Source organism: Brassica napus, chromosome C4, assembly GCF_020379485.1.
Source record: "Brassica napus cultivar Da-Ae chromosome C4, Da-Ae, whole genome shotgun sequence".
NCBI lineage: Eukaryota > Viridiplantae > Streptophyta > Magnoliopsida > Brassicales > Brassicaceae > Brassica > Brassica napus.
This window is the reverse complement of record NC_063447.1, coordinates 8,356,843-8,497,804: the sequence shown is the minus strand read 5'-3', so window position 1 is coordinate 8,497,804 and position 140,962 is coordinate 8,356,843. Positions and strand designations below refer to the sequence as shown.

At 36.2% G+C, this 140,962-nt stretch overlaps 16 protein-coding genes, 2 long non-coding RNA genes and 2 other non-coding genes across 28 annotated transcripts in view; 8 read left to right on the top strand and 12 right to left on the bottom strand.

Moving 5' to 3' along the window:
- Window positions 1–1,001, top strand: part of LOC106374396 — a 1,241-nt gene extending 240 nt beyond the window's left edge. The window contains exons 2-4 of the long non-coding RNA XR_001274927.3: window positions 138–441; window positions 603–697; window positions 785–1,001. This is a non-coding gene — a long non-coding RNA (uncharacterized LOC106374396). The remainder of the gene's footprint in view (window positions 1–137; window positions 442–602; window positions 698–784) is intronic.
- Window positions 1,002–4,926: 3,925 nt separating this feature from the next.
- Window positions 4,927–5,685, top strand: LOC125585773 (secreted RxLR effector protein 161-like). The gene has a single exon (XM_048755432.1). The coding sequence runs from the start codon at window positions 4,927–4,929 to the stop codon at window positions 5,683–5,685; it is 759 nt and encodes a 252-aa protein (XP_048611389.1).
- Window positions 5,686–6,845: 1,160 nt separating this feature from the next.
- On the bottom strand, window positions 6,846–9,594 carry LOC106375822 (SWR1 complex subunit 2). The gene is made up of 12 exons (XM_013815823.3): window positions 9,442–9,594; window positions 9,260–9,362; window positions 9,103–9,172; window positions 8,956–9,027; window positions 8,818–8,861; window positions 8,486–8,744; window positions 8,330–8,405; window positions 8,134–8,253; window positions 7,951–8,019; window positions 7,799–7,841; window positions 7,586–7,651; window positions 6,846–7,421 (listed from the first exon to the last, which is right to left on the bottom strand). The coding sequence occupies exons 2-12, from the start codon at window positions 9,325–9,327 to the stop codon at window positions 7,214–7,216; spliced, it is 1,095 nt and encodes a 364-aa protein (XP_013671277.1). The 5' UTR covers window positions 9,328–9,362; window positions 9,442–9,594; the 3' UTR covers window positions 6,846–7,213.
- Window positions 9,595–12,088: 2,494 nt separating this feature from the next.
- On the bottom strand, window positions 12,089–13,805 carry LOC106375824. Of its 7 annotated transcripts, none has more exons than XR_007322393.1 (5): window positions 13,352–13,805; window positions 12,854–13,172; window positions 12,564–12,673; window positions 12,364–12,487; window positions 12,089–12,246 (listed from the first exon to the last, which is right to left on the bottom strand). It is a non-coding gene; the product is annotated as an uncharacterized LOC106375824 (long non-coding RNA). The 7 variants fall into 7 exon arrangements; XR_007322398.1 differs by having other exon boundaries at window positions 12,854–13,187; window positions 13,352–13,737; XR_007322394.1 differs by having other exon boundaries at window positions 12,854–12,955; window positions 13,352–13,729.
- Window positions 13,806–14,984: 1,179 nt separating this feature from the next.
- LOC106375825 (UDP-glycosyltransferase 73C3-like) lies at window positions 14,985–18,066 on the bottom strand. Its single transcript, XM_013815825.3, has one exon. The coding sequence runs from the start codon at window positions 16,608–16,610 to the stop codon at window positions 15,120–15,122; it is 1,491 nt and encodes a 496-aa protein (XP_013671279.1). The 5' UTR covers window positions 16,611–18,066; the 3' UTR covers window positions 14,985–15,119.
- A 7,925-nt stretch (window positions 18,067–25,991) lies between these two features.
- On the top strand, window positions 25,992–27,793 carry LOC106375826 (UDP-glycosyltransferase 73C3-like). Its single transcript, XM_048754594.1, has one exon. It carries the CDS (start codon window positions 26,202–26,204, stop codon window positions 27,690–27,692), a length of 1,491 nt encoding a protein of 496 aa, XP_048610551.1. The 5' UTR covers window positions 25,992–26,201; the 3' UTR covers window positions 27,693–27,793.
- Window positions 27,794–28,363: 570 nt separating this feature from the next.
- LOC106375829 (UDP-glycosyltransferase 73C12-like) lies at window positions 28,364–30,258 on the bottom strand. The gene has a single exon (XM_013815830.3). The coding sequence runs from the start codon at window positions 29,895–29,897 to the stop codon at window positions 28,410–28,412; it is 1,488 nt and encodes a 495-aa protein (XP_013671284.2). The 5' UTR covers window positions 29,898–30,258; the 3' UTR covers window positions 28,364–28,409.
- An 11,387-nt stretch (window positions 30,259–41,645) lies between these two features.
- On the top strand, window positions 41,646–41,752 carry LOC125586523. Its single transcript, XR_007323056.1, has one exon. It is a non-coding gene; the product is annotated as a small nucleolar RNA R71 (small nucleolar RNA).
- Window positions 41,753–46,823: 5,071 nt separating this feature from the next.
- On the bottom strand, window positions 46,824–48,691 carry LOC106375828 (UDP-glycosyltransferase 73C12-like). Its single transcript, XM_022700318.2, has one exon. It carries the CDS (start codon window positions 48,350–48,352, stop codon window positions 46,862–46,864), a length of 1,491 nt encoding a protein of 496 aa, XP_022556039.2. The 5' UTR covers window positions 48,353–48,691; the 3' UTR covers window positions 46,824–46,861.
- Window positions 48,692–49,030: 339 nt separating this feature from the next.
- BNAC04G08430D lies at window positions 49,031–50,415 on the bottom strand. Its single transcript, XM_013815831.3, has 4 exons — window positions 50,123–50,415; window positions 49,937–50,047; window positions 49,738–49,806; window positions 49,031–49,296 (listed from the first exon to the last, which is right to left on the bottom strand). Exons 1-4 carry the CDS (start codon window positions 50,267–50,269, stop codon window positions 49,246–49,248), a joined length of 378 nt encoding a protein of 125 aa, XP_013671285.1. The 5' UTR covers window positions 50,270–50,415; the 3' UTR covers window positions 49,031–49,245.
- Window positions 50,416–51,375: 960 nt separating this feature from the next.
- On the bottom strand, window positions 51,376–65,594 carry LOC106375832 (callose synthase 10). Of its 2 annotated transcripts, XM_048754592.1 has the most exons (50): window positions 65,160–65,594; window positions 64,909–65,006; window positions 64,533–64,699; window positions 64,310–64,421; window positions 64,018–64,128; window positions 63,787–63,912; window positions 63,611–63,700; window positions 63,430–63,527; window positions 63,233–63,350; window positions 62,784–62,912; window positions 62,302–62,378; window positions 62,141–62,219; window positions 61,786–61,878; window positions 61,601–61,703; window positions 61,372–61,495; window positions 61,095–61,281; window positions 60,963–61,015; window positions 60,568–60,628; window positions 60,386–60,467; window positions 60,033–60,082; window positions 59,790–59,876; window positions 59,595–59,680; window positions 59,425–59,452; window positions 58,831–58,928; window positions 58,657–58,738; window positions 58,412–58,572; window positions 58,156–58,276; window positions 57,362–57,459; window positions 57,174–57,264; window positions 56,923–57,083; window positions 56,721–56,830; window positions 56,504–56,638; window positions 56,291–56,359; window positions 56,045–56,210; window positions 55,595–55,703; window positions 55,346–55,465; window positions 54,947–55,062; window positions 54,774–54,857; window positions 54,438–54,550; window positions 54,248–54,300; window positions 53,979–54,155; window positions 53,856–53,903; window positions 53,337–53,495; window positions 53,112–53,225; window positions 52,927–53,015; window positions 52,655–52,813; window positions 52,442–52,544; window positions 52,232–52,351; window positions 52,066–52,116; window positions 51,376–51,974 (listed from the first exon to the last, which is right to left on the bottom strand). In XM_048754592.1, the coding sequence occupies exons 1-50, from the start codon at window positions 65,365–65,367 to the stop codon at window positions 51,555–51,557; spliced, it is 5,694 nt and encodes a 1,897-aa protein (XP_048610549.1). In that variant the 5' UTR covers window positions 65,368–65,594; the 3' UTR covers window positions 51,376–51,554. The 2 variants fall into 2 exon arrangements, with proteins under 2 accessions (XP_048610549.1, XP_048610550.1); XM_048754593.1 differs by lacking the exons at window positions 63,430–63,527; window positions 63,611–63,700; window positions 63,787–63,912; window positions 64,018–64,128; window positions 64,310–64,421.
- A 9,800-nt stretch (window positions 65,595–75,394) lies between these two features.
- On the bottom strand, window positions 75,395–77,458 carry LOC106375833 (probable xyloglucan endotransglucosylase/hydrolase protein 32). The gene is made up of 4 exons (XM_013815836.3): window positions 77,174–77,458; window positions 76,964–77,064; window positions 76,667–76,884; window positions 75,395–76,005 (listed from the first exon to the last, which is right to left on the bottom strand). The coding sequence occupies exons 1-4, from the start codon at window positions 77,385–77,387 to the stop codon at window positions 75,639–75,641; spliced, it is 900 nt and encodes a 299-aa protein (XP_013671290.2). The 5' UTR covers window positions 77,388–77,458; the 3' UTR covers window positions 75,395–75,638.
- A 5,342-nt stretch (window positions 77,459–82,800) lies between these two features.
- On the top strand, window positions 82,801–83,615 carry LOC125585772. Its single transcript, XM_048755431.1, has 2 exons — window positions 82,801–82,829; window positions 83,075–83,615. The coding sequence occupies exons 1-2, from the start codon at window positions 82,801–82,803 to the stop codon at window positions 83,613–83,615; spliced, it is 570 nt and encodes a 189-aa protein (XP_048611388.1).
- A 23,967-nt stretch (window positions 83,616–107,582) lies between these two features.
- On the bottom strand, window positions 107,583–109,509 carry LOC106375834 (S-adenosylmethionine synthase 3). The gene is made up of 2 exons (XM_013815837.3): window positions 109,203–109,509; window positions 107,583–109,060 (listed from the first exon to the last, which is right to left on the bottom strand). Exon 2 carries the CDS (start codon window positions 109,048–109,050, stop codon window positions 107,878–107,880), a length of 1,173 nt encoding a protein of 390 aa, XP_013671291.1. The 5' UTR covers window positions 109,051–109,060; window positions 109,203–109,509; the 3' UTR covers window positions 107,583–107,877.
- A 403-nt stretch (window positions 109,510–109,912) lies between these two features.
- Window positions 109,913–112,329, bottom strand: BNAC04G08350D. 2 transcript variants are annotated; one of them, XR_007322391.1, is made up of 8 exons: window positions 111,863–112,329; window positions 111,684–111,781; window positions 111,489–111,560; window positions 111,269–111,393; window positions 111,113–111,185; window positions 110,827–111,018; window positions 110,774–110,796; window positions 109,913–110,058 (listed from the first exon to the last, which is right to left on the bottom strand). XR_007322391.1 is itself a non-coding variant. In XM_013815838.3 (6 exons), the coding sequence occupies exons 1-6, from the start codon at window positions 112,143–112,145 to the stop codon at window positions 110,914–110,916; spliced, it is 756 nt and encodes a 251-aa protein (XP_013671292.1). In that variant the 5' UTR covers window positions 112,146–112,329; the 3' UTR covers window positions 110,779–110,913. The 2 variants fall into 2 exon arrangements, 1 of the variants encoding a protein (XP_013671292.1); XM_013815838.3 differs by lacking the exon at window positions 109,913–110,058 and having other exon boundaries at window positions 110,779–111,018.
- A 3,188-nt stretch (window positions 112,330–115,517) lies between these two features.
- LOC106374398 (transcription factor RAX2) lies at window positions 115,518–117,405 on the top strand. Its single transcript, XM_013814437.3, has 3 exons — window positions 115,518–116,012; window positions 116,180–116,309; window positions 116,727–117,405. Exons 1-3 carry the CDS (start codon window positions 115,877–115,879, stop codon window positions 117,325–117,327), a joined length of 867 nt encoding a protein of 288 aa, XP_013669891.1. The 5' UTR covers window positions 115,518–115,876; the 3' UTR covers window positions 117,328–117,405.
- A 13,876-nt stretch (window positions 117,406–131,281) lies between these two features.
- On the bottom strand, window positions 131,282–132,387 carry LOC106378466 (membrin-11). The gene is made up of 3 exons (XM_048754591.1): window positions 132,043–132,387; window positions 131,580–131,850; window positions 131,282–131,511 (listed from the first exon to the last, which is right to left on the bottom strand). Exons 1-3 carry the CDS (start codon window positions 132,288–132,290, stop codon window positions 131,350–131,352), a joined length of 681 nt encoding a protein of 226 aa, XP_048610548.1. The 5' UTR covers window positions 132,291–132,387; the 3' UTR covers window positions 131,282–131,349.
- Window positions 132,388–133,769: 1,382 nt separating this feature from the next.
- Window positions 133,770–134,805, bottom strand: LOC106381826 (zinc finger protein 593 homolog). Its single transcript, XM_013821760.3, has 4 exons — window positions 134,675–134,805; window positions 134,376–134,579; window positions 134,204–134,266; window positions 133,770–133,998 (listed from the first exon to the last, which is right to left on the bottom strand). Exons 2-4 carry the CDS (start codon window positions 134,564–134,566, stop codon window positions 133,896–133,898), a joined length of 357 nt encoding a protein of 118 aa, XP_013677214.1. The 5' UTR covers window positions 134,567–134,579; window positions 134,675–134,805; the 3' UTR covers window positions 133,770–133,895.
- Window positions 134,806–134,988: 183 nt separating this feature from the next.
- LOC125586504 lies at window positions 134,989–135,106 on the top strand. Its single transcript, XR_007323033.1, has one exon. It is a non-coding gene; the product is annotated as a U5 spliceosomal RNA (small nuclear RNA).
- A 2,566-nt stretch (window positions 135,107–137,672) lies between these two features.
- LOC125585474 (heavy metal-associated isoprenylated plant protein 5-like) lies at window positions 137,673–139,545 on the top strand. Its single transcript, XM_048754590.1, has 4 exons — window positions 137,673–137,854; window positions 137,978–138,430; window positions 138,602–138,680; window positions 138,788–139,545. Exons 1-4 carry the CDS (start codon window positions 137,846–137,848, stop codon window positions 139,429–139,431), a joined length of 1,185 nt encoding a protein of 394 aa, XP_048610547.1. The 5' UTR covers window positions 137,673–137,845; the 3' UTR covers window positions 139,432–139,545.
- The last annotated feature ends 1,417 nt before the right edge of the window (window positions 139,546–140,962 follow it).

Below are 140,962 nucleotides of genomic sequence, written 5' to 3'. Positions count from 1 at the left end.
ATTTGAGGTTTTTAAAGAGGATGTCTTTGTAGAAAACAGAAAGCAAGACTTTATGCATGTGCATATCTGTTAACCTCCATCACCTTGGGGTTATTCATATGTTATTTCTGAAGATAGTTTACATTTCACTGATGCAGCCTCTTTTTTTGTGCTGTTGATAATACTGTGAGCATGCGGTTTATGAAAACTGGGAAACACGTACGAATCTGAGTGGACTACTCAACTGCTACCTGGTTAAACACGTAAGTTTATTTCCATGTAATGTCTGATAAAACATCAAACCAGTTGTGGCTGTTACCTGAACGAAGGGAGCTAGGATATAGAGCATACTTGGTTTGGTTATCTGAATATGAATGGCGGTGGGCTTCACACTTCAACCACTTCAGTTAAAACTCCAGTTTTTAAAAATTGTATTTGGTCAACCTATGCGCATGGAGAGAAGTAATCAATTCATTGTCCAAGATTATATTCAAAGGTCATATCCACTTTGACTCAAGTTTGAGCAAGCTCCGAGAGTTACGATGGAGAGTCCAAGGGATATCAACGTTGATAACCGCAACATTTTTTTTTTCATTCTGATATTGACGGTTCTTTATCATCAGTGATCCAGGAAGCTACATTATTCTATGAGACCATTGTCTATACGTACATACGCATATGGTGAAGATTAAAGGGTTTAGCTTGGATTCACGTGTCTGTAAGTCATTATTTATTCAATGCACAAACACAACTCAAGTGTTTGAGTCTAATTCTAATTTGGATGCCGTCTCTACTTCTCACTCAGGTTCATTGGTTAAAGAAGCTGGTTCATTGGTTAATGAAGTTAAATGGAATACTTTCGGTAGTAGTTTTGCTGTCTTAGACTCGGGTTTAGGCTCTGAGATGGGTGATCCTTCTCAAAGGACTCTAGGAGGAAAAGCAGTAAAACCAACTCAAAACTCAATCTCTACCATAAGTTCAATTTCTTCTTAATTATTCAAGGACTGTTTATAACTTGAGGCTCTTTTCTCTGTGAAAAAAAGTCTGGAGCTGTCAACTTGCAAAAAGTCAACAGGGTGAGAGGCCATTGGAGTGCAAGCAAAAGTGACTAAACTTCTTATGCGGTAAAGAAGATTGGCTTATTTATGAAGAAGAGTCAGGTCTTTGTGTTTAGTAAGTTGCATAGTCAGGTGTGGTTTGTATGAAATATCAAGCTTTGAAGGGTGATTTTAAAAAATTTGGTTATTTGGTTTGGGTCTAATTTTTCATTTGTAATATGTTTCTGATCATGAACCGGTTTGAGCAAATACTATTTGTCCTCTACGTATGGTAAGTATATTCTTACGGGTTCTCTCAGTTTGTAAAGAAAAAAAGTGTGCTTCTCTGTCCATCTAACAACTCAGGATCCAAAACAACTTACATACAACTTACATCAATTGGATGTTTCAGAAACTTCTTTGTACTTTGGAAAAATTGCATAAACTTCACTAATCTCAGCACTTTTATTTTCATATAATGGAGACTATGTACATTTTTGTATCTTATTAAGACACCAACTAAATTGCGAATTTTGGAAAGAACCTCACAATGATGTTAAAAGGTGTTAAAAACATATAAAATGATCTCACTTATTTAGTTTTCTCTGCATTTTTCAAAAAAGAGAGGGTTTAAAATAAAAAGTAAATTTTCTTAAAAAGAGAAAGTTTACCTAATAAAAAATATCTTAAAACAATGAAAGTTCTAAATCATAAATGTAAAAAAAACATTAATATGAAGTAATCTCTCATATATAAAAAAGGTTTCATTGGAAAGTTTCTGAAGCCATATTAATAAAGATTTAGCACTACCAATAATAACATTCAGTAAGAAAACACTCTCAATAAAATATGTCAAATAAATATCATAAATGAGTTCAAAATTGTTAAAAGGTGTTAAAAACATATAAAAGAGTCTCATTTATTTAGTTTTCTCTGTATTTTTCAAAAAGAGAGTTTTTAGAATAAAAAGTAAATTCTCTTAAAAGAGAAAGTTTAACTAATAAAAATATCTTAAAACAATGAAAGTTCTAAATCATAAATGTAAAAAAAAACATTAATATGAAATAATCTCTCATATATAAAAAGGTTTCATTGGAAAGTTTCTTAAGCCATATTAATAAAGATTTAGCACTACCAATAATAACATTCAGTAAGAAAACACTCTCAATAAAATATGTCAAATAAATATCATAAATGAGTTCAAAATTGTTAAAAGGTGTTAAAAACATATAAAAGGGTCTCATTTATTTAGTTTTCTCTATATTTTTCAAAAAGAGAGTTTTTAGAATAAAAAGTAAATTCTCTTAAAAGAGAAAGTTTAACTAATAAAAATATCTTAAAACAATGAAAGTTCTAAATCATAAATGTAAAAAAAAACATTAATATGAAATAATCTCTCATATATAAAAAGGTTTCATTGGAAAGTTTCTTAAGCCATATTAATAAAGATTTAGCACTACCAATAATAACATTCAGTAAGAAAACACTCTCAATAAAATATGTCAAATAAATATCATAAATGAGTTCAAAATTGTTAAAAGGTGTTAAAAACATATAAAAGGGTCTCATTTATTTAGTTTTCTCTATATTTTTCAAAAAGAGAGTTTTTAGAATAAAAAGTAAATTCTCTTAAAAGAGAAAGTTTAACTAATAAAAAATATCTTAAAACAATGAAAGTTCTAAATCATAAATGTAAAAAAAAACATTAATATGAAGTAATCTCTCATATATAAAAAGGTTTCATTGGAAAGTTTCTTAAGCCATATTAATAAAGATTTAGCACTATCAATAATAACATTCAGTAAGAAAACACTCTCAGTAAAATATGTCAAATAAATATCATAATTTTTGTACTGCTGAGTTGAATTTGAAAACAATTTGTAGAAATTAAATAATATTCATCATTTTGTACATTATATTATAAATATAAATTATTATTAATTTAAACATCCACATGCCTTGTTATGCAAGGATTTATCGCACCTAATCGTGTACGTCATTATGAAGCTTTTTCTCAAGCGCTTCACCTCTATAGCCTCACCAACTTCTTCCCGAAAAAGAACGTAGGTCACCTACTACAAATACACGAGTTACTTTGCTCACATCATTATTTCGAAGAGGGAAAAGAATATCTGGATAATTTATCAATTCAAATCTGAGCAATGATGTACCATGATTAAAAATTCACTTAGCGGGTTTCTTTTAACTTACTGGGCTTTCTTTATTATGGGTTGTGTTGTCTCATGGGCACATGGGTTCTTTAAGGTTTCTTTCATGTGTGTATTACAGTGGGTCTTTACCACTTTTGCTACATTATCCTTTTAATTTAATGCACAAAAATGTTCAAAAAAAAAAAAATTCACTTAGTGGATTCAAAATAGAGTCGGAGACAGAGACAAATATTTAACGAATACATCAATAGTGGAACCCTTAATTTGATGCTTTAAGAGGATAATCACAAACAAACACGTGCATTTACGTGCTTTATTTTGGAAAATCAATTTTATTTTATGTTTTAAGTTAAATTATATTTACTTTGATGCAACTATCAGCTATTTATTACGTTGTTATTTTATTAATCTATAAAATTTATTTATGCTATTTTTCTTTGATTTAACCAACTACAGAACAAAAGTAATATACTACTATCACCAATCACTATCAAATGGATCAAATTATCAACTTATCAGAAAACAAAACATATGAACCCGGCGCGTAGCGCCGGAATACCACTAGTCATAAATGAAATACAAAAATAGTGGTTAACACCAGAGTTCCAAAAGTACTAACGACCAAAGTAAACAAAAACCAGTCACTCTCACATAGAAACATCCACTGATGCATATTAACGTGAATCACCAACATAAGAATTGATCATCACCAAAGTAATTAATATGGTGATTCGTCTGATGTTTAATAGTTTATGGAACTATCTTAGGTATAGAATACGAACCAGAATAACAAAGACAAAAAATGCATGCCCGATATTTTAGTTATTTGATGGTTTGTAGGCATCGCATACTTTAAATCCATCTTAGGATTTATGAACTTTCACACTTGTTTTCTTTTTTTGTTTAATTGCGTAGGTATTGTATTATTAGTGTATTCATTAAACAAGATAACTAATGAAATCGGATCCCATTTTCTAAAAGAAAGCAAGAAAGTAAAGCAAAATGATTTTATGACAAAAAGATATATTTCATGTGAGTGTGATTGAAGCTGAAGTGAAAAGGTAGCGGTGGAAATATGGCATATCCCTTGGAAGATTCTCATATTTCTCAACCCATCATTTTGTTTTTCAAATGTAGAGTGATGATGTAAAATATTAGTAAATTAAATATTATCACATGATATATAGTTTTAATTTTCTCAAAACGATTGTTGAAGGTGCATCGTCTTGTGATTCAAGTCTTCTGTATCCGGTTCTACGGATTGATATAAGAAGGTGAAGACCGGTTTAGCTACTTGATTTGAACCAGGAGCCGTAAACCAAGAGAAATCTCTTTAGTCGCGATAGAGAGGTTGACCATCTTCAACGGTATAAAAGGTCAATGTTTGACTCATCTTCTTGTAACAGAATAGAGAGAAAAAGCGATGAGAGAGAGATGATCTCATCGCCATTGTAGCTCGTGTTTGAGCTTGGATTCTTCTTCTGAGTGTATTGCCAGGATTGATCTGGCTCCAGTGAGTAACTCCTCATATCGAGGACGAACACTGGGTGAACAATCTCTCGTGTCTTTACTTTACATTCTTTTGCGATTTCTTTCAAACGAGTGACAAAGATCGAGAGTGGTGTGAGGTTTTTAAGTTGATCATCGACGAATCGAATCGTAACAAAGTGGTATCAGAGCAAGATACATTGAAGTTGTGTCAATCTGGATATATTCAGAAGGTCCTTAAAAGGTTTCGAATGTCTGATGCAAAGGCAGTTGCTACGCCTATGGGATCTCACTTCAAGCTGGCTTCAGTGAAGTATGCTGATGAGCGCATAGATACAGAAAAGATTATGTATTCCAGTGCAGTTGGTAGCGTTATGTACGCAATGGTTGGAACTCGACCGGATGTTGCTTATGCTCTTGGACTGGTGAGTCGATTCATGAGCAAACCTGGAAGTGTTCATTGGGAAGCTACGAAGTGGCTGCTGAGGTATTTGAGAGGCTCAGCTGATCTAAATCTGATTTATACCAAAGGTGATGCTACTCTCAGAGTTCAAGGCTATACTGACTCTGATTTTGCTGGTGATTTGGATAAACAAAGGTCTACAAGTGGTTATGTTTTCACAGTTGGTGGGAACACAGTGAGTTGGAGGTCAAGCATTCAACCAGTGGTGGCTTTGTCTACAACAGAAGCTGAATATATTGCCTTATCAGAAGCTATAAAGGAGGCAATATGGATTAAAGGGTTACTATATGAAATGGGTTTTGAGCAGCAGAAGGTTTCAGTCTGGTGTGACTCGCAATCGGCTGTTAGTTTGTCGAAGAACAAAGTGTTTCATGAACGTACCAAGCACATGGCTGTGAAGTACAGTTTTGTCAGAGATATTGTGGAGGAAGGCGAGATAGAGGTGTTGAAGATACACACGTCTCAGAACCCTGCAGATATGCTAACAAAGTGCATACCAGTGCAGAAGTTTGAGGCAGCGTTGGAGCTTCTCAAACTGACCTGTTGATAGTGAAAAAGGTCAACAATGCCAGAGGTTAAATCCAAGTATTGGCAATACGTGAAGAAGAAGAAGAACATAAGCTGTAGAAGACTTAAATCAAGGTGGAGTGTTGAAGGTGCATCGTCTTGTGATTCAAGTCTTCTGTATCCGGTTCTACGGATTGATATAAGAAGGTGAAGACCGGTTTAGCTACTTGATTTGAACCGGGAGCCGTAAACCAAGAGAAATCTCTTAGTCACGATAGAGAGGTTGACCATCTTCAACGGTATAAAAGGTCAATGTTTGACTCATCTTCTTGTAACAGAATAGAGAGAAAAAGCGATTGAGAGAGAGATGATCTCATCGCCATTGTAGCTCGTGTTTGAGCTTGGATTCTTCTTCTGAGTGTATTGTCAGGATTGATCTGGCTCCAGTGAGTAACTCTTCATATCGAGGACGAACACTGGGAGAACAATCTCTCGTATCTTTACTTTATGTTCTTTTGTGATTTTTTTCAAACGAGTGACAAAGATCGAGAGTGGTGTGAGGTTTTTAAGTTGATCATCGACGAATCGAATCGTAACAACGATATATTCAGGAATTGGAAAGTTTGCTAGCGTACGATGGACATGTAGGTAACTATGTGTGCGGGTCTATAAAAGAGAGCATAAAAGCATCATATGAAACCCTCGCTCCACAACACCAGAATATGACAGGTGGTGTTGGCTCTTCTATGAAGAACCTAAGGAAGCTAGGAACCCGCTGTCTCAGCAAGTGGGTTCTCCTATCTTTATGAATAGGGCAACTCGCTCGGATCCTTTGGCATTTCTTTCTAAGTGGGATGGAATAAGAAGAAGAAGATGATGTGTGTATCTTCTTCCCTTTGAGAGTTATTTTCAACTTGTGTTGGTTTATAGTTTCACTTCTCCTGGTTTGTATTATTTGCCTTTTAATGTTTTTGATTTACTCTCCATCTGTGTGTGTTTGTGCTATATATATATCTGTTATAAAACTTGATACTATCCTATCGTTTATGAGTGATGCTGAATTTTGAATTGTAATGTTTTCACTGTATTTTATTTTGTTGTTGAACTAGTCCCCTCATTAATATAACTTCTATGAACCTTTTTGTTGGATTTATTTGTAGAAACATAAATATGCTATTTTATATAAATACTATACAAGGATAAGCCTTGGATTGACTGAATCCAAGTAATATATTTTAAAAAAAAAAATCATTCGATGTTAAAATTACATGGATTTTTGCAAAGGTCATCAAAATATAAGAGAGTAACAATCTATCTGGTTCTGTGAAGGTTACAAGGTTGTGCTAGGGAGGATCAATTACTAGGAGAGTGCTGTTACCAGTTCAAGCTCTGATCATGAAAACTTGCTACATGATGTTCATCTCACTTCTGGGTCAAAACATCTCACTTAGCATCTTTGACCACCAGCAGCAGCCGCTAGAGATGGTCCAAATGACTGTTAGTTCATGATGATGTAGATTGAAAGTAAAAGCTTTTCCTATATACCAACCAACCAGGGAAGGTCGTTATCAATCAGAATCTGACTCTGAATCTTCACTCGCTTCTGGAGTCTCCAAATTACAGAAACGAGCAGAGCTTCTAAGAGAAAATGATCTGCTTGTCTTTGGAACCATTGTTCTCTTTCGTTTTGCAGAAAAGCCGTTAGCAGCAGTAAGTGTCTCAAACAGATCTCCCATCTCCATTTTCTTTCTCAAGCCATTGTGTTCGTCCATGAACCTTCACAGAACCAAAAAAAAACATAAGACGTATGGAACACATAAGATAAGTAAAACGATAATGTCAAAGAGAACATGTTTCCCCTAGTTAAGAGTAAAGAATAAGAAACGAGGACTAGTTTTATAAGGTGAAGTATGCAACAACATTTGGTATCAAAATAGCACCTTTCTCGTATCGCTTTGAAGGCGTCTAGAGTTGCATAAGCAAGACCAGTTTTTGGATCTCGGTACCTGTATCACCCATAAACAAAATAAATAATGAATGCTTGTTGTCACATTGCAGAGCTAAAACATAGTTAGCTTCTTTAAACAGAGCTAAAACGAATCTAGTTGTGTGTGTGTTTTAGTGACAAAGTAGAAGAACAGAAAGACTCTTACTTGGCAGGTAATCCAGTAATCACACATACAGCTTTTTCTGGATCTGCAACAGAGAAAAAACAAACTAAAGTAAAGATAGATAATAATATGGACTACATGTAACATAACACATCTCTGTTCATCTACAAACACAATTCGAGAAAAGTACTTACATGGAACAGACTTGGTAGAAATCTCTGAACTGAATGATGCACCATTACAAAATTCTAAATAGTTGCATCCTGCAAGTAAAGTTGTTGCCGATTAAACAAATACAGTTCCTACTTTTCTGGAAAGAACCAACGAGATTAAACAAATACAGTTCCTACAAATACAGTTCTTACAGGAGACCTTACCATCTTTTGAAAGAAACCGAACCTGAGGACCATTGTAAACATCTTTATGCACAATCGCTTTCTTTTTCACTTCCTCTTCCCTTGCCAATACACGTTCTAAATTCCTCAAGTTCATGATCTCTGCCTCAAAAAAAAAAAAAAATTTAACCATCCAAGTCTCTGAATCTGATAGAGAAACAGATAATAAAACTCAAACCTGTCTGAGCAGCTTCCAGAAGCATCTCTTCTTGCGTCATTCGTTTCTCCTCCCCTACTTTTTTCCTTATTATCGGCTACAACAAGCACATAAAACGAGCTCAAACCTTTGTGTAGCCATTAGTGAAAAATAGCTAATGCACAAGAAAAAAAAAACCTTTGTTGTGGCTTGTATAGCAGCACGCAGTGCATCTCTCTCTGCTTGTCTCACAATCACTGAAGTCCGAGTAGACTTTCTTATGACCTTCTCACTTTCCATATCTTCTTGTGTTTCATTCGGTTCTTTTTCATCTTCTTCCTTGTCTCCCATTTCTTCATCTTCAGGAGTGTCTTCGAGCTTAGAAACTAGCTTCTTCTTCTTGTTTTTCTTTGGAGCTGTTTTGCCCGGGTAAATCAACCGCTTCTTTGGCACATCCCTGCAACAAGAGAGATGATATAATACACAATAGCAATCGTGAGATGAACTTGGAGGATGGTTCAAACTCAAACCTCTCTTCTTTTTCGTTTTCTGCTACTGCTTCAGGTTCAGGCTCCTATTCCCCCAAAAGGCAAACAAGAAAGGACGTTTTAAGAACACTTTGATGAATAAAAGTACTTAATATACAAGACAAGGAACAAAGTAGTTACATCGTCATTGAAGTCGCTGTCAAACTCATCAGCAACTTCAGCTTCTGCTTCATAGTTATCATCATGCTCTTCCTGCAGATACCAAGATACATAAATTACAACATACATAATCATCTTTAAGAGGGTATATGGTTATATAAAGGAAACCTCTTTAAGAGCTTCTTGATTCCAAAACTGTTCATCTTCTTCTACTTCATCATCAAGCAGCTTGGTCATTCTACAAAAACACAATTAAAGATTCCACACAATCTCAGAGTGAAGTGAAACCCTTTTCTCTAATTAGTTTCGAGTTGGTTGTTCTTACCGTTTACCCCGTGTAGCTCGGGTTGTACGATCCAAGAACACCATTTGCTCTTCTTTATCGCTTTCCATTGCTAACTAACTTGCTCGTCCTCGTCTCTTAGCTTCTGCAAAGTTCACTACTTTTAACGAAATCTGACAACACACAGATGGAAATCGAGATAAATGTCTCTAACAAAAGCTTACGGGTTGCGAGTTTCGGATTCAAAAGGCTGAAGCTTTATGAGGTTGGAGGAGTTTCTTCGACGAGCACGTCCCTCGCCGGTGACTCGTCGCACTGGGTTCCTTTTCTGATTAAAATCTTTCAGATGGTTTGGATCTCGTGCAACTTTAGTTAATGGGCTTTATTTATTATTGGGCCTTCTAGTAAGATAATTTCAAAGCCCGTGTTATATTATTCACTATTGAAACTACAAATCTTCTTCATGCATGTGAAAACTTGTAGGATGTCTAGTTGACAAACTTTCTTTTGTATAGGATGTGTAAATCATTTCTTTTTCTTTTACCTCTTTGCATAGTGGTTTTCATGTTTCTAATTTTCCAATCCACCATTAATATTAGATTAATTATCACATTAAAAAGTAAAAAGTAAACTTTGTCATGAGGTGGAAAGGGTTGTTTTGTTGACAAGTTTTCAACAAGAAAACAAAAACTGTGTTGATTAGTCTAAGTTTTTACAAGAAAATAAAATTGTGTGTTGTGTGTTACACCAAACAAAAAAATTTGTGTGGAGGCTGAAGACCATTTGAGTAGCTGTCTAACAATCCACTTAACAAACCAAGCAAAAAATATTTGTTTGAAATAACTGGGTCAAGCTGTGGAAATAACCGATTTTCCAAATTGTAAAATTCTTCTTCTTTTTTCTAAATTTGTGTCAAACTGTGGCTATATCGACACTGAAAACTAATTGATATCTTTATCTTTGCATGCATTTGACTCGAGACAATTAAAAACTTTGAAGACAACTTTACCAAAACAAACTTGGAAGACAGGGAATTAAAAAATGATGTGTTCTTCACCAAGAAAAAAAAGAGAGAAATTGGTTTATTCGTTACAAAAAACAATATACTATTACTTTAAATTAATATTTTGTGGACAAATAGGCATATTCAATCTAGTTTTCCATATTTTTTAATCCGTCAAATATCAAGAAAGGTATGATAAACACTCCATCGAATCAAGAGAATCGTCCTTTTAGCAAACCAGCTTCTTTATATGGAATCTTCACATTCTCCAGCCTAATGGGCAAACCGGACTTAAACCTCGCTGCGTTCCGAAGCGTCGAGACAATCGTTACTACAACGCCTCGTTGAGCCAAGAGCCGTGTATAGCTGTCAAATGGTCTGTACCAGATGGGCATGACCAGTTGGACCATTTCAGTTTTGGGTAATAATGGGTGATCCATATTGGACAATGGTTCAAACAAATTTCCAAGACCAATAGAGACCATGTCCAAATGGACATGTTCCTGGACACCCAATAAAATTTATAATTATTTTTTAATTATTAGTTTAGATCTTAATTCTAAAATTTTGAAATTATGTTTACTTTCCAAAATTATAAAAGTATTTTTTTCCTTTCAAATTCGAGAAATTTCATTTTTTCGTCGAAACCGAGAAATTGCGTTTTCCCGCCAAAACCAGAAATTGCGTTTTCCGCTAAAACCAAAAATTGCGTTTTCCCGCCAAAACCGAGAAATTACTCTTTCCCACCGAAATCGAGAAATTGTGTTTTCCCGCCAAACCCGAGAAATTGTGTTTTCCCGCCAAAACCGAAAATTGCGTTTTTCCGCCAAAACCGAGAAATTGCGTTTTTCCGCCAAAACCGAAAATTGCGTTTTCCCGCCAAAACCGAAAAATTACGCTTTCCCATCGAAACCGAGAAATTGTGTTTTCCCGCCAAAACCGAGAAATTGCGTTTCCCGCCAAAACCGAGAAATTGCGTTTTTCCGCCAAAACCAAAAATTGCGTTTTTCCGCCAAAACCGAAAATTGCGTTTTTCCGCTAAAACCAAGAAATTACGTTTTTCCACCGAAACCGAGAAATTGTGTTTTTCCGCCAAAACCGAAAAATTGCGTAGAAGAGAACAATAACAAGTTGGTTTATTCATTACAAAACACAATATGGTTCACAAGTACATTCCGTGGCGGGCAGTAACGTGTCGTTTTATTCATATAATTATAAGCCAAAAAAGACCTGGAGTAATATTCTTGAGAACTACAACGAAAAGATAGCGTAGAGTTCACAGCCTCAAAAACCAAATTTGGATAAACATAGAATATATTATAGTCATTGTTTTGAGGGTTTAAATTTGGATAAATATAATATTTACAACAGAATCACCAATAAAAAAGGCATAAAACTTAGAATACTCATCTTCAAAAGTATATAGGACGATGATACACCAAGATATGCTATACCACCATGGTTTTTGCATGTTGAAATCTTCTAAGGAATGGTATATATTAGTCCTTTTTAAGGGTTCATATTCTGTCTAGCTACACAGACTAAGTTGCATATAACGTGTTTCTTTTCTTAGAGCATGATTATCTTTAAAAACTCTTAAGGTTTCTTAAATATACTTTAATAACTATTTAACTATTAAATTTTAGTTAAAGACCTTAGTTAAGAATCACCTAATTAATGTACTACAATAGTAGTTTCTTAATTTGGGTTTCTTAAAAAAAAAAAATTTAGCTTGTAATTAATATGCTTTGTGATTAAAATGAGAGAATGAGAGAAGGAGAGAAGAAGAGTAAAATGATTTGTGATTACTTTGTTGAAAGAAGAAGGAGAGAATGAGACAATGAGAGAAGAAAACTTTGTGATTAAAATGCTTGGTGAATAAAAACTTTATATAGAGTAGGAGAGAAGAACACTACAAACGAAGATGCCATGTCAAGTTGTCCAAACTCTCAACTAAACATAATCTCAGATCATTGCAAGACTGATATTGTGCTAACAACTCAGAAAAAGCAGGCTGGGCACAAAGCTGTCAACATATTGTTACACAGACGTCAGAATCCGATTAGACAAGGCCTTCAAATCTGTGATCTAAAAAAGCTAGAAATTGATCTATATGTATATACGGCAGAACATAGTAACATACCAGATGAACGGAATAACAGAGAGATGTATAGACCAAAGCCTGCTTTGCTTATTATATAGAGTTGTGATGATTCTGCCATGGCATATAACTTTGAAAGCACTTTAGCAGCACAAATCTGGATAATCTGCAGGAAACATTAGATTTTTAGACATGTAATTGGTCAAAGTATCAACTTCTGCGAATTTGGGTGAAGTTCATACAGGATTCCGGAAGTAAGATATCAACGATGTGATAGCTGCACGACTGGGATTGGTTTAGATGTAGACGACAGCATAGTTTGATGAAACATGGGAAGACCAGAAACTGTACTCTGCAACAATTAATAGCAAAATATCAACTTCCACAATTCCTGGAAGGGAACAAGTATAACCAACCACACACATTTCAGTGAGAAAAAATACATTCCAAAACTATAGCTGACCGAAGCAAAATTCAATGTATATGAGTTAAATTTGCAAAACTAAAATCGTAAGAGTTTACTCACGATCACCTTGAAGATATCTTCAATTGGAAAGTAAACAGTTGCTATTGTCTGTTATAGAATGTACTTGTAAAGGTTTTAACAAGCCTAGAGACGAGACAACACTTTTACCTGACAATGAAGCGGAAAAGGAAATCAATTAAGCATCTTAGACTAGAACTGTGGAAAAAAATTTCTCTAAAGGAAATCAAGGAAGCAATCTCCATGATCTTGTCATCCACAGGCTTGGAACAATCAATGGTGAAGGAAACTCCTCCCTTCTTCTTCCCTTTTGAAGCTTCTGCACGACTCATTCTCACACCTCTCCTTTCTCTCTACATTCCAAAACCTTATTGACACATTCCTAAGGTTCAAAGCTATGAAGTAATTATTCTTAAAAATTAGATTATAAATTCTAATCTAAGTTCGTTATTGCAGCAAAAACATAAACTCAAACCGTTCCTCAGTCTTCCTCATCATTTTTCAATCTATAAGAATTTCAATCAACAATAAAGATTAAGATCTTACCTGTACGATGCGATGAGCGGCGTCCTCTGTTCTCCAAAGCGAAGAGAAGAAACTCCGTCAAGGGTTTTAAGGCTGATTTAATTTGTCGAGAAACACAGAAAAATTCCAACCGCTTTTCTAAAACCTGACAAATTAATTCCCTCTGTTTGAGATCGCAACGGATGTAATCAGAGACCTTGGTCGGAGCAAACATGCGTCCAGAAAGCACAAATCGCAGCGGTTACTTCTCATCTTTGTCGGAGAAGACAGAGAGAAACAAAAGAAAAAAAAGAGAAAAAAAATGTATTTGCGATGGGAAGCTAACATGTGGGGTAAAAACCATCTTAATAATCGGTCTCCAAAATCTTTCCTTAAGGATCGGTAATAGACTTTTATTTTTGTTTTGATTTAATTAAATCTCTCTTAAGAAACCCCTATAGTCATGGTCTTAACAAACAACACCCCAGACCAAGTGACCAACTCTGACTTATCTATTAAGCACAATGAGTTGTCTTGTCATTTAAGACATTTATAGTAGTTTTAGGGGGAGATTCTAATCATGGTCCCCCATATTTTCTAAAAAGATACACTGATACATGACTATAGTTAGAGTTTAATTAGGATATTTTACCATAAGTGTTTGGATACGTAAGAATACAACTTAATAGAAATGACAAACCCTTAAACCAAATATGAAAGGGAAAACTTTAAAACCAATGAATTAATGGAATATCATCAAAACTATGTATTTCTAAAACCCATTAAGTAAAATATTCTATTGAAGCCTAAGTCGTCTAACCATTGTCATGTATCCGATAAAGATCACCCTTCCGATATCTATATTATTAAAAGAGAAGTATTCATTTAAAAATGATTTACTTCATTAATTAAACTCCCTATTTTTTTGCTTGTCTTTTTCAGTTGCATTTATGAAATATCCTAAAACGAATAAAACTGTCTAATTTAATACTTGTATTTTCAGTTACATTAATGAAATATGCTTAGATGAATTTAAACTTCTTATTTTATTGTTTGTATTTTTCAGTTACCTTAATGAAATATATTTTTTATATGATATCACACATTCGTAAAAAAATAGATAGTTTAAGATGCAAAAAAGAAAATATTTACTTAATGAATATAATATGAACGAATATTACAAATACATCATTTAATAAAATAAATAATTAAAAACTGAAAATTCATATCCGCGCTGGCAGCGTCTAGTTTAACTTATGATTAAAAGAGATTAAATTAAAAGGAAGTAAGCTTTTTGGTTTATATCAGACACAAAACACACAGGTGACCTATACTACAAAAGATTGTTCTAATTCGGAACTGGAGTAATAAAGAGTGTTAGAACTCGAATTGGAACTACAAAAGTTGTTGGAACTGAAAAAAAATGGTGGAACTAAGTTCAGGTTTCACCCATTTGTTTCATTGATACTAAAGATTAAAAGAATAAAGATAATCCTCATGAAACAAAAAAGGAAGAAGATTTATTACTACAGGTTGATAATATATCATGACCATCAAAACATGAGCAAATCTACAACACTTTTGTGTATCAAGTCCACAGCCGCGCCAAATTAAACTAGTCTATTTTAGGAAGCATCAAAAATCTACATCAATTAAAAAGGAGGCCATGCAAATATTTTTAAAATTTATTGTTTTTTTTTCTATGATAAAATACATTAGAGGAATGATAAATTAAAGTTTACTTAACAAAAACATTAATGGTAACATTTATTTTAATAACTTTAAGCAAGTATTTTTGTAAATGATGTAATTAATTCTTGGATTGTGCCAACTGCGATATGTCTTGTAAGAGGAGTGTGATGTTAGAATGAGAAGAGCCTCCTTCATCCTCCACAGCTCTGTGAGCTAATTCTCCAAGCTCTTTGGCTCTTCTTCTTCTCTCCTCAGCATCATCACCATCACCCATCAACTCTTCCACTGCCTTCTTCACTCCCTCATTATCCACCAATACTCCTATCTTCTCCTCTTCGCCCCATTTCATTACCTCTTCAATCCCAGCTCCTACACCGACTTTAAGAACTTGCACGATCAGCTTCTGGTTACAAAACTGATCTCCAAACAATGGCCATGTGAGCAATGGAACACCCGAGGTGATTCCTTCTAGAGTTGAGTTCCATCCACAATGTGTCAAGAATCCTCCAACAGAAGGATGTGAAAGGATAAGCACTTGAGGTGCCCATCCTTTTATGAGAAGCCCTCTCTCTTTGACCCTTTCTTCAAAACCGCTCTCTAATAACCACTCAGCGATCTTATTATACTTTTCCCAACCTCTAATGACCCAAATGAAAGGTCTTTTAGATTTCTCTAGACCTAGCCCTAGCTCCTTGAGCTGAGAGAGAGGAAGATTGCAGATACTTCCAAGGCAAACATATATCACCGACCCTTTTTCTTTAGAATCAAGCCACTTGATACACTCTTCTTGGCCAATAACCGCCTTGTTTCCCCTCTCAGCTTTGTCTTCTATCTTGTTGCACAAGGAAACAGGTCCAATTGACCATACTTTTCCATCTCTAGCGTCTTTGTACTCTTTGACATAAGCAGGTTCCAACTCCTGAAATGTGTTGGTGATTACACCGTAAGATGTGTTATCTGCTTCTATCATTGCGTCCAAGATGTCCGTCCAACCTCCCTTTTCATTGGTGCTCACAGGGAATTGAGGCTTTGTGAATTGAACTCTGTCAGGAAAACTAGGAACATAGAAATACTCTTTGTCAGACTTTAAATTCTCCAAGATCTCAAGATTGTTGCGTAAAACATGCATACACAAAAGACAAAAGCAAGACAATCCATGGAAAACGATCTTTGGTATATTGAACGCCTTGGCGATTTTACTTGTGTACGGCAAACAAAAAGAAGAAACTAGACAGCTTGGTCTAGGTTTCATATCTTCTAGTAGCTTCAGGACCGGCTCTTCTAGCATGTTAGCTGCTTTAAAGAAAGGTACTCTGAACTCTATCGAGTCGAGCAAGTCGAGATTCTCTTTTCCTTCTGGCAGCCCAGCTTCTGCATATGGAAGCTTCACATGCACTACGTTGATGGGCAAACCAGACTCGATGGCACGGTCGAATACATTCTTGAACCTCTCTGCGTTGTGAGGAGTTGTGACAATTGTTATGGTCACACCGCGCTGAGCCAGAAGCCTTGCAATATCAACCATGGGAATCATGTGGCCCTGAGCCATGAAAGGGAAGAGAACAAAGTGAAGAGGAGGATGAACTTGTTGAGAGTTTTGGGAAGCCATAGTGATTTCAACTTTCAAGTTTGTTTTGCTTGTGTTGTGGGTGTGTGATCGACTGATCGTTGGCTTATATAAGATGTATAAGACAAACTGATGTAGTACATGACGTCAAGCAACACATAATATTGTTGACATAAAAGACAGATTACTACGTTCAAGAAGACGTTTCTTGGCCAATACTTTCTTCTGTTGTCCTTTTGTGACTATTCTGCGTCTCCTAGTGTCCTTTATTTCCCTTGAAAGTTACTAAGAGGTAATTAAAATTAATTAAGATACTTGATGCTCAAGACGCAAAATCAATTTTAACTCTCTCGGACATTACCAAAATCAAATTGTCTTTGAAACTTCAACGTTCATTTCAAAGCCTTCGAATCAAGCTTCGCCCACGGTAATCTCTATAACTTCGCCCACGGTAATCTCTATAACATTATTTGGATAAACATAGCTTTGATATTTACAACCATCAAAGCACCAACAAAAAGGCATAAAACTTAAGAGTACTCATCTTCAAAAGTATATAGGACAATTACATACTAAGATATATGCTGTACCACTATGGTTTTTGCATGCCAAAATCTTCCAAGGGATGGTATATATTAGTCCTTGTTTTGAGGGTTCATATTCTGTCTAGCCACATAGCTTTAAAGACTAATTTGCATATAACGTACGTGTTTCTTTTGTTAACCAGACCAAATTAACTCTTTTTTTTTTTTTTTTTTTTTTTTTGTGACAGACCAAATTAACTCTAGACTTATCTATTAAGCACATTGATCAGTTTTCTTGTCATTTAAGACATGAAGACATGTATACAAACAGTTATTGAAATTTTCGTGGATTCTAATCATGGTCCCCCATATTTTTTTACAAAGAGACAATACCTACTACTGAAGCCAATTAGCCAAAGCTGTTGTTTACGTAAGTTTTGCGCATAAAAACATCTTCAACTTAAAACTCCATTTTTTCTTCTAAAATGGAATAAAAATCAATATGGAGTAAAAATGCTCTAACCCTACTCCATTTCTTACTCTATAATGTAGTGATAAACAATAAAAAAATAGATTACTCCATTTATGGAGTAAATTCCATTATGGAGTGAGATATAAAGTTGGGTTGGAGTATTCCTTATTTCATATTCACTTTTACTCCATTTTAGAGAAAAAAAATGAAATGGAGATGGAGATACCATAAAGAAGATTGTTCGAATTTGGAACTGGAGTAAAGAGTGTTAGAACTCGAAGTGGAACTACAAAAATTGTTGGAACTCGAAGAAAATGGTGGAACTAAGTATAGGTTTCATACACATTACCACGGATGTGGCAGCCCAGTTGGTTTAAGCGCAGGCGTTGGTGCTGTTGCGCTCCTGGGTTCGATCCACCGTGGAAGGAGTGTCCAGGGCCTTAACCGGTACAGACGCAGGCTGGCTCCGGGCCTAGGGGGAGGGAGTAGGGCCGAAGGCCCGAACCCTCCACCTGGTTAACAAAAAAAAAAAAAAAAAAAAAAAAAAAGTATAGGTTTCACCCATTTATCATTTTGTTTCATTGATACTACCTCCGTTAATTCCACTAAAAAGTTTGGGGAAAATTTTGTTTTGCAAATATAGAATTTTCGTGTATTCTGTAAATTTTATATTATTTAATGATAACAAATAGTAACTTTATTAAAAAATATATTTATAAAAATTAATACATTTATTATAAATTTAATATGTCTTCTTAATACTATGAACAGTTTTTTTTTTTTTTATGAAGCCGAAAAGTACTAATATATACCATCAAAAGATATATATTAGATAATCCTCATAAAACAAAAAATGGAAAAAAGATCTATTACTTCACGTTCATAAATATATCATGACTATCAAAAGATAAGTAAATCACAACACTTGTGTATTAAGTCCACAGCCGCCAAATAAACTTGCCATGCAAAAAAAAAAAAAACTTGCCATGCAAATATATAAATGAAAGCTTCGTCGTACAACATTTTATTTATTTTTTTTTGCTAAGAACAGATGCGTGCTTACAGTGTATTGAAAAAGGTAACAGATTCGCCTTAGACCCCTGAATAATATTACGTTTTCTAGGGCCCCAAAATTTAAAATAATTTTTAGTCTAGTTGCTTAAACTTATTTCTAAAAAAAATTTCTACGAGAATCGAATAACTCAATTTCTGAATCCATATATTTTTTTCTTATATGACATAATATAACATATTTACGTAGTAAACTTATTCTCGTAAGTGTTAAACTTATGTATTTGCCGAATGTGATATATCGTATTAGAAAATTGTTTTCATAGTAGTATATAAATTTATTTTTAAAACTCGCTTTAGACCCCTAAAATCCTTCTCACGGCACTGGCTAAGAATGCTAATATCATAATAATGATGTTCAGATTTTACAAAGTAGAATCTAAAAAATACTCTACCTAGGCAAAAACAAATAAAAACAAGGTAGATCTACTAGAGCAACATTACACAAAGATTAAGTGATCCAAAGAGTGAAGTTAGGAGTTTTCAAGGTTCCTAAGACAAATGATGTAGTATAAAAGATTGTCGAACCAATTCTAAGGGATTTCATAGCACTGAGAATGCAAGTACTCACTTAATCTAAGTGCAACCGGTGATTTAAAAGATTTCTAAACTAATGATTAATGCTAATGCAGTTGCAGAATAATAAAAGCGATAAATGAAGTAACTTTCTTGACTAAGGGAAAAGAGAACTCATGGGCATAGGGATTAGACCTTGGGTGATCAAGTTTCAAACTAAGGATGGCAAACGATCAATCAAACTATCAACCTTAAGCTTAGACACAGTTCTAAACAAGCTCTATGTCTTGATGAATGTTCATTTACTAACACATTTCAAACATCAAATGTCTTTGGTTGAATAATATGAAAGCAATCATTACTAACAAGTCTAATGGCTATCTTAGCACCTCTAACAACAAATGTCTTTGGCAAAGTACGCTAAAAGCTTAGAAAAGTTGTCTCAGACATTTCATCAAACACCTTTTGGGTGGAAAATGCCTAAAGATCAACTTTTGAGAGGCTAATTCAGAAGATGCATTATGAATACTCTACTAACAAGGACTAAGAATGATCTACACTAAAACATCCTAGCTCTAACCTAATCACCCTTAATCTCCCTAACTCATGAATTCAAAAGGTGATTACTCACTAATCTCCATGATTCCTCTTAAACTCATATTGGATTTCAGATTAACAATGTAGAGAAATATAGAGAATCGATATGAAAACAACAGGATTGCAATAACAAAAATGATCAATTGAATCAAAGAGATGGACTTTCCAAGACGTTTTTGGTGGTTTTCTTAAGATAAAAGATAATCCGCCTCCAATAGCTTACAAAAGGTACTTAAACATAGGTTTAGAAAGTGTAAAACATGCATAACAAATGACCAAAAGGCCCTTGATTAATCATAAGTTCGACCAAATAATTGAAGCGTAGCGACCTCGGCACGTCGCTCCGGTAGGTCGCTCTGGGTGTTGGGAGCAACCTCAGGTAGTCGCTGTGGGACGTCGCTCCCGGCTTGTTTTTCGTGTCTCAAATCGACACAAACCCGAGCGACCTCGGGGTGTCGCTGTGGTGACCTCGCTCTGGAGCTTGAGCGACTTCGTGGGCTCTAGGAGGTCGCTCCGGGTCTATTTTTGCACTCCAAAACGATGAAATGGCGAGCGACCTCGTGAGGTCGCTCTGGTAAGGTTGCTCTAAGAGGTAGGGCACATCGAGTTCATGGCGTCGCTCCGGTAGGGTCGCTCCCATGCACTGCTCGTCCAATGATCACCTTTATCACCTCTTTTGAGCTCCAAATGCACCCAAATGTCTCCAAGAACTCCATGTGGTACTTCAATACCTAATAAAGACTCATGTGCAAAATGCACCCTAAACATGGCTAAATCCTAGTCTATATGATCAAAATGCACATGGATGAATGAATAACACAATGGAAATATGCAAGATATCAACTCCCCCAAACTTGTTCTTTTACTTGTCCACAAATGAGCTTTCTAGAACTCATAGGGAGAGAGGTTTGAAGGTGGGAGCTCATAGTCAAAAGAAACACATCTAGCACTCAATTCAACATCTAAATCCAACATGAGCACACTCTCTTATTATACTCTAGCTTCTCTAGGCCTATCTCAACTCCTTTTGCCCTTACAATCATCATCAAGCATCCATACATTCAAATCAACCAACTCTCACATTCATTAAGCAATAAACATCAGGTGAATTCTTGCAAATGATCAATTGGTCCAAATCATTTGGTTGGGTAAGGGAAGGCTTTTTATTCAAGTGAGTCAAGAGGTTCAAGATACATGATCTTTAAGGTGGTTTACTCTCAAGACAAGTAACCTTGACATTGCACATAATATATCTAAGAAAGGGATCAACTCATGCATACAACGCTCAATCTCCATTGTTATACCCATTTCCCAAACATACAAGTTACACAATCATTTCTCAATGTCAAACCCAACTCACATCTCTCACCAAAAGATCCTAAGAACATTTTTCACATAAAACTCTTTCTCTTTGAAATCTACAAGGGATTTTTTTTTCACAATTTAAAAACATTTCTTAGCTCCTAACAACTTTACTAGCCCCCTTTTTCTTTCTTTTTTTCGTTTTTTTTTGCCAAGAATTTTCATAAACTTGAGCTAGATGTTTATCTACTTATCCCAATAAGACTATTCACTTAAACACAAAGAGTCTATTTTTTTCCTTCAAACTTTTCATGCTCCCAAATCATAATCACAACACTCATGACCTCCCACCTAGCTATAGCTAGACAATAGAGTGTCTAATCTAGCAAGAATGAAGATCAAGCATTGTCGTTCCCGATACTCTCAACATTATGCACATGTAAGACGTTCTGAAAAAGGCCTCACTCATCAAAAATGAAAGCTTGAAAGGAGAAAAGGTTTTGAGAGTGGTCTACCACTCGAGTTTGTCAAAAAGATTGGCGTAAAGGATGTGACAACTCAAGTGTGTATAGCCATGACTCAGTACACAAGGGACCATGAGCAAGAAGCATTAAGTTCGTTCAGTTCAAATAAGGTTGTAGTTGGCTTCAAAGATTGAGTTTCAGCAACTAATGAGATTCATGAAGAGTTTTCAAGGCTCGAAACATACAAGGCTTTTTGAGAGATGCAATAGCTATTCGAGCGCGAGGTAGTGTTCTTTACAAGGCATTTTAAATCATTGCTCCCAATGCAAGTGAATGCAACCTATATGCTCTAGTCTCTCCTAAAAATGCAAGTGATGTAATCTATATGATTTTTTTTATGCAAAAAGGTATGTATGCAAGACTCAATGCAAAATCATCAAAGCAAACATGATCAAATACGTGGTACCTCCCCCCAAACTTAAGTTACACAGTTTCTGTGTTGTCAAGTAGAGAGAGATACCCAAAAGAAAGCTAATATGCAAAAAATGAAATGGTATATACAAGGGAAAGTAATGAAGTACCTTCTACGGATAGTGAGTAGGGGTAGATGCCCCAGCATCGTCGTCGTCAGGTGGGAATGTGGTGTAGTAACCACCTGGTGCTGAGCTATAGCCTCCAAACCATGGCTGGCTCTGAACCTCGTCAATCTCGACCCCACTATCAGAAGAGGCTAAGGATGGGGACTTGTTTCCTGAGGTGGAGGGTTCAATGGGTGGGTTCCTCCACTTGCGCTAGAGCTGTCTAGCAGTGAGGGGGAAACCAAGATCCGCAGGCTGAGGTGGAGGCTGGGGGACTGATGTGTTCGCGAAGGCGAAGTCTGCTGAGCTACATCCAGCTATTCCTCCCCTGGTCAAGACATCAGCTACTTTCTTCATGAACTTGGCTGAAGTCTTTGCTTGCTTCTTCACAGTCTTGCTAAGCGCCTTGCACTTGTCTTTCAGCTTTTCTATCGTCTTGTCTTGTGCTTTGTTCCATCTCTGAAGTCGACCAATATGCTCATGAGCGTCACGAAGCGCACCAGGAGGAAGAAATCCAGCATATGGCTTAAAGTAGTAGCGCGGAGGTCCATAGACGGGTTCAGATGCTTCCGCAGCAGGTTCGTCATGTCTCGTCGGAGTACTCCTTTTCCTTGGTGCAGCAATGGGACCGAGATACCCGTGCTCTCCAAGAAAGTCTTCTTGGGAAATGTTGAAGCTCATAGCTCTAGGTCTCTCTAAGCTCGTCAGGTTCTTGTTTGGAAGAACCACTTCAATAGGCTTGCCTTTCAAGTAGTAGTGGTAGACGTAGTTCTTCCCATACATCCCGCTGAAATAAGTGGCAATCCTCAAGTAAGTGCCATCAATGAATCTAGGTCCTGCTGCGTCCTTTCCCAAGGGAACATTCATAAATTGAAGCAGTGGTGTGATCAACCCGCCATGTCCAACCTTCGGGCGCGAATCAGAGGTGTATTATGCCCAGTCTCTGTAGTGCTCGAGACGACTCACGAAGAAACTGACCATCCCAAAGGTAGCATATATGTCGGTGCTTGGAAGAGGCAACACTCCAGGGGCGGCGTAGGATCGGATAGCCGGACAGAGCAGTCGCATATCTTCCTCGGTGACATTACATGCTTCCTTCCGTGGATAGAATGCATGGATGAGCATCCTATGGAGGTAGCGCACAGACGGACGCCGGATATGTGAGTTCTTGTCAGTCCCGGTAGAGTGCCTGTTTCCGGTGATCAACTTCCAAAGCTCGGTGGGGAGATTTTCGCATTTGGGAAGAGAGTAGTCTTCCAAGTCTTGGAACCCCATGACTCTCCCAATGTCCTTGAAGTTCATGTTGTAGTCTCTCCCATTGACCTTGAACTTGATCTTGCCCCATCCTTTCCTCACATGCGGAGTGTTATGGTAAGTGACCTCAAGGGAAGACAAGAACTGACAGGAGACATCCTTGTAGACAGGGTAAGCCATGGTGAGGAGTTTTGGCATCTTCAAATGTCCCAGCATCGCCTCAATATCAGAATCAAGACCCAACTCCTTCAGCAAATCAAGGTCGGCGAACCTTGTTGGAGTCCAAGTGACCCCATTCAGCAAGTGATCATACAACTCTTCCACAGATGGAGTTTTCTCCATGTCCCTATCAACAACAACCGCCTTCCCTTTTGACATCTTGGCTTTCTTTGTAGGAGCCAGCTCATCCTCACTTTCATCGTCATTCTCCTCATTAGTGGGAACTGCTACACTTTTTCCTGCCCTCTTCTCTTGCTCTTTTAATTTCTTTGCAGCTAAGGTTTGCTGTCGAGAAGTCCTCTGTGTCCCAAAGCCAGCTAGCTTGGAGGCTAAGACTTTCCCTCTTAGTGCATACTCTTTTCTTTCAGCTTCTTGCTTCTCAGCATCCAGCTTTCCCTTTGTTTTCTTAACCATTGGTACCTTGCTTTGGATGAAAGGAAATGGTGAATGGGTGATGGGGAATAGACTACAGGGGCGAAAGCTTGAATTTAGAAACAAGAACTAGGTGATTTGGTTGAGAATTGAGAGAGTTATGGGATTTTTTTTTTTTTTGGTGTGAGTGAGTTTGAGAGAGTATGAGTGTTTGTGAGGGGAGGGAGAGTGAGGAAGATGAAAATCGAGGGTTGTGAGCTAGGTTTAGGGTCGTCCGGTTCGGTTTAGGTGGGAAGGGACCGGTCCAATTAAATTGAACCGGGATTAGATCGAAAATCACTTACCTGAACCGGTCGTGGAGCGACCTGAGGTAGTCGCTGTGGGACGTCGCTCCCGGCTTTTTTTCGTGTCTCAAATCGACACAAACCCGAGCGACCTCGGGGTGTCGCTGTGGTGACCTCGCTCTGGAGCTGGAGCGACTTCGTGTCGTCGCTCTAGGAGGTCGCTCCGGGTCTATTTTTGCACTCCAAAACGATGAAATGGCGAGCGAGCTCGTGAGGTCGCTCTGAGAGGTAGGGCACAGCGAGTTCATGGTGTCGCTCCGGTAGGATCGCTCCCATGGACTGCTCGTCCAATGATCACCTTTATCACCTCTTTTGAGCTCCAAATGCACCCAAATGTCTCCAAGAACTGCATGTTGTACTCTAATACCTAATAAAGACTCTTGTATGCAAAATGCAACCTAAACATGGCTAAATCCTAGTCTATATGATCAAAATGCACATGGATGAATGGATAACACAATGGAAATATGCAAAATATCAAAGAAACAAAAAGATACGAAATTGCTTCCTATTCCTTCTTGCCAAGATCGTATTCTTGACATCCTTATAAATCATTTTCGAGATCACAGGAGGAAGAACCACACAGCTGTTGTGATAAGCGTTGTTTCTCTATTTCTAGAGATGAAAGATAGTCGCCTGAGTCGCCAACATTTTACAACATTTGTTTATCTTTTCTGTGATAAACTATATTATTAGAAGAATGATAAACTATAGTTTCTTAAGAAAGACATTATTGGTAACATTTTTTTATAGCTTTAAGAAAATATTGACGTAATCAATTCTTGGATTGTGCTAACTACGATATGTCTTGTAAGAGGAATGTGATGTTAGAATAAGAAGAGCCTCCTTCATACATAGCCCTGTTAGACAACTTTCCAAGCTCTTTGGCTCTTCTTCTTCTCTCCTTAGCATCATCACCATCACCCATCAATTCTTCCACTGCCTTCTTCACACCTTCATCATCCACCAACACGCATACCTTCTCCTCTTCTCCCCATTTCATAAGCTCTTCAATCCCAGCTCCTACACCGACTTCAAGAACCTGCACGATTGATATTAGTTTTAGTTATTCATTTATAAAAGTTTTAAGATATGTCTAAAAGAAATTTAAGCTGACTTTCGGAATTTGACTTCAGAAAGTGAAAGTTATTATCATTGACTTGTCTTCTGCTGGACTTGCTGACTAAGTCTCCAATTATAAATAAAGCAAGGGAAATAGAGCTGAATGACAAGTATATAACCAAAGAAATAAAAAATAAAAAAGCTTTCCTTATTATCACAACATATACTAATAAATCACTTTTATTAATCGGTTAATGAGAAAGAGCAAACAATATATACTTATTTATAGAAGTTTTCACATATGATGCTTTTAATTAAAAACAAAAATTATTCATTCAAGTCATCAAATATTTTAAAAGATATGTATTACAATATGATATATCATACAAATTACACTAAATATAATGTTATGCAATAGTTTTTAATTAGCTAGATTCTTTTTCAGTTTTCAATATACTATATATAAGAAAAGTATATTCGTTACATAGAAAGTCTGTCATATAATAATATGTTAGACACGAATCCTAGAATAACATGTTAGTCTATTGAATTTGATTTTTGCTGCCTCTGATAGTTATTTCCGTGGGCCAAGCTTAGATTAGGAGACTTTGAACTGAACGTTGAATTTTCAAAGACAAATTGATTTTGGTAATGTCCGAGAGAGAGAGAGAGAGAGAGAGAGAGAGAGAGAGAGTTCAATTTGATTTGTGTCTTCTTGAACGTAATAATCTGTCTTTAACGTACAATTTTACGTCATCTACCACATCATTTTGGTGAAGCCATTTTTATTCCCACTCTTCTTACCCTCCATATAGTCAAAAACAAAACTCGAAAGTTCTTCACTGATTTGAAACAAGTATGGCTTCCCAAAAACCTCAACAAGCGCATCCACCTCTTCACTTTGTTCTCTTCCCTTTCATGGCTCAAGGCCACATGATTCCCATGGTCGATATCGCAAGGCTCCTGGCTCAGCGCGGTGTGACCATAACAATTGTCACGACGCCTCACAACGCAGAGAGGTTCAAGAATGTCCTAAACCGTGCCGTGGAGGCTGGTCTGCCCATCAAGGTAGTGCATGTGAAGCTTCCATATCAAAAAGCTGGGATCCCAGAAGGAAAAGAGAACATGGATTCGCTTGACTCCAAGGAGTTGATGGTACCTTTCTTTAAAATGGTTAACATGCTCGAAGAGCCGGTCATGAAGCTAGTGGAAGAGATGAAACCTAAACCAAGCTGTCTAATTTGTGATTTGTGTTTGCCTTATACAAGCAAAATCGCCAAGGCCTTCAATATACCAAAGATCGTTTTTCATGGATTCTCTTGCTTTTGCCTTTTGTGTATGCATGTTCTACGCCAAAACCTAGAGATCTTGCAGAATTTGAAGTCGGAAAAAGAGTATTTCTTTGTTCCTGATTTTCCTGACAAAGTTGAATTCACAAGGCCTCAAGTTCCAGTGAGAATCAATGCAACTGGAGACTGGAAGGAGTTCTTGGATGCAATGGCAGAAGCAGAAAACACATCATATGGTATAATAATAAACACATTTCAGGAGTTGGAGCCTGCTTATGTCAAAGAGTACAAAGAGGCTAGAGATGGGAAAGTATGGTCCATCGGACCTGTTTCCTTGTGCAACAAGAAAGGAGCTGACAAAGCTGAGAGGGGAAACAAGGCGGTGATTGATCAAGAAGAATGTTTTAAATGGCTTGATTCTAAAGAAGAAGGGTCAGTGCTATTTGTTTGCCTTGGAAGTATATGTAATCTTCCTCTGTCTCAGCTCAAGGAACTAGGGCTAGGCCTAGAGAAATCTCAAAGACCTTTCATTTGGGTCATAAGAGGTTGGGAAAAGTATAATGAGCTAGCTGAGTGGTTCTTAGAGAGCGGTTTTGAAGAAAGGGTGAAAGAGAGAGGGCTTCTCATAAAAGGATGGGCACCTCAAGTGCTTATCCTTTCACATCCTTCTGTTGGAGGATTCTTGACTCATTGTGGATGGAACTCAACTCTAGAAGGAATCACCTCAGGTGTTCCATTGCTCACATGGCCATTGTTTGGAGACCAGTTCTGCAACCAGAAACTGGTGGTGCAGGTTCTTAAAGTCGGTGTACGAGCTGGGATTGAAGAAACTATGAAATGGGGAGAAGAGGATAGAATAGGAGTGTTGGTGGATAACGAAGGAGTGAAGAAGGCAGTTGAAGAATTGATGGGTGATGGGGATGATGCAAATGAGAGAAGAAGAGTAGTCAAAGAGCTTGGGAAGTTAGCTCAAAGGGCTGTGGATGAAGGAGGCTCTTCTCATTCTAACATCACATTCCTCTTGCAAGACATATCGCAATTAGCACAATCTGAGAACTGATTACAACATTTTAATATATATTTGCTTAAATTTATAAAAATAGATGTTACAAATATTGTTTTTCTTAAGTAAACTAAAGTTTAACATAAGTTTATTTTATTATTATAAATGTTGACTTAAAAATGTTTTTTCGACTTTAAAAAAAATAAAACAAGAAAAAAAATTGGAAACTGTTAAATCAAGCTTTCATTCTTTTTTTTTTTTTTTGACATCGATCAAGCTTTCATTCATATTCCTCTTTTGAATATGTAGATATTTGTTGCTTCTTAATAGCCAAGTCTAATGAAAAGGAAAAATATAAACATTTAACCAAATTTTTTTTTTGAACACAATAAACATTTAACCAATTACCCTTAAATAATTACAGGATTAGACTTTTTAAGAATAGATCAAACAGATATTAGAAAGGTGAATGGAAAAGGAGCAATATAGAAAATGAGTGAACACAAATAAAAGGAAGCTGAAGATATCAAATTTATATGACAGGTTATATTGATTACTTGGTTTGGAATCAACCAAAATTCTAGTTGTTCATAAAAGGTTTTAGATATGTTTAAAAAGAAGTTTAACCTAACTTCTGAACTTGACTTCAAAAAGGGAAAGTTATTATCACTGACTTGTCTTCTGCTGGACATGTTGGACTAAGTCTCCTATCCTCCAAATAAAGCAAATGAAGAATAATGTATAAACGTCTATTTCTTTTAACAATGACATAAATCAATTATTGGATTGTGCTAGTTGCATTATGTCTTCTAAGAGTAATGTGATATTAGAATGAGAAGAGCCTCCTTCTTCCACAGCCTTGTGAGCTAACTCTCCAAGCTCTTTGGCTCTTGTTCTTCTCTCCTTAGCATCATCACTCTGACCCATTAACTCTTCAACTGCCTTCTTAACACCTTCTTTATTCACCAACACACCTATCTTCTCCTCTTCTCCCCATTTCATAGGCTCCTCAACCCCTACTTTCACACCAGCTTTTAGCACCTCCACCACTAATTTCTCATTACAGAATTGGTCAGCAAATAGCGGCCATGTAAGAAGTGGGAGACCAAAGGTTATCCCCTCAAGAGTTGAGTTCCATCCGCAGTGTGTCAAGAATCCTCCAACAGAAGGGTGTGAAAGGATAAGCACTTGAGGTGCCCATCCTTTAATGAGAAGCCCTCTCTCTTTCACCCTTTCATCAAAACCGCTCTCCAAGATCCACACAGCAAGCTCTTTATACTTATCCCAACCTCTTATGACCCAAACGAAAGGTCTTTGAGATTTTTCTAGGCCTAGGCCAAGCTCCTTGAGCTGAGACAGAGGAAGATTGCAGACACTTCCTAGACAAACGTAGAGCACAGAACCACCTTCCTTAGAATCAAGCCATTTAAGGCACTCATCTTTATCAATATCTGATTTATTTCCTCTCTCAGCTTTATCTTCTCCCACCTTGTTGCACAAGGAAACAGGTCCAATGGACCATGCTTTACCTGACCTTGCTTCCTTGTAGTCTTTGACATAAGCAGGCTCCAGTTCTTGAAATGTGTTGACCACCGCTCCATAGGATGTCTTATCAGCTTCTTTAATTCCATCCAAGAACTCCTTCCACTCTCCAGGAACATATGTTTCAACAGGAACTTGAGGTCTTGTGAATTCAACTTTGTCAGGAAAATAAGGAACGGTGAAGTACTCTTTGTCTGACTCCAAATTCTCCAAGATCTCAAGATTTTCGCGTAAAATATGCATACAGAGAAGACAAAAGCAGCACATGCCGTGGAAGAGGATCTTTGGTATATTGAACGTCTTGGCGAGTTTGCTTGTATAAAACAAACACATGTCAGAGATTAAGCAGCTTGGTGGAGGGCTCATCTCTTCCATGAGCTTCTGAACCGGTTCTTCGAGCATGTTAACCGCTTTAAAGAAAGGTATCATCAGCTCTATGGAGTCAAGCATATCTATATTCTCTTTTCCCTCTGGTATACCAGCTTCTTGAGAAGGAAACTTCACATGCACTACTTTGATGGGCAAGCCAGACTCAATGGCGCGGCTTAGAACATTCTTGAACCTCCCTGCATTGTAAGGTGTAGTGACAATTGTGATGGTCACACCGCGCTGAGCCAAGAGCCTTGCGATATCGACCATGGGAATCATGTGGCCTTGAGCCATGAAAGGGAAGAGAACAAAGTGAAGAGGACAAGACTTTTTAGCTGTTTCTGAACCCATGCTGATGATAAACTCTCAAGTTTTGTCTTGGTTCTGGATTATATTTGTGAGAGAGAGCTTATATAGAACAAAGATGCGTGGAGAGCAAAAAACAAAACTGAACAGAAGACGTAATACATGACGTAAATGAGATTTTACTTGTCAAACACATCCAATACAGTCCACAGATTGTGTATCGCTACAAGCCATTCTTAGCTAATCCATAGCTTGTCCCTTTGTGACCCTATCTTGCATCGTTTAATGACTTTCCCTTACACAAAGAAGATAATTCAGACACAAAAACAACAACTTGGAGGCTTGTTGCATGATAGCTACATGTTCTGTAACTCCTTAAGAATTGTTACAATAAAGGCACCTAAATTAATAATTTAACCCCAAAGAGAAGTGTTTGAAACTTTAAAGATCGATTGAACTCCAATCCAATATAAACAGTCAAGAAGATAAATCCAACTTTGGACTCTTTCAAGAGTCAAGACAGCCACAAAATCACAATCAACAAAAAAAGAACAAAGGTCCAGAGCTTACAACACTTTCGTGTGAATGTTCCTTTCCCGAGTTTGGTAATGGAAATGACCACACTAGTCACAAACTCCTTATAAGATGAAAACATAAAACACATTCCACCACTATGGATCTATATTGGCAGTAACCAGGTGTAATGGGTTCTGAGTATTACCATCAATAAACATGACACAGCAGTTAGTTGCACTGACTCATCCAAATAATCAATCAACGCTAACACTAACATGAGTTGTGTAGTCGTTCATACGAGCAGATGGCAACAGAAGAGTAGCTTTTCTCAACAGCTTTCTTTCCAACGTTTCCTCCACCTCTGGTTAATTTAGTATATTACATAATGATGATAGGTGTTTCAAGGCCCCTAATCAAATATTGTAATATATAAGATGTCAAACCAGTCCTTAAGTGATTATGATGCAAAGGGAATGCAAGACCATGTTTAATCTAAGTGCTACCAGTTTTTGAGATGATTTGAAACTAGATTACTACCTAAAATGCAATAAAGTACAAAACTTTCTTTCTTATAAGAAGGGAGAACTCATGGGCTATGGAAATTGATCTTGGATGATCAAGATTCAACCTAAAGGTGTCAACTTTTAACCAATCTATATCTACCTTAGGCCTAGACACAATCCTAAGCAAACTCTATCCCTAGATGAATGCTCATTTACCTAGATAACTCAAGCATCAAATTCCTTTGGTTGAATGTTACCTAAGTAATCATTAATCTCAAGTCTACTAGCCATCTTAACATCTTTAACAACAAATCCCTTTGGTAAAGGATGTTAAAAGCTTAGGAGAGTTGGTTCAGGCATTTCATCAAACACCTTCCGGGTATGAAATGCCTAGAGCTCAACTTTAGAGAGGCCAACTCTAAAATTGCATTAAAAGCCCTCTACTAGCAAGGAATAAGATTGATCTATACCTAAACACCTTAGATCTAGCTTAATCACCCTTAATCTCCCCAACCCATGAATCCAAAGATAACTACTCACTACTCTCCATGATGAGCCCAAGAATCAAAGATGATTTGGTGCTAATCATGATAAGAGATCAAGATAATCAAGCAATCACAAGAGAGAAATGATCAAGATAGGATCTTTCACCTAAAAGTTCTTTTGTGATTAGATAGAAAACAAGATAAGGTCCTACAATTAGGTCTGAAGGACCTTTATAGTAGCTTAAAGTCGAACCTGGTTTAACCCAACAAACCTGGGTTAACCAAAACACAAATTGGTAATTATTTGGTCAAACATGGAAAATGTTGACTTTCTTGACTCGCAGCGGCCACGTGAAACCGCTCCGCCTAGCCGCTGGGACACTCGCGGCGGCTTCCTTGCTTCGTCATCACACCGCTGCGACAAGTACGAACGCGGCAGGGAACAGAGTATTTTCCCAGCGGTCTCGTCACACCGCTGCGTCAGGCCGCTCCCGCACTTGGTCTCCATTTCTTGAGTCTTCATCTCGCGAGCGTCTCCAGCGGCTTCGGTACACCGCTGCGTAAGGCCGCTCCCACACTTTGTCTCCGTTTCTCAGCGCTTGCAGCGGCTTCTTGAGGGGCCAAAAGGCCACTGGGACGTCCTTATGCCGCTGGGACACTTGATCAATGCGTCTCCTTCTCGAGAATCACCCCTTTTTGCCTCCAAACCATCTCTAAATGCTCCAAAGTCACCATTTGAAATCTCCATCACCTGATAAGGACATATGTAATGCAATGCAACCTAAACATATCTAAATGCTATCCTAAATGGTCAACATATGCAAGAATGAATGGTTAAAACAATGCAAATTGAGAAGATATCAACTCCCCCAAACTTGTATCTTACTTGTCCTCAAGTGACCTTGTAAGAACTCATAAGAGAGAGAGGTTTGAAGGTGGGAACTCATAGCCAAAAGTAACACTTCCTAGCACTCAACTTAACATCCTAAAGAAACATAGCAAATAGCATGAGCATTCTCCTTATTATACTCTAGCTTCTCTAGGCCTATCCATACTCTTTTTCCTCTACTCAAGTTGCAATACTCTTTACCAACAAGTCCCTTCAATCAGCTCTCACATTGATTCACACACACACACAAGGTGAAGTCTCACAAATGGGCACATGATCTCAATCATTTGGCTAGATATGCAATGGTCTAATATGAATGAAGAGATGAGTTCAAATGTTTTTATTTAAGGGTGGTTATCACTCAAAACAAGGAGCTTGATCATTATGCAAAATTTATCTAAGATTAGAAGCTACTCATGCATACATAGATTCATTCTCATCATTCTACCCAATTTTGTTATAAATGATCACAAGTTCTACCCTCTTTATCATCATCTCAAAAATCAATCTAAACCCCTCACATCACTCACCCAATGTACAACTCTCTCTTTTTTTTTATTTGACCCACTCACTAGGGATTTTAATCCACTTTCCACAAGCTCTAACCTTTTTTCATTTCCTTCCCCAACTTCTTTTTGATCTTTTTTTTTTTTATTAGGGGGAAGGTTCTTTGTTGCATAATCAAGAGCTTCTTATTATTATTATTATTATTTTATTTTTTTATATATTCCTAGGAGCTTTATTTTCATATCTCTCACCTTTCTCACTCTCCAAACCCAAGATATTGAAATTTAAAACACACAAACCCCTCTCACCATCCCCAAATGCTAACTCATTGTGCTAGCAAGAGATGAGAATAAACCTATGTCGCCTCAAGTACTCTCAAGATTTTGCACATGACAAGCTATCAAAAGAGGCCTCACTCATGCAATTCAATGTTTGGTCTCAAAGAATGGTTAGGGTTTTAGGGTAAGGAGTGCCATTTGGGTTAACAAAGATAGGTATGAAGGAATAAGATAACCCAAATGTGTATGAGATCCATGATCAAGTATGCAAATGCCCATATGCAAGAGAGATTAAGTTCATTCAAGCCAAGTTTAGATTGGAGCTGATCTTAAGAACAATGCTAATATCAAGCAAGCAAACAAGTTTCAAGAAGAGTTTTCAAGGCTCGAAGCGTACAAGGTTTTCAAGAGATGCTTAAGCTACTTGATATGTTTAACTAGGGTGTCATTTTGAGTTCTAGACAAGGGTTCTTTGCAAGGCATTTTAAATCATTATTCCCAATGCAAGTGAATGCAACCTATATGCTCTAGACTCAATCTTAAAAGTGCAAGTGATGCAACTACATGTTTCTTTTTGTGTTTTTCAAATTTTTTTGTTTTTTTTTGTTTTTTTTATGCATATATATATGTACAATGCGATGCATGAGACTCAATTCATCAAAGAAAACATGATCAAATACTTGATACCTCCCCCAAACTTTGTTCACACAGTCTCTGTGTTAGAAAGTAGGAGGAGATACCGAAAAGAGAAATAAATGCAAAGAAAAACTGGTATATACAATGGAAAGGTGATGATGAAACCTGGCTAAGCAAAGGAGGATGCTCCCTCCGTGTCGTCGTCGTCGTTGGTAGCGACTGAAGAAGACTCGTTGGAGGAGGCTCGGGGTGGAGGAGCTGTGTTCTTGCGTCTACGACGGAGTCGGTACTCCGGGGAACAAGGAGGTCCATAGAAGACAGGACATGGGAGAGCAGATGGACCAGCACCAGCCAACACGTCATCCCGTTGACAACCAGAACCGATAGACACTTGAGAGAGAAGTGCAGTGACCTTTTTCATCTGTCTCTTAAGCGCTTTCACTGAGTTCTTCAGCTTGTAGATGGTGGAATCTTGCATCTTGTTCCACCGAAGCAGCTTGGCATTTTGAGAGAGAGCTTGGCGCAATGCAACGTTCGGTGTAACTCCACTATAAGGCTGAAAGTGGTATCTCTCAGTCCCATACACCGGGGCTGGTGTGGTCGGTCCTTTGTCATCAGCATCACTAGGACGAGCTGCCCGAGAAGAACTGGCCCTGGTCTTCTTTTTGCGCGCTTTGGTGATGGTCTCAAGTACACCAAAATCTGCGGGAATGAGCTCATGAGCAGCTGGAGCGAAGAGTACATGCCGAGGATCAGATAGCGTTGTCAACCTCTCACAAGGGAGGAATATCTGTAGCTGCTCAGGCTCGAGATCAGTGGACCAAGAGGGGTAACCATACCGATCGCCGGGTTGGCCGGTAAGGAAATGGGTTTTCTTCAAGTAAGCGAGATCAATGGAGGCTGGAGCATGATCCCGAGGTCCCAAATCTATCCCAAATGCTTCCAAGATCGGAGTAATGAAGCTCCCGATAAACAGCGTCGGTTTTTCATTCGGAGTTGTCCAAGCCCAATCTCGATAGTATTCAAACCGCTTCATCAACAATCCCACAAGTCCCAAGTCCTCAAAATCTTCCGGATCGGTGTGGAGTAGCGTTCCTTCCTCAAGAATCAGGAGAAGTCCAAGAGCCAGAAGTTTGAGCTCATCATCGTTTGCTCCGCCCGGTTCCCTCCGTGAGTAAAAGGTGTGAGTAAGAATCTTATGGGCATATCTCACTCCCGGGTTAGAGATGTCATTGCTCTTGTCCTCTCCCGCTGTACGCGACCACCCCGTAATCACTGTCCATATGTCATCCACAATTGCCGACCTAGCAGGTAGAAACGACCCACGGTTGTCCGAGAAGCCGAGAATGGAGCTTAGCTTCTTGAAACCCACCTTATAGGTTCTCTCTTTGATCTTAAAGCTGATGCGCCCAAACCCCTCGGTCCTATGTTCGTCGCAATGGTATTGCACGAAGAATGTAGACAAAAACTCACAAGAAGCCTCCTTGTGAACCCCGTAGCTCATGCCAAGTAGTGACTCCATGCCCATGTTCCGGAGAATCATCCTTACATCTTCATAGATCCCAAGCGCATGAAGAGCTTCAGCATCCGGAAATCTCATGGGGTTCCATTTGACATCATCATAAAGGCGCTCATAGAGTTGTGCTGAAGTCGGTTTGCTGGTTGGGGGCACTCTCTTCCGCTTCTTAGCTGACTTGGGAGCAGGTGTTTCTTCCTCCTCATCTTCAGTCTCAGCTCTAAGACCCTCTTCTATCATCTCTTCGATCTCTGCCTCCAATGTCGCTCTGTCAGCTGGCGACTTTTCTCTTTGTTGTGGAGCTTTGCGCCGGGAAACCTGAGCTGGTGGATTTGGCGTTGATCGGTCTGCTCGTGGTGGGTTGGTTCTTGTCCCAGCTCGAGACGAAGTGCCTACATCCACAATGCGATCAGTTCCGGGTCCGCGATCTTTTCCCATGTCCTGCTATCAACAAGCTCGAAATTGTATAAGTGACATGATCAATAAGACACAAATTAAAGCTTGGAAAGAGTTAATGAGTTCAAAAACAGCAAATGACATTCATACTCATCTTCTATGACTCAATAAACTCAATTTTAACATCAAACAATCACTCCCATTTCAATTTTCGAAAACCCCCAATATGAACCCTAACTTTTTCAAATTCGAATTCAGATCAATTAAACACGTTTTTCATCTACCCAACTCATCAATCAAGCATAAAAGGACATAATTAACGAGTATTGAACAAGAAATCAACCATGCAACCACTTTGAAAAAATGGGAAATTTTGAATCCAAAAAATTAGATGACGATTTCTCTATACCTTAGCTTGTTTCAGATAAACAAGAGTAGGGAAATGAAAAGTCGAATTGAAATCACGGAGATAGCAACTTGAATTAACGAATTTAGTGAAGAATTGAGAGATTTATGAGTTTTTATGCTTGAGAGAATGAAAGTATGGAGTTTTGTGATAAGGGAGAGAGAGAGATACGATTTTGGAGAGGAAGAAGAAGTGTCTCGCGTCCCAGTATGGTGATTTCGATCCGGTTCAGTTGAATTGAACCGGAAATCGACGCCGGTACGCGCAATTGAGTGTCGCAGCGGTCACCATAAACCGCTCCACAAGACCGCTGCGCCTCTCACAGCGGCTTCTTGCCTCAAAACCTCACAGACCGCTGTGACAAGTACGAATCGGGCAGGGAGTAGAGTATTTTCACAGCGGTTTGAGGAGACCGCTCCGAGATACCGCTGTGACACTTGAAGCATATTTCTCATCTTCTCGTTTAGTCGCAGCGATATGCTTAGACCGCTGTGGTTGGCCGCTGTGAGCGTTTTGAACCTCACCACACCTCGTTTAATGCCACAATCTCTCCTCTTGGACCTGAAGATCTGATAGACACAGAAAAATAGCCAAAGACATACTAGAAATAGAAAAAATAAAAATATGTACAAGGATAGACATGAGACTTCCTCCCAAGTGAGCTTGTTTTAAATCTCTAGCTTGACTTCCTTTCTTTTTGGCTAGGCGGGAATGGGGTCGGAGAGAGGAACCGAGGTTCTCTCCTCCTCTGTTGTGGCTCCCATGTAGAGCTTAACCCTCTGTCCATTGACTGTAAAGTCTCCACCATTCTTGTTCCATATATAACACAATCGCCCCATATGGCCTAACTTCCTTGATCTTGAAAGGACCGGACCATCTTGACTTGAGCTTCCCGGGGAACAATTTAAGTCTAGAGTTGTAGAGAAGCACTTGATCTCCAGCACTGAATTCTCTCTTCAAGATCTTCTTGTCATGAAAAGCTTTGGTTTTCTCCTTGTAAATCCTTGAGTTCTCAAAAGCATCAAGTCGGATCTCCTCCAGTTCATTGAGTTGGAGAAGTCTCTTCTCCTTGGCACTCTTGATGTCAAAGTTCAGCAACTTAACAGCCCACAATGCTTTGTACTCAAGTTCAACCGGTAGATGACAAGCCTTCCCATACACAAGGTTGAAAGGTGTGGTTCCTAAAGGAGTCTTGTAAGCAGTCCTATAAGCCCATAGTGCATCATCTAGCTTGATGGACCAATCTTTCCTTGTAGTCCCCACTGTTTTCTCCAAAATAGACTTGATTTCTCTGTTGGAGATCTCAACTTGTCCACTTGTCTGAGGATGGTAGGGAGTTGCAACCTTATGCTTCACACCATTCTTCTTGAGAAGACTTTCAAACAGCTTGTTGATGAAGTGAGAACCCCCATCACTGATGACAGCTCTTGGAACTCCAAACCTTGGAAAGATGGTGCTTTTGAACATCTTTATCACCACTCTAGAATCATTGGTGGGACTTGCCACAGCTTCTACCCACTTGGAGACATAGTCAACAGCTACAAGGATGTATTTGTTGCCAAAAGATGATGGGAATGGTCCCATGAAGTCAATACCCCACACATCAAACACCTCCACTTCTAGAATTGGGTTTTGAGGCATCTCATTTATTTTGGTGATGTTTCCTCTCCTTTGGCATGAATCACACCTAGAGACAAAGTCTTGAGTGTCTTTGAACATATGAGGCCACCAAAACCCAGCTTGTAACACCTTTGAGACAGTCTTGAAAGTAGCAAAGTGTCCTCCATAGAATGATCCATGACAGTGTGTGAGGATCCCTTCAACTTCTTCATCAGCTACTGCTCTTCTATAGAGTTAATCTCTACAAAGGATGTAGAGATAAAGTTCATCCCAATAGTATCGCTTCACATCTTTGTAGAACTTCTTCTTGGCATATCCCTCAAGATCAAGTGGCTCTCTTCCACAAGCTAAGTAGTTCACCAAATCAGCATACCAAGGCCCTTTCTCTTCAGTTGCCTTCACTTCTTCAAGCTTCTTTCCAGTTTCACAAACTGCTACCACCGCTCCAATTGCCATGATCTGCTCTTCTGGAAGCCCTTCATCAATAGGGATCCCACTCTCAATCTTCAGTCTAGACAAGTGATCAGCTACACCATTCTCAACTCCTGGCTTGTCTCTAATCTCAAGGTCAAACTCTTGTAGCAGCAAGATCCACCTCAACAGCCTTGGCTTAGCATCCTTCTTGGCCATGAGGTGTCTCAATGCAGCATAATCAGTGTAGACTATGACCTTTGACCCAACTAAGTAGCTTCTGAACTTCTCAAAGGCGTAGACAATGGCTAGCAACTCCTTCTCAGTTGTAGCATACTTCATTTGGGCTTCATCAAGAGTTTTACTCGCATAGTAGATCACATGAGTCTTCTTGTCCTTCTTTTGACCAAGAACAGCTCCCACAGCATAGTCACTAGCATCACACATGATCTCAAAGGGGAGATCCCAATCTGGTGGCTGCACAATGGGGGCGCTAACCAGCTTCTCCTTCAACTTCTTGAAGGCTTGTAGACATTCCCAATCAAAGACGAATGCAGCCTCCTTGCATAGAAGCTTAGTCATTGGCCTTGCTATCATCGAGAAGTCTTGGATGAATCTTCTATAGAATCCAGCATGACCGAGGAAGCTTCTAATGTCTTTAACCGTCTTTGGTGCAGCTAACCCAACCATCACTTCAATCTTGGCCTTGTCTACCTCAATCCCCCTCTCTGAAATCTTGTGTCCAAGCACAATCCCTTCCTTAACCATGAAGTGACACTTCTCCCAGTTCAGCACAAGGTTGGTCTCTTCACATCTCTTGAGGACCCTGCTAAGATTTGACAAACAAGCAGAAAACGAAGATCCGTAGACAGAGAAATCATCCATAAACACCTCCACAACATCCTCTATAAGATCAGAGAAAATAGACATCATGCATCTTTGGAAAGTGGCTGGAGCATTACATAGCCCAAATGGCATCCTTCGATAAGCAAAGGTACCATAGGGGCATGTGAAAGTCGTTTTCTCTTGATCATTTGGATGTATGGGGATTTGGAAGAACCCTGAATACCCATCAAGAAAACAATAATATGGATGATTTGCAAGTCTCTCAAGCATTTGATCAATGAATGGCAATGGAAAATGATCCTTTCTAGATGCTTTGTTAAGTTTTCGATAATCTATGCACATCCTATGTCCTGTTATTGTTCTTGTTGGTATTAGTTCATCCTTATCATTTTTAACCACAGTCATTCCTCCTTTCTTTGGAACAACATGCACAGGAGACACCCATTTGCTATCCGAAATAGGATAGATGACTCCTGCATCTAAGAGTTTTAGAATCTCTTTCTTAACAACATCCTTCAAGTTGGGGTTCAACCTTCTTTGATGTTCTATAGAAGTCATAGATTCATCCTCTAGATGTATCCTATGCATGCATAAAGAAGGTGATAGCCCTTTAATATCATCTAGTGAGTAGCCTATTGCCTTTCTATACTTTTTAAGTTCATTCAAAAGTTTAGACAATTCATCTTCACTAAGCTCACTACTCACTATGACAGGGTAAGTCTCATTAGGGCCAAGAAAGCATACCTTACACCATGGGGAAGAGGTTTAAGCTCCACTTTTGGTGCTTTGAGTTCACTCCAATCATCCTCTTGGAGATTCTCTTGTTGAGTAGCTGAGGAAGCATGGTGATCCTCATATGAAAGCTCCTCATTCTGTTCTTCATCACTAATCTCTCTGTGAGAGTACAACATCTTCACATAAGCATCACTTTCCTTGTTTTCAACCATTTGGACCTCTCTCTCAATTGTTAAGGCATGTTGTAGAGAGTCTTCAAGTGCCAACTCCTCTAGAAGTTCATCAGCTAAAACCTCCATCTCCTCAATGAAGAATGCTTGGCTTTGAGTAATAGGCTTCTTCATCACCTCCTTGATGTCAAAGTGAAGAATGTTTCTCTTTCCAAGGTGAAGATCAATCTTCCCTTCCTTAACATTCACAACTGCTCCTGTTGTAGCCAAGAAAGGTCTCCCCAATATCAAAGGATCTGTTGGTTCTTCATCCATCTCTAACACCACAAAATCTGTAGGAATCTCATAATTTCCAACCATAACAGGGAGATCTTCTAGGATACCAATGGGAATCTTCACTGAGCGATCAGCTAGCACAAGAGAGAGTCTACACTTCTTGTATTGTGTAAAGCCAAGCCTTTTAGCAATGGAGAGAGGCATAAGGCTCACACTTGCTCCCAAATCGCATAGACACCTCTCAAAAGTAAATTGCCCAATGGCACAAGGTAAAGTAAAGCTTCCTGGATCTTCAAGCTTCTTAGGGATAGTTAGCCTTTGGATAATAGCACTACACTCATGAGTAAGAACCACCATGCCTTCCATTTCCTTCTTCTTCTTAGTTACAGCATCCTTGAGGAACTTGCTGTATTGAGGCACTAGCATGAAGGCATCAATTATGGGCATAGTAATCTGAACTTCACTCATTTTCTTCTCAAATAAAGCCTTGTATTGCTCCAAAAGCTGTCTCTTGAATCTACCGGAAAAAGGAAGTTTTGGTTCATAGGGAGGAGGATTGAATAGAGCTCCTTTAGATGAAGTAGCAACTTCATTCTTGTTCTCCCCCTTCTTTTTTTCTCCAATTTTACCCTTTCCTTTTGCTTCAACTATTTTCTCCAAGATCTCTTCATTGGTCTTCTCATCCATAATAACTACATCATCATCCACATTGATGACCACCTCCCCATCTTGCTTCTCATTATCCCTAATGAGAGTTCTTGGTGGTAGCTGTTTTCCACTCCTAAGGGTGATGGCTTTCATTGTCTCCTTGGGATTTTGCTCTGGCTTTCCAGGTAATGCCCCTTGTTGGCGACTTGGCTGAGAGTTCATTGAAGCAAACTGATTCTCCAAATGGCGGATCTTGTTGTTGAGCTCATTGTAACTTCCATCAATCTTGGAGTGAATTTTCGTGAACTCATAACCCATTGTCTTCTCATTCTTGGCCTGAAAATCCAAAAGTTTCTTGAACATTGCATCCACACTTGTATCTGAAGCTGGAGCTTGTGAAGAACTTCCTTGAGCTTGAGTAGACTGATTGTTGTTATTGTTGAAACCAGGAGGGGTGTTTTGCCTAGGCTGATAGCTCCCTTGCTGAGTGTTTTGCCTCTGCTGGTATCCTCCTTGCTGGTTGTTTGAGTAGGACTTTTGCTGGTAGTTGTTGTACTGAAAGTTAGGTTCCTTCCTGTACCAAGAACCATTGTTGTTGATGAAGCACAGCTCTTCTTGTCCTTCCAAACCATCAACCTCATTAATCTTGGGAGGAATCTCTTGAATAGGACCACCCACAAAGTTGACCTGCTCTTGTTTAGCTTGGTTAGAAAGAAGCAAGTCCATCTTCTCCTGCAAGGACTTGATCTCTTTCTTTGTCTGTTGATCATCATTTCTGTTGACCCTATCATGCTCCTCGCTGTAGACTGAGTCGCTCTTAGCCATGTTCTCCACCAGTTCCTCTGCTTCTTCTTCAGTTCTCCCCAAGAAGAAACCATTGCTGGCAGTATCAAACATGTTTCTGCACTGTGGTAAGGCTCCTCTATAGAATGTGGTAAGCAAGCTCTCCTTGCTGAAACCATGATGAGGGCACTGAGACCAATAACCCTTGAACCTCTCCCATGCTTCACTAAAGCTCTCTATACCTTTTTGTTGAAACCCGGAGATTTCGTTCCTGATCTTAGCTGTCCTTGAAGTAGAGAAGAACTTTTCTAGGAAAGCTCTCTTGCAATCTTCCCAAGTAGTGACAGTGTCACTTGGAAGAGTCTTCTCCCATTGGTGTGCCTTGTCTCCCAAAGAGAAAGGAAATAGCTTCAGCTTGAAAGCATCTTCAGAAACACCATTTGTCTTGGACAAGCCACAATACTGATCAAACTTGTACAAGTGATCAAAAGGGTCTTCAGCAGCAAGACCATGATACTTGTTGTTCTCTATAGTGTTGAGCAGCCCTGACTTGATGTCGAAGTTGTTGTTCTCCACAGCTGGTGCTCTGATTCCCAACCTATGACCATGAATGTGAGGTTGATCATAGGTTCCAATCGCACGAGCTTGGCGCTGTGGATGTTGTGGCTGGCGCTGTGGTCTAAAAGGATCAGCTCTTGGACCATTGCCTCCTTGGGCTTCACCATCTTGAGGCAGATTCTCCATATCAAACCCCAACCCTTGTAAGTGAGCCTGTTGCTCTACTTCTCTTCTTTGTCTTGCTATCTCCCTCTCAAGTGCTCTAATGTCTTCAACTCCTGGAACTAGGTTTGTTGGACCTCTGCTCCTTGTGTTCACACACCTGAAATTCAAAGAGAGAAGAACAAAGAGAAGCAATAACACAATTAAATAAAAATTGACTTAGTCTCAAGCAAATGACTAAATCTCAATGTCACAATCAACTTAGAATTTGGCAACGGCGCCAATTTGATGATAGGTGTTTCAAGGCCCCTAATCAAATGTTGTAATATATAGGATGTCAAACCAGTCCTAAGTGATTATGATGCAAAGGGAATGCAAGACCATGCTTAATCTAAGTGCTACCAGTTTTTGAGATGATTTGAAACTAGATTACTACCTAAAATGCAATAAAGGACAAAACTTTCTTTCTTATAAGAAGGGAGAACTCATGGGCTATGGGAATTGATCTTGGGTGATCAAGATTCAACCTAAAGGTGTCAACTTTTAACCAATCTATATCTACCTTAGACCTAGACACAATCCTAAGCAAACTCTATCCCTAGATGAATGCTTATTTACCTAGATAACTCAAGCATCAAATTCCTTTGGTTGAATGTTACCTAAGTAATCATTAATCTCAAGTCTACTAGCCATCTTAACATCTTTAACAACAAATCCCTTTGGTAAAGGATGTTAAAAGCTTAGGAGAGTTGGTTCATGCATTTCATCAAACACTTTCCGGGTATGAAATGCCTAGAGCTCAACTTTAGAGAGGCCAACTCTAAAATTGCATTAAAAGCCCTCTACTAGCAAGGAATAAGATTGATCTATACCTAAACACCTTAGATCTAGCTTAATCACCCTTAACCCATGAATCCAAAGATAACTACTCACTACTCTCCATGATGAGCCCAAGAATCAAAGATGATTTGGTGCTAATCATGATAAGAGATCAAGATAATCAAGCAATCACAAGAGAGAAATGATCAAGATAGGATCTTTCACCTAAAGTTCTTTTGTGATTAGATAGAAAACAAGATAAGGTCCTACAATTAGGTCTGAAGGACCTTTATAGTAGCTTAAAGTCGAACTTGGTTTAACCCAACAAACCTGGGTTAACCAAAACACAAATTGGTAATTATCTGGTCAAACACGGAAAATGTTGACTTTCTTGACTCGCAGCGGCCACGTGAAACCGCTCCGCCTAGCCGCTGGGACACTCGCGGCGGCTTCCTTGCTTCGTCATCACACCGCTGCGACAAGTACGAACGCGGCAGGGAACAGGGTATTTTCCCAGCGGTCTCGTCACACCGCTGCGTCAGGCCGCTCCCGCACTTGGTCTCCATTTCTTGAGTCTTCATCTCGCGAGCGTCTCCAGCGGCTTCGGTACACCGCTGCGTAAGGCCGCTCCCACACTTTGTCTCCGTTTCTCAGCGCTTGCAGCGGCTTCTTGAGGGGCCAAAAGGCCGCCGGGACGTCCTTATGCCGCTGGGACACTTGATCAATGCGTCTCCTTCTCGAGAATCACCCCTTTTTGCCTCCAAACCATCTCTAAATGCTCCAAAGTCACCATTTGAAATCTCCATCACCTGATAAGGACATACGTAATGCAATGCAACCTAAACATATCTAAATGCTATCCTAAATGGTCAACATATGCAAGAATGAATGGTTAAAACAATGCAAATTGAGAAGATATCACATAATAGAGTATACTATATATATTACCCCATATAATACTATATCTAGGCGACAATGTGTTTTAACTTTTTCTTATAACTACTTATAAGAAGTAGAAAAATGTAAACCTATATACTCCTCTTTATTTTTTTTTGAACACAACTTGTTTTCATTAATCATTAACTTGCATGAGTACAATAACTAGAGGGAATTAAACATCCTCTTTGATTAAAAAGATAAACAACAACATAAGTTAAATGAGATAAACCTTCATAAAAAGTTGACAGTGAATTTGAGACGAAACTTGAATGCATCGATAAAACCTTCACGACCAGCTGAAAGATAGTCACATAATGTGACGTTGAAAGTCAGCTCTCACCTACGAGAAACCCAAAAGTAATCTTGGTTGCCTCTTCAGGTCCCGTAGAGACCACTACACAAGAAGACAAACCAGTAGAGAAACTAAAGCCAGAACTCAGCAATAGAACCGAGAAAGTATATCCTTTCATTGAAAGAAGGTATGAGATCCACTCCTTATGAGAGGAGGGTAGAACAAGCAACCAAGATGTTCCCGATGAATCCAACGGAAAACTCTTCATAACTAAAAGATATATCATTATGCGCAATTCAAAAGGACCAATGAATCCACCGAAAATCCTTTGCGACTTAGCCAAAATCAATGAAACTATGTCCATTTCTGAACTGTGTTTACCTGAGCTAAGCCGTGAGCTGATAATATCAGCAGTAATCATAGTGAGCCTGGCCCAAAAAGTTATCATTAGCAACCCAAAGACAAGCCAACGAACTGTTGTATGCGGTTGTGGAAAGTCGTCGACGGTATCCAAACGGCCAATGATTGAGAACGGGGGAGCATCAGGCGGTGACCCGGAGCAGTCAGCACATCTGGCGGGACAGGTCAGAGATAGCTTAAGTACTTCGCCACAGTGGCGGCTCTCGTCGATAGCACATGTCTTCGCAGCACCGGTGGAGAAATGAAATGGAAAAGGTTTGGATGGAAGAGGAGGCGGTTTCGTTTCCGGCGAGGATCTACGAACACAGAGCCTTGAGTTACAGATCTGACGCACCAGAAGTAGGAGCCACAGCACCAAGGAACACGCAGAACGGAAGAGCAGCGGCAAGGAATACGAGGAGCGGAGGACCCGCTTGACATTGCTTTCCGGGAATCCCCAGATAAGCGGACAGCATAAGAGACAGTGGACTTCAGGAGCACGCTTGAACCCAAACTATTTGAAACAGTAGCAGTAATGGTAGGGCTGGGTTCGCGGGTCAATCCGCCCCGCATGACCCGCCAACCCGCGGATCGACTTTATTTTTTAAACTCAAAATTCCGACCCGCATAACCCGCGAAAGAAAAATCGTAAACCCGCACCCGCCCCGCTAAGATTGCGGGTAACCCGCGGGGCCCGCAGATAATATTAAATTTAATAAATAATTATTTTTATTATCAATTATTTACTTTTTATAATAAAAATTATACATTTATAATTTAAATTATATAATTTTCATTAATTTATATATTTTTTACATATTTTTATTTTTATTTTTATTTATTTTAAAAAAAATTAGAAAAAAAATAATATTTTTTTTATTTTGCGGGTCGGCGGGTACCCGCGACTCAAATTTGGTTGACCCGCACCCACCCCTCTAAAAATCGACTCAACCCGCACCCGCACCCGCATACTGAAATTTGTAAATCGATCGACCCGCACCCGCCCCGCGGCGGGTCAAACGGGGCGGGACCCGCGGGTAATGACCCAAATTCCCAGCTCTAAGTAATGGTGGAGACGAACAATGCGGCAGTCGCGTCGGAGACGAACAATGCGGCAGTCGCGTCGGAGACGAACGGAGCAGCAGTCGCGGCAGAGATGAACGGAACAGCAGCAGCGATGGAAATAGAAGCAGACTTGAAACGAGGCATCAAGGGAGACGGACGAAGACGACGCCGGCGAGCTAGGTCGCTGCCGGCGTCGACGAAACTAAGAAGAAACGGCGCCTCGATTTCCGTGGCAAGGAGAGACGAGCTAGGGCGAACTTTTATTTTTATACCCCTCTTATAATAACTTCTAATCACACTTTAGCTCAAGAAAACAAGAGCTTCAAAATCTCCGCTGAGGTACTGACTAATATTGAAACAAATGAATATATATCAAATTCAGACACAAAAGCAATAACATGTCGTGTCTTTTTACCTTCACAAAGCAACTTTAGCTCTTTTCCCACTGGTTCCAAGAAATTAAGATCAACTTCAACAGGCCACACCTATACAGAGATCAAACAAACGTGATGAAACAACTGCTACACAATCCAAACCTCATTAACGCAAAAACCTTTCCTTTACTCTAACCATACAACCATCATCAGTCTTTACAAAGACTCCAATCAAGCTTGCCCCACGGCAATATCTATCAGAGCCAGCAAAAATCAACTTCAATGTTATACAACAGTGTTTTATTAAATTCTTTTTTCAATTTTCAACATACTATATATATATATATTTGTTATATATGTGTCTTCATATAATGTTATACAAGATCCTATTAGTGCATTTTGTATGATATAATATAACTGTGTTTTGATTTTAATTATAGCATCATATATGAAAAAGATTCTATAGATAATGAGATGATAAGACTTTTAAGAATTAGATCAAACAAAGATTAGAAAGGTGAATGCAAAAAGGAGCAATATAGAAAATGAGTGAACAAAAACAAAAGGAAGCTGATGATATCAAACTTCTATGACAGATTTATATTTAATTTACTTGGTTGACAATCCACCAAAAATTCTAGTTGTTCATAAAAGTTTTTAGATATGTTTAAAATAAGTTTAACCTAACTTTATGGACGTGTTGGACTAAGTCTCCTATCCTCCAAATAAAGCAAATAAAGAATGTATAAATATTTGTATTTCTTTGAACAATGACATTAATCAATTATTGGATTGTGCTAGTTGCATTATGTCTTCTAAGAGGGAAGTGATATTAGAATGAGAAGAGCCTCCTTCTTCCACAGCCTTGTGAGCTAACACTCCAAGCTCTTTGGCTCTTCTTCTTCTCTCCTTAGCATCATCACTCTCACCCATTAACTCTTCAACTGCCTTCTTCACTCCTTCTTTGTCCACCAACACTCCTATCTTCTCCTCCTCTCCCCATTTCATAGGCTGCTCAACCCCGGCTTTCACCCCGGCTTTTAGTACCTGCACAACTAGTTTCTCATTGCAGAATTGGTCTGCAAATAGAGGCCATGTAAGGAGTGGTAGACCAGAGGTTATCCCCTCAAGAGTTGAGTTCCATCCGCAATGTGTCAAGAATCCTCCAACAGAAGGGTGTGAAAGGATAAGTACTTGAGGTGCCCATCCTTTTATGAGAAGCCCTCTCTCTTTCACCCTTTCTTCAAAGCCGCTCTCTTGGATCCACACAGCAAGCTCATTATACTTTTCCCAACCTCTTATGACCCAAATGAAAGGTCGTTCAGATTCTTCTAGGCCTAGGCCAAGCTCCTTGAGCTGAGACAAAGGAAGATTGCAGATACTTCCAAGACAAACATATAACACCGATCCTTCTTCTTTAGCATCAAGCCATTTAAAACATTCATCTTGACCAATGACCGCCTTGTCTCCCCTCTCAGCTTTATCTTCTCCTATCTTGTTGCACAAGGAAACAGGTCCAATGGACCATGCTTTACCTGACCTTGCCTCCTTGTAGTCTTTGACATAAGCAGGCTCCAGCTCTTGAAATGTGTTGACTACCACTCCATAGGATGTCTTATCAGCTTCTTTGATTTCATCCAAGAACTCCTTCCACTCTCCAGGAACATATGTTTCCACAGGAACCTGAGGTCTTGTGAATTCAACTTTATCAGGAAAATAGGGAACGGTGAAGTACTCTTTGTCAGACTCCAAACTCTCCAAGATCTCAAGATTTTCGCGTAAGACATGCATACACAGAAGACAAAAGCAACACATGCCGTGGAAGAGGATCTTTGGTATATTGAACGTCTTGGCGAGTTTGCTTGTATAAAACAAACACATGTCAGAGATTAAGCAACTTGGTGGAGGACTCATCTCTTCCATGAGCTTCTGAACCGGTTCTTCGAGCATGTTAACCGCTTTGAAGAAAGGTATCATCAGCTCCATGGAGTCGAGCATGTCGATATTCTCTTTTCCCTCTGGCATGCCAGCTTCTTGAGATGGAAACTTCACATGCACTACCTTGATGGGCAAGCCAGACTCAATGGCACGGCTTAGAACGTTCTTGAACCTCCCTGCATTGTAAGGCGTTGTGACAATGGTTATGGTCACACCGCGCTGAGCCAAGAGCCTTGCGATATCGACCATTGGAATCATGTGGCCTTGAGCCATGAAAGGGAAGAGAACAAAGTGAAGAGGAGGATAAGATTTTTGAGCTGTTTCGGAACCCATGCTGATGAATCAGCTAAAAGAGCTTTAAAGTTTTGTTTTGATTCTTGATTATATTTTGTGAGAGCTTATATAGAAACAAAGATGCGTGGAGAGCAAAAAGGAGCTTAACTGTAGACGTAAGAGATGACGTAAAACAGATTTTACTTGCTGGACACATCCAACCAAGTCCACAGATTGATGTTACTACAAGACATTCTTAGCCAATCCATAGTTTGTCTGTTTGTGACCCTATCTTGCATCCTTTACAAAAGCAACAACTTGGAGGCTCGCTAGCCACATCTACTGCAACTTTTATGAATTGCTGCAATAAAGGCAGTGCACTAAGTGATATTGAATTTGTGTTTGAAACTTTAAAGATAGATTAAACTCTAATATAAAGCAGTAGAGGAAGATAAATACAACTTTGGACTCTTTTCAAGACAGCTATATGTACCAAGAAGCCTCATAAATCACAATCAACAAAAGAGGAGCAGAGGTCCAGAAGCATACAACACTTTTCGTGTGAATGTTTCTTTCCTGAGTTCGGTAATTTAGATTACCACACTAGTCACAGTTTCCTTCTAAGATAAAAAAAAAACATAAAACACTTCACGACTCCAGAACTTTTTGGCAGGAACCGTTTTGAAGCTCTTTGATAGAGGAATAGCAAAAAGAGTATCTAATAAAGCTTGAAGAACATTGGAAGAAACTTTAAGAATATTATTCTTAAAAACAGTAATTCAAACCAATGATTTGATAGCATATAGATTTTTTTATGTAACAATATTCAAAGGTTATACACACACCATATTCAGCTTTGCTCAGATCATATATCTTTATCTGCCTGTAATACGTTCCGCAATTCCAAAACTCTAGCCGTAGAAGAACCTTGACAAGTACATAACCAGTTGTGCTTAACGGTCGATGAAGGACTTATTCATCAGGTCAACAGCATTATCCATGAACTGCAGTATCAGAGGTACAACAGAGAGAATCAATTGTTAAATCGCACCCAAAATTGAGAGAAAACATGAATGATAATCTTTATGACTGAGAGAAAACATAAATGATAATCTTAAAGTGTTACAAAACAGTAAAATATGTACAAAATGCTTATGTAACCAATTCGTTCGTGCTATGTTCTGAGCACATTTAATTACTATTTACGATAAAGAAGGCTAGGCCAGAAACGATCCCAGGGTTTGAGTCACACTAAGCCCCACCTGTTTAAACCAGCTAGCCCATCTATGATCTTGATATAGAAAATCCTAAACCCCTCTTAGAAAAACACACTAGCCTCAAGCAAACAAGAGCTTTAACATGTCCTCTGAGATACTGAATAACATTGGCACAAGTAAATACATCTGATTCAGACACAAAAGCAATAACATGTCATGTCTCTTTACCTTCCCAAGCATCTTCAGCTCTTTCCCCACTGGTTCCAAGAACTTAAGATCAACTTCAACAGGCCACACCTACACAGAGATCAAACAAACATAATGAAACAACTGTTAAACGCAAAAAAAAAAAAATTTCCTTTACTCTACCATCAATCTTTCTAAAGCTCAAACATTTATAAAGCAAAGTAGTCCTCAAGAGTGTAACCTTAACACCAAGAAGGCGAAGAGGCGTGACTTGACCAGGAACAACGCATTCAGGTCCTGCAGATTCAAGCACTGCTTCCATCGCCAAACCACCTCCCACTGGATTCGGATGCTGCAGAGAAGAATCACGCAATCAAAACGCAATTGAGTCTCCAAATCTGTTAACAATCAATCAAAAAGGCAAAACCTTCATGACGGCAATGGCGTAATCTGTCTCTGGGCTCTGAGAGATGGAAAGAACCGGTGAGCGGCTGATTCGAGGGACTGGCTTTACTGAGGAGACACGCCACGGTGCGTCCTCGGCGAGTGTTGCTCCTCCTCCTTTCTTCGCCATTTTTCACCTAAAACGATTATCTTCTTTCTGGATAGGATTAGAAAGAAAGGTTTATGTGATTACGAAAGTGAGAGAAGCTTTGTGGTCAGCTTTGGGATTGTGTTCGTGTGCTTGTTAAAAGAGATCCTCCATTTTTTCGGTTTCTCCTTCAACTATAGACCCCTTGTTAAGCATTTAATTACGGCACTGCCACTCTCGTTATCGGGCTTAAACGTGGCCCATTTAATAGAAGAGAAGAAGACAAAGGACCATTCTCAAAGACGTCTCAGCCCTATTAGGGATGTGGCCCAACTCTATTCTGTTTATTATAAGCCCAACTCTATTTTAACCCAGCCCTATTTTAACCCTATTATAATCAAAGGTTAGGGCTGCCCTGTACAAATACAAAGACTTGAATCATTAGCTTAGCTTCTTCTTTCTACCAAACCACTCTCATTTACTAAACTTACAATCAAACTCGAACCATATATATATTAAAGCGTTAACGTCATATACTCTTGCTGTGTGTCTGAGATGAGCTGATGTTTCTCAATTCTGAATATTTCACTCCCAAACCATCAAAGTACACCTCACTTGTTTCTCAGGACCTTGTCTTCTTACTTGATCATCACTTATTTAACCTCCAAATTATCAGTCTTCCAATTTCAGACTGTTAATCACATTGATTCATGGAATTTAAAATGATAAGGAAGGTCTTGCTGTGAGTTTGAATGGTGTGATTGGATTGAGTCACCGAGAAGAACAGGCAAGTGCAATGTGATGGAAGATTTGTGGCCGTCCTTTTCCTGATAAAACTCAACAGAGTTTGTGACTAGAAGTTAAGTGCCGTAAAACATTTAATTACCACTCAAGAGGTTGTTCAAGCTCTGCTCTTAAACGAGTAATCAATGCAACTTCCTTGCTTTGAGTCGAGGATCTCCCGACAGAATCAGATTGCAAAATTAACAAGTCATCTCACAAATATGAGAAAACCATGCACAAACCTGAATGTTGAAATCCTTTAAGGTTCTTATAATATCATAGAGAGGGCCTTTCTGATCTTGACAAGTGATTTAAACGTGTGTAAGAACCGATGAAGCCAAATTAAAGGATCCCGTTACACAAACTGAAGTAAGTCACCATCAATCAATGCATAGTCAAAACTCGATATCACAAGATTCAAGCTAGAGAAGAAACACAAACAAGATTCTAAAGAGATTAAAAAAAAAAAGATCCAATGTCGATGAGCGAGCTTTCAATGATGTTCTAACAAACTCTACAAAAGCTCATTTACACACTAAACCTCTCAAGTCTCAACGTTCGCTCTGTTTCCGGCAAGGATGATGGAGATCTCGAGTCCACGACTGAAGGCCTGGTTGAAGAGGAGACGAGACTGGAAAGTCGAGATGAACGGGAACCAGGAGAGGAGAGCAATGGGAGCAAAGATGAGCATCCCCATCGCAGCATCATAAATACGTCCAAACTCGCGGACTGTTTCCCACAACCCAAACAGCTTGATCAATCGCTTCCATGTGATGGCTAATGACAGTATTGCCCAACCTGTCGGGATGAAGCCGAGTACACATGCAAACATGTCTGGAATGGATAGATCTGTCAACGCAATGGCTAAAGCGATGAGGGCGATAAATGTGAGAGAAACCACTCCCTGAAGGAAACGCAGAGCCAGTAGAATGTTGCTCGACTTCCTGGGGCTATACCAGAATAGCTGAAGTGACAAAGAGACAATGATACAAATGTTAGCGGATGAGTTGGAAAATATAACATCAAATCTGGAGATGAATTTTTTTAGCACATACCTTAAACAGAAGCACAACTGCAACCAGCACTATCCATGAGTAGCCATATATCTGCAAAGCAAAAAACAAAATTAACTTTCTTGCAATCATAGTAAGGTATGCATAGCAATTTTCAAATATTCGATTAAAGTGAATTAAATACAAGCGAATCAAAAGTTAGCTTTACCGCAAATGAGGTGTCTTTCCCAGTGAGATTGAGCTTGTACACGACGCCATACTGAAACATGAAGAACCTCAAGCTCAAAATGGTCTCCAGAATCCGTCCTCTTAATGTTTGGATATGCATCTGTGAAGGAACCCATGATATTTACAGAAACTAAGTGAGGTATAGAGTACAATAGCAAATACACTAAAGAAGAAAAAATATTGAACAAACCTGTTCTTCCTCCCACCACGACTCCCAACTGAGCTCTCCCTTTACTCCTACTCCACCTTTGTACATCAGCCAACTGACCCAGTTATCGAAATCCTCGACGGTCCTAAATCAAGCAGGTGAAATTAAATGTCAATATTGAACACAATTTAAGATGTGGCACCACAGGTAATCAAGTGAATAGAATGAAGACCAAACAATAGGAACTTTACTTACTTTTGCCATTCGAATCCAGATGGATTGAAGATGTACGGTGCAAACAGCCAGGAGATTACCAGGAACCAACTGCTGATAGTAAGCAGAACGAACGAGACAGCACCTCCATCCGTATACCCGTAGGCAATGTAGACAATAAGCAATAAAGCTACTTCAAAACTGCACAGAGAAAGAGGTTAACATCAGCCAGTTCACATGGTATCTGATATTGAACTTTGGAAGCTCTTATTACAATTGTGAACATCAAGAGCAGAGCATGGCAGATGACTTACGCTTTTACAAAATGACTTCTGGAATAGAGTCTGTAGTTATCCGCAAACTTGATGTGCTGAACCACAAAGCCTCTGCCAGTAGCTCGATACTGTTGATAAAACAAAAAAAAATGAACACGCGTTTGGAAAAGTTTACAAGCAGAAAGAAGGTAAATGTTTATTTTCATGTATACAAGGAAAAATACCTTTGCACCACCGTGAAGGATAGTACGTCCAAAGTAATGAGTCCTTGTCCCAAGTGAAAATGTGAAAAAGACCGAGCACAGCTGAAATTGCATCGTAATAAAGCTGAAAATAGCCTGTGACATGAAAAACATTACGTTTCATGAGACTTCAGTTGAAGAGCACGCATTCTGAAAGCTATTTCTATTTTGTAAGCAAAACAAAACATAGAGAATTGGTCGACCAACCTTCAGCAACCCAAGTTCAAGTATGAAACCCATAACCATAGGAACCGCAGTAAAGACTCCAATCTGGACCAAAAACTGTGCATTGAGCGCAGCATCCAGTGCAGTGTTACCAGAGAGTTTGGCTACTCTTGAGATTGCACGATCAGAACCCGAAAAGGCCTGAAAAGACCAAAAAGTATATCATCTCGAATGAAGTATGTCAAAAGCTTCATGACTATAAGAAGTGACTTAACAAATAAAAGAAACACACAAAAGTGAAATCAGTGCACAGATGCTTTCAATTCTCAAAAGGTGGTAGGCCAAGTACTATGGAGTACCACACATGTACTAAAGCTTACTACATAGACCAGTACGCTCTATAGAGAACAACAAACAAAAATAACAGTATCGATACTGAAAATTGCAGTAAACAAAATGGTTTTAAGAGATTAAGCATTTGCCACTCTCCACATTGGAGAGAGCAATTACTACTCTCATTTCATAATGAAGAACAATGAAGAAAAAGGCTCTATGACATACCAGATACACTCTTCCGTAGAGAAACACGTACACAGTAAGGACGGTCATCTGCATCAAAGAGAAAGGTTTTACTACATGATAATGAAGGAAACAGAAGTATAGAACACTAGAGAAGGAAAGTACCATTGTGCAGACATAGAACCCAACCGTTGTGAAGTAGAACGACATCATCCTAAAGAAATCAAACAGCTGCCCAATCCTGTAGACATCCCTACTAAGAACTTGTTCTCCATTTCCACCCGCTACCTTCCCTTCAAATAGGGCAATCTGGTTGAGTCCTACATCTCTTCCTTTACCAACCTACATGAAAGAAGATGTATATAGATCAGGTTTTCAGATCGACGGGAGATACCAGTCAAGTAAAAACATATTAAATGTAAAAAGTCGTTGACCTGAATGTACTCATGGTGGGTGATATTTCCCTGCCTAAGTGTCGAGTTAAATCCTACGAAATATTACAGAGTTCAGCTCAGTCAGAAATGGTAACACCGAGTGTATTACAAACAATTTGCACACACCATAAAAATATTACAGTAACGACTCAAAATTTATGTAATGAATAAACCTATATACTACGCATACCAGCATATATATCTTCACTGATGTTAATAACACGGGATGCTTTGCTGATCCCACCGCGAGTTATATGAAATACTCTATCGAACACATCTGGATGCCCATAGTGCATTCGAACTCTGCAAGATTAGTTTTGCACAGATTAAAACTAAGCTGTCACTAAAAGGTGGAATAGATTGAATTAAAACAATCCAATAAACCGGAAACAAGTAATAAAACCGGAATCAAGTAATGGAAATAGATGAGGAGAATGCTAAAACATGTACAAGCTCCACAACAAAAGATTTAAAATGAAATATGTTCCTATTGGGTAAGTTAAATGTCTGAAGCGAGTATACTCACTTAAGTGGATATGCTAAGACTCGTTGACCCAGAGTCACAAAACTGGTTTCTTGATTGGACATAAACCACGCCAATGATGAAACACTGCAATATCAATTTAACATCAGTGTAAATGAGATAAACAATAAAATATTGAACATAACAACTAATTTATCAAGGAGACGACTCCAAACCTTCCCGTGAAAACATGCTCTCTAACGCCCAAAATGGTAGGACGTCGAATTCCATGTTTTCCATGAAACTCTTCAAGTAGATTTCTCATTTTGATTGCCTCCTCGAGATAATTGTCCTGAAGACAAAAATAGGAATATAGTGGATCAGCGAAAAGTGCTACAATATGAACGACGCCAGCATATTGCTGCTACTTAATTTTACCAATCCTTGTTATATGGGAGAAGAAAAGTGACAATTGGCCACGTAATGATGGCCAAAAGCGGAACTTAGGAATCTAAGACAATTAATATCCTAGCATGTATGACAGGTTTAGCTTAATTCCAATACGACTCTCTCACTCAAACACACAACTTTTACAACGCTAAATTTTAATGCAATGACAGAAAATGATGAATAACCTGATTCATATCTATGGTCTGGATGGCTTCTCCACGAGTGAAAACGATCGCATGATTTTGATTCTCAGGCTTTCCTTCCCCAAGTTTAGGATCTCCGGGAAGTTTAATTGAATAAATTTCCTGTAGAAAAAGTGAGACTTATTGTATGCTGTATATAATTACCCAGATCAGGAAAATAAGCACTATTTATTGGACCAAAACCATCTTTCCAAATTAACCACTGCAAGCCTCGACAGAAATATCATGTACCTGATCTTTTCCGTGAATGTCAGCTTTTACTAACTTAGAATAGAATTCCTTTTTCCCTTCAACACCAACATCCTCTGAGTGTATGAAGGCGACTCGAAGTGCCTCAAATCTAGTTGCGACAGTAAATATGGATTAATAGAATTTCTGTAAGATGATATCACTAAAAGATGTTCCATTAAAGACTGAATATAAAGATAGCACCTGTATCAAACTCATATTCACTCATACATATGAAAAAAAAAAAATGATTGCAGGTAAAATAGAAAATCTGCAAGGTTCCAGGTCAATCTAGTATCTCGGCAACCAAAGAACAATCAACAGAAAATGGGACGAACTGAAATACTATTTAGCCGTTCTATAAGATATTGAACTTTATGACAAAAAGAATGATTATAGCCTCAAAATTTATAAACAAATACAAATGATTGGTGGGAAAAAAATAATGCATACCTTTGCAACAAAAGTGCGATATCAGTAGCCTCTGGTTTCTTTTGCTGTTTCTGTTGCCCATAAATTTGACATGACACAACATATGTAAATTTCAGGTCTGCTTGAGCTCGCGCTTCAGGTGATGCTTCAAACCCTCGTGGCATGTTGGTCAGAGAAACATCATCCACTGTAGCAAAAAAAAATTGCTGTTACAGAACACGCCTTTCCCATGAGGTAATACTGCAACAAAAGTTAGAAACCAAGTACCTCCCAAGCCTCGTCTTTCTAAGAAACTCTGGAGCATCAACGCCCTTCGGTAATACATCATTCCTCGCACTTTAGGTCCAGAAAAACAAATTTGAATCAGGCATTCAAGCGTGAAAACCAAATTTTCACATTAAAACCCAAACGTAATGAACGTAATTCTTTCTATTTACGAAACTATATTAGGAGTGATGATTAGCATAGATAGTATCTAACCTGTCCTTGCTAAAGTCTGGCCTCGAAAAGATACCCAAAACCGAAGCTCCAAAGCATCAGTTGCACTTTCTTGAAGATCTACATCCCCTGTTGAGTCAGACCTACCAATCCTCTCCAAGAAATTCTCCCATTCATCTATATCCAAAAACAAGAGATCTCAGCTGAAGACTATGGACTAAGAAACGACCTCACACGCCCAGAGGTAGTATCTATTTACCAGGAAATATCTTCTGAAGATAAAAGAGAGTAGATATCCCATCTTCATTCTCGCTTCGCAATTCTGAGGAACTATAGATAACTGTCTCACTGTAGTATGGGGTGAAGACACTGTTCACAGAAACAATTTAAGAAAGCTATATTAATCTATTGGAAACAAAACAAAATAGGTTAAAATATAAGGCAAGTGCTACCATACATACCTAAACGGTACCATTTCAGCAACGGGCCTTGCTTGGGGCATATCCATAAATAAAGAATTTGTAAAAAACTCCAATCTTCTCCTCGCTTCAAGATTTTTTGGGACATTAGCAGCAGCATCCTTCACAGTAAGAAGAAGGTGTAGCCGCTTGACCTGCTCTATCTGCAAATATACAAAATAATATTATTGCATAAGACCACAAAATCAGTATTTGGAATGAATTTCCGTCTTGCTTCTTCTCGAGGGGCTTACAATTTCTGGATCTCTAGGCCACTCAATCGTAGAAAAGAGACTCCCCTCGTTTCTAGCCCGTGCTAGAATATTCCATGTATCGAGCTGATCTCTGGATGCATACATAAGTGAAACCGTAAGATATTTTCTTCAGGACGGTTTCCAATACAGGTTGATATTTGTGTGAGCAAGTAATCGTTCCAATATACCTCAAATTCTCTGCAAGAAGGTCATGCGTGACCACCTCGTAAAAATCAAACATAGCTTTTGCCGCACCTTTTGCAAGATCTGGAGTTTCGTTTCGAATCTGGGACATGTCATTTATTCATAGAGAATGTTCAGCAACCAAAGCAAACACGAGGTGAAACAACTGAAATTATAACAACCAATAGTATATATACATGTCCAGTTACAATTTGAGTACGATTTTAAAATATCAGATGTAAAGACACTTCTACTAAAAACATATATCCGGTAGTACTTATTGACACAATTAAGCTACCTAAAATCCATGATAGAAGGAAAGATATAATTTAAGAGAAGCTTGTTTCGATCCAATAAGAACTGAAAAAGGGAAGTCAGAGACCTACTAAATAGACTAAGAAAATTAAACAGCTTACAATTTTTGTAAGAAAGATCATAACTCTTCAAGGAAAAGAAAGAAGTCTTGTTGGATACAAACAAAAACAGATGAGAAAGGTAAAGAAAGAGTGTCTAAGAGTGCCCAGGTTCTAGTAGGATCAACAGGGAAAATCTTTCTTCTCCACATTTAGTGCTTATTAAACCAACGTCAGAAAATGAAAAACAGTAAAAACAAAAACTGGTTTGGTACATCTAAGCAGCAAGAGATGATTCAATTTGCAAGGATATATCTAGGAATTTCTGAAAACAGCATTATCTCACAGAAATTAGAACGTTTGGCATAACTGGCTTAGTACATCCAATATGTTTAAACTTTCAAACAAAAGAGCACTAGTCACAGAATTAAGCCAGAGAAGCGTACCAAAAGCCCAGTTAATGCCGTAAATCTGGAAACGACCAACTGAAGCTTCTTAAGATTCAGAGTTATAGCAAGGGAACCCTCCTGTATACTGTTGCTAATCTCCATAAAAACTCTTTCCACCCTATTACCAGTGTGAAAACGAGGCATAAATTGAAGTGTCACAAGTATAATTCCAAAAACATCGATCTGTGGTTAGCAAAATATGAAATTCGCATGTAGAATAAACGTTGAAAATAAACAAAATGAAAGACTGTACCAACGTCGCCCTACACCATCAACCATGGAATTCAATATGTTTTGAACGCTGTAATAGCACTCCTGAACAGCATACGCCATGTATTCATCGTCGCATATTTGTCTCCAAAGTACACCCTGCGTTTCTGTGCACTCCATGGCTAAATCAATGGCTACCAAAATCTGAGAAAAAAAACAGAAGGAATTCAGAATAATTCACACAGGAGAGAACAATATCACACCTGATGAAATTTAAAACAAACTGACCTTACTGCAGAGAAGAAACAAGGGCCACTGGACTAGTCCAAGACTTCCCGTGTTACTGGGTATAGAAAGCAAATCCATCTCCCTATAATCACAGTACTCAAAAGTATAAGTTAGAGACCTTGCAGAAAATGGCAAATAAACGAAAGAATAGGAAAGCAAGAAATATGTATTAACCTGTTGCTTATATAATCTTCCTCTCTTAAGCTTTTTATTATCTCATTCCAAAAAGGGGAAAACATTGCAGCATATGCCTTGTTCATGTCTTGACCATCCTGCAAACACAGTCGGAATATATCATTACCCTGAAAAAAGAAGTTATAGACTGGTAATCAACATATAAAAATTCCACTACACAAAGGAAGCAATAGACAGAGAAACAGTAAGATAACAGTCAGCGCTATGCACAACTACCAATGAAGTATAAAAAAGGGGAGGGGTACATTTACGAAAAAGTATTAGGAGAGAACGAAACAGTAGGCAAATAAATTTCCAGATACAATCACAAGCATCACCTACTTTATTTTTCCTATTAAGTGTAGAGTAACAGGCATAAGATAGGAAGGAAAGTTCAGTGCAGCCAAAACAGTTAGTTTAAACATCTACTTTTTGCGAACACATTATCAGTTCCCACTGTCAACAGATACAAAGCCCAAAAACTCAATAGAAGATCGCTGAGCCAATTTTGGACAAAGAACTAACAATGGAGGCCTGCAAGAATAGTTCTTAAAACACCAAGTGATGAGACAAATAGTTAAACTTATTACTAACCTGAGAAGCATGTTGGCCGAACGATACTCTGAAATATAAAATTACAACAGAGTTTAGACCTTGAAGTGAGCCCAACAGACAAAACATTGCATAAACTAGTAATCATAAAAATTATTTTTTTGTGTCAAGGAAATTGTAAACTAGTAATCATAATAGATCCAAATTATAACCTTTTTACAACAGGAGAGACAAGGTTCTTGGCAAAAGCTTCTGGAAAACTCTCAAAACGCTTATGAACCATCTCAATGGAGCGTATCTAAAATAGACAAACTGAACATGTTTAGTCAAGGGACCAAGAATTTGAAGAGTAACACATTTCTTGAAAGAATAGTAGAACATTCCAGTAGACTAGTATTCAACAGTACCTCGCCTAGACGAGCTTTTGCTCCCATCACACCACCAATGATAGCAGACAAGAGTGTGTACCATATATGAATATCCATAAGATATATCTGGACATTAGTATTCCACAATTAGTTACCTTCAGCCCGCAAGTTTATTAAAAATAACTGACGAAAGAAAACCAGGCTTCAAAGAAAAAGGTAACAACGAGATCTTAGACCATCAAAACCTCTGAAATTGTGAGGAACAGTAAGGTAAATACTCACACACACAACTGGAGCCCACAAGCTAACAATGGTCAGCGCATGATCGTTACCTGCCAATTTTATAATGCGCAGAACCATAGATGTCAGCAACATTTTGAAAGACGGCACAAACGGCATTCAACAACAGGTTCTAGTTAGTACTATAGTTGATCATATACAAAACTAATATTCTTCGTTGAGGTTCCACAGGCTCGTGTAGCCAATGAAGCAGGCCAAATAGGAGTTAAGTGCATGGCTACCTTACCAGGTTACTAAGTTGTATGTTAAGGTTTCTGGTCACATCATATTTATATTAAGCCAAGTAACAGCCAGCAAATAATTTTGATTGAGTACCTATGTGTACAGGCACTTACTTTTTGAGACAATATCATGCCATGAATATTCAAACGAAGGAAGATCAATGATCGTCTTGGTGGGTTTAACAAGTGGTTTGATCTGCAACATGAAGAAGGTTTAACCGTCAGTGCATTATCATACATGCGCTTAGTTAAATATGTACAGTAGCAAAAATATATAGCTGTAGAAACATCCTTGCCTGGAGAAAGTATGCAAACGTGAATTTGGAGGCCAGGACAATCAACCAAAACGCCACATACCTGAATAATACAGGAAAAAGTTTGAATAAACCGAACTCTGGAACCGTGCGTGTAAATACGAAATTTTTCTAAGAGTCCAAATCAGTTGTAACCATCTAAAAGCCACTAAATCATTATGTGCGAACTCACGAATTACATCAGGTGAAACTGGTACACAGACATTCAGGATATCTACTCTCAACAGCCAACTCCCCTACTAACTAATCATATATGCCAATAGTTTATTCGAGTTCCAAAACTTATTTTAAATGAAGCAAATGTATTTCAACTAGCCAATGAGTACCGAATTCTTTTTGGTAATTATCTATAGTTTGAAAAGGTAGGTATTCAAAACCTGCAATAATCGCTCATGTTCTCAAAGAGGCCACGGCCAACGAAGTAACGTTCCTGAAAGAGAGAACAAACGTCAACAATGTGCTTCATTATGCTACTTTTTATGATATCTGAAGTCTTACTGAATGAATACCTGATATATCCACTTGAAAAACTGGAAGAAAGATTGATCTGACATTTCTGACAGAGCATGGCATGCTGGAAGCTTGACTAAAAGTCCAAAGATGAGGCGAACAGCGGCATAACTACCCAATACAAGAACGTATAAGCGGTAGAAGAACTCATCTGAGCTTCGTTTATTTCTTTCCTGCAGAACTTGCCTGCAATAATTTTCTCACAATAGTTTAGCTGTTCTGCATACAAATTTTATCAAGAAGAGATACCTCGAAGTAGACAGATTGGATACGTACACATAAACATATACCACAAATACTGAGCCCAAGCCCCACCAGAAAAACTTAATAAACACCCTGGATATAGCCATTCCTCTTGCCATGCTGTAGGCGCCATACATAAGTACAACATCAAGAAAACCTGCATAGATCACAAACAAGTAATGCTCAAAAACAAGGTACAGTAGAACTTTACAATCTGATTCTGAGTTTTCTGATGGTAACAGAGTCATTCAGAGAAACTTACTTTCAATGAAGTTCATTATAGCATATGTAGCCCCAGCACTGAGCAAGATTTTGAAAGTATCTTTATCGAGATGCTCTTTCCTGAAGGCTATAATCGCCAAAGCCTGAAGAAAGGTAAAATAACAATAATAATTAAAGTCGAATTATCAAATTAAGCAGAATACTGTTCGTAATTGCCACACCAACCTGGAACATTATAACCATGAAGATCCAAAGTCGGTGAAAACTTCTGAAAAGGTGAAGGTATGTCCGATGCTCAACAAAGCTGCTTTTACCAGTCTAACATTGAATTTCAGAAAAATGGATGTCAAAAGATTTTGTAGACACATGGAAATGAAAGAAGAAGATAGAAGAAGAAGCTGAGACATCTTTGGTATTGAAAATGAAAATGACTCTTGACAAGTATATGCAGTGGTTTATAATTAAAATGGTTGGAAACTAATTCTCATTGGAGAAATTCCCTATATAGACATAGAAGAGAAAAATAACTCTTAAGCAGAGCAGAACTCATAAAAAATGAAGCCGCATGAACAAGACTCACCCTTTTCCGCCCTTTGGGCCCAGTTAGAAATTTTGACTCTGTTTTCATAGGCCAGCTTAACTCAAAGCAACCAGGCGTCCTGAATATAACAACACAGTTAGTGGATACTCCTCGAGATGTGACTATACTCACAAATGTAAAAATATCAGCGAACAACAAACCAAAAGTATTCATTGAAGTCATCATAATTCCGCCATTCAGAATGCGCAGCTTTCCCATTGTTGTTTCGAAGAGTTTCCTACATGAATATCAATTCCAAAACCAAGTTAAGATCTTGCACGACCATGTAGCATATCCATTAAAACACACCCTTAAATCCACCTTTCAAGTTTCAAAGATAGCATGTTACGAATTCCTCAAAAACATAGAAATAAGATCTAAACTTAAAAACGAAGTAGGCATGTGCTGTCAAACACAGAACCAGAAACACTTGGATACTATGTCAAGAACCTGATTAGTTCTGCTAGGAGATGCTACAATAAGCATTATAAGTAATATGGAAGTTTAATACACAATCTTGGATACTAAATATACTGAACAATAACAACATACCAATAACTGAGTGAGAAACCGTCAAAAGAAAGCTAATTAAGAAAAAAAAAAGTTATGATGCACAGAAATGATTGTAATAGCAGGGACTCACCGCTGACATTGCTGCATATATAGGGGAGATAACTCGATCAAGAAATGATACAGAACCATTTTCAATTAAGCAACTGTCAGCACGGACAGCTTCTCCGTGATCCAATTTTGCATCCAATTCCTTGGCCATCTAACAAACAAAAGCAACTGCGTGTGAAAAGATCTGTCGTTCCAGGATAAGGGTCCTTTCTAAATTAAATCATGTCAGGCTGGTGCTTTAAAAGAAACTAAGAGCCAGATGCAGAGGGAATCAAATGCTACAGCAGTGCTGACAAGTCTCTTCTTGGCTTGGTTGTGTGTGGTTTACAGGAGGAAAAAACAACTATGAACAGCATAACAGCACTAACAAAAAAAATAAAAATATATATTCACTAAGCAACTAGAAAACAAAACATGAGTATACTGATAGCGGAAAGTCGGTATGTAATTAACAGTAAGATGGTATCTTACATTGTGAAAAATATAGCAGATACACTCTGGAAGAAACCGGACATTAGCAGCTTCACCCCAGATTAGGAAGTACAACGAAACAAGAAACAGCTTCCTGTCCCGGTTAATGGCTTCTAACCTAATAGAGAAACTCAAATTTGATCAATTTACATAAATTAAGCCACCATTTTCAAATCAGAACTAGACCAAAAAATTACTTGTTGTAAACAAGGCGTATCCTCAAATATTTGCACCACTTGATGTAGTTATCCAAAACCTTCAAGAAAACCTCATTGACTGCTTTCTCATCAATTTTCTACACATAAAGGTGACGATTTTAAGATGACAATCACTACACCAACGAGACAATCAGGACTGTTGTCAAAAGGAAGAACTCACTGGGTCATTGGGGCTGGGTAAACCGAGCTGAGATTGTGCATTTGAAAGTGTGAGAACCAGATGCTCCCTTTGGTTCCTTACATTATCTTTCTGAGATAATGTTCAATAAAAATAGTGTAAGTGAGAAGAATCAACAGCAAACAGGGGAAGATTTTGATACAATAATAACAGTGTACCTGAAACCCGAAGATGTACTCCAATAAATCAAACATGTCTGCATCACGTTGTCCGGAAATCTCATAATCATCAGGAAGCTTAGGGAAATGTTCAGTGTATCTAATCGCCTGAATCGCACCACGGACCTAAACAAAGACAAAAGAGTCTTTCATGAGCAAGAAAAACTTGGCAGGTAAAAAAATACTAACAAGAAAAATGAAAATAGTAGTTTTCATTCTTGTTTGACTCACTTCCGGGAAAACACTTATTGCATTGGTCATGGACTGCGCTTCTAGAGGGACAATATTGTAAGGAGTTAGTTCCGCAGACAAAGTTGCATCAGCTTTTTTAATTCGCCCAAGCTGAAAACATAAACAACTCAGTTAGCTCATATAAGATAAGTATATAAGATGACAACTTCCAATGACTGATACAGTGATATTAGGAAACAATTATAACCATTCAGTAAGATCTTTCGAAAGGCATCACCAAAACAGGAAGCGTGAAGCAGATTAAATTTCTTTAGAATTACAAGAGAAGTACCTCCTCTCTGATAGACCTCCCAACACCATTTGGATCTGCATCTCTGCTTAGCAACTCTAACACTTCAACTAAGGCCCTCAATGTGGCAAAGACCTTCCTCATCTTCAAGATCCTATGAAAGAGGGAGAGAGAAGAAAAAAAGCACTGGTCAATCAAAAAGGACCCAAAGATTCCAAACACTGTCTCAAAATAAGAAAACCACAAGGATTAAGTAAGCACATACTCCCCAACATTTGACGAAAAAGCTGTTCCTGATTCCCTCCATTTTTGCTCTTCCCTTTGGATATCATCCACTCTATGCCGTCTTTTATAAAGTTGGTAAAACTGCCATAGTCGTTCAATATCACGATCACGGTTTATCGAAGCGCCATCTCTCTTGGCAAGTTTTTGCTGCAAAATTAATTAAAACCCCTTCGATTCAGAACAAGTAAACACACCAATTGACATAACATAAGAAAAAATCCACGAAAGAATGATGTTTCCACCTTAAATCTCACATAAAAAGGTAACCAGAGAGCAACAATCATAATTAAACCATAGATTAAGGATGCATTTAAACCAATTAATTGACAAACTAAAGTCAAGAAGATGAAAAATACCTTAATCACTGACATCAAACCAGTTTTGAATTGAAGAACACCTCTACCATCACTGTTAGGGTCCAAGTTCTGCGCCATAGAGTACGCTTGCTCACACACTGCATCACACAAAAGCAGAGTTTAATCAATTTGAAAACAATCACAATCACTTTCTTCTCACTCATTCAACAGCAAAAACCCCTAACGCGTAATCGGTTCTCCTTAACAACGCTATACTTTCAAAATCAATGAATCCCACACAAAAAACTTACGGATCCTCGCGACGTTAGGATCTTCGGCCTGAATCTCGTCAGCAGCTTGTAAGATAGCATCGATGTTCGTAGCTCGGCCAAGTGACGGTGGAACGGCTCCGGCGAGTCCGCTATTGACACGCTCATGGCCTTGGCCTGAATCTCGTAACTGCTCTCTTCTCAAGGTGGCTCGAACCAGCCTATCCCAATTACTGTAAACCCTAGCCATTCTCGATTCAAAATCAAAGCTCGGGCCCTAAACTGGCTGAGCCAGCATGGGGGTGAAAGCAGGAAGAAGGTGAAGGAACGAACGGCTGGAGCACGAAAACCCGACCCGGGGTATGCGGTATTGTGTCGGATCTGTGAATAAACGAGTCGATGAAGATTCCTTCGTATAGTGGGTTTTCAGAAATAAAAGATGTTAAAGGAAAAAAAAAACAAAAGTGGATTTGACAGAAGAAAAAGGTGGAGCCAAGGAAATTACGGTATTGACCCCACGTTTGAAAATATAACCGTCAGGGTCAAAACACGGATTGACTGACTACTAAACGCTGTCGTTTTTTCTTTGTGAAACCGCGTGCTTTGAGATATATACATCTCAGGCAGGGCTATATGTTGACTTTTCGGCCCATGATTCATTGACAAGGTTAATAAAGGCACAAGATATTTACAAAACCCATAAAAAAAAAAGGAAACTGGAAAAAAAGTCTGTGGGCATCGAACCGACCTAAAGATTATCAGCAACTACTACAGTCTTTAGAAGATTAACTTCTACCTCTCAGGCCTAGCTATGGACTTATCGGCCCATTGTTACATACAAGATTCATGGCCGTGATATTTAGAGAGAAAATATATAAAAATTAAAATTCCAACCTGCCCGAAACGAACCAGCGATCTAAAGATAACAGCAACAACTACGGTCTTCCGCTCTACCAACTGAGCTAAGGTCGGGAATAATATCTTCTTGCTTTTAATTATATATATCCATTATCTTAAAATATATAAAGAAATTTGTGCTTTCTATGCTATAACTCATGCAAAACGGTTCCCACCGTTTAAAAACATGAAAAACGGTTTAAAAATAATTGTAGATTAAGTCTCAAATATTAAATTACGAACTAGAGCTGGGCGGGTGTTTTTTTTTGTTTACGTAATGTAACTAAATATTTTTTACACAATTATATAATCTATAAAAATTATAATAAAATGGTGACAAAAATACATCACATAATACATATATTGTTGTTACATAATTCCACTAATAGTAAAAATAAAATGATTTATATAACCGTAAATGTAAATATTACGCGAATATTTGTTTTTATTTAACCGATATCATTTTTATTTACTCGATATCGAGTTGGCTAGTGGTAAAGAAAATGCTAGTAGTCTTTCATTGGTCGAGTTTGATACTTGTTGGAAAGAATTATTTACAACATTTGGATTTCCAGTAAAAAAGAGAAACCACTTTTTCAATTTTTTTTTAGAAATATACTTTTGTTTTCTAAGAAAAACAACTTTTTCATTATTTTAGAAATATACTTTTGTTTTCTCTAAATAATATAATATTTGTTTATTTTTCACGTATTATGTGTTTTTTATTATGACATTACGCATAATAATTAAAATAGATTTTTTAGTTTATTTTTAGTTTATGTGTGTGTTTTCCATAAACTAACAAATATATGCGAAAATAATATTTGAGAAGTTTTGATAGGTTTTTGGTCATAAATGATAACTATATTTAAATTTCCAACATGTCATATAAGTAGTCTTAATTTTTAATTTCTCAACCCGATATATAAATATTCGTCATGCATTTTTAGTAAAGTATTTATATTATACTTATTAAAATGAGTAATTTGTTAGAATGAGTAGTTGCATTTCTTGTATTTATATTATTATCAAATTAATTTTATTTTAAATTATTGACTTTAACATTTTATTATATGTAGGATTTTTATTTTATTTGAATTTTTTTTTCTTTTTTAGAACATTGTTATCTTGTCTAAATGTTTTTCTTTACATACAAAACGTGAAGAATATTCTTTTGAAACTTTTTCTATTACAATTTTCTCATGAGAAAAATCTTAGGTGTTTTTAATTTTTTTAATACTAATACTTAAATGTACATGTTATTACCAAATATAATATTTCAAATCCGTACTAAAGAAAAATAATTTAAGGTAAAATTCAATTGAACATATGTAATATCATACATAATTTAAAAATAATTTTCTAATAGCATTTTAGTTATATATATCTAATACAATATTGTCAATTAAATAGATTAATCAAATTGGTTATTTGGAAAATTTAATTAGGTACAAATTTAGAATTATCAAGTAAAATTGATATTTTTAAATATGTTCTCATTATTAAGTTTTTATTCCCAAATACGACATATCCTCAAAAAATTTTAAATATTGTTAATTGATTTCATTAACAATAAAATTTTGAAAAATGTAATAAACATTATTTAATAGAGGATAATACCCACGAATTTATGGTAAGAAGTTTTCTACTTTACATATTAAGGTTTATAGTATTAATGTGCATTAAGTGTAATATTTATCATGAATTTGTTGTGGAATAGATTTAGGAAAAAAATTAATTTAGATTTAAGTTTATTAATTACTTCAGTGGCATTGTATTATAATTAAGTTGTAAGTTTTAGGATTATTTTTTATTTGTACTTCTATTTTAATAAAGTAGATTATATAATAGAGGATAATACCCACAAATTTATGGTAAGAAGTTTTCTACTTTACATATTAAGGTTTATAGTATTAATGTGCATTAAGTGTAATATTTATCATGAATTTGTTGTGGAATAGATTTAGGAAAAAAATTAATTTAGATTTAAGTTTATTAATTACTTCAGTGGCATTGTATTGTAATTAAATTGTAAGTTTTAGGGTTATTTTTTATTTGTACTTCTTTTTTAATAAAGTAGATTATTTAAAAGAGGATAATACCCACGAATTTATGGTAAGAAGTTTTCTACTTTACATATTAAGATTTATAGTATTAATGTGCATTAAGTGTAATATTTATCATGAATTTGTTGTGGAATAGATTTAGGAAAAAAATTAATTTAGATTTAAGTTTATTAATTACTTCAGTGGCATTGTATTGTAATTTAATTGTAAGTTTTAGGGTTATTTTTTATTTGTACTTCTATTTTAATAAAGTAGATTATTTAATAGAGGATAATACCCACGAATTTATGGTAAGAAGTTTTATACTTTACATATTAAGGTTTATAGTATTAATGTGCATTAAGTGTAATATTTATCATGAATTTGTTGTGGAATAGATTTAGGAAAAAAATTAATTTAGATTTAAGTTTATTAATTACTTCAGTGGCATTGTATTGTAATTAAATTGTAAGTTTTAGAGTTATTTTTTATTTGTACTTCTATTTTAAAAAAAGTAGATGTTGTATATCATTTGAACTAGTCACATCTTATTCTCTCAACCTATCTGATAAACCATTCAAACAAAATTCACTATTTGCTGATTAACTATGGGGGTGATTGGTAAGTGCTGTGAGTGCTCTAGACAGCCTCAAATCTCTCTACAGCCCCAAAATCAAAGCAATCATGTTCTGGTTATCTTTTTAAAATTCACAGCCAAATCCATATTTTGCTTTAGTTTACGGCTCTGGAAAGCAAATTCTCTACGGCTCAGTTTTGTGAGCTTTCTAAAAGATAAAAGGAATATTTCATTTAACTTTTATCAAAAAATAAGATAAACACTAACGAAACCTAAGATAAACACTAAAACTAAAAGCCCTAGTTGTAAACATATATATACTACCTACGTAAGAGAGCCAAAAAAATCCAGAGAGAACAAGACGAATAAGAAGAGGCAACAAGAACGTATGTAACCCATCTCTTTTCTTCTTTTATGTTATCGTATCAGGTCTTCTTTTATGTTATTGATGTACGATGAAATTTGATTATGAACACTAGTTCCATGGAAACGAAAACCAATAATATGTTACGCTTAATATTACACAAGTTCATCTGGTTTTTTTTTATGTTCGTGTCATATTAATTTGATTGTGAACTAGTTTTTAAATTGTATATTAGATTGTTTGTTGTAGTCATTAGAGCATGAACTATTATTTCTTCTAGTTTTTAACTATCTTTTCCTCTCGTATTTTTCAATTCTTTTTAAGTATGGTTATATTTGATCTAATTTAATATACATTTTAATAATATTTGTAAGATATGACAAATAACAATGGTGAAAACAATGGTGAAAACAATGGTGGTGCAACCAACGCAAATGTGACATCACTTTCTCAGAGAGAGGTAAATATTTTTCTTTTCTTAATTTACTTTAGAAAAAATAAATTAGTTATTGATGTATGTATTTTTGTTATAGATTAATATTAAGTGGACAGATGAAATTTCTCGAACATTTATAGATTTATGGAATACTCGTGGGTAGACTATCTATGGAACAAACAAAAATCAACACAATCTTTACCCGGATCTTACAGTGGATTCACTTATTGATGAAACATCAAGAACATGGAACTCACAGGTTCTTAGGGCTTTGGTGGACCCAAACGATGTCCAGTTAACTGAGAGTATACCTCTAAGCCGGTTTCGGATAGCAGATCGGGACGGATGGCATTTCACACATAATGGAAGATATACGGTTAAATCAGGTTATGAGGTGGAGCGGGTGTACCCAGATAAAGTTAGGACACTTCCAGAGTTTAGTCCATCAGTTTCTTTATTGAAAGCACACTGCTGGAAAGTGCGATGCCCACCTAAGTTAAAACACTTTCTTTGGCAACTAGTAACAGGCTGCATAGCGGTAAAGAATAATCTACGTTCAAGAGGAATCCAAGGGGATACTATATGTGTACGGTGTGGAGCACCTGAGGAATCCATAAATCATGTCTTCTTTGAATGTCCCCAAACAATCCAGGTCTGGGCTCTCTCACGGATTCCGTCTAACCCGAATATTTTTCCCCTTCAATCACTTTTTGCAAACATGGACCACTTATTTTGGAGGGTGGTTCCGGCAATCGAGGATCACCATTTCGCATGGATTCTATGGTATATATGGAAAGGGAGAAATAATAAGGTTTTTAGCAATTTGGATATTGACCCTCGAGATTCTCTTAAGTTAGCTGAAACAGAGTCCGCTCTATGGGCCGAGGCGCAAATTAATCATGCACAGAGAACTGATCAGGCCCGATCGGTAGTGAACGAGACGGTTCCAATTATCCCTCGTCGGTGGTGCTTTACGGATGGATCTTGGAAAGAAAATGATAGATTTTCAGGACAAGGATGGTGCAGCACTCTCGAAGGTTTTGATAGTTTAATGGGAGCAAGGAACACTAGAGTGAGTCAATCACCACTTCATTCGGAGATAGAGGCGCTCATTTGGGCAATGGAATGTATGAGGAACTTAAGACAGTTTACTGTCACTTTTGCGACGGATTGTTCTCAGTTGGTGAAGATGGTTTCTGAACCCGAGGAATGGCCCGCATTTGCAAGTTATCTGGAAGATATAAAGATCCTGAAAGAAAGTTTCCACACCTCAGAGCTCATTCATATAGCAAGGACGCATAATTCAAGGGCGGATAGTCTAGCACGTAGTGCAAGAAAGCAACTCTCGTTTGTAGTCCATATGGATGCAGATCTACCAGTTTGGTTTACAGAGTCTATATGAGTCTGGTTTGTTGCTGACAACAAAAAAAAAAGTTTTTTTTACATTTTTTTAAATAGGTTTTTTTTAGAATTCTTTATTTTTATTTATTCAGTAAAATTATTATTATTATAAGTTTTATTTTGTTTCTATTAGTATGTTGTTTAATATATATATATATATATATATATAATACTAATCTACAGCTAATGTATACCAATCGTGCTTTAAAAAGAAAATCTACAGCTAAGATCTTACAGCCAAAGTTTTACAGCAAAAAAATCTACAGCTACAGCAAAAAAATCTACAGCACTTGTTCTACAGCAAAAAAGTTAAAGCTACAACATTTACCAATCACCCCCTATATATAACTACTTCAAAAAGAATTGATTGTATGAATTTTTCTATACTCAATGAAAATAATCAAACAAAAAATGGAAAGACAGAGATATAGAAAAGGACATTGCTTGAAAGGAGACAATGTCTGTCGAAACTCAAAGACAAGGCTAGCCAGCCCACTATAATATGCAGATCTCATCATTATCCAATGAAATCGTTTCGACGTGAAAGTTCGAAAGCCCTTGGCTTTTTTGTTTGTTTTCTGATAATAATGTTTTTAGTATTGTCGATAATATTAGTGTTTCTAATGATTTTCATTAAAAAAAAAAGTGTTTCTAATCCTAAGGGTTACCATGATGATATATTGATGTTCCACAAATTCCATACGATGGGCACTATAGACTATAGTGTATTTTTTGTAAGATGTTGTATGATAAAGCGCCTCTCGTTCGTTTAACAACGTATTCTATACAAAGTACTCTGATTGAGTGTTATTAGATTTCTTACGTCGCAATTAGGAAGCACTTGGGAGAAACAATGTAGAGTTGGATTTTTATTAGCTTCGAAAGATTGAATCTAGTTTTCAGCAACATTTTCAATGTCTTGAATTAAAAAAACTCAAATTGTTTTGCGTATCTTAAAACTTTTTATTAGAAATAAAGTATGTCATGTCGGAAATTTAAAAGAACCTTAAATAATATATAAAATGTTAGAATTGATCAGTTTATCACCAATTGGTTTTAAGTTAGAAACTCACGATAAGTCCGACTATTATGCTATCAGAGCATAATTTTAATGGAGAATTAGGATCAGTCCACTTGTGAGATATTTGGATCAACGTTCAATTAATCTTTGATGATGACAGTACTAATGGAAATTTTGATATGGTATTTTCTAATGAAACTTAAAATATGGTTTCATGTCATTTGGTCGAGCAATTAGTAAATTACTAAATTTTAGCAGAATTTAAATTCATGACATACTGATTTATGCTTCATTGCTTTGTCCCAAGTTTTTTTTTCTTACCACCAATATGACTGTAGTAATACTTTATACGTATGAGCTCACAGTACTAGTTTTCGCACGGTTCCTACTTTTGATCCATGGCTTACTCTGCCACTCGCATAAATGTCCACGGGAAGACATGGACGGATTCCATCTAAACTGCTTACGACCTATTTTATATCTTTTGTTAAAAAAAAAAAGAACTAGTTCTTAAAAGAATATGAAAATTTCATAATGAAAAAAAAGAAATTAAAGTTACATTAGAACATCTACAACCACATCTGAAGTTATGATCGAATGTCAACGTTCTCATAAAATACCAAAAGAGGAAAAGAGAAGCATGGGTCAGTAGTGCTTGTGGGCTATTTTTGTAAACGAATGTTTGATGTTTTCAATCGTCTTGTACGCATCTACCAAATTCAGATGGAATACTCCTGCTCATTGTTTAGTCGTATTCAACCATCATTCCATTTATTTATGGGATAAATAATACGAAAAATATCACAGAAGATATCTTCTAATCTATTAAAACTGAAGTACACATTAAAAATAACCCTAAATTTTTCTAAATATTTACAACTGAATATCACTGGTCTTAAATTTGTAATTGTAATTAATCCAATAATAACCATATATTTGAAAAAAAATATAAACAGAATCAATACAAACAAATTTGTTAAGAAACAATAACTCCTCATTTTACTCTTCTTTACGTATAAGATATATTAGTAACATTATTTTTGGAAACAGTTCGAATTTTTTTTAGTTAAAGGAAGAAATAAACATATATATTAATATATATGTTCAATGGATATATATTAATAACATTACCTACGACCCATCTATGAGAAGAAACATTTATATATATATATAGATTTATGAATAAGCAAATGGAATTTTATACAAATAATTCAAAATCAAAAGCATGACATTTTTCATCATCAGCCCCTAATTCCACAGACATCTTTTAACAAAAACCAGAAATGAGCTATTCTATAACCAAAATAAAAAATCCTGAAATGAACTATTATAGTTCATATCTAATATATAATATTAAATTCATTATCTTTAATTAACATAAAATTTATACACGTAATTAGATTACAAATATTTTGAAACACACAATTCTACAATGTACTGATATTTATATCTTATTCTAATTAAATTTTAACAAGAAAAAAATTAACAAACAAATCTCACGCTTTAGAATAACATTTTCAGAATCAACAAACGTGCACGCCTAAACAAATTAGTGAACAAAAAAATTAAACCGGTCACCAGACATACATATGCCTAAACAAATTATTGAACAAACGACGGGTTAATAAACTATCAACAACAAAAATTATCCCGCGCTTTTAAAGCGCGGATCAAAATCTAGTTGTTTTTTAATATGTGATAAAAATTCATTTGACCAATGAATAATGTTTTCGGATATCATTCACAGAGAAATTCATAAAGTGTATAATCTAAACAATGTATCTACTTACCTAGCTAAGAAAATCATGAGAAATATATTTCTGTTTATAGGGGACTAAATTAATCATTAACGTGATTCCCAAAACACATAGAATTCATTTATTTATATGATTCTATATCCACGATATCTTAATTATATATTCAGGAAGATTTACAGCTGATTTCGATTAAATTTCCAAATTGTTTCCAAGAGCTTTACTGATAAAAATAGTATTTTGGAAAAATAATTGTGGAATTTTACTATTTTGAAGTTGCTTCTTATCTATCTAAGGTTTTTGATTGGTGATTATCTATTATTTATTAGAATCCAACTATCAAAATATATTATATATTAGGAGCTCCATTGAAAGTGAAGTAGATCTTTTCAATCACAACCATAATTTTTATATAGCACTAAATATCTTCCGATCATTCTCTACGGAGAAACTTTTTTATAAAGATTTTTTTGCTACAAATTGCAAAATATATATGACGCAAATATATTGGTATGAGAAATTTATGAGTAAATTATAATTTTATGAAAATTTTGATTAGTAAATCCATGAAAATTAAGTATTAATTCTATAACATAATTCGAAACTAGGTTATTTAATATCATTTATTTTAAAAATAATTATGAATCATATGAGTTTTATAAAATAAATAGATTAAATTTTAATATAAGTATACATATTAATTTATATTTAGTTATTTACATATATGTTTCTAATACATATCAACTTTCTATTTTTAAATCATTTTCGCCATTTTATATGATTATGTATTTCTTTGCTTACCTTGGTTTAATTGCACATAGTCAAACTGTCTCGAAAGTAAATGTATAAGCCACATTTAATTATATATACTCAAATTAATTGAAATAACCTTTCTAAAAATAAAATAAAAGCAATCGAATTTATATGAATTTAATATTTTCATCTTGATCAGTTGCAGTCTTACTTGTCATTTTGGTCCTGACATTTATTTCTTTGCAATGCATTTGAAACTATGTCGATTGTTTTCCCTCGTTATTTAATGTAGATTTTTTTTTTGTAAATTGTTATTCTTGAAAAAATCACCACATATATACTACTCCTTCCGTTTTTTAACATAAGTCGTTTTAGAAAAAAATTTATGTTCCAAATTATATGACGTTTTCAGTTTTCTATGTAAAATTTATTAACACTTAATGTTATATGATCAATGATAATATACCTTCTATTTTATTATTAGTTGATTTGTGGTTAGGTAAATAACTAATGTTGTTTTTGTTTAGAAAATATAAAAAAAATAATTATTTATTAATCTGTGCATAATTTTAAAACGATTTATATTAAAAACGGTTAAAAAACGGAAGGAGTATATGCTTGGCTTCATCATAATTTTCTAAGTACAAATTTCCAGGCGATAATAAACAGTCATATTCCCCTCAAAGATTCGATAAAGGCCATAAATTAAAGAATTGGAACCCTTCTCCAAGAAAAATAATTGGATTTAGAATTATTGGACATGATAGTTACTAGTGTTTTTATCTATAAAGATTGAACTAGATAGCCTAGAATTTGTTTATAGCCTGATAGACATAAAAACTAATAGTGTGTAATATCAAGCAGTCGTTTGAGATCTGTCGATAATAATTTCGTGACGGTTAAATAAGTTGTTAGCTAAAATATATTTTCCTGTAAATTTTACATCGATCTAGCTAATGGCCTTGTACCCTCCATTTTATTGATAATTGATATGTAAATTCCTAAGATAAGTCTGATCATGGTATGGAATAACGAAACAACATTCAAACAATTTTTTTTTGAAACACATTTGACCAACAATATGGTATTGGAAACATTTACATATTCGACAAGATGATAAGCAAAAAGAAAAAAGAAACCTTTATTTTGTGAAACAAAAAAAAACTGACAATAATGTAGTAGCACAAAACCTTCAGAATTTCCCAATCTTTTGCAAAACTTTCTTAATGAAAATTAAAAATTTTAAACTTCAGAAGATTTTAAAAATTTTCTTCTAACGCCCACATTCCGGCGTTAGAGAATGGTCGCGTTTGTAATCTTTGCAATAATTGTATACCATATTATGTGTTTGCACCCATCTCATTGCTTGGTATTGCTTCCGAGTTAATCCGCCAGAACGGTATGGTGAAGCCGACAGTGGATGGCACCGTGCGGATGAGTAGGCGGTGCAACCAATCGCTTTAAAATTGGTGTACTTGGCAGTGAAAGGTTGATATTTATAGTCAGCTTTGTATTTACCATTCTCAGTTGCCCAAGAAGAAGCATCCCATATAGAACCATAAAGCCACATTGGTCTTAGTGGAAATGTAGCCGCACTCTTTTTGGGGTATCTTCTTATGGGAATATCATCCACCAAAAATCTGAAAACAAAAATGAAACAAAATCCATATTAGTTTGAATACTAAACAAGGAATATATATGCCCAGATAAAAAGATGTATGTTATGTTTTATATAGTAACATTCTGGTAAGAAAGTGTGAGATCTAATTCTAAAATAATTAAAAAAATATTTCTATATATTAAATGCTTAGAATGGTAGGTAGATTCTGTATGTCCCATTGATGTGGTTGCACCTCATAGGTGTAAAGGAATCATACTTGGTTAAAAGAACTAAAAATTAGTAAAGCTGGCATTTTGGTTATGCCTAGAAACGAATAACATGAGAAAATCATTAATTATTTGTGACTAACAAAAAAAATCAAGTATAGTTGTCCACCGTCGTACGGTCGTTGTCTTTTCTTGTTTGTCTCTAATTATATCTCTCCTTGCACGAATAATGCAACCCTACGGAAGATCTTTTCCATTTATAAAATAAAATTTCAACTATCTTTTCCATTTATAAAATAAAATTTCAACTATCTTTTCCATTCACCTAGATCTGCGGCCATACAATAATTTTATAGTTTTCTCTTTTCAGAAAACGGATCTTTTATAACTAGAATAGTTATTCACGTGTTAGGTTCAACAAAAACAATCTTAAATTAATTTGTTTATAAGACCATTGAGGAGAAGAATGCTTACATGATTTCTCTAGGGTTCCAAAGAATAGCATAATGGTGAAAATCCGAGGTGGGATCAAACCATAAGCGAAACTTCATCTCGCGACCAATGATTTTGCCATCTCCACTTCCTCTAATGTACACATTTGTTTGAAGTGTGTACGGCTTCCCAAATGTTGTCCCCAAGAATTCGATGTCCACCTCATCATGGAATCCTGGATGTGCCTCATTATTTGATAGCTGCAACAATTAATCTTAGTTAGTTTTGATTAAGGTCATTAAATGTAACTAGAGAGGTACTTAAGAGTCTCTAACTCACATAGAGAGATGTGATGACCCCAGCAGTGTAGCCAGGTTGGAGTTTGATGGATGCTCCAAAGTAACCTGATCTGAATGGCTTCACTGACTTAAATCCACTTCCTATACATAGAAAGCCCAAATACATTATCAATAAAAAGAAACAAAAACTTCAAAAGAAAAATTGAAATATCCACTTGAGAAAATGAAAAGCAGAGTTTAATCACAGTACCTGAGGTTCTATCAAGCCATATGGTGAGGGCATTTTGGTCCATTCTCTGATGCTGAGGACCCCAAAGATTCCTAAAACCTTTGTAGAAGTTCAAGGAGCCAACCTTGGAGCTTGGCCAGTAACCAGGTGATGGTGGCCAATAAGCATTCACTGAGGATCCTAATAACACCAACAAGTGGAAGATTGGGAGAAGAGAGATGAGAGAGTTAGCCATGTTTTGGTTCTCTTCTTTTGTGTGAAGTGAGCAAAGAAGAATGCGGTATATAAATGCAGGGAGAGAGATGATGTGGGGATGGATGGACATCAGTATGGCATATATTATAAGCGTTTATGATGGAAACTGGAAATGAAATGGTCCCACTCAGAAAATTACATAATGAAAATGGGTGGCCCACTCACCTAAGACTCTGAAACGGTCCAAAAATATATAACATCACTAGCATTATTACGTTGCTCTCGTGATATATACTTAAATTTATGGAAAAATCTTAGGTTAAGATTACATTCACACAAATTGACCGATCAATGACAAAGGGTTTCAACATCGATTGACATGGCTTACTACAACCATAATCTTGTATTATAAACTCGTTGAGAACATTGATGTAGACCGCAGATTTTTGTTAAAATACACATGGAAGTGATGTTACAAAGTAGTAGATATCGTAATCTTCTCGTTCTCCATTAACCACTCTTGTTCCGCATGTTGAGAGAATTGATGATAATTGTCGAAGCAGCAATGCCAATCAATACAACAAACTACTAGTAACTTAACGATGCGGACTTAAAAAACGGTTCTTTTTTCTCTCTCCGGAACAGCGACAAAAAAAGGCGATTTCGCGTCACAGTGCCTCCATCAACCTCTCGCCGGCGTCTCATCAGACGTCGGCTCCTCAGCATCTGCTCTGCAGCTTCTCCGCCGAGCACGATGAAGAAGAAAAAGCCAAAGAACCCTCCCTCGAAACCCCCGTCGAATTCCCCCTCAAAATCCCCTTGGTCTGCCTCGCCGATGGTCTCTCCTCAGGCGGAGTCAACTTCGTTTGAGATGGACCCATATCTCGATGCCTCCAAATCTGTTTCTGATGCCCAATCCGGCCTCCAAGCCGCTGCGGTTGCTCAACAGACCGGAGGAATCCCAGATCTGAGTTCTGACAAGCGGGTGTCCCTTCCTAACAAGACAGTGATCGATGTTCTGACATCAGATCCATCTACAGAAGGACAGGATATCCCGATTGGTAAACTGGAGCTGAGCCCTGCTGGAAATTTACAAAAGCCCTTAGGTTATGACAAGGATGAATTAGCTTCCTCAGTCGAGGGGCTTGAGACAACTACGTCTCCGCAACTAGCAATTGCTGATGCCAAGACCGACTCTTTGAGCTCGCAATTAGCTATTGTTACCCATGTTACCCCAGGTGGTTTGGATGGCTCTGACACTGCAAATGCCCAGCCAATTTCGGCAGCTGCGTTGCAGGAAAGAGCGTCAAATGACACTGCGGTCGAGGCAGGTATCTCAATCCCTCCTGTAGGAGTGAAACAAGCTACTGCTGAAACTACACCTCCTGCGGATCCTACAGATAATTGGTGCACTCACGCCAAAGGTCTGGGAAAACGTCTGTCGAAGAAAGGTGAGGTTTTTACGCTGCCTACAGGTGAAGCTTGCATTAAAATCCCTAACTCTGTGATAGAAAAGCATCGAAAGTCTTGGAAACCCTTTATCCTGGGAAAATTTTACTCAGACCCCCCATCCCAAGGTACTTTGCACAATATTGTTAATGGCATTTGGATCAAGCAATACCGAGACATCGCCGTCTCAAAGATGGAGGGTTTCGCTTTTTTGTTTCGCATCCCAAATGCCGCGACAAGACATAGAGTCATCACTCAAGGCCTATGGCAGATTGAAGGACAGACCATGTTCGTTGATAAATGGGAACCGGGAGTAGTACCAGCCAAGCCTGAGCTTACCTCTGCCCCCATCTGGTTGGAACTTAGAAAGGTACCTCTACAGTTCTTTAACGAAGACGGGTTGGAGCGTATAGCCGGCCTAGTCGGACACCCAAAGTACCTACATCCAACGACAAAGAACAAAAAAAACCTGGAGGTGGCTAAAGTGTTCACGATTATTGACCCCCCCGTAAACCTCTATTGGAAGCAGTGAATGTTCAGTTCGACTCGGGTGAAATTAGTAGAGTCTTAGTCTCTAGCCCGTGGATGCCGCCGGTTTGTGACATCTAAAAGGATGTTGGTCATGCCTCGAAGCGTTGTCCCTCCATTGTAAAAGAATGCTCTCACTGCAAGTCGAAGTCGCATGTGCATACAAACTGCCCCCAGATGTGCTGGCAAGAGCAAACAGGGAGAAAGACAAAAAGAGGTAGATCGAAAGAAAAGACGCAGTGGAAAGTGGTTGAGCCTAGCGCTGATACTGAAACAAACTTGTCTGTTCAGAACCCCCCGGTGTGCAATCCTGCTGAGAAAAGCGGTGCCTCACCTTCCCAAACCGAAAGGGTGCAAGTGGAGATCATCAAGCACTCAAAACTGGGAACGAAAAAGGATAAGGCTCTAGGTGAATCTAGTTCCACCCCGTCTTATCTTCGATCTGTGCGTCCAAGAAGCGGATCTGCTACGCCAAGATCTTCCAATTCTGAGGTTCAACCGGACTCCTCTGATGTGGAGACGTCTAACTCGGACTTAGAGGAAGGGGAGCTCAGTCCTACCGACTTGGGCTTCGAGACTGTTACCTACAAGAAGAAATTCTCAGGTCGTAAAGGAAACCGGGGCAGGGGCCCCAAAAACCATTAATTTTTATGTCGCACGATATTTTTTGTTGGAACATACGCGGTTTAAATAAATACAGTCACCGTAGCGGATTAAGAAAATGGGTTAGGAAAAACTCCCATCATTTTGGTGGTCTTCTTGAGACACACGTTAAGCAACTCAAGATGAATAAGTTCGTTACTCAACTTTTTCCGGGATGGTCTTCTGAGGAAAATTACGGTTTCTCACTTCTCGGGAAAATCTGGATGGTTTGGCACCCGTCCCTTATGGTTACCATTATCTCTAAGTCTCTTCAAATGATATCAGCTGAGGTTACTTGGCCGACTTCTCCTCCTACCAAGGTTTTCATTTCGGTCGTCTACGCTTCAAATGATCCAGCGGAGAGGTCCTTTCTCTGGTCTGAAATCACAGCGTTTGCTGCCTCCCATGATCTGACTTTGAAACCTTGGTTGGTGATGGGGGATTTTAACCAAATTCGTGACCCCACTGAACACTCCCTGCCTCCCACATTGAACATGGATAAGAGGATTAGGGATTTAAACCAGTGGCTTTCAGACACATTTTGGAGGACTTAAACTTCAGAGGTACCACCTTCACTTGGTGGAACAAGCGCAAGTCATCCCCGCTGGCCAAGAAGCTCGATAGATGCCTCGTCAATGACGAGTGGTACAATTCTTTCCTGTCCTCTGTTGCGTTCTTCGGAAGTCCGGACTTCTCAGACCACGCGGTCATTGAAGTCACGCTTGACCCAGCCATGTTAAGAGCTAAGAAATCTTTTCGATTCTACATTTTCATACTTCAAAACTCAGACTTTATTGCGACCGTATGTGCTACTTGGTTTTCTTTCAATGTCACAGGTTCTGCCATGTTCAGGGTTGCTAAGAAGCTCAAGTTGTTAAAGAAAACTATCAGAGAGTTTAGTAGGTAAAATTACTCGGGGATTGAGAAGAAAACAGGACAAGCCCATGAGAAACTGATTCAGGCTTAGGAGGCGATGCTGTCCTCACCGTCAACCGCAAATGCTTCCTCCGAACTCACAGCCATACAAGACTGGGAAGAACTGTCATCTACAGAGGCTGCTTTCTTCTACCAAAGATCTCGCATAAACTGGCTTGCTCTCGGGGACGAAAGCACCTCACTCTTCCACAGATACGCTGCCTCCAGACAGGCCTTCATCCACATTCATTTCCTATTTTCAGAGTCTGGCAAGCGAGTAGATTCTCAATCTGGGATCCAGGAGCTATGTGTGCACTACTTCTTTGACCTCCTCGGAATCCCGGTGACTCAGCCTATGTTCATTCAAAGTGACCTAGACCTCCTCTTCAACTTCAAATGCTCAGAGGAATAGATCGCGAGTTTTAAAAAGGATTCTCGGCGACTGATATTAAAGAAGCTTTTTTCTCCTTACCGAGGAATAAAACTGGAGGCCCGGACGGCTACTCAGCAGAGTTCTTTACTACCTTGTGGTCGGTGATTGGTCCAGAAGTAACCGAAGCCATCATGGAATTTTTTAGAACAGACAAGATGCTGAAACAATGGAACTCTGCTAACCTGGTCTTAATTCCAAAGAAGTCAAACGCGTCGCTGCCATCAAACTTCGAACCAATCTCATGCCTCAATACGGTGTATAAAGTCATCTCAAAACTTCTGGCTTCGCGTCTAAAGGAAATCCTACCCCTGATGATATTTAAAGCTCAATCTGCTTTCCTCCCTGGACGCTTCTAGCTGAGAACGTCCTTCTAGCAACCGTTTTAGTAAATGGATATAACTCGCTGTCCCTTACTCCTAGGGGCATCTTGAAAGTTGATCTGGGGGAAAGCGTTTGACAGTGTGCGTTGGGACTTCATCCTAGCCTCCCTCCGGGCGCTCGCAATACCCGACAGTTAAATCTCGCTTATCTAGGAATGCTTATCGACAGCTTCCTTCTCGGTCTCGGTTAATGGAGTCTCAGGGGGCTTCTTCAAGAGTACTAAAGGGATCCGTCAAGGCGACCCACTATCACCATATTTGTTCGTCTTAGCCATGGAAAGCATGTCCTGACTTCTCCTCTCTCGCTATGAAGCAGGTAGTATCGGTTACCATCCAAGAACCGAGGACCTGAATATCACACACCTCATGTTTGCAGACGATGTCATGATTTTCTTTGACGGCACCAGCAACAGTCTGCATGGAATCTCCGAATGCTTAGATGACTTTGCTTCTTGGTCTGGCCTTCACATGAACACCACCAAAACGAAGCTGTTTACCTCGGGTGTTGAACAAAGAGAAACCGCAGCTATTACTAGATATGGTTTCCCATCTGGTCAACTTCCAATAAGGTATCTCGGCCTACCTCTGATGAGTCGGAAGCTCAAAATCGCTGAATATGCTCCTATAATGGCAAAACTCAACATGAGCTTTCAGTCTTGGTCGGTAAAACTCCTCTCCTTCGCAGGGAGGCTACAACTACTCAAAACGGTCATTTTCGGGACGGTTACTTTCTGGACTTCAGCTTTCATATTGCCAAAGGGTTGCATCAGATCCATAGAATCTCTCTGCTCCCGCTTCTTATGGTCAGGCAATGTAGAGAGCATGAGCATTGCAAAGGTAGCCTGGAAAACAGTCTGCCTCCCAAAGGAGGAAGGGGGTCCAGGCCTTAGGAGCTTCTTGATATGAAAATAAAGTTCTCTGCTTAAAGTTCATTTGGATACTACTATCAAAAGCTTCCTCGCTGTGGGTGGATTGGCATCAAAACAATCACCTCTCCGGCCAAACCTTTTGGACAATAAACGCGGCCTCAACAGACTCTTGGGTATGGCGAAAATTACTACAACTACGTCCACTGGCTTTTTAGTTCTGCAAAATTCAACTGGGTAATGGTTGCAAAACAAGCTTCTGGTTCGATGTATGGACCCCGCTAGGTCAGTTAATAACTCACATCGGCCCGACGGGTCCCAGAGCCCTCCGGGTCAGAGAAAATGCGCTTGTAGAGGATGTAATCACGGGCTCCTCATGATCTCTACCGCACCCTCGATCTCAAAGGGAAGTTGACTTACATGCTCATCTTACTACTCTTACTCTGCCTTTACCTGTCGATGTTGAGGATGAATATGTATGGATTGCTGGTGAGTCTCCTTTTAATGGTTTCAGGTCATCAACTACATGGGATATGTTGAGGCGAAGAGAGGATACCAAAAGCTGGGTGGATGTTGTATGGTTCAAAGGAGCTATCCCGAAGCTTAGTTTTAATATGTGGATTGCAAACTATGATAAGTTACCCACACGATCCAGGCTTGCGGCATGGGGCTTACCTATCTCCGCAAACTACCCCTTCTGCTCCAACTACGAGGAAACCAGAGATCACCTTCTCCTATCCTGTCAATACAGCAAAGCCATTTGGACGGAGATTTTCATCAGATGCGACCCGCCACAATCACCGCTAGCCAATTGGTCTGAGCTCCTATCTTGGATCAGGACTGCTCCATCTTCAAGGCTAACACTTCTAAGGAAGCTGGCGACACAAACAGCCGTCTACCATATGTGGAAACAGAGAAACAACGTCGTACACAATCATATATCCCTCTCCACCGCAAACGTGTTCCGTGCCATCGACAGAGAGCTAAGGAATATCATCTCAGCAAGGAGACACATGAAGGGATTTGACTCACTCATGGTTATGTGGCTGAGATAAATAGATTTCTGCAACCTAAAAGTATGATCCATCTTGTTTTTTTGTTCTTTTTTGCCAAGATGGCTCAAGCCTAAGTTACTTCTCTTGTAAGAATTTTTATTCATTAATGATATTTACACTTTAGCAAAAAAAAAAACTTAACGGAAATTAATAAGAAGATGATTAGTATGTTTTTCGCCATCTTGATTCTTGCATCAATTTTTTCCCTTTAATATCCTAGTTTATGGTAATGTTTTTAGAAGCAAAAAAACTTGTGGAAATAGTGCAATAGTAATAAAAACAATTTTTTTTACGATGATTTATTATGATGTTACAATTATGATATGAGAAAGATTACATAGACGATTCGTCAACCAACTATACTACCTGTCTTCTGAAGACCTACGCCTAGTTACATCACCTAAGCCGTCCTATGAAGATCCACGCCTAGCAAGATTTACTTGCACCATATTGAAAATCCCTGGTAAGTTTTTCTTTTGTAGTCTGCATAATTGTTATCGTAATAAAAACAATTATTACGATAGAGCCAATGAATGTCAGATGTGTGTTTCATTAAAGTGTATATAAATGCATTCATTGGATATCTTTCTTTAGCAGAGTTTCATTATTGGACTTACCATAAATGTAAAAAGGAAAAAAACAGTAGAAATTTTTGATGGTACAAAATCACGGTAAAATCTTCTCATGACCGGCAGAGTCGGATAATTAAGCATGGAGCAATACCGTGATACAACGTTACCAGACTAAGTACCGATCACACTAGTAAATTCTTCATTTATAAATTCTTTACTACCTTTACCGCAATATTTTCTTTATAAAAAATCTTCACCGCAATATATATATATATATATATATATATATATATCCTAGCTTAAGATCTCCGCAATTGCGCGTGGTGAATGTTATATATAAAAATAATTTTTATCTATTATTATTTATTTGTATTCATTTATGTATTATGTATATAATTAAATTAGAGTAAACACATAAATCAAAACAATATATCTTGTTTATTTACAATATTTTTTTGGTAAATAAATCAAAGCAATCATTTTTTTATTTAATATGGTATATAACTAAATTTCAATGACATGAACATAAATATATAATATATTTTAATATAAATATTTACTATTGAGAATTCACACTCATATGATAAACACAAAATTTTAATGTGCGATTTTTCTAATACAAATTTCAAAATTAAAATATTAAGATTTCAATATTTTTTTAATACAAATTTAGAAATTATCATATTTAAGTATTTTTATATGTTATATAGTTTAATTTTAAGCTATATTAATATATAATATGAATGTCTAGTAAATGAAACTTCATATTCATACGATTTATGATCATTTGTATCTTTTTATTACCAAAAAAATTAAATCATTGATCTCAAAATTTTAATGTGAGATATTTAACGTTTTTAGTAATTTATAGTCATTTTAAAAATTCAAAATATAACATATAAAATTATTTTTTTATTATATTGTTAATATGGTTGTCTGTGTCTTTTAATAATATAAAATTAAACAAAAAGAGTTAGGATACAAAAATTATTATCAAATATTTATTATTTATAATCATTAATTTTCATATATGCGTTAATCATATTAGACAATTTCGTAGCTTTTATTTAAGGAAAGTACAAGAATATTCTTTTGTACACTATTTATTAATTTAATAGTTAGTTTAATAAAAAGTATATATAAGTTAAGATGGACCAACCTATTTATTTAAGACATCTGAATTTCATTATCATGATGACACGTGGCTACAAAACAATGTTGTAATGTTTTTTAATTAATATATAAGTGATATATATATATATATATACAGTGAAACCTCTATAAATTTATAATGTTGAGACTACACCAAAACTATAATTTTTTTATTAATTTATAAAGATATTAATTTATCGATATACTAATTGAACCAAAAACTCAATTTGGGACTATAAAATTATATTATTTTATAGAGTTTTTTAGTGTATATTAATTTATTGAGTATTAATTTAAAGAGTTTATACTATATATATATATATATATATATATATATTTTTTTTTTGCGAGATTAAATATGTTTTGGACAAAAAAAAGTACGGAGACTGCGGTATAACTGTCTTTTGAAACTCTGTAAAAGTATTATTTTGAGTTTTCTGAATTTATTTAAAATATATTTTCTGTTATATGACTTTCTCGTTTGTTTCAGAAATATTTAAAATTTTAATTTGACAAGAAGCCCAATACACAAGATGTTTGTGTTGATAGATTATGAATTAATCATAACGTAAAACTATTAAACATGCATAACATGTCAAAGAAAAGTAGAAAACATTACACATCGTGTTTCTTCAATCAACAATGTCAACTAACAATATTTTTGAACAAATGTCATTTCCACCGATCTACATCTTTGTAACGAATACTTTTATTTTTTGTCGACATGACTTTAATATGCCTCACACAACTTTGTCTTCACTTGAAGTTGAGGCTTATAATATATTTAGCTTTTTTATTTTTGTCCAAATCATATATTAGCTTAATTCAAAAAATTTGGTTGACAAAGAAATTTATATTTGAGTTCAAGTACTTTATTTAAAATCACCTTTTTCATTGTTATCGAAGAAAAAAAAAATTCTAAAATTCGTTCATGTTTTTAGGTAGAAAATCATTAGGATCGCCGGTGATTTAGGTCTCAAATTAATTGTTGACTGTTGTAATTTGTAAAATAGTTTTTCGCTTTTGTTTTTTAAGAAAATTACTTTTTTCTTTTGCTTTAAAAACACTACTTTGTTTACTAATCAAGATTTTGTTAAAAATGATTTTCTATAAACTAGGAAACTAGTTTCCAAATATCTATTTAATTCTACACAAAAACCAAAATCTGTATTTTCAGATTTACCAACAATGATTTTTTATTTTTTATTTTTTATTTTTATTTTTTATTTTTCATTTACATTTTTTGAAAGATTTTTTTTTTTCATATTTTTCCAATGCTTATCCCCTTCCCACTCTCATACTTTCACTTCACCAGTCACCATCATGTCATCAAATAAAATAAATGATTATACATACAATTGGACCAATTATATTTCATTGATCATATGTTCCCATACTCAATTATGTAAAGTTGCACTAGTAAATAAACTATGCAATAAAATACTAAATGAAAAAAATTAAAAATAATATAAATTATTCAGAATGACAAAGGGTGGATGATCATATTCATGCAAAATTGGTTTAGAAACAAATTCATCAAATTATTCAGAATGACAAATCCATATTACTATCTTTGTATGTGTGTTTTAGGTAGTATTTTGTAATTTTATTATATTTTATTGTTAATATTGATTATTATTCATCAATTTAATCAACTTTTCTTAAACAAATATACTAAAATCCAGAATCTAACACCTAAAATCACCATTCAATTTTTTCCCAAAAACAAAAAAAACTAGAAATCTAAATCCAAAAATAAAAACTAAAATTTAAAATCTATGTAAACAATCATCACCTAAATATCGAATCTAAATGATTGGTTGATTGCTATGATGTTCAAGTGAAGTGCTTAGTACATCTCTAACCCCGCTCTATTTTTTACACTAAACTCTATTATATAGTAAAACTTTCTCCAACCACACTATATATTTCACTCTAAAATAGTGCAACTCTCTTTCTTACTCTATATTTGGAGTAACTTTATTTCTTACTCTATTATAGAGCGAAACTTTTTTATTCATATATCAGTGCTTTTATTTTTATCTTTTTATTTTGTAACTATTTATTTAATTTAATTATGCAAAAAACACATAATTATGTTTAACACAATATATATAAACATTTAAAATTTATTATTATTAGCCAAAGAAAACAAGCACTAAAATTAAAAATATTTTTTTAAGATTAGAAAAAAAACAAATACTGAAATTTAAAATAAGTAACTCAAAATAAAATTAAAACCATAGATAATAATGACTTAATTTTTTTGGTAAATTGCTTCCAGATCGAGCAAGATTGTCCAAATATTGTCCAAATGAGGTAAACGAAAGATTAGTTTCTTGTTCATGTTGTTGACCACGTACTTTTTTGTTTGTAAAATTCGTGTTTGTTCCTTTTGAAAATATTCACGAACATCTGGATCTTGCACTGAACTCAAGTCACAAACTAATTATTTTTTGATGCATGTATGTAACTAAAATATATAAAAACGTATTGGTAACCAATGCATATGGACTACGTGTATAATTCTATACAACATGATATGAAGATGAAAGTGATTTTAGCCCACCAACTAAAATGGGAAGAGAAATTCTACTTTCACAGATTCAGACATGAAAGAATGATAATATTCGATTTGAAGAATTTTTTGGTAGATTTAAAAAAATCAAAGATAAAAAAAAATCATTTCACACTGTGAAATTCGTTAATTGATCATTTGTGGGAACGATATACTAATGGAGATGTTTACATTAAAATGTATTATGTTATTAGTAAAATGTAATGTAAGTTTTAATATAATAAATGTTTGATATAAAAATATAATTTATGAAAATTTTGTGAAAAATAAAATATAAAGAGTCAATTTGTAAATTTTGTAAGTAAACGATATTAGTTATAAAATTGAAAAAAAAATATTTAAGAATATTTTTTTAGAGTCAAATATAGAGTAAACCGTTAGAAAGAAACTCTGCTCTATTTTAAAATAACACTATTTTAGAGTAAAAACTACTTTAAAATAGAGTAGACCACCGGAGATGGAAATTGTCTTAGCAATATATATTCTTACACTATAACTATCCTAGCGGTAACAAACATTACATTTAATCACCAAAACTATATTGAAAAATATGATATTGAATTTTAAAAATCTTAATCAGCACATTTGTTGCTTACAGGAAATTTATGTTAACAACAAACATTGCTTTATGTAAAATATCTTCTACCACTCTAGTCATGATTCTTAAGGACTATTTTACTTTTTTTTTGAAGAAAGCTTTATATGAATATTGAACTTAAACCATTTTTCTTACTGAAATTCAAATACTGTTTAGAGTATATATAGTGTGTTGCCTAATTCATTGTAACAAAATAACTTTATATGAATTTTTTTGTTTTGAAGAAAGCTTTATATGAATATTGAACTTAAACCAACACGATCATCAGCCTTAAACTTATATCGATTATAAATGTCAATATTCAGTTTTTCGAGAGATTATAAATTGTGTTAGTTTAAATTATGAAGTACTTCCGACCCTCTTTTCTTTTACTCCAGCTTGGTAGAAAATTAATTTTTATATTTTAACATAAACCAATTAAATTGGCAGATGTCCCTGAGGACAAGGTTGAAATTCAATAGTATTTTATAATTTAAATTAAATGATTATTATGAAATAAACAAAATTTTATTTAACTAAAAAAGAGAAAAAAAAAAAGCTTTCACTATATTTGTCGGCAAAGGTGATATGAGTCTTGATAGTCGACGGTTGTGGGTCCCTTATGACCGACAAAAAATTCATTAGCTATTTTATATTTTGTCAACAAAACCAACTTCATTATTATTTTGCATATTTGATTTTTATAAATTCGTATCAGATCGATCAAGATTACATTATAAAATTTGTCACAGTATCCAGATCATTTAACGCAGTCGTATGATGGTTTAGAGCGAGTTCCTGAGTTTGAGTAATTACTTGCGTTTGGATTGTAGATTTTTAAGATAAACAATGAATCATGCGTTTGGATTGTAGATTTTTAAGATAATAACTTGCATAAATGTTGGTCGAAAATGGGACCGCAAATTTTTTGTTTTTGTTTTTTTCGAATGAAGTTAAAAGTTTACATAAATTGGACTCGAAAATTAGAAGGCTCATTACATTCTGTCGGCTGCTAGATAACTAATGAAAACATTAAAACAGTAACAAAAAAATACTTTTTTTCATCGGCTGTGACAAGAGTCACAAGATCCAAAATAAGCACAGCGTTACAATTTACAAAATATAGGTGTTTCAATATATATTTTCAAGACCAAAACATAGAATCAGTCAACTTTTAACTTTTAATATAATATCAGATGATAACATGCCAACATGCACGGATGAATTTTTTTATACTAATATTTGTTTATCAAATAGTTTTAACATTTTACAATACTACCATTTTTAACAATCGTAAAATAACGAATACAAAAATTAGTATTTTAAATGTATCATTTTTGTTGAAGAGTAAAATATTACACTTCATTTTAATTATTTCTAAGTGACTTCATATACAAAAAAATGAAATTAAGTTTTGGGGCTGACACAAATCACTAAAAACCAAATAGATAACATCGATTGAATGACGAAAGGAGATTAGGTTTTCTTCTCTCGATTTGTTACTATTGGCGCTCCATAAATGATTTCATTTTCTACATTTATAAATTTGTGCTTTCGTTATCGTTTTTGTTTTACGGATATGAGTTTTGTTTCCTTTTTAAAATTTTCTGTAAATTACATAAATGACAATTTAAAAAGATAGAGATCTGTAAAAATTAGTTCTACTCCAGATAAGTATCTAAAAATCAAAATTTTGAAGAAAATCACCGGCAAATTCTATTCACAAGTTAGTGTTCAAATCTAATGTATCAAACTGCTATAGAATATAAGTCCAAGCTCGAAATATAAATGTTTGTCTAGTATATATTCACTTTTGGTTCTAAAAGTCATCTAATTATAGAAAAAGTAAATTATTTATTTCCTACACTTTTGAGGTTTAGTTACTTAAGAGTATACCGATAATATATATATATATATATAAAATACGTTATCATTCTAGCATATGTAAACTTTGTATATATTAAGAACTATTTGATTTATTAAATGACTAACGAAAAAATTTATAATAAATATTTTAAATCTCTCATTCTTACAATTATAATAACTAGATATGGTACTACGGAGAAAAAAATATTAGACAAATGATGAAATCTCTTATTCTTCGAACAAACTCAAAAAGAGGTGATTAGAATTATGTCATGATATTTTAAAAGCTTTTTAAGAATAAAATCAAGACTAAATTATTCAATCCGAATGAAATAATATATATATAGTACTTACAATATTAAAAATTACCTTGATTTGAAGAAGTGTATTCATGGGATTGTCATGTTCAAATAACATATTAGAAACCACATATTTGAACAATAATTTGTATATATAAAAGTATATACATTAGAACAGAGAAATTGCCACAAATACCACATTCATAGTACCATTTTTCATGTTTACACTAAACACTTTTATTCTCACTTTTAATTAAGGGTAAAAGACACTTATACCGCTAGTGTTAACTAATCTAGAGTTAGGGTTTATAGTTGAGGGGTGAGATAAGGTTTTTGGAATGTGAAATTTAAGATTATAATAAATATATAAATAAATACTTAAAAAATAAAAAAATAGTTTCAAACGTAATTTTGATTTTCAAAAAGAAATTTTGAAAAAAAAATTAAATTTTAAAAAAAAAAAAACAAATTCAGAAAAAAAAAATTATTAAAAAGTTTGAATTTGAAAAAGTATAATTCGAAAACATAAAAAATATTTTTTTTTATTTTTTATTTTATTTAAATAATGATTTATTATATATATATAGATAACAAAGGTATAAGAATCTTATGCCACTCAATGAAGAAGGTATTTTTGAAAATGCCTCTTTAGTGACGGTAAAGATGAAAAGTGGTACAATGAAAGTGGTAAACATAAAATTTTTCCGTTAAAATAAGCACATAAATGAAAACAATCATTTTATTTACTTTATATGGTATATAATTAAAATTTAGTGATATTGACATAGATATATATATATATATATATATATAGTATATTTTAATATAAATACTAATTGTTGACACTTTCTACTTATATGATTTTATTAACATTTGTTTATTTGCTGTAACAAAAATTTAAACTGTTAATCACAAACTTTTTAATTTGAGATTTTTTAATACAAATTTCATAATTAAAATATTAAAATCTCAATAATTTTTCAATGTAAATTTTGAAATTAAATTTTTTATATAATTTCATATTTAATTTAATTTAAATGATATTAATATATATAATGAATATCCATTAATGAGACTTCGTATTCATACTATTTACGATCATTTTTATCTTGCTTGAACAAAAAAAGGCTATACTATTGATCACAAAATTTTCAATGTGAAACTCTTACTATTTTTAATAATTTATAGTCGTTTTAAAAAATTCAAAATATAACCTATATGAAAAAATGTTTTTATTATATGCTTAATATGATTTTTTAATTTCTTTTCATAATATAAAATTAAACAAAAAAGATAGAGGATACAAAAGTTGTTATCAAATACGAATTATTCGTAATCATTAATGTTCATATATATGTTAACTAGGTGTCTTCCTGCACCATGTGCATTAAAAAAATTTAAAATATTTTTAACAGATAAATATAAATTATATTTTAAAATAAAATTTTATTAATATTGTAAATTTTCTTTTTCGTATCAATATTTTAATAGAAACATAAAAATTATATTTAAGAATATGCATGTATATATTTGTATTTGAAATTATAATCTTAGATAGATTTTTCTATCTATTTATTTTAATTAAATATATTAAATAAATTTGTAAAAGTTGCATAATTACCAAAAATTAAAATTAAACAATATTTATAAAATTTGTAGATATATAAGAAAATAATGATTTTACGATTAAATTTTTATAATTTTCTAAAAAATTGTATACATTTTTGAAAATTTTAGTAGTAAAATTGTATAATATAAAAAAATATAATTAAATTATATTTCGAAATTTACAATGTCATATTTGAATATATTTATTTTAATGATGATTTATGAGTTATTTCCATATTCTAAAAAAATTTCCAAAAATATAAATTGACATTAAATGTAATATATGAGTTATTATCATATTTTAAAAAGTTTGCCAAAAATATAAATTAACATTAAATGCAATTGTCCATGTCATATTAAGCTATAAGACATGTCATCAATTTCAGTAGCAATGTCATATTTGTTTTGTGAAAGTGATTGTAGAAAGGACATGTGGCAAAATCACTTTGTAAATATAGTCTAGGGGATCATATTAGATAATTCCATAGTTTTTATTTGAGAAAAGAATTGAGAATATTCTTTTGTATACTACTAATCAATTTGATAGTTATTTTAGTAAAAAGTATAATATATATTTATATGGACCAATTGTTTTTCTAAGAATTCTAAGAATCATCCTACTGATAACACATGGTTACGAAAATATGTAGTAATGCTTCATGATTAATATAAACATGTTGTAATGCTTCATGATTAATATACAGGAGAAATGTGTTTCAAAAGATAATTTTCTATTTTTTTTTTTAGAAGTTAGTTAATAGAAGATGTTTCACCAAAAGAAAAGAAAAAAGATGTTTGGACAAAAATAACCGGTAGATAATGAAGAGATATAGTCGCATCATATATTAACAAAAGCTACATCGCAGTCGAGTATTATCCGTTGGGAATCTCCACATTCTAGACACCTCAAAAAATTGCTAAACCACGCAAACACTTTTTCATATATGCAGCCAAACAAGTTAATATATATTAGTCCGGACAACCCTGGACCCAAAGACACCAGAGGCATCTATCATCCTTAGCCCGATCGCTTGAGAAGGGTTGTAAGCCAATTCAGTCACTTGGGAAACTTCTCAAGTAGTAGTTAAGGTGATTACTTGCTTTGATATGCTTACTCGTTATTCTTTTTTTTTTTTGTCACAAAACGATTATAGTCTAAATGTCCAATGGCTCGAAGGAATACAACCGGAACTGAATACAGAAGACCACTACAACGAAAATAGAGATAGATGCGTTTAAAGAGGGAAAAGACTCGAAGAGACGCTTCATTTAAGACCCGAAAAATATATTTGAGAAAACAAATGATAATCGAATAAAACGACATTGATACACCAATAAAAAGCTGAAATATTGACCAACAAAAACTTTTGGTGAGAAATTTCAGAACCGTTGGCAACATCCGAAAACCAAAATCTTATCTGACTTGATTTGACACTGAAAAACATCAATGGTGGTGTAGAAGCTGAACGTGAACAGCTCTTCACCTGGGCTTTATGAACCGGTAATAACAAAAGTGAAAGACTCTCAATAGCCTAGTAGAAAAGGTTTTCATCTCGCAAAATAAATAGTACATGAAAAAAATATTGTAAGAAAGGTACACATGATTTAGTAAGTTAAAATTCAAATAATGAGTAGAAAATTTAAAGAATTTACTTCTATATATGAAGATGAATCATTTTAAACATTGATAAGAACCCCGGTTTCATCTATTTTCGTCCAATACCCACGGTTTTCACCCTCCTTGTTTCAACCCACCCAACTTGTTTTAACTAATTGAGGAAGGTTTTTCGAATCCCAAAACCAGAGAAGCAAAAAACGCCGGGTTCAAGCCTCCGACTGGGTCGGCGGGTCCGTCTACCGCCTCCATGAAGACTTCCGACTGCAAGGTGGCTGCAACCAGAGTTTCAAGACCCTTGGAACTCTGGTTCCCTAGCTAAACATCGCTATGAAAAAAAAAGCTCGGAGTCGACGCTTACTCCTCCTAGCTAACTTGGGTGACAAGAAATCCCCCCCCCACCTACAAAAGACACCGGACAATTACACCCGCTACACTGCCACCGAAGACCCTCTGCTCCCGACAAGGAATTTTTCTACTCTCTTAGGCTCACTATGGCTCGAAGATTCACTTACGCAGAGAAAGGGAAAGGTATAGCAACTAGCTCGACGACGACTCAGCTAAAACATATTCAAGCTCCAGAGATCGACATTACTCAAGCTATTCTCGACAATGCTCAAACTCTCATAGGAAGAGTTACAAATCCAAGAGAGCAGAAGTTTTGGAATTTGATTCTGTTCCTCACTCAAAAATGGAACCCGAAAGGAACTATAACAAGCTCAGAACTCGGCCAGCACTGCTTTCAAATGCGGTTTGAACTCAAGGAAGATATGGAATCGGTACTAGCCAACCGACCATACCACTACATGAGATGGATGGTCATATTGCAACGCTGGGAACCCGTGATTTCACCACACTTTCCGTCGCAGATCCCCTTCTGGATACGACTCAAAGGTCTTCCTCTACACTACTGGACCAAGGATATGCTTGACAGAATTGGCAACGAACTGGGAAGAATCGACGACATAGACCTCAGCCCAACAACAGTACGAATCACAGTTACTGTTGTGGGTTGGGGAATCCCATAACAGTCCAGAGGCTAAGGGATCTCAAGAAAGAATTAGATCCCGACATCATCTTCCTGATGGAGACAAAAAATCCCCCGGAGTTCGTCAACGACAAACTGGATTCTCTGAACTTCGAGTCTAAGTTTCATGTTCCACCACGCAGTTGTGCGAGTGGAGGTCTGTCTCTGTACTGGAACTCTTGTATTGATATCAAAATAGTTGAGGCTTGTGATAACTTTATCGATACTGAGATTATCTACAAGAAGAAAACATTTTTTTCTACCTTCACTTATGGAGCACCTGAGGCCCAAAACCGTAGGGAAATTCTTCAAAAGCTCACGCTTACCGGGAGAAATAGGAACGAACCGTGGTTTCTCACAGGCGATTTCAACGACATCCTCGACAATATCGAGAAAGATGGAGGCATAATGAGACCCGAAGGCACTTTCATTGATTTCCAAACTTTTATGTCGGAAAGCGACCTATTTGATCTACGACACACGGGCAACTTCCTCTCATGGCGAGGCGTCCACCATACAGCACACGGTACATTGCAGATTAGACAAAGTCGTCTCCAACAGCTTGTGGGCAGAAATGTACCCCTCAGGCCGATGCTCTTACCTTGATTTCACGGGATCAGACCATAGGCCACTCATCACAATGCTTGAACCCGATACAAAGAGGCGAAAAGGCCTATTCCGATACGACAAAAGGCTGCGCCAGAATGAGGAGGTGAAACAAATCATATCAAAGACGTGGAATAGAGAACGAACATCTGTGGAACACTGCATATCTGCTTGCCGAAAGGCAATATCTCAGTGGAACCGAGAACACCACGTGAATAACCAAGTCACAATCAAACGAGAGAAGGACCGACTGGAGGAAGCTATGACAAGCTCTGCTAACAATTCAGAACTCATCCACGAAATCAATCAAGCGCTCAAGCAAGCTTACCTAGAAGAAGAAGCCTACTGGCGTCAACGTAGCAGAACATTATGGCTTGCACTGGGAGACAAAAATTCTGGGTTTTTTCATGCTACGACAAGAGGACGCAGAGCAGTAAACAAGTTTTCAGTAGTGGAAGATAACAAAGGGAAAGCAGTGTTTGAGGAACATGAAATTCTTGAGGTCATCACTGATTACTTCTCGAAACTCTTCACTACAACCAACCCGCCACCATCAAGTATAGTTGATGAAGCACTTTCCCATACAGTCGAAGCCAACTATAATGGTTCCCTAGCTGCCATCCCCACACCAAAATAAATAAAGGAAGTTGTCGTTTCAATCCATCCGGACAAAGCTCCGGGGCCGGATGGATTCTCTTCAGGTTTCTTCTGTACTAACTGGGATACAGTCGGACCAGCAATCTCTGAGGAAATAATTGCGTTCTTCCGACACGATACCCTGCCTGTCAACTTCAACCACACGCACATACAGCTCATCACGAAGATATCGGGACCCAAATCGGTGGCTGACTACAGACCCATTGCATTATGCAATGTCTACTACAAAATAGTGTCGAAGATACTCACAAGGCGGCTGCAACCTGTTCTTGACACTATTATCTCCGAGAACCAATCAGCTTTCATTTCGGGGAGAGCAATAGTGGACAACATCATGATCACACACGAAACGCTACACTACTTGAAGCGATCGGGAGCAACAAAGCACTGTGCCATGGCCGTAAAAACGGACATGAGCAAGGCGTATGACCGGCTTGAGTGGAACTTCGTGGATGCTGTCTTGAAACGACTGGGGATACACGACGATTTCAGACGTTGGGTCATGCGATGCATTACATCGGTCACATACTCTATCCTGCTGAATGGAGAGGCGCAGGGAATGATCACACCAACCCGCGGAATCAGACAGGGCGATCCCCTTTCCCCGTATATCTTCATACTATGCAGTGAGGTTCTTTATGGACTCTTCTCAGCTGCACAACATCGAGGCTCTCTCGCTGGAATCCAAGTAGCCAGGGGAAGTCCAAAGATAAACCATTTACTCTTCGCCGACGACACCATGTTCTTCGTCAAGACCAACCCAACGAGTGTCGCTGCCCTTCGAGACGTGCTAAGGAAGTATGAATCTGTGTCGGGACAAGTGATTAATGCAACAAAATCATCGATCACTTTCTCTAGGAAAATCCAGCTGAGGTACAGGAAAGAGTCAAAGCTACCTTGGGAATATCCAAAGAAGGAGGAGTGGGCAAATACCTAGGACTTTCGGAACATTTTGGCAAGAAAAGGAAAGACATGTTCACCTCTATTGTGGATAAGATCAGACAAAAGGCGGCAAGCTGGAGTACAAGACAGCTCTCGGCCGCTGATAAACTTGTAATGATCAAGTCAGTATTGTCGGCGGTTCCCTCTCACTCAATGATGTGCTTCAAGCTACCCAAAAGTCTCACCAAAAGGATCCAAGCCGCACTGACAAGATACTGGTGGGATGCAAGCCCGAAAGAGAGGAAAATGTGCTGGGTCGCCTGGTCGGAACTAACAAAATCTATGAAAGATGGCGGACTGGGCTTCCGGGAAGTTAAAGCTTTCAACGACGCCCTCTTGGCAAAGCAAAGCTGGAGGATATTAATGAAACTGGATTGCCTCCTTGCTAAGGTTTTGCTTGGCAAATATTGCAAAGCAACGAACTTCATGGCGGTTCAAGCTTCAAGCTCTTACTCACATGGTCGGCGAAGTGTTTTGTGTGGAAGAGACCTACTGCTGGAAAAAACGGGGAAGGTGATTGGGAATGGAGCTGATACTCGTATTTGGGAAGAACCATGGCTATCTACTTCTGAGCTAGCCCAACCAATGGGACCTCCGGAACTGGCAACAAAGAACCTCCCAGTGGCAGACTTAATTGATCAACCTTCGGGAACTTGGAACAGAGAGCTAGTTTCTCATATCTTCCCAACTGAAGCACCATCAATACTTTGCCTTAGTCCTAGTACCTCGAGTGCCCTTGACAAGCACTGCTGGTTACCAACCAAAGATGGAGAATACTCCACCCGAACGGGCTATTTCACTGCACTAGAGATGAAGAACACAAGCAACCTGCCTCATACAACTCAAACCAACGTGGACTGGAGGAAAGATATTTGGACAGTGCCTCTACCTCCAAAGCTTCGTGTGTTTCTGTGGAAAATCACCAAAAGAGCATTGCCACTAGGGGAAAATCTGGAAACTCGAGGATTGACGGAGAACCTCACATGTACTCATTGTGGTATGAAGGAAACAGCCTCACACCTCTTTCTTCACTGCCAATTCGCAGTTTACATCTGGTCTGCAGCTCCGATAAGCAACATGGCGGTCAACACCACAGCATTGGACTTCAAAGAAGCACTCAAACTTGGAACAAAGCTGACTAACCTCCCCCCTACAGGACTTCACATGGGACCTCTGTTCCCTTGTATTGTTTGGAACATCTGGATTACACGAAAATTGAAGATCTTCGAAAACAGGGTTTTCAAACCGGCGGAGACACTCTCGAAAGCAATAGCAGACGCGCGAGAATGGCAAGAAGCACAACCTTGGTGACAAACTGGGCCAAAACCACATCTACAGGCTTCGATGCTACCATTGCCTCGAACGGACGCCTTGATTATCAACACTGATGCATCATGGAAAAAAGAACTCTTTTCTGCAGGAGTGGCTTGGGTTTTCTCAACACCATCAGGACATGTGTTACACCAACATGGCATATTCGAAGATTGTGTAAACTCAGCTCAGATGGCGGAGGCCTTAGCGATAAGGGAAGCTCTACGTCCAGCCAACGTCATCCTCAAGTCAGACGCTCAGACTTTAGTCCGAGCCATCAACAATCAAGAATCAATCAAGGATCTCTTTGGAATTCTTCATGATATTCTTAAGTTAGCTTGTGACCTCGATGTAATCTCCTTTCATTATGTTCTTCGTTCAGACAATAGGGCAGCTGATGAACTCGCCAAGAACGCGTTCTCAACTACTCCACCTATCCTTTGTAACCCTTTTGTTAAGTAATGAAATTGTCGTTCAAAAAAAAACATTGATAAGAAATCCTATTTAAGTTAAGATTTGTGTTAGTCAATCAAACATAAACTGTTAGGTTAATGCAACTAATTTTTTGACCAAAACAAGTTATCCAAGTCCATCAAATCCAAAATTAATTCTTTCGATCTTGATCTTATCTATTAATTAATATGAAATATTAGTGTTTGCCAAAATTATGTTCATAGACAATCTGATTAAAACAATGTTTATATTTTTAGGAAGTTTAGTTATTTACTCTCATATAAGAACCTATTACATGAAAACAAGACCACATACTAACTTTGATCTTCGCAAGCATGTCATAAAGTTTCTAGTTTCGTAAGAATTACTTTATCATAAGTTTCTCCGAAATTGTCCATATTGTAAGTACAGAAAAAAGTTAATATTTCTATCGAAGGTGGTTAGCTTGGAGGCTCAAAAGTACAATTAAATTTGATTTTGTACAACAATGACTTGCGCAACAGAAAATTACATTACCGAATTTCAGTGAAATTAATATGCAAAGTGCTTACTCTTTGGCATTCGCATGGTACGAGATCACAACATCCACATTTTTATTTTTTTGCCAAGAAACGCAAGCTGGGCGCCTGCCTCGTACGGGGAATCTAACAATTAAATTCACTTCCTCCTGCCTTATTGTACTAGGAGCAATGTTTTGAAACCTGATCCGGAACCACGGTTGAATAGGTAAATCTGATGATCCAAGATAAATCCGGTTTGGATTTTGTTAAAAAACTAATATTTAAAAACCCAATAAAATCCGCAAAAATCCACTAAAACCCGGAACCCAGTTACCGGTTGAACCAATGGTTGAACCAATAAAGAAATTTTAACTTATTATTTTATAGTTTTTACTTGAAAAAATGAAGTGAACGATGATAAAGAAAACCAAAACTAGTTGATTTAATCTGGTAGTAGTTTATTTTTGTTATCAGTAATTTATTAATGATGTTTTAATTTTGGGTTATTTTGGGTTATTTTAGTTTTGAAGTTTAATTTTATTATTTATATTAAATATTTAAAATTTGTGAAATTTTAAGTCTTGATATTTTTTTGTTAGATGTCATGACTCTTAACTTGTTACAAAAGAATTTTAGATAGTCTAAACTATGGTGATGATTGTTTGTAGCTTTTGTTTTAGTTTTTGGTTTTGTTTTTCTAAAAACCATATTTTTTGCCAATCAAGTTTTTGATTTTAGTTTTTGTTTTTGTAAAAACCATTTGATTTGTCAATCAAATTTTTTAACAAATAGATTCCCTAAAATCTAGGGAAACTAGTTTTTCAAAATTTTAACCAATTTGTGAAGAAAATCCAAACACCAATTTTTGTGGGTTTTCAATACAAAAACGAATTTTGTTTTATTTTTTTAAAAAATACTATATTTTAATTAATTAATAATTGAATAAATTATATTTTATAAAGATACAATTCCCATACAATTTGTTTTCATTTAAAAATTAATGTAAAATAATTTATTTGGGTTTCAGGGGGGTTATTGGTAAGTGAATTCTCATGAATTTTGAAAATTTTGAGCTTCCATTGTTATTGGTTATTGGATTTCAAAAATCTTAGCAGAATTCATTGTTATTGGTTTAAGAATTTTCAAAATCTATTCAAATCCATTGTTATTCAAAAAGTTTAATTATTATTGATTCTCTAATTCTAACAAAATCTAGTGTTATTGGGAGATGAATTATATTCATTTTTACTCATAAAACTCAACTTTCAAAATATCATATGTAACCTTGTGATTTTCAAAATCCATGTGATAAAAAACTAGAAAATAAAATGACTATTCTTACCAAATATTAATAGTTTTAAAATAATAGTTTTAAAATAGTTTCAAAAATATCGTCTTTTGTCCTTTTGCCTTTTATAAAGCAAGGGGTAAAATCGTCTTTTTTCCTTTTTCATAAAAATATTTTGGTCATTTTTCTCTTTCAAGACTCTTTTTGTGCCAAAAACTTTAAAATAAGAAAAATTGTCCAATTTTGTATGTATCACTATTATTTTCTTTTTAATTTGAAAGAAAAAATAAATAATAATTATTTATTATTTAGAAAATAAATAAATTGTATATTTACTTTACAAAAAAATGATAGAAAATAGGTAATAATCTATACTAATCCAAAAAAGTAATGATCAAATTTCATAAGTCAATGTATATAAATTTTCACAATCCACATAACTTTTAAAATATATCAACTCTTAAAATTCACAAACTCTACACAAATTCATATCTGTAAATAAATATAGATAACTTTAATATTAAATGTAAACAATTAGTAATTAATTTCTATAAATAAAATTATTGAATAGTCTTAATGATTATTGGACACACTAAACAACAACAATATATTATATTAATTTTAAAATAGCCATTCAAGTTTAAAAAATGAAAAAATATTTTATTTAATAAAATTTATAAATAGTTTCAAATTTTAAAATATCCATTTTTATTATTTATAGATATTTTATTATTTATATTTTTGTTTAATACTTAAAATAAAATAATTTAAAAACATGATAATGTTTTTTAAATTAAAACCACTATATTTTGATATATTTTAATGGTAAATTTTTAATATTTTATTGCTATTTATTTATTGTTTCAAAACAATGTATTGATTATTTTATAAAAAGAACTAAGAATACTTCAAAACCAAAACAAAAAGCTGAAAACCCAAAACAAAAACCTAAAAGTTAAAAACCAAAAACTAAAATTTAAAACCAAAATCTAAAATCCAAAAACTAAAACTAAAAACTAACGGAAAAAATCATTACCTATATTTTTTTGTATTTTGTATGTCAAATGAAAATAAAATATAAAATTAAAGTTAAGTATTTTCTAAATATACAAACTCTTATTTTATATTTCATAGACGATTTATAAAAACTTAAATTTAGATTCTATATATTTATTTTCATAACAAATATATTACTATATAGTAAAACTAATTTATTTATTAATCTGCAGTTCGCCCGTGGTTGACCCGATGATCCGGTGACCCAGAACATGTCTGATTCGGTGTCCGGGTCGGTTTAAAAACATTGACTAGGAGATAACTCTTTGACATATTTTTCTCTTGTTGTCTTTTTTAGATGCTCGGTTATGTTTAAGTGTTCAACCAAAACAAGCTTGAGTTGGATAGAATAGAACCCAAGTTTCTTACATAGTTTAAATCTTAGACACAATTGTAAGGAGAGGGCGACGCAGGGATCTTTACCAAAAATGAAGATAAAATGAAACTTATATGAAATGACAAGTCTCTGATGATGAGTGGTAACAGCCATGCCCAAAGAAAAACGTTATGTGGACGTGTATATACGTTCATTATTATTATTTTCCGGTGTTTGATACATATACGTGTATTTTGTACGTATACAACTATTATGAGGTAGTAGTTATTAAAATATGGTGTGTAGCGTACGTGGAACTCTGAGAGTGTCTTGATTTACACATACTTGTATGCATATAATAACATATAGAAGAATCATTTTGGATACGCATATAATCGAAGAGCGTTATGTCATTTTTGTTATGATAATAATTTAGCAAACTTTGGATGCTTGCACCACAATACATGCCACACGACAAAAGCAATGAGTTGAGTGATCGATGGCTTTCTAATCGAATTCATTGCCTATCTTCTTTCTTTTATCTACATTTCATATATATTTTCATATCTTTTCTGTCAATGACTTCTGTGGAGACCAAAAACGATAGAGCTGAAATCTAAACTCCATACTGCACGTAGTAAGTTGTGGGTGAGAAATTTTGTTTCACACACACGAATACATTCCAATAGATTTTTTGGCTTACTGAAAAATATGACTTGTGTTTAAATCTTTTTTAGCTTTGTTGAGACTTTTATTCACAATCTTGCTTTTCTAGCAGAGTGATTTGCAATTTCACCTTGTACCAAACCTTCATTTTCATTAATAATATTTCCTTTTTTTTTGTGCAACCATTAATAATATTTCCATTCATAGAAAAATGACTAAATATTTTGACAAATACATACAGTTTAGTAGATTTTTTGAGTTATAGTTTCAAAATTATTAACATATATCATTTTGTTCCATATCAGTTATCATTTTAAAATTTAATGTGTATGTTTTCACAATGTTTTCCTATATTTTCAATGTGTATGTTTATTAATTTTGTAGTTTTACTACTATTATTTTACTTCACTGATTATCAAATTCAAAGAAAATAATACATTAATTAAAAATAAAATAAAATATATAATTATCTTTAATATATGCAAAAAGAAAATTTAACGAAATTCCTTATATACTAAAGCGCAAGTTACCTAACGAATAAGAATCTGACACTTGGCAAAGCTTTACAAAATAAAAAATAATTAAAAACAATTAAATTATTCTTTCATTTCTTATTTTTCAACAATTTGACCAGAAAAATTAAAACAGTTCATTTATTTTCCTCGTAAAATGAAAAAGGCAAAAACAGTTTTAATTGTCTCAACCACTACAACACGATCTCAACTCCCTACTAAATCAACTTTAAACGAACACTAGAATCACTCAGATAACAAATTTGTTTACAATTTTTTTCCAAACAGTTTACTTTTTTCCACAACTGATGCTTGTGTCTTTCCTATAATTATATTTTTTTAAGAAAGACCTTTGATTTTTCTTTTCTTAGGAAAGTTTTTGAAGTTGCGGAAGAAGCGAAGTTATAGATGGTTTCTGGAAATTCGCTGGTTCTTATATTTGTTTAGCGAATGAGTAAGTAATAAATTTTTGAGTCTCAGCATTTAATTATTATTCTTTATGCAATTTTGAATTCTTTTTACTTTTTTTGCAAAGGAGTCGTTGTTACCACTTCTTTACATAACAAGTTTTTTTGAACCAAAGCTGGTCAATGAAAACTTAGGTCTATGTTTCAGATTGATTGTAACAAAAAAGAGTGAGACAATGAGAAGAAGAGACTTCAAACTTACAAGGAGATTGTCTGCATAAAACAAACTATATTCTAGGATGAAGAGTGAAGAAGAAGGGAAACTCCAAAATACCAGAGACTCTTATTGTTCATAGTTTGGTTAACAGGTTAGATGCATAACCTTTTAATATCAAAATTTTATTATATGTTTGACCAAATTTTTAATATCGAATTTGTGCAAGCCTCGAATGACTATTATTAAAAGTATTTAATAAAAATATATCATAGACTTCGTGTATCTGATGTATATTCTTGAAGAAATTTTAAATTTGATAAAAATAAAGTAAAATAACATAAAATAAGTTATTAGTTAAATATGTTCATATATTAAATTATTAGTATACTATCAGTCTATCTCATATATCAATCAACTAAGTATAATTTCTAAATTGTGCAATATTTCTTTAACTATATTTTGCTAAATTGTGATAAACTAAATTAATGTCATGTTATCATCAATTAATTTTTCCTAATTAAAATCTAAATTTCTTCTAATTATTCAAATTTACTTTTATGTAAAATAAAAGTAAACATATTTTTGTAACAACACAGTTAAGTTGAAGTGTTTAACTAAAAAAAGACTCTTGTTACTAATCATGGATAAAGGAAATAACATTTTAATTTAATTAAACACTAAAAAGAATGAAACATACTAGTATAATATGAAATAGAGGTAATAATTGTTAAATGGATTAATAAGAAAAACCTAATCATTCCCAAAATACGATGTCATCAACCGTGAAGTCACCGGGTGAATTGCCGAGTATACTTTGTGCTGTTTATCTTCAGCCCTTTGGGCCTTGTGGAATCGAATAATTCAATTATACAACTATTGCTTAAACTGGACATACAAATACAATGTTGTTCAATAGCACCAGTAAGTTATATAATATAAACCATGGAGTTTACAATAGAGAATGTATATATGCATGATAATAATTTGAATCAACACAATAATTACACAAGAGATTCTCCACTGATTGACACATCAGCTTTTCAAAAACTTGAGAATGTGACATGTCAGTAAATGAAAAAACTTGAGCAACCAATGTATTCATTTCGTTTGTAGACATAAGCTAATTATTATTTTCCAATTGAGCTTTCTCACTGATTTTTAACTTTCATAGCTATGTTCATAGGTTCTACAAAAAGGGTAAACAACTCACAGAAGAACCTGTTGAGGATATATCCAAAGGACACACGACACGACTAACCTCCTCCAAATACAAGCCGTTCAACGCTTGGGTATACGGAGCTCAAATGGTCGCTTTCAACATGCAGGTTTGCAGTTTTTTAATTTTATTTTTTCACAGGCCTTTTCAACATTTACCAAAACTCCATCACACTTGATGCATCCTTTACCTTTGATCTGCAGGGCTATAGAAAAACTCTCTGGATGATGCAATACATGAAGAAACCAGACTTTATGATGAACAAAGGTCCGGAAGGAGAAGTTTTTGACCCGAAAGCGAAGTTACCAACCAATCAAGACAACTCTGAGAGTGAAAGTATATATGGGAAAAGGATAGGACTCTGGTTTCCAGCGAGCATGTTTCAACACTTGGTCTTCTCCTAACTTCTACACAAGGGTAAGCAACTCATTACACAAGAGTCACTTTGATTTAGATGCTTATTACATTGTGATTCTCTACTCTAGGATCTGTTTCATATGTATTGAAATATTTTGTGTGGAAGCAGGTGGGGATAACAGGAGTTGAGGTGATAGAGTAATCAAGAAAACAAAGAAAGAAGAAAACACTTGGGAGCCATTTTGGGACAAGGAGTTTGAGTTTCAGCTTACAGTACCAGAGCTGGCGTTGCTCAGAGTGGAAGTTCACGACTACAACATGCTAGTGAAGGACGATATTTTGGGGCAGACATGTTTTTCTGTGACGAGCTGAGACAGGGTATAAGTTATGTTCTTTTGTATGAACACAAAGCCGAGAGACTTGTCTCGGTTACACTTCTCATGCGGTTTCAGTTTGTTTATAAATCAGAGTTTATTTCTTCCTCTTACTGTCATACTTCAAAAGAGCTGTAGTAGAGAAGTTTTTTACCGCACAAAACAAGACAATTTCCTTACATATAATATAACGAATCAAATAACTATATTGGACATATATATTCTGAAACAATAGTAAGCTTTTAGATATACCAATGAGCTATATTATATGTGTTCGCTCATAATTTGTGATGCTGAGTTTTGCATATTTTTTACGGTTAAATAAATATCATCAGGTTTTTCTTAAGAAATAACTAAGAAAATTTTGGGTCTATAAGCTCTTACATCTTTGTAAAACGAAGTTCATATCATATTAAATTATTTAAATAAAAAATAGATTCCTTCTAACCGAATTTGAACATTGTTTCTTTGAGTTTACATATTAGTTTGATTATAAATTTATAGTATAAAAATGAAAATGTAAAACAATGCATTTATAGGTTGAAGAAACCTCTTAATGTTTTTTGAATTCTTGGTCTTCTATATCTATTTTCAACATATGTTCTTCTGTGGGTGATTAAGGGATTTGCAGAACGCAACATGTAATTTCACTACATTGGTTGGCGAAAGAGCATTTGGACCTGTCTACAAAGTTCAAATGTCCACTGGTGACTATTGCTGTCAAAGTTCTCGCCACCGATTTCAAACATGGCAAAAAAGAGTTTCATAGGTAAAAACATAATCTATGAAAATCTGCTTTATGATTCTGTGTGGTAAATAATGTTGACAATGATGTATGTCAACATGTTTCAAAATTCATTATTTAGATGTAGATGTATGTCAACATTTAGATGCAGACTTTGAACGATTCTTAGATTGAAGAAACAATCGAAAGTTCATGGATTGATCAGTACTTCAACATGTTTCAAAAAAAAACAGATCAGTACTTCAACAAGATAAGTACCCGCGCTAAGCTGGGGCGAATAAAAGTTTCTATTAAATATTCAACAATTTTGCCGACTAAATGAAGTAAAATAAAAATAAAATATTTAACAATTTATAGTTTCGATTCTATTAATGACTTCATGTTTATCGTTTGGATGATCGACATTTTTAGCATAACACTAAATATTATGTTTTGTGATTTGCCCTGTTGGTTTTGGTGCTTTTCTTTTTGGTACAAATTTAATGGTAGTTGAAAATTGTTTGTATCATCTCACCTTGATTTGTTGTCTACGGGAGGTTTTGGGAAAGTAGAAGCAACCAGTAATTCCATGACATAATACATGACTATAGAACCACAAGGAATTTGAATATAGAACCACACGGAAAAATAATAAATGATTGTCTTTTTTTGTAACGCGACTAAGCACAAAAAGAATGTTACATAAGATGTCTTAAACAGGAAAGAAAAGGTTTGGAAGCGTACTTACCATATTTGAAAAGAGAGACATTTTTTTATTATTATTTAGATGTAGATGTATGTCAACATGTTTCAAAATTCATGGATTGATCAAAACTCAACATTATTTACCACACTAAGTCTTGTAAATCTCCAGTTACTAGTTTTTTTTACTCATTGAAAATCTATTCTTGCTCTTGAACTTTTTCATCGAGTGTTCCTCTCATCTGCTGGCTGTTATTAACTACGGAGCTTCTTGGTAAAACTTCCCTTAACACCCAATCACCTACAACTAATGGACTTTTCACGCCTGCTCATTCGGTGTATGAATTCAATTTTCACAGAGACAGAAAGTAGAATGCAAAGATGGACTTCTTGATTACACAATCAAACTTACAATACAAGAGCATAAGAAGAAAGAAAAAAAAAAAAGGAAATTCAAAAACATGAAACTCAAATCTTCTGTTCGTTCACTAACACACATGGCCTTGTGTACGAACTCCAATAGCAGCAAAAGCAAAATGTAAAATGTATAGCATTATTCAAATCTTTCCCAATAACAATGGTATAATGGATAAGTCCCCAATAGTGGAGAGGGAGAGAGAGTGTCTCAGCAACTCAAGAGTTCTTGCAACTACCACCTTTTCGTTTAAGCCTTTGGCTTGAGTGGCTTCACCACCTCCCAAGTGAAATCAGGATCATCACGCCCAAAATGCCCATAAGCAGCAGTCTTCTGGAACCTGAAGTTACCTCCTCTCTTCAAATCAAGGTTAATAGCCATCATCCCTGGCCTAAAGTCAAACGCCTCCTTGATCAACACAAGGATATCCTTATCCGGAATAGTCCCGGTCTTGTAGGTGTCAACAAACACAGAGAGAGGCTCAGGGACACCAATAGCGTACGAAACCTGGACAATACATCGGCGAGCGAGTCCAGCAGCCACCACACTCTTCGCAGCTTGCCTGACGATGTAAGCACCGCTTCTGTCAACCTTGGTTGGATCCTTCCCTGAGAAAGCACCACCACCGTGAGCACCCCAACCACCGTAAGTATCGATGATGATCTTCCTCCCCGTGAGTCCAGCATCACCGTGAGGCCCTCCGATGACGAAACGACCAGAGGGGTTCAAGTGAAAGATGGTGTTGTCGTCAAGGTACTTAGCGGGAATCACCGGCTTGATCACATGCTCCTTCAAGTCAGCAGCGATCTCATCGTTGGTCACAGTCTCATCATGCTGAGTCGAGATCAGAACGGTGTGGACACGAATCGGAATCATCGCTCCACCGTCGTTCTTGTACTCAACGGTGACCTGCGTCTTCCCATCAGGCCTCAGCCAAGGACAAGTCTTGTTCTTCCTCACTTCGGTAAGCTTCGCGCCAAGCTTGGTCGCAAGAACATGAGTCAAAGGCATCAGCTCGGGAGTCTCGTCGGTAGCGTAACCGAACATATGTCCCTGATCACCGGCTCCGATGTCTTCAGGCTTCTTGGTCAAATGACCGTGAACTCCCTGAGCAATGTCGGGACTCTGCTGCTCGATGTTGACCAAGACGTTGCATTTGTCGGCGTCGAGACCGACATCGGCGGAGATGAAACCGATCTCGCGACAAGTGGATCTGACGATCTTCTCGTAATCTACTTTAGCAGAGGTCGTGATCTCGCCGAAGACCATGACCATGTTGGTCTTGGTGCACGTCTCGCAAGCGACTTTGCTCTCGGGGTCTTGCTCTAAGCAAGCGTCGAGGATCGCGTCGGAGACTTGGTCGCAGAGCTTGTCGGGGTGTCCCTCGTTGACGGACTCGGATGTGAATAGAAACGTTTCCATCTCTGAAAAGCTACAAAAAAACAAACAATAAAGTCTCAAACTTTATCCACCGACAGAGTCTAAAGGTTCCAACTTTCGTCAGATCTATCAACAGAAACACAAGGATTCGAACTCCCAGATCTAGATGAACAATGGGTCGAAGAGAAACGAACCTGGCGACGGAAGTATAGAGGTGAGATTCGAGATCTGAAGACGAGAGATTTTATCGAGGAGGGGAGAGTGAGAGAAACTCGGCGGGTGACTCGGAGTTCGACTCGCTCTGTGTGTGTTTGCCCGCTCTTCTCGTGCGATTATATGGTTGGCGGAGATGCGATCACGTGTTTTGAGTGTAGGGTAGTGTGATTCTATAACGCCGTTGGATCTTGTGTTGAGGAGGAGTAGACGGTGAGATGGAGCTAGCGATTATCTCACCAACCTCCGTGTCGTTGGTGTGGAGTGTAGTTGGTGAGACGAGGACCCGACCCGGTATCGACAACGTGATTGGATCGTTTATATTAACTCCGAACCGGATCCTTTAGATTTCTTTTGGAAGACGGAACATATCTGTCAATAACATGATTTGTCATTTTCATATTTAGATGTTGGTCGGTAGGCATGAGCGCTCATCAACCAGATATCCAAACCGAACCCAAAACCAATAATTTGAACCGTATAAAATACTTGATTAGATCTTTGTAGGATGATAATTTGGATTACTAGTATTATCCAAATTCAACTCAGTCTCGAATATATAATAAAAAAATAATGAATTAAAATATCTGAATTATTATCCGAAAAGAATATTTGAAACTAAATAGCTCAAATACTTGATTTCATGTTTTATTTTGATATTATCTTGAAGGAAATAAAATGAACACAAAAATTATAAAATTTGTTTAAACCCGAAATCTTATTAACCAAAATCAAGAAAAACATATACTAGGAAACTGAACCGAAAACCCAAATCACCGAGGCATATTGGTTGGTATATTCGTTCAAAAAACAAAAACAGAAAATATAAGCATAAATTTATATAGACTTTTTCTTGGGTTCACCCCCTAGGGTGAAGGTTCACCAACCAATAAAAAGTTGTTATTTTAGATCTAGTATCTTTTAATTAAGGAAACAAAATAACTTGTCAAATTATATTATGCTTTTAAAATAAAAAATAAAAAATTAAATAAATAAAAATAACAATAGTTCTAAAAAAAGATTATTAAAAAAAATATATTTATTTTTAAGATTTAGAGTTTAGTGTTTAAGATTTATAATTTAGAATTTATCCAAATGTTTAGTGTTTTTCCAAGGGTTTAGGGTTTACCTAAGGGTTTAGGGTTTACCCAAGGATTTAGGGTTTACCCAAGGGTTTAGGGTTTTCCCAAGGGTTTAGGATTAGAGTTTAGGGTTTAGTGTTTTGTTGACAACATGTTTAGTGTTTTTCCAAGGGTTTAGGGATTTACCCAAGGATTTAGGGTTTATCCAAGGATTTAGGGTTTAGGATTTGAGTTTAGGGTTTAGTATTAGAGTTTAGGGTTTAGTGTTTTGTTGACAATATTGTTTTTTTTTTGAATTCGTTTTTTATATATTATTTTTATTTATTTTTAAATTTTATTTTGAAAAAATAATATAATTTGCCAAGTTATTTAGTTTCCTTAATTAAAAGATATTAGATTTAAAATGACAATTTTCTATTGGTTGGTGAACCTAAAGGTTCACCCTAGGGGTGAACCCAAGAATAACTCATTTATATATAGCATAAAAATTATAAACTACACAAATAATGTTCACATTATTCTACAAATTTATTGCTTCTATATATCTTCTCAAGTCACTACATGGTTGTGGTTGCAGCTCAAGAACACAAAACATATGAGAGGAAGAGATCTAGTAACTGAGACCGAGCTGAAGTCCGAAAGCAGCATGGACTAGGAAAAGCGCCATTATCCCACTACCCAGGATCCCGTGCACCCCCCTCAGCTCAGGCTTGTCCTGCACATTATTTTTTTTTTAAACAGTTTCTTGATCCCAAAACAAAACCATTAAGATCATAAACTCCTGCACAAAGCTTTCTTTTTTTTTTTACCTTGAACAAAGTTGGTAAGACTGTTTGAATCGTCAAGAGTGCAAGACCTATGAATCCTGTAACAGCGTGCAGGCTACATTGCACCAAATCCACAACCATATTATAATCATTGCACTTGGAAAAAAAAAAACTCAATACTAAGTTCAAAGATGATACCTTTCGAAGATGGGTTTGTCTGAGGTAAGAAGGGATGTGATACCACCGGTTGCTCCAAGGGAGAAGAAGAAAAACATTCCAGCTAGGAGCTTCGGGTGCAGGTCTTTCGCCTTTGCCTTCTCCTCCTAAACCATTTCAAACAATACAAAACACTCTCTAATCAAAAACAACGGTTCTTGTAATTTTGTAACATTATATTCTTTAGTAAAGATATTCTTACAATGTCATCTGAATAACGAATCCTGAAGCCTAGGTATGTTCCATATCCACCCATAGCAAAAAGAACCACTGCCTGAGAAGAAACAAGTCACAAAACAAGAACAAATTCATCAGCGGAAACAGAACATATATCTTGCAAATGAGACAAAAGAAGTTAAAAAGCATGAAACTTTGGTAGGGAGGAGGAAGCTTTTACCATGTTACCAGGATGACCCCAATGAACAAGCCAATCAGGGAGATTCAGTGACTTCACAATCTCCACAAAGGGTCCAATAACAGATCTTACAGTTCCAGCTGCCACAAGCAAAAGACAAACATCAACATAACTTTGTCACTTACACAACCTTATTGGTCAAAGCTGTGTAGGTTGTTTACCTCCAGGGAGAGTAGCAACGAGGAGGAGAGGCAGAGGAGAGACTGATAACATCAGAGTCTCTCTACTATCATCATCATCACTTCTTGTTTCTTCAACCGCGTCATCTCCGTTGTTAATCGAAGAAAACGCTAGAATATTTCTCCGGCGAGAGGTAGAGAGTGAGGGAAACGGAGACGCGTTCGGGAATCTGGAGAGAGACGGAGGGGAGCTGAGTAAAGGAGACGCCGTAGGAGGAGAGATGGGGCTTGAGAGAGCGGAGGAGAATGCGGTAATGGCAGCCATTGCAGAAGATGAGTGTAGTAGTCTTTGGTGTGTGTGTGAGTGTTGGTAAAGGTGAGGGAAGTGGTAGAGAAGGAGATAGTTTTGAGACGATGGAGGAAGAAAGGTAAAGAAAGTGACACGACGTTATGCTAAAACGTCGTCGTTTAACACTTTTTCTCGTGGTCTCAACACGCTCCCATCCCACCTCCCATTTTTTTCTTCTTAAGAACGTCTCTGTTGAAGATATTGATCTTTCTTTTCCTCATGTGGGTATTATAAAGTTCCGTATAAAATGGAACTTGTAAGATTTATTTTAAATTTTGTGCAAATATATAATATTTTAAATACTTAAATCGAATTAAGAAGAAAAAAATGGGAGGTGGGATGGGAGCGTGTTGAGACCACGAGAAAAAGGTGCTCGGGACTTCGGATATTTGGATCGGGTTTTCGGATCGGGTTTTCGGATCCGGGTCTTTCGGATAAATGAATTCACTATCCAATAGGTACTTGGTAGATTTTGGTTCGGGTTTCGGGTCGGATACCACCGGTTTCGGGTCGGTTTTATTGTGTAAATCATATACATATTTACTAAATAAAATATTTTACATGTAAATTGAATTGGTTCATACTTCATTGGTTGCATATTCTATTTTTAGTGTGGCCAACCCGGGTTCGAATCCCTAAAATGTCAATTTTGTAATAAAAAATAATATTTAAATACTATATATTTACAATATAGAAGAATTACATATAAGTTGAAGTGGTATGGTGGTAACATAGCCACTTTTCTACCTATCCAATCTGGGTTTGAGTTGTGGTGATGACATTTTTTCTAATATTATGGGTTTTAGGCTATCCATTTCGGTTTAAATGGGTACCCGATTAGGTTTCGGGTAATAACCAGAACCGACCCGATACCCACGAATATTAGGGGCAATGACCAATCGGGTAATATGGCCATATCCGAAACCGAACCGAACCGGTCTATTTCGGGTCGGATCCGGTTCGGATAACTAGTTCTTATGTCTTTAACAGAAGCGTTCTTATGTCTATTGGCTCTCCAAAGCTAAACTATCGAGCCAAATTTATTCTCAGTTTTCTGCCAAGTAGGAATACTCCTACTATCATGTTTCAAATACTACACGTATCTTCTCTCCTGCTCTCATCTCTCACTCAAGAAACTCAATTTGCCTAGACAATATTTTAGAGATTTAATTTTGGAGGTTCCGGAGTAAATTTACTAGACTATTAGTATTGTTGTAATATTTAAATTTGTATAATAATTATGTTTTCATGTATCTTTAAAAAATATATTAAAGTTTCTTTTGAAATATTCTTGTTGTCTAATTATAGTTTTAAAATATTATAAATCTTATTTTAAAAAATTATTTAATTTTATGTGTATGTATTTATAAAAACAAATTTGAAATATTTATGATATACAAAAGTTTTAAGGATTAAAATAATAAATGAGAAAATATTTAATAATCATAAATGTGATGTGTAATTAATTATAAGAACCAGAATACAAATCAAAAGATGAAACTTGAAATTTAGAGTTTTAAATAGTGAAATTTCAGTTCTCAAAACTCTAAATTTGAAGTTTTGAAGTTTTTATTTAGAGCAAAAAACTCTATATTTGAAATTATATAGTTTAGTTTATTTTGGAGATGCATGAGATCCTTTTTATAATTTATACCAGCATATATAGTTGCTTTCATAATATACTGCTGTCTTATTTTCTATTATATTAGATTACATGTTAACAATTCATAATTGTAAGGGTTAACATCTTAAAGAGATTTTCCATCACCCGTCTACATTCACTAGATAGGCACCTATTTGAGTGGAAAATCGTGGCAGAGGCATATTATTGTATGTTACTAAAAGACCGCCTTTATCAATTATTGGCCTGTTTAATATAAAACTATTGATTTCGACCTCTCGGTATAACCATGAAGTCACTGAAAAATCTTCTCGTGTAGGGACTCCATCTCAATAATTAGAAATATACAAATCATGAAATGTAACAATATATAAGAACTTGTTGCAATGCACCTTTTGTAAAAAACTATTTTAGATTAGCAAATTATAACTGGAGTCTGGAGTAGTCTTCTGTTGTAATATATTCATATAAAGTTATAACCGTGTTATAGAACTTAAAAACTACAATCAACAAGTTGATAATTAATATCGCAGATGGATGCATACTAAAGATAAGTGTATATCAGTATATATATCAGTAGTAATGAATCATACATCCATTTTGTGACAGTATTACCAGTGAATGCTCGCCAAGTATACATCACGCAACTGCTATTTGGTGTATGAAGTGAGGAGTAGGCATGTAGCTCTCTCTAAAATAAGAAATGAGTGTAACCAAGTTTTATTTTCATTTTCGGAAACCCTCTTAAATATAGTTTTGAAAAATGCCACACCAACTCACCAACTTAAACCGCTGCCCCATCAAATCCATTTACTTGTTGCTGCTGCATATGTACTGTATGTGTATATATACAAACACATACACGTCTTTGTATAAATGCTTGTATACATATATTCTCCCCCATGAGAATGTATGTATGTGTGGACCGTCTTTGTATAAATGCTTGTATACATATATTCTCCCCCATGAGAATGTATGTATGTGTGGACCTCGGGATCAATCACTTTGACAAAGTCTTGTGTGAAATGACTTAGTATGTACACGTCACCTTCATGCTTTCTCTAATCTTTTGGTTTAATGTCAACTTCTCGTGTTATTTTACCTTTTTTTTTCTTATCACTAGTCACTACCTTTGGGCAGCGGCAGTCCATGAACTATTATTTCCTTCTCTTTTTTTATTGGTGAATAGTTTACCAAGAAAATTAATACCATGCATAAATGTTTGACTATAAAATCTACATGCACCATTCTTTTCATTTATGATAGTATTTATTACCATATTCTTAGACCATATATATTTGATTAGTGTTAAGAATATGCTATAGTATTTCTTTTGAAAGAAGGGTTTTGAATATCAGATAAAGTTTATCCTAATGAAAATTATTACCAACCTAAATCTGCTAAACTAAAGCTGAAAATCATGTTGGTTGTGGTTCGTTTGATTCGGTTTAATACAAAGCAGACCATGAACCGGTAAAACTCGATCTATGAAGGGTTGTCTGGTCTCTTCAAAAGACAAACACGTAGGTTAAATTGAAATGTAGATGCCAAGGAAACTTTTTTTTATTTTTTGAACTTTAATGCCAAGGAAACTTTAAACCATTTGTCTATTTGTTTTATTTCCAGAAACTATTTCTACATTTTTTCTAAAACAAAATAGAAAAGTATTAAGTCACTTGATTAATTAAAATTATTAACATTAATTGCATTTTGTAGAATTTTCTCCACTTTCACAACTTAGACCAGCTGTTCTTGTTTTGTTTTGGTGACCAAAAACACACATCTATATTTTTGATACTCCATTGTTTCTCTCTTTCTCGTTACATAAATTTATTTTATAATAATGAAGTTAATCCAAATGGAGAGAAGAGGGAAAGGCATAATTGAAAGAAAATAGAAAATAAGTTTTTCATTGACTTGGGCGTTTCCAATACATATAGCAATAAATATATGTCTTCCACCTCTGATAATTTTTAGAACCAGAAAACACCTCTTCTTTCTCTTCTTCTCTCTTCAAAAACAAAACCAATATTCCTCAAACAAAACACACAGAGTAGCTATAAGGACCGAGAGAGATCGTAGAGAGATGGGGAGGGCTCCATGTTGTGACAAAGCAAACGTCAAGAGAGGTCCATGGTCTCCTGAAGAAGATGCAAAGCTTAAAGATTACATAGAGAAACAAGGCACTGGTGGCAACTGGATTGCTCTCCCTCACAAAGCTGGTACATGTTTATATCTCATGATTCGAATGGGTTGATTTCTTCTTCAAAAAAATGAATGGGTTGATTTATTGGAGACTTTTTTTTGTTTGATTGTTGTCTCTTTGGAATTTAAACCCCTGGTGGGTCTTGGCTGATTTTTTTAAATCTTGTATAATATGATGAATAAGGTTTAAGGAGATGTGGGAAGAGTTGTAGACTGAGGTGGTTAAACTATTTGAGGCCAAACATAAGACATGGAGATTTCTCTGAGGAAGAAGACAAGATTATCTGCAGCCTCTTTGCCTCCATTGGAAGCAGGTTAAAAAAGTCTAGCTTCAACATCTAATACTAAAACTGATATGATTCCAATATTAATAATTTTTGTTGACATCTGATCTTATGATGTAAAAAGACAACTCATGTTAAAATCATGGGGAAAAAATGGAGACCTTAATAAGTGGGTATCAAAAAGCAAGAGACTTTGCATGTTTCAAGGAAATTTTAACCTCTTTTTTTTCTTATGAAAAATAATCGATTTTAGCTTTTGCATGCATACATTTTATGCAGTATAATTGCCTCCTTTTGAGGGTATATTCTTTAGTTCATAATCTAGGAAAACAGATGGGAGCAAATTCACTTTGACAACTATTGAAAAATAAATTAAGCGATAAAGTCTATCTTTTATTTAATTATTATTGTGGTTACATAAAGGAATAAATCATGTTGAAAATGCAGGTGGTCAGTAATTGCAGCTCACCTGCATGGTAGAACTGATAATGACATCAAGAACTATTGGAACACTAAGCTCAAGAAGAAGCTCATTGCCACTATGGCTCCTCCACCACCTCATCATCTCTTAGCCATTGCCTCATCATCATCATCACCATCATCATCACACTACAACATGACCAATAGTCTTCCTCCGTATAACCCATCAATATCTACAAATCAGCTGATCACACCTCATCAGGAGATGATGATGACAATGATGGACCAACAACAACAACAACTATTATACCAAGAAGTCATGGACAGTTTGGTAAATTCTCCAAATAACAACAAGCTTATAATGAGCCATCAAGAAGACAGCCAGGAGCAAAGTACAAACAAAGGAATAATGTTGTTGAGTGATGTAAGAAGTGGGTCAAGTACAACAAATACAGTAACAAGAGTGAAGATGGAACAACATGATCATCATCATGAAGAGAGATCAATGGAAGATTATGGAATGGAGGATATCAATCACTTGATAAGTAGTAGTTGTACGAGTAGTAGTAGCAACAGCTTGTGGTTTGATGAAAACAAGACAGAGGATACGTTCATGTTGTACTATTGATGTCTCTTACCAACATTGACTCACTTCCTCTCTTTTCTCTTAAAACTAAAAATAAATTATTGATACTTGCTTTTCAAAGAGGGTTTTAAAATGTTATTCATTAGTTCCAATTTATAATTTATTATGAATTGCCTTTATGTTTTGTCAAACCTGTAGCTGTTAAATGTGATTCTTTTAGTGATCAAGAAAGAATTGTGCCAAACAAATCGATTTTTGTATACAGACAATTTTCTTATGATCATTAAGCTACAGTTAAATGTTTACCTTTTTGTCTCTTAATAATACGATCGATGCATTAATAGAGAGATAAGGTTTTGGATTTATCAGCCTGTAGCAATTGTAACCAAGTGGGTACATTATATGACTCAAGCTTCGGGACTTAAAAGCTAAGGAGATTAATTACATGTTGTTTACCATGAAAAAGTTTTATGGTATCTAGTATCTACTTTGAAAAAGAGTGATACAAAAATCTGCTCATATCATAAAAATCTCACACCCTTTTGCAAATATTAATCTTAGATTATTTTCCATTTTGTGATATATATCCGTAGACTATATATATTAGCTTTGAGGTTTCTTACAAAATGGAAGTCTCAAAATACGCACGAACATATAGAACCGATGATGGTTTGTTGTTCGAACTTGGTTTCATCACCACCACAACACTATTAAGGCATGTCAATCTCAAGGTTAGTTCCAGTTCGATGAGCAATAAGTCAACAATCAACATATATGTCAATTTGTTTGCTTACCAAATAACTACTTTTACAGAATCAATAAAACAACTTTTTTTCAAATAAATTTCAAAACATTACAGCTTTTTACCAATAACGACTATCTATCCACATCAAATCAATATAATGAATCTAGCAAAATAAACTTTTCAAATAATTTCTAACTTAAGTTCAAAAAAAAAAAAATTCTAACTAGTCTGCCAACATACCAAAAGAGATATGAAAAGTCTGTGAACAGTTGTGCAAACAACATGAGACGATTTATGATTATGTAAGGTATAATTTCGCTTTATAAAAGTATCAGTGTATTTGGTATGCTACTTTGTATTGTTCCCCTCACCCTCATTAGGCAATCTCAAATCTTATCAATAAACACAAAATAAAACACATGCAAACACTATTCCCACTTGTATTTCTTTAATGTGATGCTTTTTTTTTTAATTCCATGCTCTTTGCTTATACTTGAATCATTAATTAATCAACCAATCTGATCAAAGACAAACTATATCCCCTAGACTATATTTGCGAAGTGATTTTGTCACAGGTTCTTTCTACAATCAATTTCACAAAACAAATATGACATGACTATTAGAATTGATGACATGTCTTATACCTTAATATGACATAGACAATTGCATTTAATGTTAATTTATATTTTTGGTAAACTTTTTAAAATATGGTAATAACTCATATATTACATTTAATGTCAATTTATATTTTTGAAATTTTTTTTAGAATATGAGAATAACTCATAAATCATCATTAAAATAAATATATTCAAATATGACATTATAAATTTTGAAATATAATTTAATTATATATTTTTAAATTATAAAATTTTATTACTAAAATTTTCAAAAATGTATACAATTTGTTTAGAAATTATAAAAATTTAACCGTAAAATCATTATTTTCTTATATATCTACAAATTTTATAAATATTGTTTAATTTAAAATTTTGGTAATTATGAAACTTTTATAAATTTATTTAACATATCTAATTAAAATAAATCGATAGAAAAATCTATCTAAGATTATAATTTCAAATATATACATACATATTCTTAAATATAATTTTTATATTTAATTAAATCAAATTTATATTAAAATATTGATACGAAAAAAAAAATTTACAATATTAATAAAATTTTATTTTAAAATATAATTTATATTTATCTGTTAAAAATTTTTTTTACTAGTATATATATATATATATTATATATATATATATATATGTTATAATCATATCCCTCATCGTCATCTATTATATAGGGAATTTCAAATTTATATGCATGCCAAAAATGTCTAAATCACACTAATTTAAAATTTACCGACTTTAAAAGGTAAATCATATTCCTCCATTGAAACTGGTCAAAGATATATTGTATAACTGGTCTTAAGATCTATCCGAAATCGTAAGAAAACATTAGAAACACTATATGTAAGAACATGTATAAGGTTATATCACCCACTTTAACCGCTGAAAGCTTGGATTTTATCATCCAAATCTAATACCAAAGAAAAAAAACTTTAGATCAACATAACTACAGATAAAAAAAAAAAACATAACTACAGATAAAGAAGAATGCTTTTGAAAAAACTACAGATAAAGAAACTAAACCATGAATATTTTCGGACACACGATGGTATAAATAAAGTTATCCGTCACATTTGTTTTCTTACTCGACCGACGACTTAGAAGAAAACAAAAGAATCTTCACTATTGTTTATTGAAAATTCTCACTGACGTATATACTTTGTGCATGCATCATTACAGATGTGTTATTTTAAATAGTCTGCATTAAGGGAATCAGGCATGGGGAAAGAATGTCTTCTTTGAGTGGAGAGGAAACTGACAAAAATGTGACACTACTGCCTCTCTGTAAAAGATATCTATCAATAAATCATTGAATTATTCAAACACTAATAAACCGACTGATGAATATTAGTGAAAAGAATGTTAGGGCTACAATTAAATTAGTAAGATTGGAATTAAGATACAAGGAATAAAGTAAATAGTCTAGTAAATACAAAAACTAAGGTTTATTAAGGAGACTGTTGTAATGTTTGAACTCTGACTATTTGCAGTTATCATGAATAGCAAGAGAGATCAGCGTGATAACTACAATGATCATAAGAATCTTTGTTCATATGTGCAAAAGTTTGGGCAAAATGTGTATGATACTTGAACTTTCAAAAAAAATTATAGAACTTTGGTTTGCCTCTTTATTCAGTTAATGAAATAAAAATCCACACTAACATCGAAATGAAAAACGTCTAAAATAAAACCCCAAAATAGAGGCTAATGATGGTAAGCTTGCTGTCATAATAGGTGTTAGAATCTCTCGTTGGTATCAAACCAGTTCATTCTCACAGCCAGCTTGCCTCTTTCTGTTCTAGACACTTAACCAATACATACACAATCCATTACGTCTGTTTTGGCTGTAGAATCTCTCATTGGTAAGAAAATGGCTTATCAATGAATAAGCAAAGTAAATGGAGAGATATTTTGACATCTCAAACTTTGATGAACTATATAACACTACAAGAAAACATCAAGGATTCTGAGGGAAAAAATCGTCGGAATTTCGTCGGAATATCGTTATTCCGACGCAATTCCGACGAAATACGTCGTCGGAAATAATTCCTCGGAATTTCTTTTTTCCTCTGAAATCCCTCGGAATTTTCCGACGGAATTCCGAGGAAATAAATTTCCGAGGAAATTCCGAGGAACCCTTGTTTGTCGGAAAAGTCCTCGGAATATACCGAGGTAGAACTTCGTCGGGATAATTCCTCGGAAGTTCATCGATCGATGCGTTTTTGGACATATATACATCGATCGATAGGAGTATACCGACGGACTTTTTCCTCGGTTTATTCCGAGGAACTGTTCCCTCGGTATATTCCGAGGGATCCGTTCCTCGGAATTTTCCGAGGGAGTTGTCCCTCGGAAAATTCCGAGGGAAATGTCCCTCGCTATATTTTTTAAAAAAACGGATCGATCGATGCGTTTTTGTTCAAAAACGCATCGATCGATGTAGTGAAAAATATAATTAATTTCCTCGAAATGTAAAAAATATTAATTTTTTTGAAAAAATAAAATTTCTGAAATTTAAATTCGAAAATATGAAATTAAAAGTAAAATTGAAATCATACTAATTAATATTCAAAGTTTCACAAATAAAAATAAAACATTCCGAGATTGGGGAAAAAAAAACTACGGGTCTGGCACGTCCGGGAACACCTCGTTCGGGTACATCCTCTGCATCATCTCCATCATTTGCTGGTTCAGCCTCCTCTGTGCCTCATAGCCCGCCTGTTGAGCCGCCATCTGGGTCTCCAACAAAGATATTCGATCATCTTTGTCCTTCAACTGAGCCGTAAGTACTTCTGGATCAACAAAGGGCGGTGGTGCAGAAGAAGGAGGAACCGACCGGGTGCGACGACCCAAACCGAACAAACGTCCCTTCTTCTTTGGAACCGACTGAATAGAAAAAAGCCAAATTTAGAAATTTAAACCAAGAAATAAATGAATTGAACTTTAAAAAAAAAGAACTTACGGATTCAACGATTTCGTTGATTCGAAACCGGGACAAGTTGGTCGAAGCCGTCGAAGCGTCATCCTCGGTTTGAAGCTGAGACACTTCGTCTACCACCTGAGTTTGGACCAGGTCGACCACGTCCCTCACAAGACCGTCATCAATCTGGCCGGTCTTCTTGTTGGTATACGCCCTCCTCATTAGGGCGAGATCATCGACCGGCTCGCCATCATTTTCTTCCGCCTTGAAAAAAAACATAAAATTAAAGAAACATTAGAAATTAGAAGAAATGCACAATAAATTTAAATTCTGAAACTCAAATAATTGAAGAAAAAGCGGTTGAACTTACCATGCGATCTCCGAGAGTGGCAATAGATTGAGCACCCAAGTTATGCTTGTAGATGCCCTTCCCTTTACGGTCGCTCCTGCGGTTGGTGGAGTTGGTGGAAGAAGTTTCTTTCGTCTCCTCCTTATCCCAATGCGCACACAACTCCTTCCAGACCGTATCGTTCATCGACTTTGGGACCTTTTAATTAAAAAAAAAGAAAAAGTTTAATAAATTAAAAAATAGTTTAATAAATTAAAAAATTGTTTAATAAATTAAATCGAACCTTATTGATTTCCCACTTCTTCTTCCACTCGTGGATCTGCTTCCCATAGTTGTCCATTACTTTATGGACGAAGTGGTGATAGATAAAGAGCGTCTCATCGGAATTCCAGTTGAACTCTTGCTGAAAAAAAACACAATTAGTAGAAAATTTATATTAAAGATTAAAAATATAAGTAAAAAATTAGAATACTTACCGCAAACTGACGAAACCACAGAACCTGCTTGTCGGTTGGGAAGTGAGTGAAAGTCGGATGTCCACTGTCGAGGGCCGAGTACATCATACGGTTGATCCATGCGCTGATCCCGTTCCCGGATCGGTTGAACCTTATTAAAAGAACAAACGGTTAATAATGAATCCAAATTTAAAGAAAAAAAAATGTTTAATTACCATGTTTGACCCCGTCCATGTGGATACGGAGTGAGATACGGAAGATGGTCACGACCGGGCTGTTGAACCAACTCCGCAACCCTCATCACTCCCGGAGGACCCGGAGGAACAGGAGCGGATGCAGCAGCGGGAGCGAGAGGAGCATGAGCGGGTGCAGCAGAGGGAGATGTATGGTTGGAGCTGTGGGGCGAAGGGGAATCCTGAAAATGGCTGGAATCCCGAGACTGGCTCCCCGTACCACCACGACCACGACGCTGTCGAGGCCGGGTCTGATCATCATGAGACCTGTAAATTAAAAAATATATATTTAATAAATACAGAAATATATAAATTAATTTTTTTATTAAAAAAAAATCCCAAATAATTTAATCACAGAAAAAGATTTATATATATTAAATTTTTTTAATAAATATATAAAAATAGTTCTAATAAACAAAAATAGTTTTAATAAATAAAAATTGTTTAATAATTAAAATGTTTTGTAAAATCCAAAAAATCGAATTTATATAGAAATTTTTTTTTGTAAAATCCAAAAAATCGAATTTATATAGAAAAATCGTTTTGTAAAATACAAAAATCGATTTTATATACAAAAATTGATTTTATAAATACAAAAAATAAAAAAATTATAAAAAAATTCTAAATCAATTCAACAAAACAAATTATTCAACCAAATCACAATTCTAAACCTATTATACAACCAAATCACAATCCTAACCAATCACCCTAACAAAAATCTATCAAAACTACACAAAAACCTAACAAATAGAACCTAAGAGAGTGGGATAGGGTCCTTACATGATTTGTGTAAGAGAAGAGGGAGATCGCCGGAGATATCGTCGGATTTCAGGGGGAAATCGCCGGAGAGAAAGAGAGGAGTCGCGCAGAGGAAGAAGAGAGAAATGGGGAAGAAGAAGGGGCTCGTGGTTATAAAACCTAGGGTCCGACGGACATTATCCGTCGGAATTCCGTCGGAATTCTAATTTCAATTTTCGCGAAATATTTGCCCGGTAAAATGAAAATATTCCGAGGAAATTCCGACAGATAGTAAAATATCCGTCGGAATTTCCTCGGAATATTCCGAGGAAATACCGAGGAACTAGTGTTTGGGGTTTCAAAACATCAATTTTTTTTGCCGTATTTCATTTCTTATACAATTGTAATGCATACCATTGAGGATTCTTTGTATACATGAGCATAAACCATGAAATAACAAATTTCAAAACTAATTGAAAGTATTCCCTTTACCGTTCGTTAAAAGGTATAAGTGTTTCTCTTATGTTGCGAGATTTCGTTCATACAATCGGAAAAGTGTTAATTATACGGTAAGGAACAAATTTTTGACTTCATAATGAACGTAAGACACTTAATAAGGGTTATATAGGTGTTATTCAAACGGCAAAACGTTGTTTTCGGTTTAAAAACCCTATTTCCTCGGAATTTCCTCGGATTATTCCGAGGGAACTCCGACGAAACCCTCTTCTTCCTCGAAATTTCCTCGGAATATTCCGAGGAAATTCCGACGAACTAGTGTTTGGGGTTTCAAAACGTAATTTTTTTAAAAAAAACGCATCGATCGATGCGTTTTTGAACAAAAACAAATCGATCGATTACTAAGATGGCCCGGGCCGTAAGATTGTGATCGATCGATGAGAGTATCCCATCGATCTATCGACAATCTGAATTGTTCCTCGGAATTTCCTCGGAAAATCTTGTATGTTTTTTTAAAAATGCATCGATCGATGCGTTATAGAACAAAAACGCATCGATCGATTACTAGGATGGACCGGGCCGTAAGATTGTGATCGATCGATGAGATTAACCCATCGATCTATCGACAATCTGAATTGTTCCTCGGAATTTCATCGGAAAATCTTGTATGTTTTTTTAAAAATGCATCGATCGATGCGTTATAGAACAAAAACGCATCGATCGATTACTAGGATTTACGGGGCCGTAAGATTGTGATCGATCGATGAGAGTAACCCATCGATCTATCGACAATCTGAATTGTTCCTCGGAATTTCGTCGGAAAATCTTGTATGTTTTTTTAAAAATGCATCGATCGATGCGTTATAGAACACAAACGCATCGATCGATTACTAGGATGGACCGGGCCGTAAGATTGTGATCGATCGATGAGAGTATCCCATCGATCGATCGACAATCTGAATTGTTCCTCGGAATTTCCTCGGAAAATCTTGTATGTTTTTTTAAAAACGCATCGATCGATTACCAAGATGGCCCGGGCCGTAAGAATGTGATCGATCGATGCGTTATAGAAACAAAACGCATCGATCGATGCGTGTTCGGAAAACAGAATTATAAGGCAAAACCCGACCTTTTTTGGATCTAAACCTTAGAACTCTCATCCCCTCCGATTTCCCCTATAATTCGCCCCCCCCCTTTCTCTCTCTATAATCATCCGATTTGAACAATTTTGGGCTCTATTCCACTTGATTTTTCGAGCTCTACCTGATTCCTACACTCGTCTTCACCCTAAGACAGGTATACTCCGCGAATCTCCACATTCTGAAATCGTGTTCTTGAGCAATATTTGGGTTTTGTGAATTTCTTATTTCCGTGTTGATTCCTTGATCAAATATGCATGAAACAGATGTTTAAACATGGAATAGAACACAATTGTCTGTGATCAACGAGTTTGGAACATGATTGAGATGATTTAGGGATTGAGAATTTTTTTCAATTTCGTTTTTTTTATCACAACTCGATTTCGCTTTTCATTTTCATGTTGCTTTGAGTTCTTAATTGATTATAACCATGTTGAGAGCAATGATTCTATTTTGTAGAGAATGAAGCGCACGAAAACATCAGCAAAGAAGAACACACAAGAAGAGGGTTCGTCTCAGCGAGAGAAGCAAAGGCCAAAGAAGTGGGATAAGTCTGATACCACCCACTACAACAACATGAAGAAGGTAGCCGTTCCGGCTACACAACTAGCATGTCCTGAGACGATGACAATATTGGGAATCAAAGCAGACATTGAAGGACTGTTCCAGAACATGGGTCTAGGCCAACTATGCAACCTCAAGGAACCCACTTATCCGGAGTTGGTACGCCAGTTCATAGCATCCGCATACGTCACCCGTCCCGATGATAGCCATCAGGAAGGTTTTCTGGCATTCGTAGTGCAGAAAGTATACTATGAGGTATCTTTCACAGACCTCTGCGGACTATTTGGATTGAGTGCGGGGGAGAGGACATATGGTCTTTATTGGACTTCAGAGCTGTTGAACTTCTGGGAAACGATTGGCACAGGGGTTTATAGATCTTCTCAGGCAAAGGAGTCACTTATCCGGAGCCCAGTACTGAGATATGCGACACGCCTCATTGGCTCATTGCTATACGGGACAACCACAGCCGCATCAGTCACGCAATGGGAGTTGTGCCTCCTGTACCAAGGTGTGAGGCATTTGCTACCGGCATTTGGAAACTCTACATTCCCACCTGCTACTGCCTTCAACATGGGAGCGGTGCTGGCCGCAAACTTAGCAGGATACAAGGGGAAAGTAACCAAATCCAAGAGCAATGCATGTGGATTTGGTGCAGTGATTACTCGGATCCTTAGACATGTGGGTGTAGACTGTGAGAACCACCAGGTAGCACTGGACAGATCGAACAACATTGCTTGGAACTACCTGGATGTCATTTCTCTAGTAAGTAAGGAGTTCATAGCTGGTCCCCACTCGAGGATCGATCGGGATGGTCCTTACGTCTACGTATTCCAGGACCGAGCGAAGAAAACACTCTACTGCCACCTGCCTCAGATCGGCCTGACTGCTCTACTTTCAGAGGCTGCAGTTGAGTTTCTACCCCCTGCTACCGCACTAGTAGACAAGCCATCCTTCTTCACGCCAAAATATCAGACCAAAGGCAAGGGCGTGGTTGATGAAGAAGGACAAGATGAGGCTGCACAAGCCATTCCAGATGATTCACAACCCCATCAGCTACTCCCATCAGACTCCAGCCAGTACAAGCTGCAAGAGCTTCCACCGAACGCCACTTCGCGCCAGCAACAACATTGGAGAGATCAGAGCATAAAGACAAACAACGACATGCTACACAAGATCTGGGCTGCCATTTCACGTATCAGGCCGTGTCGTTGCCAAAAGGATGATGTAGTTCATCGGGACAACTCTCCATCCAGCTCTGGTTCGGGTTCGAGTGGTACACACATGGTAAGAAAGAGGTCCAAGAGACCCAACGATGCAGGAACATCTGGAGCAGGAGACGAGGAGTAGGAGCTATCACCGGCTATTTTATTTTCTTTTCTATTCTAACGTTTTATGGTCTTATTTTCTGTTAATTTTGAACTGAGTTTTTTTTTAGGTTTCTTAATTATGAGTTCGTATTTCTTTTACATGGTTTCTTTGTTTTATTTGGTTGTGTTTTGTGTAGCTTTTAATTCGTATTCAGCTTTGCCTTGCTAGATAAACCAAATAACTATTATCCAAGGAAAGAGGTTATATCAAGTGTTCCTCGGAATTTCCTCGGTATTTCTTAAAAAAAAAAAAAAATAAGTTCAATGGTAGTCTGTTTCCGAGTCATCATCACCAGATGAATCTGAATCTGGATCTTGGTGAAACTCTCCAATTACTGGTTCATCCTCTACGTGAACGACGGCTTCCTCTCCAAAGTCGGTTAAATCGACTACAAGGCCAACTCCAGCTAAATCTTCTGCTGCACTACAGTTGCCGGATGTGCTTGGTTGTAGTGGGTCTTCCAGCTCAGAACTTCCCTGAACTCGGCCTCTCGGGTTGAGTCTTGTAACAGTAACCCATGGATCATCTCTGTTCCTTACCCGGGGGTACTTGATATAACAAACCTGTAACATTTAGAAAAATTATAAATTAATACACATGATGATGAATCATTCTGAATAATTAACATTTAATTACCTGATCGGCCTGGGAAGCAAGAATGAAAGGATCATAATATTGCAGCTTTCGCCTCGAATTTACTGATATAACACCAAATGCATCTGTTCTCACACCTCGATCTGGGGTGTTGTCGTGCCAATCACAATAGAAAACAGTACAGCGCAATCCAACCATGCCCAAATACTTGATTTCCAAAATCTCATGTATGTGTCCGTAGTATACATCATCTCCTGATGCAGAACAAACGCCAGCATCATAAGTCGTACTCGAACGTCTCCTCTTCTGAGTTGTGAATGCATATCCTCGAGTACAAAATCTCGGATATGACTTCACAACAAAGTTTGGTCCAACGACCATCTCACGTATCCAATCGTCAAATGTTTCACCTCTGGCCAAACCAGCAGACACCTATTAATAGCACATATATATATATTATATCAATAAATGTGAATTAGTATAAATATGTGATAAAATATATTTTAATTTGTTTAAAGCACTCACATAAGTAAACATCCATCCAGTAAATTCTCTCTGCTTCATTTCTTCTAGTTCGTCCTCTGTGGCGTATCTATACTCGAACCGCTTTTCTGCCATGAAAATCCTGTATATGATGACAATAATGTAATTAATTAAGATTTAAATTTCAACTTGTTAAAATAAAAATTTGTAAGCTCATTTATTTACCTCTCATATTGAAGAACGTCTTCGCAGTTGGTGAGCAAATATGTTTGCAAATGACTGCGCTCCTGCTCAGTAAGTCGACGGTCCTTTGGTTTTCCGCTAAGTCGTCCAACGTCTGTGAAAATGTCTGGAACCGTAACATGATATGTTGCCCGTTCGCCTCTATCATCATGCCGAGCAGGTCTTCTGTTTTTGGTCTGAACTTCTGCTGGAAAGTAGTACTCGGCAAAGTTTGAAGTTTCTTCATTGATCATCTGTGCGACTATAGAACCTTCCACCCTACTTAAATTTTTCACCATCTTCTTCAAATGGAACATATACCGCTCATACAGATACATCCATCTATACTGCACAGGACCACCAAGTTCCAATTCTCTTGCCAGGTGAATAACAAGATGCTCCATAACATCAAAAAATGAGGGAGGAAATATCTTCTCAAGGTTGCACTGAATCACGGCTATGTTAGTCTTCAAATTTTCAATACCTTCAAGAGTCACTGATCTCGTGCATAAATCGCGGAAGAAACCACTTATCCCTGCAATTGCTTCATGAACATTTCGTGGTAATATTTCCTTGAAGGCGAACGGAAGGAGGCGCTGCATCATTACATGGCAATCGTGGCTTTTCAAGCCAGTAAACTTTCCTTCCTTTCTGTCGATACAGTTACGCAAATTTGATGCGTAACCGTCTGGAAATTCCACATCGTTTGAAATCCAATCAAAGAACGCATCTTTTCCCGCTGCATCAAGTCGGTATATGGGAAAAGGAGCCCTACCATTCTCATCAACATGAAGTTCTGAACGAGCACATATATCGACTAAATCCAGTCTTGACTTCAAATTATCCTTTGTTTTACCTTGAACATTAAGGATCGTGTTCATGAGATTGTCAAAAAAGTTCTTCTCAATATGCATGACATCTAAATTATGCCTTAGCAGATGATCCTCCCAGTATGGCAGATCCCAGAAAATACTTTTTTTGTGCCAGTTATGTAGTTCTCCAACAGCATCTACCGGAAAACGCTCATGTCCACCGACTTCTGGCGTCCTTTCTGCACCAAAATCTCTTAGTTGTATCTTCAAATCTTTCCCACAAATTTCCGGAGGTGGACTGTCAAACACCCTCTTGTTCTTCGTAAACAAATTCCTACTCCTACGATATGGATGATCAGGTGGTAGGAATCTCCTGTGACAGTCAAACCAACACGTTTTCCTTCCGTGCTTTAGTTGGAAAGCATCAGTGTTATCTTGACAATATGGACATGATAGCCTTCCATGCGTTGTCCATCCAGACAACATACCATATGCTGGAAAATCACTTATTGTCCACATTAGTACTGCCCGCATTTGAAAGTTTTCTTTACACGAAACATCGTATGTTTCAGCACCTTGAGCCCATAGTTGTTGCAACTCATATATTAGTGGCTGAAGAAACACATCAAGTGATCTCTTAGGATGCTCTGGTCCGGGAACGAGAATCGAGAGAAACAAAAACTCTCGTCGCAAGCACAAGTTTGGGGGGAGGTTGTATGGTGTAAGAATGACGGGCCATAGAGAATACTGTCTTCCACTCTTGCCAAACGGACTGAAACCATCAGTACATAATCCAAGGTAGACATTTCTTCTCTCATACGCAAAGTCGGGATACTTTGATTGGAAATGCTTCCACGCTTTTGCATCTGAAGGATGTCTGATCTCACCATCTGTTGAGTGCTCCGCATGCCATCTCATTGGTTGCGCTGTGCGTTCAGACAGATACAACCTCTGCAACCTTTCCGTCAAAGGTAAATACCACATCCTTTTATATGGCACTGGAACTCTTCCAATTGTATCTTTATAACGAGGCTTTCCACAAAATTTGCATGTAACCCGCTGTTCATCCACCCTCCAATAAATCATGCAGTTGTCGCTGCATACATCTATTACCTGATACGATAAACCAAGACCAGCTACGAGTTTCTGAACCTCGTAGTATGAACCAGGAGCTACATTATCCTCGGGTAGAATACCTTTTACAAAATCAGCAATCGCATCCACACAGTCTTCAGCCAAATTATAATCTGTTTTAATGCCCATCAATCTTGTAGCAGATGATAAAGCTGAATGACCATCTCTGCAACCTTCGTACAATGGTTGCTTTCCAGCATCCAACATATCATAAAATCTCCTAGCTTCTGCATTGGGTAAATCTTCCCCTCTAAAATGATCATTTACCATCTGCTCAGTACCTACACCATAATCTACATCCGTTCTAATTGGTTCTTCTAATCTAACCGCTGGCTGAGGTTCACTAGTACTACCATGTTCATAATCAGTTTCCCCATGATGATACCAAATTTTGTAACTTCGTGTAAACCCACTCAAATATAGATGAGTCCAAACATCCCACTCTTTAATAACCTTTCTATTTTTACAATTAGAGCAAGGACATCTTAACATACCTGTTTTTGCTTCCGGTTGTCGGTGAACTAACCCCATGAATTCAGTTATACCTCGTTGGTATTCTTCCGTAAGCAATCTCGTGTTCGGATCCAAATGAGGTCGATCGATCCAAGAACGAAAATAATTTGAAGAAGACATATTTTTTATGAATCAAATTCGTGTGTAAATAGAGTAAGAGGGAGGATGAAGATATGAAGTGAATGAAGAGGAAGAGGAGTGCTTGTATTTATAGTTTAAATCCTGCCGACATACCGAGGAAATTCCGACGGAATTCCGACGGACAAAACTAGTTCGTCGGAATTTCCTCGGAATTTTGTAAAATCCCCCAACGGCTCTCCAACGGCTATAATATTTCCTCGGAATTCATCGGTTTTTTCCGAGGAACAGAGTTTTCCTCGGAATTTCCTCGGAATATTCCGACGGACTGTAGTTTCCTCGGAATTCCGTCGGTATATTCCGAGGAAATTCCGAGGAAACCCAATTTTGTGTTTCCTCGGAATTTCCTCGGAAATTCCTCGGTATATTCCGAGGATTTCATTTTCCGTCGGAATGTCCGTCAGAATATCGCTGTTTTCTTGTAGTGTAAGATGCGGAAAATGTCTTGTAAGAGTCGTAAACAAAACAAAAAAAAAATGCATCCTTTACCCCGCACACAAGAACTAAGATCAAGTCAGATAACTCCCTCTACATACAATCTCTGTAACTACATCGTTCCAATTTCCTTAGATTCAGCGAGTCCATTTAATGAACAGATACAATATGACAATTGTAGCGATCATACCGGCGTACTTGATCCAGGTGTCAACACGATTGCGCCTCTCGATGAGCCTGAGCACAGAGTTGGATAGCCCTACTGTGTTCAGAACATCCAAAGCTTTACGCTGTGCCCTCTGCATATTCCAAAACACACAATGTTAATGGCATGCAGATTATTTAAGGATTTGGTTAGAGGAGTTACCTTCAAACGATCCCTTTGCTCAGCATACTTGGCGAGGATAGCAACTCCACTTGAAAACGAATCTTCTAGCAATCTCTTTGAGTTCTTGACAGAGTTCATCGCTTGAGCCTCGTCATCAAATATCTGCAAGATGTGTGCTCCTTCTCCGCTCCCTCTGTTCAACAAATCGGCTCTCTCTTTCGCTTCCGTCATCTTCCTCTGATTCCTCCACATGTATTTCTCCAGACTTTTGTTCAAATACTCAGCTTCTTCCCCAACTTGTTCAGTCTTTCTGCATAGATTAGCAAAGCATAGAAAGGAATCTAATGAAAACTAACTCTAACGTTAATTTGATCATCTCAAGATCACCAATGACTAATTCGTTAATGCAAAGTCCTCGATCTAAGATTCTCCGATAACTCATATGAATCTCGAGATTCGATTTCTTGTAAGTCGAAGAATTTTGAAATCAGGGATTGCTCACCTTCTCCAGAGATCGCGCTGTGATTTAACGGAGATTGAGCGCCATAGACCATCCATGCTGGAGCATAGAGACTGAACCTCGGTGATGTCACGTTTCACGGAGGAGGTGAGATCGGAAGAATCCACGAGAGAAGCGGATTCGAACCTCTCCAGCCTCTCGATCCCGTCGCGAGCCCTGAGGAGGATCCTTTTCGCGCTGCTGTATACCTCCGATAAGGATCCGCCTCCTCCGACGACTCCAGACGCCATTGTTTACGACTCAAAATCGTAGATCTTCTCGTCGCCGAAGCGTTCTCTAGAATCAGAGATGCAGACGAAGAAGAAGATTCTTAACTCTTAAGGCCTTGTGTTGTGGCTGTGGCGCCTTTCTGAGCCTTTAATTCTCTTTTGTTAAAGCCCATCTAATGATTTATGGGCCTTTAGATAATTATCTTTTGTTAGGCCCATTTATTGTTCGGCCTTTAATTTGTTTCTGACTGTGCTAGAGCTGGCAAGACTTTAGTACCTCAAGAACCGTGCTTATTCGGAACCACGATACGGACACGAATGTGCCACCGAAGCAGAGATCATACAAGCTGCGACACTAGCCAACGCCCACAAGTTCATATCCGCACACTACCCGACGGTTACAAAACATATGTAGGAGAGAGAGGTGTTCAATTCTCACGAGGACAGAAACAGAGGATAGCTATCGCACGTGCACTCGTGAGGAGGGCACGAGTGCACAAGCGCTCTTGATGCAGTGTCAGAGAGGTCAGTGCAAGAAGCATTGGACCAGGCTTGCTCTGGTAGAACGTCTATGGTGGAGTCGTGGTGGCTCATAAGCTTGCTACATTGAGGTAGATAGGGCTGGTTCAAAGACCCTGGGGCAAAAAAAAATTTAATTTCTAAAATAATAAAAAAAAAATCTGATAGATATATGGTTTTTTTCAAAATACCAAAAGTATTTTGAAAAATAAATCTATGGAAATGAAAAAATACTTTCATATAAAAAAAATTTAGACTCCTTTCCTTATTTTTAATATAAAAATACATGTATATTTTAAAAAAATTGAGTCCTTATCTATTAAGAAATATGGGGATAACGGATTGGGCCCGGAGCGGTCGCACCGCTCGCCCTCTATCTAAGCCGGCCCTAGAAACGTGCATGTTATCGTGGTGAATGATGATGGAAAAGTTGTGGAACAAGGGTCGCAGGTTATTAGTACTTACTACTGTTGGGGTGGATTTACATCATCTCTCAAGGCTTATTAGACAAGGAATTAAACTCATTTTATTATGAAATCCTAGATATCTTTCTTGTATAAATAAGGAGCTACCTACTTTTTAGCAAGGGATCTCTCTTTTCCATTTAGACAACACCTATTTCTTGTAATGCAATCTTTGATCAATAAATTCTTTTAGATGTGTTTTTTCTTATTTGATTTTATGAAGATTTCTCCTAAACCTCAAGAATATAATCCTTATCATTAGATTCTTTATTGTATGATTCCAACAAACATCACCATCAAACACTAGAACATGTTATTTTTTACTTATTTTGTAACAACGTTTCAGATTTGATGGTATAGCATTATTACTGTGATCTGATCTAATTGCTCGCCTCTGTAATATTCACTAATCCATGATCAATCTACAAGCCTTTCTTGTGAAGTTGCAAATAATCTCGCCATTGGCCATTAGCTCTTTAACGTTTGCTAACTTTTAACTTATATCATTGTTAGTCAATCAGAAAAAAAACTTATATCATTAACTTAGGAGTTGTACTAAGGACCAACTTACAACAACAATCCACAGGTTCCATTAACTGTGAACTATTAAGAAAGAAAGAAACAAAAAAAAGATTTAAAAAACTCAAGCAGCCATGAGCTTTGGACCATTGTCTGGCATTCCCATTCCAGCGGCCAAATCAGCATCGAGTTGTGAGTGTGGCGCAGGTCCATTCATTAACTTCACACTGCAACCATACAAATGGAGAAATCAAATTCAGGCACACACACGCAAGTGATTCAAAACCACATCACTCATTCTCAATTCAAACCATTCATAACTCTCAATTCAGGCAAACAACAAGCAGATCAAACAATATAATCAATGAAAGGTGTTTAAAAATAGCAACTGCTCAAGAGTATTTTCAGCTTGAAGAAGAGCGTCTCACTTACCGCTTCTTGTGTTTCTTCGTCTTAAAATGATCATCTCTCACCGACACATTACAGAAGTACCGACTGAAACATAGAGACAAGACCAAAGAAAACAATTGAATAATAGAAACACACTTAACTGATTCAAACAAAAAAAATGAACAATATGGAACACAAAGACAAGAAAACATACTCGCAGTGTAAGCAGTAGAACTGTCCCATTCCAGGCAAGTCCTCGCTAAGCTCCAAAGGCTTTGTCTCCGTCTCTGGTTTGCGCAGCTCAGTGTACACTAAATCGTCTCCTTTGACTTCGAATTTGTCACGACGAGCTGTCTTGTGTGACAAACGCCTCTTCTTCACCTTCCTAGTAGGGCATCTTCCCATCTTTTATATACTCCTAAGTTTGCAGAAATTAAGTGAAAATTGAATCATCAATTTGCTATGGATAATCGTAAGAATCTAAAATGGATTTATGAAAGAAAAAAAACTTACGATTTAGAGTAGAAAACTACACGAGGAGAAGCTGGAGACGACGAGGCGGAAGAGGAGCCCTAGAGGAGTCTCACTTTTCATTTATAAATAAACCTAATTTTGGCGGGTTTGAATGAAACCAAGAGGACTGACGTGAGGCCCATCTTTTGTGTTTTAAAGCCCAAATATTATTTCAGGCCGATGTAAACCCGCGAAGAGTATTATTAAATCAGTAGCGCTTTTCGTTAAAGAGTCCCACATCGGAAAACTGTTATAAATACGCAACAGAACTTGCAGTATAAATACAGGTCTCCTTCTCTCTTAGCTAATCACGCAGCCATGTGGTGAGCACAAAGCGAACTATTCTTTCGCCTTTTACTAAAGAATACCGTGTGCTCTCCATGCTAAGTGGCATACGCCTATTTTTGGAGGGTTCTGCTTACGAGTGGGCCCAACAATTATTAAATTGAAATTTTCAACCTGTCGTGATGTACTCTTAATATGCTCGGTTTAGTGTTTGGTTTTATTAACAATCAGTTTCATTATGTTTTCTTTTTGGTTTACCAGTTCTTACTTCTTAGGATATTATTGTACTAAGTAAATGACCAAAATATCCTGAGAAATGGTGAACCACAATATTCGTTCCTATGCGATTATGGCTGAGAATTTTTCATTTTTTATTTGTTTGTTTCCACTTGTTTCTCAGCAAAATGAGTGATTCACAAGTTTTAGTTATCTAAAAAGTGAGAGACAAGCATTATTTTGTACCGTAATAAGTGTACTCGAATTCATGTTAAGCTTAGTTAACCATTTCCAACATTTAAATTCTTATCAAAGAACTGTGGGAATCGTATTTGACCCACATTGAGATGTTGAAGCTTAAACTCCATGTTACAAAACACCAACAGGGGATTCAAATACAAACATAATATCACGTTTGATATTGTTAATCGTTAACTTTATGAAGTAGAAAAGTTTATGTAGTAGTCGAAGAAAAAAAGAAGTTATCAATCAAACTCTATATCTAATTATGTGCCCACCTCAGAGATTACGTCATTTTTTGGATCTTATGAAAAATTCAACAAAACACAATAAAACCTGATGTTGACAAAATGGACCCGATCGAGAAGGAGGAACGGAACGGAACGGAACTACGCAACTCTTTGAGACATTTTTTTCACCATTTCTCATCTTGTTCTTTTTACAGTTGTTCCAGTTGAAACAATCATATTAACTTACTTTTTAGGTTTGCTCGCAGAATTCAAAAAGTTAATATGGCTGTTCCTCGTGTCTTTGTCTATATTAGCTGCCCACGTTTTTTTTTAAATTGTATATGTAGTTCTTAGCTTCTTTTTTTTTGACTAAAAGCTTTCTATGTAGTTCTTAGCTGCTTCCATCATTCTATGGAGGTAAGATACAAATCCAAGTGATTTAATTAAAATCAATAATTGCTCTGCGATGGACCAAACTAATTATTTTGTAAGAATTAAAACATTAATTATATATGATATTAGTGGTGTACGAATTGAGTAAAGTAGTGTATACGTATTGGGCAGGTGAAATGAATTAATATCTCCTTATATGAAAACAAAACGTGGAGATTACATTATTAATAATACTGATATATATATATATATAGATGAATTTTTCGTTGAAATGTGCATATAAAGAGATATCAATTCATGCGCATTCTTGTTTAGTAAAAAAATAACAATGCATGCACATTCTTTTTGGTAATTTACAAATATATGCATGTTACACACACATATCTAGAATTCTTTATGTACTAGTACCAAGTATACAAATAGGTCAAACTACTAGACAAATTACAACCATGTGCGATTGTTTGTTTCTTCTTCTGTTGTAAAATATAAATCTGATATTGAGTTAAATGAGCCTATTCCAAAATATCACTCATATATTTTAAGCATCACATATATATTAGAAAAAGTAGTAAAAATATTAAAGAAATGAAATGAATTTACAGTATACGATTATGTTATTATATAAGTAACGTAAACGTTTGAAGTGGTAAAAGTATTTGATTTTCGTAAATTTTACAAACTAATGTGCAAAGGATATTATATGTACATTCTAAAATAACTGTATATATTTTGAAAAATTTAAAATACCTCAAAAATTGAATGTGTGGCTAGTTAAAATTTATAATAACAGAAAACATAAAAAGAGAGGTTCCACCAACTTCACTTAGAATAGACAGGACAAAACAATTTGAAGAATCGATCACTGGAGTACCATCTTTAAAGTATGCTAATGATGAAGAAAACAAAAACATATTGCTTTAATTTAGCCTTTATGCAACGTATATTAATTAATTTGGTTCAATAATTCGTTTATGAATTGCAACTCTCTAAATTATCGTTTTTATATTAGATTAATTTAGATAGTTTCTACTGTAGATATATTTTGATGATATATCATATAAAAAAAATGTATTGCTCGTATAACTACTCCTCTCTTGTTTCCACATGAATTATAATATGTTTATGCTATTGGTGAACTTGTTTTTATGATTTGAATATATTAGTATAATTTAACTGTTAACAAAATAACAAAATGACCGCGATACTTCAGACGGCTAGAAACAGCATATACATTGCTTCTGTGATTAGTTCGCATTTAAGACCGTATTTTCGAAACTGAAGTTTGTTTCTTAAGGTAGTTTGTAAATTTGTGTAACATTGGTTGACTGTGTATATATATTTTTACCTTGTACTATTGATTCAGATTCAGCTAATCTAGACTCTAGTCATGTAGTAGTCAAAGCTGAGAAATGACACCCTTTTTGTTTCCAAAAGCAATAGAGGACATGACTAATAAATTAATATTTCGTGAAACCTAAATTTGTTTTTTTTTCTCTAATTAGTTAATGTCTCTTCAGAAACTAGGTGCCTTCGTGTCTCGTACCATCACTTGTGTTGAACCGGTGTCAAACGCCCACTCTCGCTGACCTCACCCATAAACAAATACACACATTAATATCAGATATATACATGAAACCTTATAATATTCAGTAAATTGAACTATCAAATAATATTATAACAACCTCCACGCACACACCAAACCCCCTCTTCTCTATATATACACACATTTGCTTCCCCTGCTCCTCGTTCAAACATTACATAATCCTTTGATTAGTATTAAAAAGTATATCTTTATCTTCAACCAAGAATGGGAGAGGTCAGTGGCTTTCTATCTCTTTTGCTTGATTTTGAATTTTTGTTATCCTAACTTTATTGATGTGTTAAGCCTTTCTTCAAAAAAAAAAACTTTATTGATGTGTTTATAATTATGTGCATGTAGAAACAAGAAGGTGCCAAGGTTGCACAAGATGAGAAGAAAGCATCCGCCTTAGTCTCTTCTGAGACGACCGATAACAAGCCAAAGTGTGGGGGAGGAGATTCTGTGGCAGCCCCGGCGGCGGTGGTTGCCTCTGCCTTTGTTTACAAAGTGGATATGCACTGCGAAGGCTGCGCGAAGAAGATCAAGCGAATGGTGAAGCACTTCGCCGGAGTGAAAGATGTGACGATGGATATGGGTGGGAACAAGCTCATGGTGGTCGGGAAGATCGATCCGATGAAACTCCAGGAGAAGTTGGAGGAAAGAATGAAGAGAAAGGTGGTACTGGCCAACCCACCGCCACCATCACCGCCGAAAGTAGACGCATCTACCGCCACCAGTGGAGAGAAGAAAGCCGATGGTGTAGATAAGGCGGCTCCTGCTCCTGCTCCTCCACCCCCGGCCGCTCCTAAAGAGGTATATAGATTTAATTGAATAAGGACAATAGACAGACTATGCAAGCAACTTAAAAAGTGTTTTCGTTTTCAAGAAAAAAAACTTAAAAAGTGTTTTACAATAGCTAAAACGTAAAACCACTCTAACACTTTGTCTATGTAACTGATCGAGCTTTAAATTGTTTATGTTCAGAGCTCGGTTGCTTTGAAGATCAGACTTCACTGCGAAGAATGTATTCAGAAAATCAAGAAAATAATATTGAAAATTAAAGGTAATTATTACTAAACAAATGAAAGTTTATTTACTTTTATTCTTACCCAAGTTAAAGCCAAAAGCAATTTAATTATGCTCATAAATTACTAATATTAATTTGAACAGGCGTCCAAACGGTGGCTATTGATGCAGCCAAAGACACGGTGACTGTGAAAGGCACTATGGATGTTAAAGAACTTGTGCCTCTACTAGCTAAAAAGCTAAAACGAACCGTGGAGCCTCTTCTTCCGGCTAAAAAAGACGACGGTGCCGCCCCTCCCGCCGCCAAGAAAGAAGTCCCAGCCGCTGGAGCTAACGAAGCAAAGAAGGAAGGAGGTGAAGTCGTAGAGAAGAAGCAAGAGGGTGGCGATAATAAGAAAGAAGCCGGAGAGAAAAAGAAAGAGGCTGGAGATGGCGGAGAGAAGAAGAAAGAGGCTGTAGAGGGCGGAGATAAGAAGAAAGAGGCCGGAGACGGTGAGAAGAAGGAAGGTGGCGGCGTAGGAGGAGGAGTTGCGCCGGTGGCAATGGTGAATAAAATGGATTATTATGGATACTCATATCCGACGGCTCCAATGTATTGGCAAGAAGGACACGTGTACGGACAGAGTTATTCGATTGAAGGTCAGACTTATCCGATGGGAGGTCAGACTTATCCAGGTTCAGGATACAATTACTCGAGTGAAAGTTATGTGCCGTACTCGTATCAAAACATGAACACGCCTCCTGGAATGTTCAGCGACGAGAACCCTAATGGCTGCTCTGTTATGTAAACATGCGCTTGAATTGTAGATACTTTTAAGGGTCGAACTCGAAACCTAAAATGTGGAACATTCACAAATGGGTAGCTTTAGATAAATTTTTGAAATTGAGATAATGTTTTTTTTTTTTTTGCGTATTAGTTCTTTTAAATATTTAACTAATTAGTTTATTTACTTTCTTTTCTTGTAGTGCAGCAAACAACTCCCCCTATACATTAAAATATAAGTCACTTTAGTAATTTTTGCTGAGGTGACATTCATATAGAGATTCTCAGGAAAAACGTTATAATTCTATTGGATGGTTTTTTTGAATTTTTCTTTTTCATTTATTTTAATCAATCGCTTATGTAGACAAGCCCAAAACTATTGTCGATTTCGTTAAGCTCATATATAGCTAGGAGATAATAATTATCGATTTAGTTTAGCCTTGGGTACCCGTTCGGGTTCGGGTCAGGTATTTCGGATTTTCGGGTATTTCGGTATAGAGGTGTAGAACTCGTTCGGGTATTTCTGTACTTCGGATCGGGTTCGGGTATTTTTAGTTCGGATTCGGTTATTTCGGATCTGGATCGGATATTTAGATTTTGAAAAAAAAATTAAAATTTTCATTTCTCAAGTTTCTTATATTTAAAAATATAACTTTCAGTTAACTAATTTTTTATTTTTAATAGATTGAATAGTTAATAGATTTGGACATAACATTTTAAAACTAAAAAGGCATTAATTTAGTTATTTTTTTTAAATTTCGGATGTAACTTTTTGTTAATTTTTTAAATAAAAAACTTGACATGCATTTTAAGTGAGTAGCAAATCATTTTTTTCGTAATTGTATGTATATCATATGAACTTAAAGTATGTGTAGTATCAATATAAATATTTTATATAAAATGAGAGATGTAAACTAGAATTATAAGGTTAATTATACATATGTTCGGTTATCTTCGGATATCCATTCGGGTTCGGATATTATCCGTTCGGGTTCGGGTATCCAATCTCTCCTTATTCAATATCCATTCGGGTTCGGGTGCCACTTCGGATATCGGGTAAAGTGTCCACCCTTCCTAATTAGGTTGTTTGTTTTTAATAACTTACCTTTCTAATATGGATTACTTGCGCAAGTTAAAATCATTAAATATGCAAATCATTTATTCACAATATGGATTACTTGCGCAAGTTGAAATCATTAAATTTTATCGATTTAGTTTATCTTTGGGCAAGATTTAGAATTAAGACATATATTAAAAACTTTCCTTATTATTCAAACGGTAAACTTGCGCATGTTGATATCATATTTATTATATTGCTTACAAAATATTTTAATGTTTCTAATTAGGTTGTTTGTTTTTAATAACTTACCTTTCTAATATGGATTACTTGCGCAAGTTAAAATCATATCATATGCAAATCATTTTTTGACAATACACATTTAATATCTTTCTTTAAACGATTTTATTATTTATTGTGCAAAATATTAAAATCATTAATATGAGAATAAATCGACTGTATATATATAGGAGACACCCAAGGTCTTAAAATACAAACA

Bases quoted from the DNA above. Each gene is read 5' to 3' on its own strand.
- LOC125585773 (XM_048755432.1), top strand. From the start codon at position 4,927: ATGTCTGATGCAAAGGCAGTTGCTACGCCTATGGGATCTCACTTCAAG.
- LOC106375822 (XM_013815823.3), bottom strand. From the start codon at position 9,327: ATGGAAAGCGATAAAGAAGAGCAAATGGTGTTCTTGGATCGTACAACC. The intron at 8,745-8,817 runs GTTTGAGTTTGA...CTCTTGTTGCAG, and splicing joins GAAAACGAAAAAGAAGAGAG to GGATGTGCCAAAGAAGCGGT. The intron at 8,020-8,133 runs GTAAGGTCTCCT...CTTTACTTGCAG, and splicing joins TCGGTTTCTTTCAAAAGATG to GATGCAACTATTTAGAATTT.
- LOC106375825 (XM_013815825.3), bottom strand. From the start codon at position 16,610: ATGGCTTCCCAAAACTCTCAACAAGTTCATCCTCCTCTTCACTTTGTT.
- LOC106375826 (XM_048754594.1), top strand. From the start codon at position 26,202: ATGGCTTCCCAAAAACCTCAACAAGCGCATCCACCTCTTCACTTTGTT.
- LOC106375829 (XM_013815830.3), bottom strand. From the start codon at position 29,897: ATGGGTTCAGAAACAGCTAAAAAGTCTTGTCCTCTTCACTTTGTTCTC.
- LOC106375828 (XM_022700318.2), bottom strand. From the start codon at position 48,352: ATGGGTTCCGAAACAGCTCAAAAATCTTATCCTCCTCTTCACTTTGTT.
- BNAC04G08430D (XM_013815831.3), bottom strand. From the start codon at position 50,269: ATGGCGAAGAAAGGAGGAGGAGCAACACTCGCCGAGGACGCACCGTGG. The intron at 50,048-50,122 runs GTTTTGCCTTTT...TCTTCTCTGCAG, and splicing joins ACGCCATTGCCGTCATGAAG to CATCCGAATCCAGTGGGAGG. The intron at 49,297-49,737 runs GTAAAGAGACAT...CTGATACTGCAG, and splicing joins AGCTGAAGATGCTTGGGAAG to TTCATGGATAATGCTGTTGA.
- LOC106375832 (XM_048754592.1), bottom strand. From the start codon at position 65,367: ATGGCTAGGGTTTACAGTAATTGGGATAGGCTGGTTCGAGCCACCTTG. The intron at 57,084-57,173 runs GTAAGCCCCTCG...GTATATTTGCAG, and splicing joins GGCCTAGAGATCCAGAAATT to ATAGAGCAGGTCAAGCGGCT. The intron at 55,466-55,594 runs GTACATGATATT...CTTTTTCTACAG, and splicing joins ACATTCACGGAAAAGATCAG to GAAATTTATTCAATTAAACT.
- LOC106375833 (XM_013815836.3), bottom strand. From the start codon at position 77,387: ATGGCTAACTCTCTCATCTCTCTTCTCCCAATCTTCCACTTGTTGGTG. The intron at 76,885-76,963 runs GTGAGTTAGAGA...TAATTGTTGCAG, and splicing joins GGGTCATCACATCTCTCTAT to CTATCAAATAATGAGGCACA. The intron at 76,006-76,666 runs GTAAGCATTCTT...TTTTGTTTTCAG, and splicing joins TGGAACCCTAGAGAAATCAT to ATTTTTGGTGGATGATATTC.
- LOC125585772 (XM_048755431.1), top strand. From the start codon at position 82,801: ATGGTTGCAAAACAAGCTTCTGGTTCGAT. The intron at 82,830-83,074 runs GTATGGACCCCG...TAATGGTTTCAG, and splicing joins AAACAAGCTTCTGGTTCGAT to GTCATCAACTACATGGGATA.
- LOC106375834 (XM_013815837.3), bottom strand. From the start codon at position 109,050: ATGGAAACGTTTCTATTCACATCCGAGTCCGTCAACGAGGGACACCCC.
- BNAC04G08350D (XM_013815838.3), bottom strand. From the start codon at position 112,145: ATGGCTGCCATTACCGCATTCTCCTCCGCTCTCTCAAGCCCCATCTCT. The intron at 111,394-111,488 runs GTAAGAATATCT...GAAATGGTTTAG, and splicing joins TTCGTTATTCAGATGACATT to GAGGAGAAGGCAAAGGCGAA. The intron at 111,019-111,112 runs GTAAAAAAAAAA...AATAATGTGCAG, and splicing joins TCTTACCAACTTTGTTCAAG to GACAAGCCTGAGCTGAGGGG.
- LOC106374398 (XM_013814437.3), top strand. From the start codon at position 115,877: ATGGGGAGGGCTCCATGTTGTGACAAAGCAAACGTCAAGAGAGGTCCA. The intron at 116,013-116,179 runs GTACATGTTTAT...ATGATGAATAAG, and splicing joins TGCTCTCCCTCACAAAGCTG to GTTTAAGGAGATGTGGGAAG. The intron at 116,310-116,726 runs GTTAAAAAAGTC...TTGAAAATGCAG, and splicing joins TTTGCCTCCATTGGAAGCAG to GTGGTCAGTAATTGCAGCTC.
- LOC106378466 (XM_048754591.1), bottom strand. From the start codon at position 132,290: ATGGCGTCTGGAGTCGTCGGAGGAGGCGGATCCTTATCGGAGGTATAC. The intron at 131,851-132,042 runs GTGAGCAATCCC...TAATCTATGCAG, and splicing joins CAGCGCGATCTCTGGAGAAG to AAAGACTGAACAAGTTGGGG. The intron at 131,512-131,579 runs GTAACTCCTCTA...TGGAATATGCAG, and splicing joins AGCAAAGGGATCGTTTGAAG to AGGGCACAGCGTAAAGCTTT.
- LOC106381826 (XM_013821760.3), bottom strand. From the start codon at position 134,566: ATGGGAAGATGCCCTACTAGGAAGGTGAAGAAGAGGCGTTTGTCACAC. The intron at 134,267-134,375 runs GTATGTTTTCTT...TCTATGTTTCAG, and splicing joins TTCTACTGCTTACACTGCGA to TCGGTACTTCTGTAATGTGT. The intron at 133,999-134,203 runs GTAAGTGAGACG...GTATGGTTGCAG, and splicing joins ACGAAGAAACACAAGAAGCG to TGTGAAGTTAATGAATGGAC.
- LOC125585474 (XM_048754590.1), top strand. The intron at 138,431-138,601 runs GTATATAGATTT...GTTTATGTTCAG, and splicing joins CCCCGGCCGCTCCTAAAGAG to AGCTCGGTTGCTTTGAAGAT. The intron at 138,681-138,787 runs GTAATTATTACT...TAATTTGAACAG, and splicing joins AATAATATTGAAAATTAAAG to GCGTCCAAACGGTGGCTATT.